Source organism: Rattus norvegicus, chromosome 5, assembly GCF_036323735.1.
Source record: "Rattus norvegicus strain BN/NHsdMcwi chromosome 5, GRCr8, whole genome shotgun sequence".
NCBI lineage: Eukaryota > Metazoa > Chordata > Mammalia > Rodentia > Muridae > Rattus > Rattus norvegicus.
In genome coordinates this window covers 80021379-80150000 of record NC_086023.1, presented here as the reverse complement: position 1 = coordinate 80150000, position 128622 = coordinate 80021379, and the positions used below count along the sequence as shown (strand labels likewise).

Below are 128622 nucleotides of genomic sequence, written 5' to 3'. Positions count from 1 at the left end.
GGAATCCGAATATGGAAAAACAAATGTCATAAAATTATTCACAAAGGTGTTTTGTTCTTTTTATAAATAAGCTTTGTTTCTTTATACTTTGTAATTGTGGTTATTGTTTTTTATACTACCACACTGTATTTTTGGTCCGTTTCCCCAATACTATCTCCATTCCCCTTCTTCTATGTCATGTGAATCTCATGTGTGTATGTATGCATGTATGTGCATGTGCATGTGTTTGTGTGTGTGTACCTGTGTACGTGTGTGTGTGTGTGTTTGAGTGTGTGTGTGTGTGTATGTGTGTGTGTGTCTGGGTGTATGTATATATGTGTGTTTGTGTGTGTGTGTGTGTGTGTGTGTCTGTGTGTCTGTGTGTTTGCATGATGAAGTTTAATCAAAGGTAACTATGTGATTCCAAATTCAGGACTAATCATCAGAGACTGCTGGACTCTACAGTGGACCCACAAATTGATATCATTGTTTCCATCTTCCAAGAATCTGTGTGATGCCAACAGAGGAACAATACATGTATATTTCAGGTCTCTGAGGGTCCTGCTCTCCCACAGCCGATGTGAGGAGGGCATAATTTCTGTAGACCCAGTGTCAGTAAGCACCACGGCTGTGAGTCTGTTTTGCATTTCCACCTCTTGCTAACAAGATATTATGTTGCAGCCTCTCTCCTCTTCTACGGCTTCTTCATTGTTTCTACCCCTTTTCTGTAACGTCCCTGCTCCTTACTTGGGTGTCATGAATGTCTTATCTAAGACCCTCAGCGATCCTTGGTTCTCAGCATCATATACAGCCATGGGGCTTTACCTTATCTAGGCTCACTATAAGAGGAAACTTTTCTGTTTAAGGCTAAGACCATCCTCTGTCTAGCTATAATCAAAGATATTTAGGAGGTGTTTTGGTGCTACATTAATTCATCTAAGCACCCTTCTTAGGTCCCCCCATAAAACAATTGTGTCATCGGTGCACCAATGGGTGTACCTTGCCTGTCAGGGAATATAAAATCATAGAGTTCACAGCTGGGTCACTCTGATGTCTTTGGCACACAGCCGCGTGCACAGCACATTTACTACTGTGAGAGAAACCATCAAGAAGCTATCTTCTAGCTCAGATCCTGCTTCATTTCTCTTCATATCCGACCTATAGTGGCTGCAGCAGTAGAATTATATCTCATTATGGCGAGTAACCAACAGAAATGGCAAGGACTGGATTATTTTAGGGAGCTTGGTCATTTCTCTAAACCCTATGGATGTAACTCGCACCTGACAATTGGTTTTTAGTTTTAATGACCCATTGCTCCAAAGACCTGCATTGTCTAATCTTGCCTTCAAATGGTACCTGCCTTTTAGGGAGATTACCAAGTAGTTACCAAGCAGTGTTCTCATACCTTTCCTGTTATTTATACCCACCCCATCCCTTCCTCTGCCTCTGTTCTCCTGATTTGCACCTTTCTGCCTACAGTATAAACCCTCTCCACCCTCATTTAATATATGTGGTCCTGTATGTTTTATCTTAAGGTTTCATGCCACCCTTTTTCTAGGTTTTACATTCCTGAAGTATTCCAAAGTAAGCACACAAAAAGCATGGGGATCTGCATATTAGAGAAAACATAGAGAGTTTGCACAAGGACATTTTTAAAATGTATGCATGCAAAATGTCTCTTGGTTGATGACTGAATTTTTACCGTTGGTTTTCTTTTGATTTCCTTTTTCTGCTCCTTTACATATAGTTTTCGGTTTGTCAAACATTTGCTTGCATTCTTTCCAAAACCTAGAGAAAAGTATTAAATATTTGGAGGAAGAAAACATATTCTCCAAATTGGTGTATAATTTCTACTAAGAAAATCCCACAGAGATGTATCAAATTCATAGGATAAATAAACCTGCCTGTGATCCATTGGCTTTATTTGAGCATCAGGGTGGTAGCTATGTGGTAGAAGCGTCGACGTCTTTTCCAGTATAATGTGAAATTGATGAATAATTTTGTTGTGCCATGAATAATTGCAAAAATCTACTTGTTTGAAGTGAGTACTTCAGGGCTACACCTGCAGAGTCCCAGAGGAGCACATACCCTGTCTCTCTGTTCATTCTCCTCCTAGATGACAACCTGTGTGACGCTCTCTAGTGCACAACATGCTTGGAACAGTTCTCAAAATGGCAGAGTTTTGTTGTTCCCTCTTGCCTTTGACATTCACTGAGAAACTGATACCAGCACTGCTCCCTAGACATCAGTGTTCAGTGTGCCTCCTAGGAGATGGAGAATGCAGATGATATTCTCTTCTGATGTGGGAGCAGAAGGAGGAAAACAGGAACTTTAGTGCCAAAGAGACTCATTTCAACATGAAAAGCAGGAAATGCCACATGTTATTATTATGATGAATCAATTTTAATCCTGTTCCTGCTTTCTATCTCCTTGACTTAGTGGGGGATTAGGCTGCAATCACTTTTGAGTCTTTCCTTTCAGTATCATGTCAAACCTGTTTGACCTTTATGCCTGGATTGTGGCTTAAACAGTACTGAGGCCTATAGAAGGTCCCCTCCTCAGGCACCAGCATGATGTCCTCTGTTATAGTTCTCAGGAGCCTTAATACTCCCTGTGTTGCTGATGCCCATCTTGGTCTTTTAAAAAGCAAAGACAACTCCTTAGGCATGTCAACACTTACCTTTGATGCCATCCATAAGGGTACACTCATAAGACACCAACCAAGGGTTCTACAGTGAATTGTCACTCAGGACTACAATCCTAAAAGACTATTCTTTAGGAGAAAGAATGTTTGGGGCTGAAGAGATTGATCAGCAGTTAGAAGCATGGACTGCTCTTCCAGAGGTCCTGAGTTCAATTTCCAGTAACCATACGGTGGCTCACAGCCATCTGTAATTAGATCTGATACACTTTTCTGGCATGCAGGGGTACATGAAGATAGAGAACTCACATACATAAAATAAATTTATAAATATTTTAAAAGTTAAATACAAAAAAATGTTTAATATGTCTTGAATCCCTTGCATTGTTTTAAGTATGTTAACAACATTGAAAATTCTTTCACATTTCATGTACTAAATAAAGACAGTTTTTACACGTTTTGCTGCCTGGGAACTTGACAGACAAGTCAAATATGTAATTCAAATGTCTAAGTTTAGGTAGATAGATGTTGACTCTTCTATGAGATGTAGAATGTGATTCTGTTCTCAGTAATATTCATCATCCATCAGTTGAAAAGATATATTTTTGATTTGCTAAAATATGTGGTTTATGGTTCAGAAGAAACAGAAACACAAGTTGCAGAAATGGCATTTATTTTCTGATATCACCTTTTTATGGCCATGCATCTTGTTTTCTTTATGAGTTTTGAAATGTCTAATTTTCCTCCTTCTACACCATTGCATTTTCCACAGTGCTTATGTATGTGTTTGCAAATTGTCAGGATAGGTTAACATGTTCTGTTTCCCCAAAAGAAAAAAAAATTACCCTGCAACATGAGATGAGGCCTCTAATCATGTGTGTGAATCTGAAGCATAATCATTAAATAAATTTTTCATAATTTTGCTAATGCACACTATATCCCAGTGATGTTTCCCCTTCTTTTATGTAGCAGCAGCAGGAAGAAATTGTAAAATCAGGTCATTTGTAAGCAATGTTGTCATTTCCTTTCCCCTTTTCACACAACTCTAGTTCTAGGATGACTGCACAGATATGCCTGCTTATGTGAACTTTCAAAATCATTCGGAATGGACGTTATACCCTTTCAGGATGCTGTATACAGCATTGGTGTGGAGTTTCTAGAAACCACATATACATACATGCAAGGCTATGCAAGGCCTTGACATAATTCCATTCTGAAAGTTCATTAACAATATTCTTAGAGAACATCGCAGCCTTAATAGGCACCCTTGAGAATTGGCTGATTTTTAATTTAGCTTAATTTCCTAAATATTAATGCACATTTTCATTTGATGTGTTTTGAAAATTGAGTGAATTAGAAGGAGATGAACACAGTATATTTTCCTATCAGCACTGCCAAGAGATTGTTAAGGCTTCATCTCCTCATGCAGCTGTTCTAAATGTCTTTGTATTTTACCTCTGAACATGCCTTTGTCTCCTATCTATATTAAATTTGAAAAAAGGCTGTGGCATATCTTATCGAATCGCTAACTGGTTGAAATTATTTTCCATGTGTAGTAAGGCTGACTTTAAAGAAGATTTATAGCAATCGTAGTTATTTTCTACCAAATCGAGGGCTTTTCCTGTTTAAATCAACCAGTGTTCAAAATGTAAATATTTACCTTCAGTTGTTCAAACACAAAGACATGGGGTTGGGGATTTAGCTCAGTGGTAGAGCACTTGCCTAGCAACCGCAAGGCCCTGGGTTCGGTCCCCAGCTCTGAAAAAAAAAAAAAGAAAAAAAAAACACAAAGACATGGACCATGACGTTTGTTTAATATAATAATCTTCCATGACTTGTGAGGAACCTTTATTGCAATCTCTCCTTTGGATAAGCATCTACTTCCTCCTGACTATTTGAATAGAACAGCTGGATTCTGATCAGTAACACTATACAAATTAAATATAAATGTCTCTGAATCATAGGATTTCCATTTTCCTGTTAAGATAGCAAGCTTTCAACACCCAGGGTGAGGACAACTACCTGGTCCTCATTTTCTCCTTTTGGTTACACTGGAGCATAAGATCACTGATCTGGAGGACTACTTGAGGTCACTCAGCTGCCATTCCCAGGCAATGGGAGCTGTAAAACCATTTATTTTCTGCAGACTTTTCTAGGCTTGAGCTTTACAGATTTACCTTAGAAACAAACTTAGGAAATGACATACTTCTCCATGCATAAGCCACCTTCCTATGACTAAACAAGGCTTATACTTCAATCAAGTCACTTTATTTCCTTTTATTCTGTTTTTGATGTGAGAGAAAAGTCAGATTTTGATAAGAACATGTGTGCTTTTATGATTTTTTTTTACTGTTTTTCCCCATCGCTTTTTAAAAGGGTGCTTAGTTTTTTATCCCATTTAGCAATATACCATGAATAATGCCATGAAAGAATGATTTAAGAATGTCCTATAAAATATGTATCACAGATGAAAACTGCATATCATGACAGAGTTCTTTATGGTATTAATGGGTCGGTGCTCCTGTTCTCCCTCATTTAAAAAAATGCCTGTGATATATTTATCAAACAAAATAAGACATCGTTAGGTGTCTCAAAGCAAAAACCAAGACTATTTGCTAGTTTCCACGTGATTCAAGGACAGCTTTTTACAGATATGACCCTAATTCCCTATTGCCAAAATTATGACATTGTATCTGATTCATTATTTTTATATGAGAATATCTGAAATTACTTTCTTTTTTTTCCATTTTTTTTATTAACTTGAGTATTTCTTATATACATTTCAAGTGTTAATCCCTTTCCCGGTTTCCGGGCAAAAATCCCCATCCCCTTCCCCCCTCCCCTTCCTTATGGGTATTCCCCTCCCAACCCTCCCCCCATTGTCGCCCAACCCCCAATAGTCTAGTTCACTGGGGGTTCAGTCTTAGCAGGACCCAGGGCTTCCCCTTCCACTGGTGCTCTTACTAGGATATTCATTGCTACCTATGAGGTCAGAGTCCAGGGTCAGTCCATGTATAGTCTTTAGGTAGTGGCTTAGACCCTGGAAGCTCTGGTTGCTTGGCATTGTTGTACATATGGGGTCTCGAGCCCCTTCAAGCTCTTCCAGTTCTTTCTCTGATTCCTTCAACGGGGATCCTATTCTCAGTTCAGTGGTTTGCTGCTGGCAATCGCCTCTGTATTTGCTGTATTCTGGCTGTGTCTCTCAGGAGCGATCTACATCCGGCTCCTGTCGGTCTGCACTTCTTTGCTTCATCCATCTTGTCTAATTGGGTGGCTGTATATGTATGGGCCACATGTGGGGCAGGCTCTGAATGGGTGTTCCTTCAGTCTCTGTTTTAATCTTTGCCTCTCTCTTCCCTGCCAAGGGTATTCTTGTTCCCCTTTTAAAGAAGGCGTGAAACATTCACATTTTGATCATCCGTCTTGAGTTAGATTTGTTCTAGGCATCTAGGGTAATTCAAGCATTTGGGCTAATAGCCACTTATCAATGAGTGCATACCATGTATGTCTTTCTGTGATTGGGTTAGCTCACTCAGGATGATATTTTCCAGTTCCAACCATTTGCCTACGAATTTCATAAAGTCGTTGTTTTTGATAGCTGAGTAATATTCCATTGTGTAGATGTACCACATTTTCTGTATCCATTCCTCTGTTGAAGGGCATCTGGGTTCTTTCCAGCTTCTGGCTATTATAAATAAGGCTGCGATGAACATAGTGGAGCACGTGTCTTTTTTATATATTGGGGCATCTTTTGGGTATACGCCCAAAAGAGGTATAGCTGGATCCTCAGGCAGTTCAATGTCCAATTTTCTGAGGAACCTCCAGACTGATTTCCAAAATGGTTGTACCAGTCTGCAATCCCACCAACAATGGAGGAGTGATCCTCTTTCTCCGCATCCTCGCCAGCATCTGCTGTCACCTGAGTTTTTGATCTTAGCCATTCTCACTGGTGTGAGGTGAAATCTCAGGGTTGTTTTGATTTGCATTTCCCTTATGACTAAAGATGTTGAACATTTCTTTAGGTGTTTCTCAGCCATTCGGCATTCCTCAGCTGTGAATTCTTTGTTTAGCTCTGAACCCCATTTTTAATAGGATTATTTGTCTCCCTGTGGTCTAACTTCTTGAGTTCTTTGTATATTTTAGATATAAGGCCTCTATCTGTTGTAGGATTGGTAAAGATCTTTTCCCAATCTGTTGGTTGCCGTTGTGTCCTAACCACAGTGTCCTTTGCCTTACAGAAGCTTTGCAGTTTTATGAGATCCCATTTGTTGATTCTTGATCTTAGAACATAAGCCATTGGTGTTTTGTTCAGGAAATTTTTTCCAGTGCCCATGTGTTCCAGATGCTTCCCTAGTTTTTCTTCTATTAGTTTGAGTGTGTCTGGTTTGATGTGGAGGTCCTTGATCCACTTTGACTTAACCTTTGTACAGGGTGATAAGCAGGGATTGATCTGCATTCTTCTACATATTGACCTCCAGTTGAACCAGCACCATTTGCTGAAAATGCTATCTTTTTTTCCATTGGAAGCTTTTGGCTCCTTTGTCAAAAATCAAGTGACCATAGGTGTGTGGGTTCATTTCTGGGTCTTCAATTCTATTCCATTGGTCTATCTGTCTGTCTCTGTACCAATACCATGCAGTTTTTATCACTATTACTCTGTAATACTGCTTGAGTTCAGGGATAGTGATTCCCCCTGAAGTCCTTTTATTGTTGAGGATAGTTTTAGCTATCCTGGGTTTTTTGTTATTCCAGATGAATTTGCAAGTTGTTCTGTCTAACTCTTTGAAGAATTGGATTGGTATTTTGATGGGGATTGCATTGAATCTGTAGATTGCTTTTGGTAAAATGGCCATTTTTACTATATTGATCCTGCCAATCCATGAGCATGGGAGATCTTTCCATCTTCTTAGGTCTTCTTCAATTTCTTTCTTCAGTGCCTTGAAGTTCTTATTGTACAGATCTTTTACTTGCTTGGTTAAAGTCACACCGAGGTACTTTATATATTTGGGTCTATTATGAAGGGTGTCGTTTCACTAATTTCTTTCTCGGCTTGTTTCTCTTTTGTATAGAGGAAGGCTACTGATTTATTTGAGTTAATTTTATACCCAGCCACTTTGCTGAAGTTGTTTATCAGCTTTAGTAGTTCACTGGTGGAACTTTTGGGATCACTTAAATATACTATCATATCATCTGCAAACAGTGATATTTTGACTTCTTCTTTTCTGATCTGTATCCCCTTGACCTCCTTTTGTTGTCTGATTCCTCTGGCTAGAACATCTAGAACTATATTGAATAAGTAGGAAGAGAGTGGGCAGCCTTGTCTAGTCCCTGATTTTAGTGGGATTGCTTCAAGTTTCTCACCATTTAGTTTAATGTTAGCAACTGGTTTGCTGTATATGGCTTTTACTATGGTAAGGTATGGGCCTTGAATTCCTATACTTTCCAGGACTTTTATCATGAAGGGGTGTTGAATTTTGTCAAATGCTTTCTCAGCATCTAATGAAATGATCATGTGGTTTTGTTCTTTCAGTTTGTTATATAATGGATCACGTTAATGGTTTTCCATATATTAAACCATCCCTGCATGCCTGGGATGAAGCCTACTTGATCATGGTGGATGATTGTTTTGATGTGCTCTTGGATTCGGTTTGCCAGAATTTTATTGAGTATTTTTGCGTCGATATTCATAAGGGAAATTGGTCTGAAGTTCTCTTTCTTTGTTGGGTCTTTGTGTGGTTTAGGTATAAGAGTAATTGTGGCTTCAAAGAAGGAATTCAGTAGTGCTCCATCTGTTTCAATTTTGTGGAATAGTTTGGATAATATTGGTATGAGGTCTTCTATGAAGGTCTGATAGAATTCTGCACTAAACCCGTCTGGACCTGGGCTCTTTTTGGTTGGGAGACCTTTAATGACTGCTTCTATTTCCTTAGGAGTTATGGGGTTGTTTAACTGGTTTATCTGTTCCTGATTTAACTTCGGTACCTGGTATCTGTCTAGGAAATTGTCCATTTCCTGCAGATTTTCAAGTTTTGTTGAATATAGGCTTTTATAGTAAGATCTGATGATTTTTTGAATTTCCTCTGAATCTGTAGTTATGTCTCCCTTTTCATTTCTGATTTTGTTAATTTGGACACACTCTCTGTGTCCTTTCGTTAGTCTGGCTAAGGGTTTATCTATCTTGTTGATTTTCTCAAAGAACCAACTTTTGGTTCTGTTGATTCTTTCTATGGTCCTTTTTGTTTCTACTTGGTTGATTTCAGCTCTGAGTTTGATTATTTCCTGCCTTCTACTCCTCCTGGGTGTATTTGCTTCTTTTTGTTCTAGAGCTTTTAGGTGTGCTGTCAAGCTGCTGACATATGCTCTTTCCTGTTTCTTTCTGCAGGCACTCAGCGTTCTGAGTTTTCCTCTTAGCACAGCTTTCATTGTGTCCCATAAGTTTGGGTATGTTGTACCTTAATTTTCATTAAATTCTAAAAAGTCTTTAATTTCTTTCTTTATTTCTTCCTTGACCAGTTTATCATTGAGTAGAGCATTGTTCAATTTCCACTTATATGTGGGCATTCTTCCCTTATTGTTATTGAAGACCAGTTTTAGGCCGTGGTGGTCCGATAGCACGCATGGGATTATTTCTATCTTTCTGTACCTGTTGAGGCCCATTTTTTGACCAATTATATGGTCAATTTTGGAGAAAGTACCATGAGGAGCTGAGAAGAAGGTATATCCTTTTGCTTTAGGATAGAATGTTCTATAAATATCCGTTAAGTCCATTTGGCTCATGACTTCTCTTAGTCTGTCTACGTCTCTGTTTAATTTCTGTTTCCATGATCTGTCCATTGATGAGAGTGGGGTGTTGAAATCTCCTACTATTATTGTATGAGGTGCAATGTGTGTTTTGAGCTTTAGTAAGGTTTCTTTTACGTATGTGGGTGCCCTTGTATTTGGGGCATAGATATTTAGGATTGAGAGTTCATCTTGGTGGATTTTTCCTTTGATGAATATGAAATGTCCTTCCTTATCTTTTTTGATGACTTTTAGTTGAAAATTGATTTTATCTGATATTAGAATGGCTACTCCAGCTTGCTTCTTCCGACCATTTGCTTGGAAAATTGTTTTCCAGCCTTTCACTCTGAGGTAGTGTCTGTCTTTGTCTCTGAGGTGTGTTTCCTGTAGGCAGCAGAATGCAGGGTCCTCATTGCGTATCCAGTTTGTTAATCTATGTCTCCTTATTGGGGAGTTGAGGCCATTGATGTTGAGAGATATTAAGGAATAGTGATTATTGCTTCCTGTCGTATTCATATTTGGATGTGAGGTTATGTTTGTGTGCTTTTCTTCTCTTTGTTTTGTTGCCAAGACAATTAGTTTCTTGCTTCTTCTAGGGTATAGCTTGCCTCCTTATGTTGGGCTTTACCATTTATTATCCTTTGTAGTCCTGGATTTGTAGAAAGATATTGTGTAAATTTGTTTTTGTCATGGAATATCTTGGTTTCTCCATCTATGTTAATTGAGAGTTTTGCAGGATACAGTAACCTGGGCTGGCATTTGTGTTCTCTTAGCGTCTGTATGACATCTGTCCAGGATCTTCTGGCCTTCATAGTTTCTGGCGAGAAGTCTGGTGTCATTCTGATAGGTCTGCCTTTATATGTTACTTGACCTTTTTCCCTTACTGCTTTTAATATTCTTTCTTTATTTTGTGTGTTTGGTGTTTTGACTATTATGTGACGGGAGGTGTTTCTTTTCTGGTCCAATCTATTTGGAGTTCTGTAGGCTTCTTGTATGCCTATGGGTATCTCTTTTTTTATGTTAGGGAAGTTTTCTTCTATGATTTTGTTGAAGATATTTACTGGTCCTTTGAGCTGGGAGTCTTCACTCTCTTCTATACCTATTATCCTTAGGTTTGATCTTCTCATTGAGTCCTGGATTTCCTGTATGTTTTGGACCAGTAGCTTTTTCTGCTTTACATTATCTTTGACAGTTGAGTCAATGATTTCTATGGAATCTTCTGCTCCAGAGATTTTCCCTTCCAACTCCTGTATTCTGTTGGTGAAGCTTGTATCTACAGCTCCTTGTCTCTTCTTTTGGTTTTCTATATCCAGGGTTGTTTCCATGTGTTCTTTCTTGATTGCTTCTATTTCCATTTTTAATTCCTTCAACTGTTTGATTGTGTTTTCCTGGAATTCTTTCAGGGATTTTTGAGACTCCTCTCTATGGGCTTCTACTTGTTTATTTATGTTTTCCTGGAATTCTTTCAGGCATTTTTGTGATTCCTCTCTGTAGGCTTCTACTTGTTCTCTAAGGGAGTTCTTCACGTCTTTCTTGAAGTCCTCCAGCATCATGATCAAATATGATTTTGAAACTAGATCTTGCTTTTCTGGTGTGTTTGGATATTCCATGTTTGTTTTGGTGAGAGAATTGGGCTCCGATGGTGCCATGTAGTGTTGGTTTCTGTTGCTTGGGTTCCTGCACTTGCCTCTCGCCATCAGATTATCTCTAGTGTTACTTTGTCCTGCTATTTCTGACAGTGGCTAGACTGCCCTATAAGCCTGTGTGTCAGGAGTGCTGTAGACCTGTTTTCCTGTTTTCTTTCAGCCTGTTATGGCGACAGAGTGTTCTGCTTTCGGGCGTGTAGTTTTCCCTCTCTACAGGTCTTCAGCTGTTCCTGTGGGCCTGTGTCTTGAGTTCACCAGACAGGTCACTTGCAGCAGAAAATTTCGTCTTACCTGTGGTCCCGAGGCTCAAGTTTGCTCGAGGGGTGCTGCCCAAGAGCTCTCCGCGGCAGCAGCAACCAGGAAGATCTGTGTTTCTGGGAGCTTCAGTGCACCAGGGTTCCAGATGGCATTTGGTGTTTTCCTCTGAAGTCCGAGATGTGTATGCAGAGTGCAGTCTCTTCTGGTTTCCCAGGCGTGTCTGCTTCTCTGAGGGTTTAGCTCTCCCTCCCACAGGATTTGGGTGCATAGAACTGTTTATCCGGTCTGTTTCCTTCAGGTTCCGGCGGTGTCTCAGACGCAGCAATCCTGCCGCTCCTGGGCCCTCCCCCAAGGGAACCCAGAGGCCTTATACAATTTCCTCTTGGGCCAGGGATGTGGGCAGGGGTGGGCAGTGTTGGTGGTCTCTTCCACTCTGCAGCCTCAGGAGTGCCCACCTGACCATGCGGTCGGGTCTCTCTCCCACGGTGTCTGGGAGCAGAGAGCTGCTGCAGGCCGGGATCCGCGGGTTTGGGACTCCCGGTAAACACAGGAGGTGCCCGGTCCTAGAGGAATTCTGCCTCTGTGTGTCCCGAGATCACCAGACAGGTCTCTTGCAGCAGAAAAGTTGGTCTTAGCTGTGGTCCCGAGGCTCAAGTTTGCTTGCGGGGTGCTGCCCAAGAGCTCTCCGTGGCAGCAGCAACCAGGAAGATCTGTGCCCTGAAATTACTTTCAAAAGGGGAAAAACTCAATTCAAGTGGAAAATGCTTTGATTGTTAAACAAGCACAAGGAGGTCAAGGACTAGATTGAGAATCCTCCTGAGTACTAAGGTGCTGGACGTAACACTAATGCCCTCTTTAATAGCCATAGGGAAATGGAATCATCATGTCATGGTGGTGAGAATGGCTCCACTTGGTATCTCCTGCCACCAAATAAAACCTCCAGTGATAGGAATAGGCTACATTTTGTTGAGTCGTTGGCCAAAAGTTCCCACAGAACCAACAAACATCACTGGATATTATCAAGGTATTTTGTTGTTTTCCATAACTTGATGATAAGGCCCTATAAACCGAGAACACTTATGTACACCACCAAATGCGGAGCGATGGTTCTGATGCCTGGCAAGAAACTTCAGCCATACTGCCTGCTACTCACAGTACTGAAAGTGATTTTACCATGCTAGAGGAGGAGAGAGTTAATGGTTTTCACCCAGTTCTAAACAGTGTGACATAAAACAGTTACCCGCTTGTAAAGGCACTGGAACAATAGAGGTACAAATGTGAGGGCAGTAACCAAAACACTTTTAAAACTGGATTTAAGGCACACGGGATGAGATGAAACCCACCTCAGAGCCGACATTTCTAAAGCAGTCAAGAACCAAGAATGCATGATTAGTAATAGGTTATGAGCCTAGGAGAAATCCTAATATTATTTTTCAATAATATTCAATAAAGGAACATAACAATAAAGTTACTGTTAATGACACATTGCTATAGCCGTAGATCAGTTCATTAAAATTAAGCCCTCATCAGAATAACTTCTTGCAGTGGATGGGAATTAGCACAGAGAATGACTACTGGAAAATATGCAAAGTCAGTGAGACTTTGAAGTATTTACTCTTCATCAAAGCCCTCCTTTAGAGACTCGGGAATTGTTTTAAAGAAGAAGCAGAAAGATTTTAAGAGCCTGACTCTCATGAAACAATGTCTTCTAGATATAACAGGATTTATGCCCAGATGACTCACCAAACCTACTACAGCATGCCAAGACCTGGTCAGCAAGGGAAAAATCCTAGCACCAAAGTTATATGTGTATATTTATATGCTTGCTGGTGAGTATTAGGGTTTTAAGTCATAGAGATTTCAATAGCAAATAATAGGATTGTCTTCTAATGTAAATCACAGAGTAACATTTTTCAGGAAACAAGTATGTTTACTCTACTTTAAAAACCAGTATTAAGGAAACAGGATCAATGAGGAATAAATTGTCAGCCCTGAGAAAATGGGAAGAGTATCATCACTTAAACAAAATCCATCCTCAGGTCCACAGGCACTTACGGGTGACTTTTGCAGGAAGAAAGGGGAATGAGGTCAGGATTGCTATATGCTAAGCAGAGGCATTTATTCAGGGTGTGTTTTACTTGCTACATGCTAAGCAGTGGCCATCAGTCAGGACTGTGTTTTCTTCTCCTTTCATTGTTATATCCTTGAGATCGCTATTTTAACTTCTAGACCAGCCTCTGTGATTCTTTAAGTAAGTACGTTATTTCCTTATGTTAAATGTAATTTTGCCTCTAGTTCAAGAGAATTAGAATACATGTAGCCCATATTATTATCTCATTGCAACATGATCAAATGTCCCGGGCTCAGTAAAATGATAGACTAGAGAGTCTTGCAACACGTTTACCTGATTTTTGGCCATGTTCTAGCTGACTCTGGCAGTTTCTCACTTATGCAATGGTGCTTTTACTTAGAATCCATGGTTCCAAGGACAGAACAGAAATGAATAATGTACAAAGGCAATTTGCAAAGTAGTGATAATGTAAACTAGAGTGGCATAAGACAATGTAATTACATTACAATTATTTTAAGATTTATATCATAAGGCTCTATGTAACTTTATTAAAATGTCAATATTTATCTCATAATTTTATGTGCCTATAAAGTCATTAAATTTAATGGAACCTGAAATTTTAGGAAATGTTTCATTTTGTAGTAAATACACTATTATTTAAATTGATCATTATGAAGATGACTTTATATGTTGCTCCTTAACACCAAAGAAGTCCCTGCATACCACCATAATTTTTTAATTTTATTCAGTGACCCTATATCCAAAAGAAAAGGAACCTACGAACACTAACCTGTAGCACAAACAGTTTCAGAGAATGGGGACACCCTTATTAACTCTTCTTTTTTTAGGGGATTTTTCTTTGTTTTTATTTTATATGTTCACTTTTTTAAAACATTGGATAGTTTGTGTATTTACATTTCAAATGTTATCCCCTTTCCCACTTTCCCCTCTGGAAACCCTCCCTCTCATACCCCTTCCCCCTACTTCTATGAGGACACCCCCCTCCCACCCACCCACTCCCACCTTAACACCATGGCACTCCTCTACACTGGGGAAACAAGTTTCACAGGACCAAGGTCCTCCCTTCCCATTGATGCCAGATAATGCCATCCTCTGCTACATATACTGCTGAAGCCATGGGTGCCTCTATGTGTATTCTTCAGTTGGCAGTTAAGTTGCTGGGAGCTCTGGGGGTTCTGGTTGGTTGATATTGTTGCTCTTCCTATGGGGTTGCAAATCCCTCCAGCTCCTTCAGTCCTTTCTCTAACTCCTCCACAGGAATCCCCATGCTCAATCTGATGGTTAGCTGCCAGCATCCTCATCTGTATCAGTAGGGCTCTGGCAAAGCCTCTCAGGAGACACTGTACCTGGCTCCTATCAGCAAGCACTCTTGACATCAGCAATAGTGTCTGGGTTTGGTGGTTGCATATGGGATGGATCTTCAGGTGGGGCAGTCTCTGGATGGCATTTTCTTCAGTCTCTGTCCCTGTCTGTTCTTCCATGATTATTTTGTTTCCCCTACTATGAAGGACTGAAGCATCCACATTGTGGTCTTCCTTCTTCTTGAGCTTCATATGGTGTGTGAATTTTATCTTGGGTGTTCCGAGCTTTAGGGCTAATATCCATATTGAGTACATGCCATGTGTGTTCTCTTGTGAGTCAGTTACTCACACAGAATGATATTTCCTAGCTCCATTCATTTGCCTAGAATTTCATGAAGTCATTGTTTTTGATAGCTGAGGAGAACCCTATTGTGTAAATGTGCCACATTTTCTATATCCATTCCTCTGTTGAAGGGCATCTGGGTTCTTTCCAGCTTCTGGGTACTATAAATAAGGCTGCTACGAATATAGTAGAGTATGTGCCCTTGCATTACGTTGGAGCATCTTTTGGGTATATGCCCAAGAGAGGTATAGCTGGATACTCAGGTAGCACTATGTCCAATTTTCTTAAGAACCAAGAAGAATGCAAATCAATCCATTCTTGTCTCCTTGTACAAAGCTCAAGTCTAAGTGGTTCAATGTCCTCCAGATAAAACCTGATACACTGAAACTAATAGAAGAGAAAGTGGGAAGAGCCTGGACACATAGGCACAGGGAAAATTTCCTGAACAGAACACCAATGGCTTATACTTTAAGATCAACAGTCAACAAATGGGACCTTAAAGCTTCTGTAAGGCAAAGGACACTGTCAATAGGACAAATTGCAACCAACAGATTGGGAAAAATATTTACCAATCCTACATCTGATAGATGGCTAATATCTAATATACACAAAGAACTCCAGAGAACCAAATAATCCTCTTAAAAATGGTATACCCAGTTAAAGAAATAATTCTCAATTGAGGAATAGTGAATGGCTGCAAAGCACCTAAAGAAATCTTCAACATCCTTAGACATAGGGAAATTCAAATCAAAACAACCCTGAGATTCCACCTCACACCAGTCAGAATAGCTAATATGAGGAATTCAGATGACAGCAGATGCTGGTAAGGATATAGAGAAAGAGGTATACTCCTCCACTGTTTATGGGATTGTTAGCTGGTACAACCATTCTGGAAATGTCTACTGGTTCCTAATCAACTCCTCTAATTGCCGAGTTGTACCCAAGATACTAGTTCTTTCTCCTGTCCATGTACTCATGATTCCTCTCCCCTCATGGCAGCTTCCTCCTCCTTTTCTTTCTCCTTCTTCCTCTTTCCTCTAGATCTCCTCTCCTCCATTCAGATCACTCATAACCCACCTACCTCAAATCCCTCCAGTAATTGGCTGTTGCCAACTTTTAAGCCAATACTTTTAAAACAAGGAACAAAATTTGCACAGCAAAAGCTTGTAAACATGAGAAATCACTCATAGTCTTAGACTCTCAGGTATAGAATTTAGCATTACAATATATAGCAATAGACCAAATTGCAATACTAATCTAGCAATTTCTTACTTTGTTGTCACTTCCATGGTGTTAACATTTGGTAGAATTTAAATAAAAATATCATTTTAGTTATTAATGTAAGGTGATGTGAACAGGAAATCTTCCAGAATTATTAGGTTTACACAAGTAGTCTGGAATATTTGCTATCAACGTTACTTTTCATTTTTAAAATTCTCCTCTTGATGGACCAAATTGCATTAATAATTTATAACACAATGATGTTTTATATACATACATATGTAATGGCTAAATCATACTGATAACTTAGTACATTACCTTATATTTTTATTACATTTGTAACATGTAAATTTCTTTAAGAATGCACCAATAATATATTGTGTTTAATTATGCACATCACGTTATCTCTAAATCTATTACCCCTGCCTAACAAACTTGTGTCTTCTGACAAAAATCTTCTAAACAACACCTACATTTTATACCTTAGCTCATGGTCACATCTCTAGAGTTTCAAGGCAAAAGCCTTCTCTGTGGAAATCCCAAAGGAGTAGTCTCAACATCATCCATGTATAGCAATTAAAGAGTAATGATAAGAAGCAGAGAAAGAAGTTTCTTAAAGTGAATAAATAAATGAATAAATAAATAAATAAATAAATAAATAAATAAAATAATTACCCCAAATTAAGTCAGGACTACATAGTTCTGATGTTGGAGATCACAACATTCTTCCCCTGCATAAAAGGTGTTATAATCCTCAAAAGCTGACTATTCAGGAGAGGTCAAAATCTGGCTTTTAGACACTCCCTCACCACATATATGTAATTCTGTCCCAGTTGCACATTGTCTCCTCTCAAGAGGTGCTAGAAGAAATAGAAGGTAGAAAGTTAACTGAAGAGGGAATCCCATCTAGGCTGCTGTGATGAAGTCTTCATCCATGCTATAGTGATACTTTTCATTGAAAAACTCATTTCTGGTCACTCATATTGTCTTTTTGTACATAAACTAATAAATTCAGTGGTTTCCCTATGAAGACTGGATGGAATAGTTACTTTGTTTGGTGCAATACCTGAGCAAAGTACAATCTGGTTAGTCATTGTGTCAGTTCCCAATTTGCAATGTGGTTAAAAGACATCTTTATTGATTTACGAGATAGGCTGGTGCTTAGAAAATGAGAACTTCTGCTCCAGAGTCCAGTGTCATGGATGATCTCTCCTGAGAACTCTACTCTTCCTGGACTCCAGGGTGACTGCGGGGTTAGAACCTTTGCCTAATTTTTGGAAGTCTGGAAAAGAACATTTTAAAAAGCTATAAAATGCCTCAGTTACTGTTAGCTTCAAATCCTCATCTTTAATAGGAAATGAGATAGATTTATAGTCTAGCTCAGTGCTTTTTAGAGGGTTTAAATCCCCATATACAGAGATATCCCAAAGAAATATAGACATGAAGAGTGAGGCAGAGATGACTGGTTTCCATCTTAATTTTAGTATACGTGTGGACCCAGGAGAGAGTGAGTTCTTCTTAGAAAGGAGTGGCTACGCACCTACCATTGTAACTGCCATTTTACCCTGATTTCTTGATAAAGATTCTCTCCTGTTTGAAAATGCTTCACGATTTGCCATGGTGACAGGAACATTTCTCCTCTTTCCCCTGCTTTGTCAGAGAATATTCTGCAGGACACTCAGTAGGAAAAGGTAACTGAAAACATAAACTTAATTTAATAATTATACACAAACTAGTAAGAGGGGCAATGACCCAAAAAGATTGAAATTTATCTTACCATCTCAAAATTATCTATTACAAATGAATCTAAAATTGTCCTAGGAATTTACTTAAGTGGCAGATAAGTATGTGCTTTAATTAATTGGATATCATCTTAAGAGAATATACTTTTAGGGGCAGGATTATCTTGTAATTGGGTGTATTATTTTAATGAGAGATCAGTGTAGATATTTTATTATCTACAAATGTTTATAGGAATGAGGTTTTAAAATCACACAAAGCAAAAAGAAACAACTATTTCTTACTTTCGCTTTGATGTATATGATATTTTAAAATATACCATTATTAGTTACATAGGGGATTTTACACATACACTAGGAAATTACTCATGTTTTGGGAATTCCATTTTGTGTGGTTTAGAATCAGTCATTAAAACAGGTCATCGAAAGGGAACAAATGGTGTGCCTGAGTTTCATTTAAAATGCTTGGTTCAGTACATGCCTAGGTGGTCGTGTGTCTTTGTTTGCCTGTATGAGTTGTTTGCTTCTATATTCTTAGCCATAAATTATATTGAACTAAGCATTTTTAATTAATAATGGATAAGGTTTGGTGTAAGGGAAACTTTATTCTCTTTGTTTCCGTTAAATGCTTTTTAATATTACTGCAAAACTGCCAGCCTTGGACTAAGTTGTGAATAAATATTTTGTTGTGTAACCTTCAGAATAATGTAAACTTAGGAAGAATGTAAAGATAATTTAGAAGGCTCAAATTTGCCACATAACAGAGCAGAATGGAAATGGATTCTTGCAAACTGTCTTGTGTCTGGAGTGGCACAAACAGATTGAGCGTAGCCTTTGCCTTTTGATTACCTTCCTGTTTCTACCTGAAGGTGAGTGACAGCTTCCTTCAGTCTTTCCTCCTTGTACTGGCTTGTGCTTGTATGAGACATGCTGGCAGCTCTCAGGCCTCTTCCTGTAGTGATTTCTGTGGATATACACATGAGTTTCACCTTTCTTTCAAAGCCCTTCCTTTCTCCCTTCTAGTTTTTTCTACCCACCTTTGCATTTGAATCACATATATTTACATTTCTTAGTCGTGGTAATTTACTGAAAATCGAATATGACACGGCTCTTTCCGCAGACAAGTGACTTCTGTCTTCTATCGTCTCTGTACAATTTGCAAATACATTTTATTCAAGGAAACTAAAATTATCCAATTGTTCCACACCTTTGCTCTAGGAAGCTCCTATCTGAAATTGGTGTAGACTTGGCACAAAGCTATCACAGAGGTGACAAAAGCATATGTACTCATTCCTTCTATTTTTATAAACTCACAATATTCTGGAAGAAAAGAATACCAGCTCTCTTTAGAGGGATTGGTGTCATACATTAAACTCTGACACGAATAGTCCTCCATACGCCAAGGAGAATTACTGCTGGACTAAGCTCAGAAGCTTGGATAAGACAGTTTTCCTCCTTTACCAATAGGAGCTTTCAACAGCATTTCTGCCTTCAGGTGGGAAGTTGGGGAAAGGCCTGCTCTTGAGTCACAACTCATGCTTTCCTCTCCACTTGCATGTACCCCTTTCTCCCCATACCCTCTCATTTTCTCCATCTTTTAATAAAATTCCCCATGCCTACTTACTACTCCCTATCACTCTGCGCTGCACACAAGAATTGTGTCTACAGACTTACCCTACCCTATATGGGCTAATATAACCAAATACTTTAGATGGGATTGCTTATCAGCTCATAGTACATAAACAACTTTGAAATCATGGAAGATCAAAATACATCACTAGCAGGCTGTCTCTTAAGAGACTCACAGACGATGATGCCTCCTTACTGCATTTTCACACTGTGGAGGCAAGGTAGAGATAGGAATCCTTGGACCACTTTAGAAGAGCGCTAAACCCATTCATAAATTGAGAGCCATAATGATGTTCCAAAAACACCTCTCACAACAACTTCCTCATCATAAAAAGTTTCAAAGTATGCTTCTGGGACAACAGAGTCTTAAGACCACAGTAAGGCAATTGTCTACAAGAATTAAATGAGAGAATTAGTCCTCCACTAGTGTTTAATATAAGAAATGACATATCTGTGCCTGTGACTTATCACAGACCATCAAGCCACAATTACAGGGATGCTGCCTACCATAGCAAAATGAAGTCAGCTGTCGCTTGCAGGGTAACACCTTTTTTTATTGGATATATTATTACTTACATTTTGAATGTTATCCCCTTTCTCAGCTTCCCCTCCACAAGCCCCCTATCCATACCCCTCATCTTGCTTTTATGAGGGTGATCTCCCACTCACTCACCCACTCTGGCCACAGCAGATGGAGCCTACTTGATCATGATGAGTGATTGTTCTGATGTATTCTTGGATTCAGTTTGCATGTTATTGAGTATTTTTGCACCAATATTCATGAGAGAAATTGGTCTGAAATACTCTTTCTTTGTTGGGTCTTTGTGTAATTTAGGTACAAGAATAATTGAGGCTCCATAGAAGGAATTTGGTACTGCTCTGTCTGTTTCTATTTTGTGGAATAGTTTGGACAGTATTGGTATGAGGTCTTCTGTGAAGGTCTGGTAGAATTCTGCACTAAACCTATATGGTCTAGGGCTCTTTTTGGTTGGGAGACTTTTAATAACTGCTTCTATTTCTTTAGGAGTTATGTGGTTGCTTAGATGTTTTACCTGTTCCTTATTTAACTTTTGAACCTGATATTTGTCTAGAAAATTGTCCATTTAGTTCTTGGCATCAGCAATAGTGTCTGTGTTTCTGGCTAAATATGAGAGGGATCTCCAGGTGGGGCAGTCTGTGGATGGCTTTTCCTTCAGTCTCTGCTCCCCTGTTTGTCCCTGTATTTCCATTAGGCAGAAGCAATTCTGGGTTAAAATTTTGGATGTCGGTGGGTGGCCCCATCCCTCACTTATGGGCCATGTCTAACCTCTGTATATGGTCTCTACAGATTTTCTCTCCCCTTTGTAGGATATTTCAGCTAATATCATCCCTGTTGGGTCCTGGGAGACACTTGCTTTTCTGGTATGTGAGACTTTCTTGTGGCTACCGCCAGATCCCTGTCCCTCATTACTACACACCTCTTTTCATTTTCCTGACCATCTGTACATCTTCCCTGTCTCCTCCCATACCTGATACTGCCACTTTTCCCCCTCCTCCACCTCCTCACTTCCTCCTAAATCAGTCCCACCCTCTACCTTCCATAAGTCTTTTGTTTCCCCTTCTAAATAGAACTGAAGCATCCACACTTTGGTCATCCTTTTTCTTGAGCTTCATATGATCTGTGAATTGAATCATGGGTATTCTGAGCTTCTCACCTAATAGCCACATATTAGTGACTACATTCCACGTGTGTTCTTTTGTGACTAGGTTATCTCACTTAGGATGATATTTTCCAGTTCAATCCATTTGCCTGTAAATTTCATGAAGTCTCCGTTTTTAATAACGGAATAGTACTCCATTGTGTAAATGTACCACATTTCCGTATCCATTGCACTGTTAAGGGACATCTGGGTTCTTTCCAGCTTCTGGCTATTATAAATAAGGCTGCTATGAATATAGTGGACTGTATACCCTTGTTATATGTTGGAGCATCTTTTGGGTATATGCCCAGGAGTGGAATAGCTGGGTCCTCAGGACCTCCACTTTTCTGAGGAAACTCCAGACTGATTTTCAGAGTGGTTATACCAGCTTGCAATCCCACCAACAATGGAGGAGTGTTCCTATTTCTGCTGTCACCTGAGGTTTTGATCTTAGCCATTTTAACTGTTGTGAGGTAGAATTTCAGTGTTGTTTTAATTTTCTGATGACTAAGGAGGTTGAACATTTTTAGGTGCTTCTCATCTATTTGGGATTCCTCAATTGAGAATTGTGTTCAGCTCTGTACCCCATTTTTAATAGGGTTATTTGGTTCTCTTGATTTTAACTTAATGAGTTTTTTGTATATACAGGATATTAGCCCTCTGTCAGATGTAGAATTGGTAAATATCCTTTCCCAATCTGTTGATTGTCGTTTTGCCCTAATGACAGTGTCCTTTGCCTTATAGAAGCTTTTCTGTTTTATGATATCCTATTTGTCCATTGTTGATCTTAAAGCATAAGCCACTGATGTTCTGTTTAGGAAAATTTTTCCTGTGCCCATGTGTTTAAGGCTCTTCCCCACTTTCTCTTCTATTGGATTCAGTTTATTTGGTTTTATGTGGAGGTCATTGAACCACTTGAAGTTGAGCTTTGTCCAAAGAGATAAGAATGGATTGATTTTCCTTCTTCTACATAATGATTGCCAGTTGAACCAGCACCATTTGCTGAAAATGCTATCTTTTTCCACTGGATCATTTTAGCTTCTTTCTCAATTATCAAGTGACCATAGGTGTGTGGGTTCACTTCTGGGTCTTCAATTCTAGTCCATAGTTCTACCTGCCTGTCCTTGCACCAATACCATGCAGTTTTTATAACTATTGCTCTGTAGTACAGCTTGAGGTCAGGGATGCTGATTCCCCCAGAACTTCTGTTATTGTTGAGAAGAGTTTTCCCTATCCTGGATTTTTGGGTATTCCAAATGAATTTGAGAATTACTCTTTCAAACTCTATGAAGAATTGAGTTGGAATTTTGATTGGAAAAGAAATGAGTAATTCTCTCTCTTTTTCTTTTTTATTAACTTGAGTATTTCTTATATACATTTCGAGTGTTATTCCCTTTCCCGGTTTCCGGGCAAACATCCCCCTCTCCCCTCCCCTTCCTTATGGTTATTCCCCTTCCCACCCTCCCCCCATTGCCGCCCTCCCCCCAACAATCCAGTTCACTGGGGGTTCAGTCTTAGCAGGACCCAGGGATTCTCCTTCCACTGGTGCTCTAAAAAGTTATTCATTGCTACCTATGAGGTCAGAGTCCAGGGTCAGTCCATGTATAGTCTTCAGGTAGTGGCTTAGTCCCTGGAAGCTCTGGTTGCTTGGCATTGTTGTACATATGGGGTCTCGAGCCCCTTCAAGCTCTTCCAGTTCTTTCTCTGATTCCTTCAACGGGGGTCCTATTCTCAGTTCAGTGGTTTGCTGCTGGCATTCGCCTCTGTATTTGCTGTATTCTGGCTGTGTCTCTCAGGAGCGATCTACATCCGGCTCCTGTTGGCCTGCACTTTTTTGCTTCATCCATCTTGTCTAATTGGATGGCTGTATATGTATGGGCCACATGTGGGGCAGGCTCTGAATGGGTGTTCCTTCTGTGTCTGTTTTAATCTTTGCCTCTCTCTTCCCTGCCAAGGATATTCTTGTTCCCCTTTTAAAGAAGGAGTGAAGCATTCACATTTTGATCATCCGTCTTGAGTTTCATTTATTCTAGGCATCTAGGGTAATTCAAGCATTTGGGCTAATAGCCACTTATTAATGAGTGCATACCATGTATGTTTTTCTGTAATGGGGTTCCCTCACTCAGGATGATATTTTCCAGTTCCAACCATTTGCCTATGAATTTCATAAAGTCATTGTTTTTGATAGCTGAGTAATATTCCATTGTGTAGATGTACCACATTTTCTGTATCCATTCCTCTGTTGAAGGGCATCTGGGTTCTTTCCAGCTTCTGGCTATTATAAATAAGGCTGCGATGAACATAGTGGAGCACGTGTCTTTTTTATATGTTGGGGCATCTTTTGGGTATATGCCCAAGAGAGGTATAGCTGGATCCTCAGGCAGTTCAATGTCCAATTTTCTGAGGAACCTCCAGACTGATGTCCAGAATGGTTGTAGCAGTCTGCAATCCCACCAACAATGGAGGAGTGTTCCTCTTTCTCCACATCCTCGCCAGCATCTGCTGTCACCTGAGTTTTTGTTCTTAGCCATTCTCACTGGTGTGAGGTGAAATCTCAGGGTTCTTTTGATTTGCATTTCCCTTATGACTAAAGATGTTGAACATTTCTTTAGGTGTTTCTCAGTCATTCGGCATTCCTCAGCTGTGAATTTGTTTAGCTCTGAACCCCATTTTTAATAGGGTTATTTGTCTCCCTGCGGTCTAACTTCTTGAGTTCTTTGTATATTTTGGATATAGGGCCTCTATCTGGTGTAGGATTGGTAAAGATCTTTTCCCAATCTGTTGGTTGCCGTTGTGTCCTAACCACAGTGTCCTTTGCCTTACAGAAGCTTTGCAGTTTTATGAGATCCCATTTGTCGATTCTTGATCATAGAGCATAAGCCATTGGTGTTTTGTTCAGGAAATTTTTTCCAGTGCCCATGTGTTCCAGATGCTTCCCTAGTTTTTCTTCTATTAGTTTTAGTGTATCTGCTTTGATGTGGAGGTCCTTGATCCACTTGGACTTAAACTTTGTACAGGGTGATTAAGAATGGATCAATCTGCATTTTTCTACATGCTGACCTCCAGTTGAACCAGCACCATTTGCTGAAAATGCTATCTTTTTTCCATTGGATGGTTTTGGCTCCTTTGTCAAAAATCAAGTGCCCATAGGTGTGTGGGTTCATTTCTGGGTCTTCAATTCTATTCCACTGGTCTATCTGTCTGTCCCTGTACCAATACCATGCAGTTTTTATCACTATTGCTCTGTAATACTGTTTGAATTCAGGGATAGTGATTCCCCCAGAAGTCCTTTTATTCTTGAGGATAGTTTTAGCTATCCTGGGTTTTTTGTTATTCCAGATGAATTTGCAAATTTTTTTGTCTAACTCTATGAAGAATTGGATTGGAATTTTGATGGGGATTGCATTGAATCTGTAGATTGCTTTTGGTAAAATCGCCATTTTTACTATATTAATCCTGCCAATCCATGAGCATGGGAGATCTTCCCATCTTCTGATATCTTCTTCAATTTCTTTCTTCATAGGCTAGATGTTCTTATCATACAGACCTTTTACTTGCTTGGTTAAAGTCACACTGAGGAATTTTATTTTATTTTATTTTATTTTATTTGGGACTCTTATGAAGGGTGTCATTTCCCTAATTTCTTTCTCGGCTTGTTTCTCTTTTGTGTAGAGGAAGGCTACTGATTTATTTGAGTTAATTTTATACCCAGCCACTTTGCTGAAGTTGTTTATCAGCTTTAGTAGTTCTCTGGTGGAACTTTTGGGATCACTTAAATATACTATCATATCATCTGCAAACAGTGATATTTTGACTTCTTCTTTTCTGATCTGTATCCCCTTGACCTCCTTTTGTTGTCTGATTGCTCTGGCTAGAACTTCAAGAACTATATTGAATAAGTGGGGTGAGAGTGGGCAGCCTTGTCTAGTCCCTGATTTTAGTGGGATTGCTTCAAGTTTCTCTCCATTTAGTTTAATGTTAGCAACTGGTTTGCTGTATATGGCTTTTACCATGTTCAGGTATGGGCCTTGAATTCCTATTCTTTCCAGGATTTTTATCATGAAGGGGTGTTGAATTTTGTCAAATGCTTTCTCAGCTGCTAATGAAATGATCATGTGGTTTTGTTCTTTCAGTTTGTTTATATAATGGATCACGTTGATGGTTTTCCATATATTAAACCATCCCTGCATGCCTGGGATGAAGCCTACTTGATCATGGTGGATGATTGTTTTGATGTGCTCTTGGATTCGGTTTGCCAGAATTTTATTGAGTATTTTTGCGTCGATATTCATAAGGAAAATTGGTGTGAAGTTCTCTTTCTTTGTTGGGTCTTTGTGTGGTTTAGGTATAAGAGTAATTGTGGCTTCAAAGAAGGAATTCAGTAGTGCTCCATCTGTTTCAATTTTGTGGAATAGTTTGGATAATATTGGTAAGAGGTCTTCTATGAAGGTCTGATAGAATTCTGCACTAAACCCGTCTGAACCTGGGCTCTATTTGGTTGGGAGACCTGTAATGATTGCTTCTATTTCCTTAGGAGTTATGGGGTTGTTTAACTGGTTTATCTGTTCCTGATTTAACTTTAGTACCTGGTATCTGTCTAGGAAATTGTCCATTTCCTGCAGATTTTCAAGTTTTGTTGAATATAGGCTTTTATAGTAAGATCTGATGATTTTTTGAATTTCCTCTGAATCTGTAGTTATGTCTCCCTCTTCATTTCTGATGTTGTTAATTTGGACACACTCTCTGTGTCCTTTCGTTAGTCTGGCTAAGGGTTTATCTATCTTGTTGATATTCTCAAAGAACCAACTTTTGGTTCTGTTGATTCTTTCTATGGTCCTTTTTGTTTCTACTTGGTTGATTTCAGCTCTGAGTTTGATTATTTCCTGCCTTCTACTCCTCCTGGGTGTATTTGCTTCTTTTTGTTCTAGAGATTTTAGGTGTGCTGTCAAGCTGCTGACATATGCTCTTTCCTGTTTCTTTCTGCAGGCACTCAGAGCTATGAGTTTTCCTCTTAGCACAGCTTTCATTGTGTCCCATAAGTTTGGGTATGTTGTACCTTCATTTTCATTAAATTCTAAAAAGTCTTTAATTTCTTTCTTTATTTCTTCCTTGACCAGGTTATCGTTGAGTAGAGCATTGTTCAACTTCCACGTATATGTGGGCGTTCTTCCCTTATTGTTACTGAACACCAGCTTTAGCTGATGGTGATCTGATAGCACGCATGGGATTATTGCTTTCTGTACGAGTTGAGGCCCGTTTTTTGACCAATTATATGGTCAATTTTGGAGAAAGTACCATGAGGAGCTGAGAAGAAGGTATATCCTTTGCTTTAGGATAGAATATTCTATAAATATCTGTTAAATCCATTTGGCTCATGACTTCTCTTAGTCTGTCTACGTCTCTTTAATTTCTGTTTCCATGATCTCTAAATTGATGAGAGTGGGGTGTTGAAATCTCATACTATTATTGTGTGAGGTGCAATGTGTGTTTTGAGCTTTAGAAAGGTTCCTTTTACGTATGTAGGTGCCCTTGTATTTGGGGCATAGATATTTAGGATTGAGAGTTCATCTTGGTGGATTTTTCCTTTGATGAATATGAAATGTCCTTCCTTATCTTTTTTGATGACTTTTAGTTGAAAATTGATTTTATTTGATATTAGAATGGCTACTCCAGCTTTCTTCTTCTGACCATTTGCTTGGAAAGTTGTTTTCCAGTCTTTCACTCTGAGGTAGTGTCTGTCTTTGTTTCTGAGGTGTGTTTCCTGTAGGCAGCAGAATGCAGGGTCCTCGTTGTGTATCCAGTTTGTTAATCTATGTCTTTTTATTGGGGAGTTGAGGCCATTGATATTGAGATATATTAAGGGATAGTGATTATTGCTTCCTGTTATATTCATATTTGGATATGAGGTTATGTTTGTGTGCTTTTCTTGTCTTTGTTTTGTTGCCAAGACGATTAGTTTCTTGCTTCTTCTAGGGTGTATCTTGCCTCCTTATGTTGGGCTTTACCATTTATTATCCTTTGTAGTGCCGGATTTGTAGAAAGATATTGTATAAATTTGTTTTTGTCATGGAATATCTTGGTTTCTCCATCTATGTTAATTGAGAGTTTTGCAGGATACAGTAACCTGGGCTGGCAGTTGTGTTTTCTTGGGGTCTGTATGACATCTGTCCAGGATCATCTGGCTTTCATAGTCTCTGGGGAAAAGTCTGGTGAGATTCTGATAGGTCTGCCTTTATACGTTACTTGACTTTTTTCTCTTGCTTCTTTTAATATTCTTTCTTTATTTTGTGCGTTTGGTGTTTTGACTATTATGTGACGGGAGGAGTTTCTTTTCTGGTCCAATCTATTTGGAGTTCTGTAGGCTTCTTGTATGCTTATGGGTATCTCTTTCTTTAGGTTAGGGAAGTTTTCTTCTATGATTTTGTTGAAGATATTTATTGGTCCTTTGAGCTGGGAGTCTTCACTCTCTTCTATACCTATTATCCTTAGGTTTGATCTCCTCATTGAGTCCTGGATTTCCTGTATGTTTTGCACCAGTAGCTTTTTCCACTTTACATTATCTTTGACAGTTGAGTCGATGATTTCTATGGAATCTTCTGCTCCTGAGATTATCTCTTCTATCTCTTCTGTTCTGTTGGTGAAACTTGTATCTACGGCTCCTTGTCTCTTCTTTTGGTTCCTATATCCAGGGTTGTTTCTATGTGTTCTTTCTTGATTGCATCTATTTCCATTTTTAATTCCTTCAACTGTTTGATTGTGTTTTCCTGGAATTCTTTCAGGGATTTTTGTGATTCCTCTCTGTAGGTTTCTACCTGTTTATTTATGTTTTCCTGTGTTTCTCTAAGGGAGTTCTTCACATCTTTCTTGAAGTCCTCCAGCAGAATGATTAAATATGATTTTGAAACTAGATCTTGCTTTTCTGGTGTGTTTGGATATTCATTGTTTGCTTTGGTGGGAGAATTGGGCTCTGATGATGCCATGTAGTCTTGGTTTCTGTTGCTTTGGTTCCTGCACTTGCCTCTCGCCATCAGATTATCTGTAGTGTTACTTTGTTCTGCTATTTCTGACAGTGGGTAGACTGTCCTATAAGCCTGTGTTTCAGGAGTTCTGTAGACCTGTTTTCCTGTTTCCTTTCAGCCAGTTATGGGGACAGAGTGTTCTGCTTTCGGGCGTGTAGTTTTTCCTATCTACAGGTCTTCAGCTGTTCCTGTGGGCCTGTGTCCTGAGATCACTAGGCAGGTCATTTGGAGTAGGAAGGTTTGTCTTACCTGTGGTCCCGAGGCTCAAGTTTGCTTTTGGGGTGTTGGTCATGAGCTCTCCGTGGGGGTACCAACCAGGAATGTCTGCGCCGCCCTTTCCGGGAGCTTCCGTGCACCAGGGTTCCAGATGGCGTTTGGTGTTTTCCTCTGGCGTCAGAGATGTGCGCAGAGTGCAGTCTCTTCTGGTTTCCCAGGCGTGTCTGCCTCTCAGTAGGTTTAGCTCGCCCTCCCACGGGATTTGGGTGCAGAGAACTGTTTATCCGGTCGGTCCCTTCAGGTTCCAGAGGTGTCTCAGATGCAGCGGACCTGCTGCTCCTGGGCCCTCCTCTACGGGAACCCAGAGGCCGTATACAGTTTCCTCTTGGGCCAATGATGTGGGCAGGGGTGGGCAGTGTTGGTGGTCTCTTCCACTCTGCAGTCTCAGGCGGTGAGTTCTCTCTCCCATGGGGTTTGGGAGCAGCAAACTGCTTGTATATTGCTTTTATTGTGTTTAGAAATGCACCTTAAATTAAGCATGGCAAAGAGATGTGACTGTGTGTCACATTACCAGGGTTGGGCTTGTAATGGCTGTTATTGGTTGTCAAAGACATCCGGAATTATCTAAACCTTAACAGACAATGCATGAGTGAGAGAGTGGCTAAGTCAATTGAAGATGGAAAGACCCACTTTTTTTTCTTTTTTTTTTATTAACTTGAGAATTTCTCATTTACATTTTGAATGTTATTTCCCTTTCCCGGTTCCTGGGCAAACATCCCCCTAACTCCTCCCCCTCCCCTTCCATATAGGTGATCCCCTCCCCATCCTCCCCCCATTACTGCCCTCCCCCCAGCAATTATGTTCATTCTGGGTTCAGTCTTGGCAGAACCAAGGGCTTCCCCTTCCACTGGTGTTCTTACTAGGCCATTCATTGCTACCTATGAGGTTGGAGCCCAGGGTCAGTCCATGTATAGTCTTTAGGTAGTGGCTTAGTCCCTGGAAGCTCTGGTTGGTTGGCATTGTTGTTCATATGGGGTCTCGAGCCCCTTCAAGCTCTTTCAGTCCTTTCTCTGATTCCTTCAACAGGGGTCCTGTTCTCAGTTCAGTGGTTTGCTGCTGGCATACGCCTCTGTGTTTGTTGTATTCTTGCTGTGTCTCTCAGGAGAGATCTACATCCGTTTCTGTTGGCCTGTACTTCTTTGCTTCATCCATCTTATCTATTTGGGTGGCTATATATGTATGGGCCACATGTTGGACAGGTCCTTAATGGGTGTTCCTTCTGCCTCTGTTTTAATCTTTGCCTCCCTATTCCCTGCCAAGCGTATTCTTGTTCCCCTTCTAAAGAAGGAGTGAAGCATTCTCATTTTGATCATCCCGGAAAGATCCACATTTAATCCGGATTTTTTTGAGGAGGGAAGGTCCACTTTGAAACTGGGTCACCCCCTCTGCTGACAGCTTACATAGAAGATGGGGAAAAAGGAAGATCCCTCTCTAGAGCCTCCTCTTACTCTGGCTAGGAGGTCCATTCCTTCATGAGATTTAGGGCCTACTTTGGAATTCTGACATACATTGAAAAACAGCTATGACATCCAACCTTGTAGACTAAACAACTCCTGAATTCTTGGACTTTATGTTACAGATTACCTGAACTACAGTCTGTAGACCATTCTAATAAACTAATCACACACACACACACACACACACACACACACACACACACACAGACACTGTAAGTTTTATTCCTCTAAGTAACCCCACTTAATACAATACCACAAAGACACTTACATTTGATTTGTATTGGGTAAGAAGTAATGAAAGCATTCATGAAAGGACAGGAACAGAAAAAATGTGCTAAGAGAAACTCACAAAAAAGGACCAAGAACAGTTTCCTATGGAGAAAGACCTCAGACTATCTAAAGTAACTCCAGTAAAAGGATCGAACTTCAGAAATAGGGGTACAGGCCGCTGGTGGTGAATGGTGACTTTGTAACCATGACACCCTGGGTTCAATCCTCAGCACCCAAAAAACAAAAGAACAGAATGTAACTCCGAGGTTAGAAGACTAGTAACCAAGGCTTTTAGTTGAAACATTAGCCTGAAACATTTGTAATGAAAGATGAGATTAATATTTTAACATAGATTAAAAATGGATCCTTCGGAGCTGAAGTTACAGATGGTTGTGGACCACCAAGTGGGTGCCAAGAACCAAACCTAAGTCCTCTGAAAGAACAGCCCTATGCTTTTAACCGGTGACAAAGCTCTCCAGTCCTGACTTGTCTAGTTAGACGTTTTTTTAGTTTTATTTTATGTGTATAAGTGTTTTGGCTGCATGTATATCTGTTCACCACATATACCACTCGTGCCTGAAGAGGTCAGAATAAGGTGTCCTATCTTCTGAAACTGGAGGTTGTGAGCTATCCTGTGTATGCCGGAAACTGAAGTCAGGTCCTCTGTGAGGGCATTGAGTGCTCTTATCCACTGAGCTATCTCTCCATCCTCGACTTTTCTATTTTTAAAAAGGACGATAATGAGTACAAGTTTTGTGCTCCAACTCTCAAGCTACTGGCTGCAAATTATAAGCACAAACCTAAGAGAGACCTAACATGCACAAAGGAAGCCCCAGCAATGCGGCTGTAGGATACAGCGCAACACTGAGGTTGGTCAGTAGGGGGCAACCCTACACATTGCTGCACTGGCTCTGTGAACCCCCTGCATAGATTTCTTGCTGTGGTTAAGATTCTAACTCTTTCCTCTGTAGATGAGCTTAACAGAACTACGCATGAGTAATTCCAGAGGCCGTGGTGTGGTTGTCAGGTCTGTCCTATTATCTCCAGAGTTTCAGTCCTTATTTGGTTTGTTAGTAGTATTTGACTGGCTCCTCCATATTTTTATATATCTATTTAAAACTGTATTGCATAGTGGATGGATGAAACTGTATGAGATTAAGCTGAGCGCCACAACCAATTAACACGGCATGTCACACAGATTGGTACTTCTCTGCACTCTAACACAGTTATTGTTATTTTATTATTTATAAACAAATTTCTGACACTACATTTATACTGTATTTAAGAATGGAGTTTCTTTTTTTTTTTAATTTCCATCTCAAGTATGTCCATACTTTGTACTCATTTGAAAACTATTTAAAGTTCCTTTGCATCTAAATAAAACCAAAGTGATCATGTCTTCAGAAAACCAGTTCTCAGGCTTACAATGAAATTACTTCTGAATTGCTGTTTATCAAATAAATTATGAGGGATAAAGCAATCATTGCCATATCATTTTCACAGACACATATAATAAGCCCATTTGTAGCATTTCTTGTTATATTTGACCATTTAGATTAATTTTAATGTGTGTGCGTGTGTGCACGTGTGCGCGCGTGCAGGTGCACGCCGAGGTCTGACAAGGGCACTTGGGCTGCAGGTGGTTGTGAGTTGCTCGGTGGGGCTGCTGGGAACTTCTGTCCATTCTGCCCTCTGGAAGCATGTCTTGAGACAGTATCAACGACCGAGGTGCCTCTCAGCCCTAAGCACTTCTTCAGGTATCCAGTTTTAAGTTTTTAACATCCGTGGCTAAAATATTTTTACATTCTGAAGTTTAAAACCACTAATCATGCTTCAGGTAAAAAAGAATTAACGTCCACGGAAGCATCCACCGTTCAGTGAACTGTATGAACCGCCAGCACAATTCAGTTTCTGACCTGTAAAGGGCGGTTATATAGGTTCGGTTCAGTTAATGTCAAGGGGGAGAAGTCCTATGATAACTTATAAAACTATTTGCAGCATAAAACACAGAAAATTATGGGTAATGAAGAAAGAAGAAGAAAAGGAAGACATAAGCAAGAGGTGCCTACATCAGGAAGTTTGAAACCAGCATCTCACCAACTCTCATGCATCCAGCATCTGTGTGGATCAGTCAACGGCACATAGATGCCTTCACGCCCACCTGTACACAGGGATACAGACGTCAGGTTTCAAAACACTAGGCAGAGGCGTTATCCTTTTTGTTTCTCATGTACAGTTGTTTTTTGTTTGTTTTGGTGTTTTGTTTTGTTTTTTTCCTTCATTACTAACTTTCTTGGGTCATATTTTTATTTTTGTTTTTGTTTCAATTCCACACAGGCTAGAGTTATTTGGAAGGAGGCACCCTCAAGTGAGAAAATGCCTCTAGGAAACTGATTCGGGAGGACCCACCTCACTATGGATGTACCACCCTAGGCAGGGTGTTCTGAGTTATATAAGAAGGCAGGCTCACAATCCACAGGGAACAAGCCAGGAAGCAATGTTCTCCTAAGGACTCTGCTTTAGTCCCTGCCTCCACGCTCTCTCATAGAGTCCTCCCACCACACACACACACACACACACACACACACACACACACAAAACACACACACACACACACAACTTCCCTTCATGATAGACTGTAAGCTACATTAAACCCTTTCGTACTTAAGTTTCTTTTGGTCATGATATTAATGGCAATAACTCTAAATTGTATCTACATAAGGATACAGAATACCAATGTGTACTTAACACCTCACATTCTCTGAACACAATGTACTTTCTCTATAGACCTCCCTCTAATTCCAGCTATGGAGAGTAAGCTTACATGATCTCTTCCCAGCATGTTCCAGTAAATTCCTTCATGATCTCCTGCCTAAAGGTTTTCAACCTTCCTGATGCTATGACCCTTTAATACAGTTCCTCATGTTATGGTGGCCTCCAACCATAAACTTACTTCGTTGGTACTTCATAAATGTCATTTTGCTGCTGTTATTAATTGAAATGTAAATATCTGATATGCAGGATATAGGACATGTGACCCAGGTGGGGGTCACAACCCAAACATTGAGAACCCATGTAAGGTCTCGATCTACACGTTTGAGAACCACTGATAGCAACTTTTTTCTCTCTTCTCCTGCCTTCCTGTTGGTCTTTGTTATCCAAATGCAGCCAGATGAACTTTGAAAGCACACCTCTGACCATGCTCCTACTGTAATTCTAAAATGCTTCAGGTCCTTACCAGATACATGAAAACCAACCCCTACATAGCTCCTCACGGGTCCACATAAGCTGATATGTGATAAGAGTGCCCACCAAAAATACGTACATTGGAAGATTTACCCATAGTGCCTGAGGGTGTGATTTGGTGCAATTATGGTAAGATGAGGTCTTCAGGGTGAACCTAAGTCAAGATGCCTGACCAGTGTCCTCAAAAGAAAAGACTAGGATACAGGATGGATCAGAGAAGAGGCTTCCTGAAGACTCGGGAACACGATTCCACCAACGAGGAAGAGCTCAGAAGAAGCAAGCCCCAGCGAACACCTTGCTCCCAGAGTTCTAGCTGCCAGAAAGGACAAAGTCTAATTTTTGCTGAAGTCACCCATACTGCATGAGTTCCAGAGGGCAGCCCCTGCAAACTGTCACAACTCCCTTTCTAGCCTTAACTCATTTCGTAATTCCTGTGTTCACTGTGTTCCAGCAAGGTTTCCTTTGGCTCCCTGAACTGTTTGTACTCCTGTTTGCCATGGCCTTCACCTATGTGTACATTCTCCCCACACCCTAGAAGGCCCTCTGCTTAGTTCCTGTTAGTCTGGTCAATTCTCTTGTGCTTAAAACAATAGATTATTTGATGTGTATGAATGTTTTGCTTGCATGTATGTCTGTGCAGCACATGCACGCAGTGCCCACATAGGGTGTCGGATCCCTGGAACTAGACTTATGGATTCCTGTGGATGCTGGGAATTTAACCGGGGATCATCTCTCCAGTCTCTCCCTCTTCTGGTTCATCCTGCCTGCGCTCCATCAGCCATTGGTGACTGAAGGCTAACAATGCCTGGGCGCTGACCCTTCTGAGCATGCAGTAGTGTGGACGCATGGTTCCTGGGCTCGATGGCTTACAGATTACCCTGAGTTAAATATCTCTGTATTGCAAGGTTCCTGTGACAGATACTAATTGGGGAGAGGACTCAAGCCCTGTGAGGAAAGACTACTCATGGATAGCAGAATGAAATTCCAGAAATCAGGATGAAGGACAGCTTAGAGTCCACCCCCAACCTTGAAGAAAAGACTGCTCGGTTGTGAGGAGTGTGAATAGCTAGCCTTCCCAACTGTTAACTGCTTCAGACTCTCTTGTCTTTGAGCTGAGATACTGGTCTCTTTGGGGTGCACATCCCGCCCCTATGATCGAGCAAAACTTGGCATAGCATTTCTGTCTAACACAGGATAACTTCCCTTCCTTGATTCTGCGTTCTCCTAGCTCCCTTCGTCCTTCACAAGTTCCTGGCCAATAATCTCTTTGTCCCCTAAAGTTTGTTTCTGCCTGTTTTCTGGGGCTCGCTCTAGGTTTTGGGAGTTAAGCAGGTGGATTCCAGTGGCTCCAAGCATCCTCTGACACTGACACAAGCAGGTGCTTTAGAACTGATGTTGAGCCGGGGTCAGCAGTCCTATCTATCACTCTGCTGGAGGGACTACAAAATATTTCCTCTCTGGGACATGAATCAAATAAGCCCGTGTTCATTGATGTTCTTCTTGGCCCTAAACATACCCTGGAATTATGTAAGTGACTCGAATGTTTCCGCAGGCTTTTGGAATGGGGTATTTATTCAATTTGTTGAGGGTAAGACTCAGGTAAAGAAGTGAAATCATCTTCCTATTAGTCAGTTTCAGAAATGCTAGATAGTTGCATATGGGCCATTAGCTGGTTACACCAACACTCATTAAACCCCTTACCCACCTGCTTTGTCTAGTCATTTCTTAACAGCCACAGTACTTCAGTCACATGAACAGCCCACATGTACTAAGGAGTGCTAAGTGGAAGGGACTGACTGTTGCCTTCTGCTGGGGAAGCATCTTCTCGTTCATTACTAGAAAAGTAGTAATCTATAGGCAGACGTGGTGCTACAACCTGTAATCTTAGCATTCAGGAGGCTGGAGCTGGGGATTGCCACAGATACAAGACCATTCAGAAACTCAGGAAGCTCAAGGCAAGCCTTTATGTGAGTTGCAGGGAAGACAGATAAGTGGAGAAGTACTAGCTGTGAGGGCTGTGTGGGCTCCCAGCAAGGTCAGAGCAGATGCTCAGAACTCACATTAAAAAGTTGGTCATGGCTGCCTTTAACCCCAACACTAGGTAGATGGTGGAGACTGGAGGATTGCTGGGACTTACTCGCCAGTCAGCCTATCTGAAACACACTAAGTCCCAGATTCTGTGGGAGACCATGTCTGAAGGGGATAAAGTAAAAGGACACAGAGGGCTACAACTGGCACCCTGTTCTGACTCCTGCATATACGAGCAAAGGCCTTTGCATATGTGTGCACATGTGTGCACACACACCATAATCAACCAATAAAGGAAGAGGAGGGGAGAGGAGCAGGAGAAAGAGGAAGAGGAGAAAAGAAAAATGATAGTCCCCTAGTCAAGCATTTACCAAATGCTTGTAGACCAAGAGGGGCCAGTAGTCATGTCTCATTCAATCTCAAGCTACACCCCCTCCTCCATATTTTAAAGAAACCCACGTGCAGTTTCAGTCCAATGTGTCTGGAGCACTAGAGTGCTGTTTATTCCTCTTTCTCCTATTTAGCCATCCTCCCTTCCTGTAAAAACATCCCGACATATATAGTGGAGTTAATAAGAACAAAGGCTCCTGAGTCAGATGGACAGGCTTGGGTTTCAATCTAATTTCTCTCGCTGACTGGCTGTATGGCCTTGGATAGTTACTTGATCTTTCTGAGTCTTAGCTAACACTATGGAAAGATGAAAATAAATAGTACATAGTATAGAGAGTTGATGCAAAATGGAAATAAAACCTATCGAGGACTTGTCTCCTTCTTTAATTCTTTATTTCCCCACTACAAACACTATTTTATGTTTCTACTTCCAGGGTAAATACAATTTATACAGATACAAAATATGTTCCCATTTATAACTGTGTGTCTTTGTAGGCAGACTCTTGACATCATTTCTACTTGGACCTCCATCAGCAAATATGACTTTGAACAATACCTTTGTTTTTCTTTAATGATGAGATTATGTCGAGTCAGTTAAAGTCCAACGTTCTCTGAGGTAAACAGCTGAATCAGTTTACCTTGTTAAGTTAGCAGTTTGCATTCTGAGGTCAAGCTTTGGGGTGGGGGTTGGGGTGGGGGCTGTCAGCTTAGCTTCAGAAGACCCTGATAATTTTTTTAAGTTAAGATTTATTATTTTTATGCATATGTGCGTGAATGAGTGAGTTCATATGTACCACATGTGTACAGGAGGTCACAGTGGCCAAAAGAGGGTCATTTCCTGTGACTGGAGTTAGAGTCAGTTGTGAGATGCCATGTGAGTGCTGGGAATTGAACCTGGGTCCTCAGCAAGAACAGGTTTCAAAGAATCGGATTCCTTCTTTTGCCCTCCTTCTGACTTCCTTGGGCCCAGGTGTGTGCATGGTACACATGCAAGACCAATGCTCATACGCATGAAATGTGAATGAATCTTTTCAAAGAAAACCCAAGTAATTCAGCTTCTTCCACACTCCACTCAAGTTTTGAAGCAAAGATTCTCTCCATGCCTGACCTTCCAGTTCAATACCCACCTACTCCATAACTGGCTTTCTGATTCCAAGTCAGATCCAAAGTTGGATCTGGTTCCGGATGGCAGCCCTCTAGAACTTCCACTGTTTTTCTTGGGAATATGTTTTGCGAAATGTATGAGTGATAGAATCAATCCATAGGATATGACATTGCCAAGTTTGAAAAGAGCATGAACAATCCTTGGCTTCACATCAATACATGAGAAAACATTCCACATAGCTGAGGGAAAGAGGCCCATATGAGAAGGAAAAAAAAAAAAACTCGAACCCAGAGAGAGTATAAAGACGAGCAAAGTGCTGGAGGTGGAGTGTGGACACCATCAGCAGGGAGATTGTCCCAGCAGAGAGGCAATTCTATCCCTACCAACATGAAGCTGTTCCTGCTGCTGCTGTGTCTAGGCCTGACCCTGGTCTGTGGCCATGCAGAAGAAGCTAATTCCGAGAGAGGGAACCTCGATGTGGACAAGGTAGGCTCAGTGAATAGTAACTTCTGACTCAGAGAGTGCTTTGGAGAACTCTTGAAGCCAAGTGGGTCCTCTGAGGGGATGGGTACAGTGGCTTGTTCTATTAGACAAACGAATGGCTTCAGACCTTGAAGTAAAACCAGTTGTATGGTATTCAGATCTAACAATGTTTGGGGACTTCTGCTCTCACTGAGAGGCAGGGGCAGAATGTTAGGTATTGTGACAACTCTATCAAGCCAAATTCAAGAAGAAACATGTCCATGCGTTATCCCGACCCCCTTCTCCCTTAAGCATTTTCTTATCCATTACAGCTAAATGGGGATTGGTTTTCTATTGTCGTGGCCTCTGACAAAAGAGAAAAGATAGAACAGAATGGCAGCATGAGATTTTTTGTGCAGCACATCGATGTCTTGGAGAATTCCTTAGGCTTCAAGTTCTGTATTAAGTAAGTGAGGTGTCTGCCCTTAGCTGAGGAAGAAGAAATAAGCACAAATTCGTGATTACTAAAGTATTGGACAGAAATGAAATAACCTTTAAAAAAAGCCATTTTGCTAATTTTGCAAAAATATTCAAAAGGACAATGGAATCAGAAACTGGAGATACCTATAGAGTAGAGGGTGAAGAAGCCAGCCAGATCAAAAATCCCCTAAGCATCAGCTTGCTCTGTTTTACAGGGAAAATGGAGAGTGCAGGAAACTATATTCGGTTGCCTACAAAACGCCAAAGGATGGCGAATATTTTCTTGAGTGTAAGTATATACAATATCTGTCTACATATCCACAAGGAATTTAGTAAACCCTACCACCTTTATCGTGTGTGTGTTTGTGTGTGTGTGTGTGTGTGTGTGTGTGTGTCTGTGTGTCTGTGTGTGTGCGTGTGTTTTACTGGGGATTGAAGTCAGGAACTCGCACCTTCCAGTCAAACTTTCTACTAGCGAACTCACCACAACCCCTTGTAGAATCTCAAGCACTTCCTGACATGGTTGATTTAGCCAGGGACACAGGGGCCATCTAATAGCTAGCACCCTGTGGCAGGCAAGGGAGATAAGTATGGTGAGGTGGAATCTGTTACTGCCCGGTAGCTAGCACCGGTGCACATTGCTCAGGATGTGCCATATGAGACGGCAGACTTATGAAAGACAGACGTGTCGCTTGCAGGTGCTGAGGGAGGCAGGTGAGCCTCAGAGAGGATGAGAGAGAGTGAGTTGCTGCTGTGCCTAAGTGTTCTCTAGTGGGCATCCTCCCAGGGCCCCTTCCTTAGAAGTTACTTCATCAAGTCCAGAAAGCTACAGATGGGAAGCAGCAGACATCCCTGCCCCCCATCTCTTCCAGGATATGTATTTTAATGATTTTTATATTTGGGGTAGAACAGGTAAAGGGTTTACATAATTTCTTGCAGGCCAGAGTATTTTTGAGCTGTGTCCCATTTCCTCCACAGATGACGGAGGGAATATATTTACTATACTTAAGACAGACTATGACAGATATGTCATGTTTCATCTCGTTAATGTCAACAATGGGGAAGCCTTCCAGCTGATGGAGCTCTATGGTAAAGTATTTCCACACGGACACTGATCTTGGGGTGGGAAGAGAGGAAGGAAACTCTAGCTTTAGTATGGTATTCCCAGCTTGGTCCTGCCTCTTTCTCACTTCCTGAAGGTCGAGGATGTTCACCAACACCCTGCCTCAAGCACAGTGATGGGCTCACTCTGAAATCTCTCCGTGTGCCAGAAGGCCATTGCGTGGGTGCCACATTCAGGATAGATTGGACCCACACCTGTCAACCATGTCACCAGCCATTTTCTCTCCCTTATGGGGAAACCCCTGTCCCCTCGCTTAGTCCTCTGGTCAATGCCTAGGACACAGCTGCTACACTCACTGCTGCTCTTTTCACAGGAAGAACAAAGGATCTGAGTTCAGACATCAAGGAAAAGTTTGCAAAACTATGTGAGGCGCATGGAATCACTAGGGACAATATCATTGACCTAACCAAGACTGGTAAGTCAGGACTCACTTATTTTTCTCGTCCTGAATATTATATCATAGAAGAAATGAACCTGGGGGATTTGCTATCAGCCAGTTGTTGAAAGCTGGAGAGGCACCTCATTTCCTCTTCAGGGAATAACGTGGACCTGGTACCTGAACATGTTCTTGTTCTCACCATGCAGATCGCTGTCTCCAGGCCCGAGGATGAAGACAGGCCTGAGCCTCCAGGTGGGCAATCTCCAGTGAGAGCAAGGGGTGGGTGGGCATGGACCAGGCCCTTCCAAAAGCATTAGTATGGTGCCCCCAAATTATTATAAGAATAATTTGATAAGGAGTCTTTGAGGAAAGCTTGAACAATGGCTTTGAATTATGTGGATTTGTGACTATCTGGTCCTATTTTGAGCTCTAAAGCAAAGTGACCTAAGCACTTAGGCAAGAAAACAAGGGAATGAGTTTTCCATAGTTGCTGCACGGTTGTGTAAAAAGGGCTCAGTGATGTGTTAAGTGTCATTAAGAGTTAAAGTTTGAAACAGAGAGTAGCAGGATGTGAGTATGACTGCTCTTCAGAGAGTGCGGTCCCACTCCATCCCACTCTGCACAATACGATCTTCATCTGAACTCCGTACAACCTTGGCTTCTTACCTGGAAGTGGAGTTGCATGATCTCCATTTCTCCTACAGTCTGGAGAGCAGACTCCTTTGACCCCTCTTTCCCATTTCCCAAGACTTCACTCAGACAATGTATGAAAGTCTTTAAAAGTGGCCAAGTCTCATCCAATTAGACAAGATGGATGAAGCAAATAAGTGCAGTCTGATAGGAGCCAGATGTAGATCGCTCCTGAGAGACACAGCCAGAATACAGCAAACACAGAGGCGAATGCCAGCAGCAAACCACTGAACTGAGAATAGGACCCCCAGAGAAAGAACTGGAAGAGCTTGAAGGGGCTAGAGACCCCATATGTACAACAATGCCAAGCAACCAGAGCTTCCAGGGACTAAGCCACTACCTAAAGACTATACATGGACTGACCCTGGGCTCTGACCTCATAGGTAGCAATGAATATCCTAGTAAGAGGACCAGTGGAAGGGGAAGCCCTGGGTCCTGCTAAGACTGAACCCCCAGTGAACGGGATTGTTGGGGGGAGGTCGGCAGTGGGGGGAGGATGGAAAGGGGAACACCCATAAAGAATGGGAGGGGGAGGGGTTAGGGGGATGTTTTCCCGGAAACCGGGAAAGGGAATAACACACGAAATGTACATAAGAAATACTCAAGTTAATAAAAAAATAAAATTAAATTTAAAAAAATAATAAAAAACAAAAAACACCATGTAGCCCATAAAGAAGGGTAGGGGGAGGATTAGGGGGATGTTTTCCCGGAAACCGGGAAAGGGAATAACACTCAAATGTAAATAAGAAATGCTCAAGCTAAAAAAAATAAAATAAAATAAATAAAAATTTAAAAATATAAAAAAAAGTGGCCAAGGCTTTCACCATTATTCCTCAAGGCAATGACCATTCTTCGGAGCTTCTTATGCCAAAGATTGTGGAAACAATCCTCAGACCTTTCGTTACTTCATTTTTCATAGGTCATCCATAAGGAAAGAGTCATTTGTACTATGCCTTTAATCCCTGTTTTCTGGCAAATAATGTTGATTAGATTGCAGGGCAAGATCTATTTCTTCATCCTTTGTTCTATACAATAGAGTACCAAGTTAATAAAAAAAAAAAGAACTAAACTGAGAATTCACACAGAGGAATCTCAAATGGCTGAGAAGCACCTAAGAAGTCTTCAATGTCCTTAATGACAGAGAAATGCAAATCAAAACGACCCTGAGATTCCACCTTACACCAACCAGAATGGCTAAGATCAAAACCTCAGGTGACAAACATGTTGGCAAGGATGTGGAGAAAGAAACACTCCTCCATTGTTGTTGGGATTGCACGTGGGTGGTACAACCTCTCTGGAAATCAATTTGGAGGTTCCTCAGAAAATTGAAAATAGACCTACCTAAAGACCCAGCAATACCATTCTTGGGAATATACCCAAAAGATACCCCACCATGCCACAGGGGCACATGTTCCATTATGTTCATAGAGGCCTTATTTGTGATGCCCAGAAGCTGGAAACAATCCAGATGTCCCACAACAGAAGAACAGATACAGAAAATGTGGTTAATTTACACAATAGTATACTATATAGCTATTAAGGACAAGGATAATCTGAGTTTTGCAGACAAATGGATGGAGCTAGAAAATATCATGCTGAGTGAGGTAACTCAGACCCAAAAAGACATGCACAGTATGGTCTCACTAATAAGTGGATATTACACAAAAATTAAAAAATACAGAATAACCAAGATACAGTCCACATAATTCAAAAAGGTCAACAAACTGAGGAGCTCACATGAGGATGCCTCAGTCCCACTTGGGAGGGAGAAGAAAGCAACAAGGGTATATGGAGGGAGGGCCCTAAGAGGGAAAGAGGGTAGGATTGGGGGGGGGGAGAGGAAAACATGATCTTATACTGGGTGGGACTGAAGACTATGTTAAAGTATGTTAGAAAATCACCACAATGCATCAAATTAAAAATTATTTAAAATAATTGGGAAATGCATTTTTATATGATGTTCAAATGTGTGGTTTTGGTGAATATAAACAATTTTCCTTGCATGCTTCCCTTATAGGCAACTGACAACTGTGGAGGGACAAATAAATGGATAAATAAACCACTAAGGTTTGGTTGTTTCTGACAGTTAAAAAAAAAAGAAATACTCAAGTTAATAAAAAAATAAAATAAAATTTAAAAAAATAATAAAAAACAAAAAACACCATGTAGCCCATAAAGAATGGGAGGGGGAGGGGTTAGGGGGATGTTTTCCCGGAAACCGGAAAAGGGAATAACACTCAAATGTAAATAAGAAATACTCAAGTTAATAAAAAAATATAATTAAATTTTAAAAAAAAGAATAAAAAACAAAAAAACACCATGTAGCCCATAAAGAAGGGGAGGGGGAGGGATTAGAGGGATGTTGGCCAGTAAACCAGGAAAGGGAATAACACTCGAAATGTAAATAAGAAATGCTCAAGCTAAAAAAAAAAATAAAATAAAATAAATAAAAATTTAAAAATATAAAAAAAAAGTGGCCAAGGCTTTCACCATTATTCCTCAAGGCAATGACCATTCTTCGGAGCTTCTTATGCCAAAGATTGTGGAAACAATCCTCAGACCTTTTGTTACTTCATTTTTCATAGGTCATCCATAAGGAAAGAGTCATTTGTACTATGCCTTTAATCCCTGTTTTCTGGCAAATACTGTTGATTAGATTGCAGGGCAAGATCTATTTCTTCATCCTTTGTTCTATACAATAGAGTGCCTGTCTGTCCAGAAGTCAATCCAAGAAGTGCTTAATGGGTTCCTGTATCCTTTCTTCCTGGATTACTCAGTGCTGAGTGGAGACTTTTCACCAGGACTCCAGCACCACCATTTCCTGTCCATGGAGCATCCTGAGACAAATTCTGCGATCTGATTTCCATCCTGTCTCACAGAAAAGTGCAATCCTCGTCACTCCAGCATCTTCCCTAGATACCCAGGATAACACATCGAAAATTAAAAGCTTTCTTAAATTTCTCTTTGCCCCACCCATGATCATTCTGCACAAATTTCTTGTTCTTGCAGTTCAATAAATGATTACCCTTGCACTTAAATGTATGTCTATGTGTCCAGAGGGCTAACCCATGAGAGAATGAGGGGACCTCCTTAGTCCTGTACCCAAGATCGTTCCTCATGTCCCAGAATCTAATCTGAGTCTCAGGATCTCACCACCTCTAGAGCAGTCCCAAGACCTGATGAATGCTCTCTAGGGCTCCTGCCTTAGAGGCTTTATAAGGACCATAGACGCATGAGACTTGCTGACGATTCTTCCATCCATAGACTATCTTTTCCAACAGATCTAGGAGAGACACATCTTTCTAAGGCTATGGCTGCTCAACATGGTTCAGGACATGCTAGGGGTCGGGGGAGGTCTGGTCATTAGAGGCCCAATGGATAAAGACAAATGTTTGCCCAACACCCCATAGCATCCTCTGCCCCCTAGTTCGAGAGATTAAATTTGGTTCAAGCTCAGGATCCTGAATCAAGTTCTTGCTGTGGTTTGGTACATTATGGCAAAAAGCTGTTGAGAGAGCCAACCAATTTTGCTGAAATCTCCCTCTGTCTCTCTGTCTTCTCAACCCCTGCCACAGTCCACATCATTCTGTGACCAAATCCTCCTCAGTGGCTTCAGCCTCATCCATGCACCACCGTGCCAGGCTTTTCACTTTTAGTCTTGGCAAAAGTTTAGAGACAAAAAAACAAATTGTTCACAAGCTAAGCTATCCTTGAGAATACTTACAAAATTAGGTAACAGTTCCAGTCCAGGACTCTGTGGAAGATAGAAAACGGCCTGATAATGGTGCCATAAGCCAAGGGACAGCAACCCAGAGAAAGATCCAGACAAACTCGCTAGTCCCAGGTCAACATGGCAGCTGGAGTTCACCTAAAGCCTTCCCCCTTTGATACCAAATACTTTGTGGAAATGAGATGTGAAATAGTAGAAACATTCAAAGCCAAGGAGGAAATTCTAAACACCAGAGACAGAGCCAATCCCTTTGTAAAGAAGAAGAGAGGGAAGAGGTGAGGGTTGATATGGTCGAACTGTCCAATTCTCTGTGGACTGAATAAGAATGATAGGAGTCAGTAACGTTCATGGATGTGTCTGTGGCTTTTCCTCAGAAGGAATGGGAGCAGCTGGAACCTGGGCAGAGAAATGTGTACAAGGATACAAAGCTAGAGAACTGCAGTAATCCAGCCTCGATGGGTAAGGACAGTTCCCCACAACCCAGAACATGTTCCCTGCTGTCCCTTCTTCCTCAAGTCCTTCATGTTTCCCTTTGATGTTTTCTTGTTTTGTTTTGTTTTATTTTGGCAGTGGTGGTGGTGGTGGTGGTGGTGTTGGTGGTGGTGGTGGTGGTCGTGGTGGTTGGTTGTTTGGTCAGGGACTTTTGATCCCTTTTTAGTACTGTTAGGGTTTTTTATCTCAACCCTTGACTGGACAGAAAACACTAAGACACCATGGTTTCACGTGACGAGGTTTAATGAGAGAAGAGTAGAAGAGAGGACAGGTGGCCCAGTCATGGGCACATGGGGGAGGGGGATGGGACAAGAACAGAGAAGAACAAAGAGCAAGAGGGGAAAGAGAGGGTAAGAGGGAATAAGAGGTGGGGGGGGCAAGCAGCTCCTTTTATTGTGTCAGGTACTATACATGCCATTTGCTAGCCAACTGTGGGGCAGAGCATACCTGGCTGCTGCCAAGTAGCTGTGGGGGTGGAGCTTAGACAGAATAGCAACAAGTGCTAGGAATGATGCTTGTGTCATTGCCTCCAAAAGGGAAGGTGTGCTTAGTTGAGGTTCATGGGCATCCTTATTTTGAAACATCAGAAGCCATATATGTTCATTAGCCTTGAAAGACCCTGGAGTAAAAAAGTTGTGGCTTGATTTCTGAAGTGGTTGGTCCAACCCTCAGTGTCTACCATTTCTTATGAGTAGGAAATCAAGATCCCAGACAAGTCCCAGTCTCTAAGTTGGATGGAGAAGAGGAGTGACGTTCTTCAGGAAAGGTAAATAAGAACAGCCCAAGTAGTCTGCACAGACTCAAGAAAACAGGAACCAGTGCAAGTAAGTCTTTAGTTTCTTTGTGGTAAGTTTGGAATTCTTCAAAGAGTAATTTGAAAAATTTCCATAGGGCTTGGGATACAGCTGAGAATAGAGAGTGATTTCTCACAAGGACCTAGATTTAATCCCCAATATGGAAAAAATAATTTTTTCTTAAAAGTCCCGGGTTTTTGTCTCTTAACCAGGAGCTAGTAGAAAAAAACACCAGAATCTCTCAGGAGAAAAGGAATTCACAGCACAGATGTTTTCTTACCTTGGAGATTCTAATTATCACCTTCTCCTGTAAACCTGTCCACATGAGCAGCTCACAACAAGCTTTAATTTCATGGAGAAGAAAAGAATGGGTGAATGGAACCACTTAATTACTCCTTAAATCACTGCTTGGATGTGGTAGTTACCCGCTGTAGCGCACTTTCAAATGGTCAGAGCGAGTCGCCTGGCTCAGGGGTAGGCATGCATAATCTCTTTGTAGAAGAGGTGCATCAATTCCAAATGCCATGCTACAGGGTAGCCTGAGAGTAATGGTCTTCCATAAGGAGCAAGAGTATAGTCAGTCACCATTCTGACAGTGGTAGGGAGAAAGCTGAAATCCAGTGCTCAGTAGCCTGAAGTCACCTCCCTCACCTAGCCCCTTCCCTACTGTATACTTATTGCTTAGCCTCCAGAAGACTCTTCAATGTTCAATCTCGTTCCTCTTCAGCATATTTAAAAAAGAATCCTCAATTTTCCCTGTCCTCTCCCTGCACACAAGTTCCCTAATTTTCATATTTTCTTGTAATAATTTTAGACATTCTTACATCAGTCTCTTTTCTGCATCTCTGGAGATGGTGGACACTCCTAATATTTTGTTTCCTTCCACTAAGCACAAAACTCCTCATACCCCTTCTCTGTAAGTGTCCATACGCCCTTAATCCCTGGGATGATTTGAATGAGATATCCCCCCATAGTCTCAGGCATTTGAGACATCACCCAGTTGGTGGGTGTTGTCATTAAGGCTGGCCCAACTGTGTGTGTGCCACACACAGAGGTATGGCCTGTTTCCTACTTACAGGTCAAGATGTGACTTTCAGCTTCCTGCTCTGTGACGGTCCCTTGCTGCCATGCCTCCCTGTCATGAGTGTAGAGAGGGAGATGTATCTCTCTGAAACCATCTGCCCCCTGTTGACACGGTCATGGCGTTTTATCACAGCAATGTGAACGTAACTAATACAATCACTCTCTAGTCAACCTTCTTGCCCTCTAGTGCCCTTGTTAATGGCTGTCAACCTTAAGTTCTTGCTGTGTTTTTAAATGGATGAGTTACCAGCTCCCTTACTTTGCTGATGGTCCCTTAAAGTCAGGCATCCTGGTGTTCTGGTCTCTATTCCATCTTTCCAAAGGATCTCCCAGTATGCAAATACAAGCTAATTTTTCTAGACTGGCAGCTTCTAGGTGGACATCTCCGACGTCTTTGTCTTACCTTCTTATTGGAGTGGCTTGTAGGAAATTCAGCTATGGAAAGTCTCATTCTTATTAGTCAGAGGCTCCCTTCACCCTCCCTGCTTTTAACCTGTGTGCCATAATCCTCTTGTCAAGTCCCATTTGTTGGCTTTTCTTAGTTGTCACTGACAGTACACGAATCTGGCTTGCCTTATCTCTAAGTCTAGTACTTAGGAGGGTTAACAAGTCCACGTTCCCTGATTCGTGGTACAGATGTGTCACTCATAAGCATTACCTGAACTTGCAGGGCCCAGTGAGCCCATGCTTCAGTTTCTGAAGATACATTTGGTTTCTCTTAAAATTCAGTTTCCACTTGCTGTCTCAAATTAAGAAAATTATTTTCCTGAGAAGGGGGATAGACACACTTCTGATCTTGGCACTTAGGAGGCATAGGCAGACAGATCTATGTGAGTTTGAGGCCAGCCTGGTCTACAGAGTGAGTTCCAGGACAGCCAGGGCTATACAAAGAAACCCTGCCTTGAAAAACAAGAAAAAAAACAAGAAAGGAAGAGAAAATGATTTCCACCTTAATCAATTATTAGTACCCTGGTATGATCTTGTCACGTAGTAGGACTGTGATTCATAAAACCTTCATAGTGAAGTTGTCTTTTCATACTTTCTGTCTTTTAGGGGAGTGGATACCCATTGTGACAGCTCCATCCATCCCTGTAGGAAGTTGGTTATGGGGCTAGAGAGATGGCTCAGTTTGTAAAGTACTGGCCTCATGAGCATGACCCTGAGTTCAGCCCTTCAACCTCCATGTAAGAAGCTGTGTCTGGAGGTGCACACCTGTAATCTGGCACCAAGGCGGTGGAGACCGGAGCTGGGACTTGTTGGCCAGCGTGTCTAGCCAACTGGTGAGCTGTTTGGTGAGAAACCTTGTTTCAAACCTAAGATGAAGAAAACAGTCCAGGAACGGCTTGATGACAAACTGTCACGCACATCATGGGCATGTGGATATGTGCACACATCCAAATGAACATGTGTACACACGGGCAAAGATTGTTTTAATCTTACATGTCAAGAGAACAGGTGTAAGTGTTGATCACTTCCTATTTTTTTTTTTTTTGGAGCTGAACACCGAACCCAGGTCCTTGCGTTTGCTAGGCAAGCGCTCTACCACTGAGCTAAATCCCCAACCCAATCACTTCCTTTGAAGAAGGAAATTTGTCCCAGTCTTCCCCCATCATCACTGGGTATCAGAAGACTAGTGCTGCCATCCTGCCCGGAGAGTCCTGCTCATCTCTCTATCCCAGGGTGCGAGTCCTGAATCCCTGGGTGAAAGAGCGGCCCCAGTTCAGCTTTCTGGACTCCCCCTTCTATACTATACACATGTCCACCCAACATACTCCCCCACCATCTGAAAGTGTGTGTCCCCCCCCCATCTCTCTCTCTGAGTGTGTGTGTGTGTGTATCTTTCTGTTTCTCTGTCTCACTGTGTATGTGTTTTCCTCTTTCTGTTCTTTCTGTATCTGTTTTTGTCTTCTCATCTCTGCAATGCTCTCTCTCTCTCTCTCTCTCTCTCTCTCTCTCTCTCTCTTTCTGAGTTTGTGTGTGTTTATGTGTGTCTTTCTGTTTCTCTGTCTCACTGTGTATGTGTTTTCCTCTTTCTGTTCTTTCTGTATCTGTTTTTGTCTCCTCCTCTCTGCAATGCTCCCTCTCTCTCTCTTTCTCTCTCTCTCTCTCTCTCTCTCTCTCTCTCTCTCTCTCTCTCTCTCTGAGTTTATGTGTGTGTGTCTTTCTGTTTCTCTGTCTCACTGTGTATGTGTTTTCCTCTTTCCATTCTTTCTGTATCTGTTTTTGTCTCCTCATCTCTGCAATGTGCTCTCTCTCTCTCTCTCTCTCTCTCTCTCTCTCTCTCTGAGTTTGTGTGTGTTTATGTGTGTCTTTCTGTTTCTCTGTCTCATTGTGTATGTGTTTTCCTCTTTCCATTCTTTGTGTATCTGTTTTTGTCTCCTCATCTCTGAAGCCCTCTCTCTCTCTCTCTCTCTCTCTCTCTCTCTCTCTCTCTCTCTCTCTCATGAATTTCTATTATGTAGCCCTGACTGGTCTGGAACTCTGCCTCATGAATGCTGGAATTAAAGATGTGTGCCACCATAGTTTACCCCAAACCAGGATCTCCTAAATGCCCTCCATGAAAGTGAGAATTCCAGACATCCATTCAGATGCTCTGATTTTCTCCATATAAACTGGAGTGGCTATTCACTCTTACCTATGTTTCTCTGGTTAAATGTTTAAAACTCTTACCTCAGATGATTTCTCCATTCCATTTCTATGCAGAGAGCTGGTAAGGGAGTAGGCTGAGAGAAGAAGAGCGTTTCTAAATGTACATTTTTCAATTGGGCAATGTGTAGGAAAAAGAACATGAGCAAGTGTTCGGGCCATGAATCAACTTGAAATTGGCCATCATCTGTTGGAATGGTGACAGGATCAAAGGTATGCAATCCACAAGTCACTGGGAAAACAGATGGACACCCACTGTAAACCCAGACAGTAAAGCATCTCCCAAGTGAGTTGCTTGGAATTTCATGACTTTGCAAAAGCATCAGGGAACTTAGAGGAACCATGGAGTCATTGGTTGTTAGTAAGGATGTCCTTGGTACATTGCTCATGGAAGAGAAGGGAGGAGCAGCCGCCCTTCGAAGTGCCCCAATCATCTGCTGGCTCCTCAGTTCTCCTTGGTAGATGTGTTCTGTTTTAGTTTATTTTAGGTAGCCTTAGTAAAAATAGAGGGATTTATTGAAGAGGCAAAAGTACACCTCTTACAACCCAAGGGTAGAGACTTTAGCCAGACTCCACCAGGAACAAGAACTGGCAACTTAGAAGTCACAGGGAAGTGAAACTATGCACACTATGTTCTTGAGAACAAGTAGTCCTACATCTCTGCTTCTTTCTGTGCGTGGGTAAGTAGGATAAGTATGGCTTTTATAACACTTACATCATGGCATCCTAAATTTAATCACAGTGGGAAGACTAGGAATGCTTTGCTATGTAGCTCCGGCTGACCTCAAACTTATGAAAAGGTATTTCAGCCTCCCGTGTACTAGGAATAATAGGCATGTGCCACTATACCTGGCATAACCACAAATCTGTTTTTTAACTTATGCATTGTTCAATATTCCTTGTGTGTATTTCATCTTCTACCCTAAGGTTACAAGATTCTGTTTCTACACAGCCAACTCTTTCAGTTGTCTTTTCCCTGGTTTACTGTAGTTTTCTTTCCATTGGGTCCAAGAGGACAGAGACAGTCCTTCCTGACACTTATTTTATTATTGGGATGTTAGGGTGGTACATATTCAACCCCAACCAAGGAGGGAATCTCTTTAGGAAACTTATAAAGACGTTCAGTGGGGGTGCAGAAACTCACAAGAATCTCTCATCAGTTCTATTCTAGAGGTCCAACAAGATGGTGTGCAGATGGAGGGGAAGCAGAAATTCCAAAGGAAACTCACTACAGAAGTGACATTCAGGAAGAAAAGTTCAAACAGTAAGAAAAGCAGTGAGTGTACTTTGTTGGAGAAGAAAAATGTCCATTCAAAACACGATCCTTCTGAAAAAAGATTGCATAAATCCAATTTGTATGGGAAGAACTTGAATCAGAAGTTAGACTTGCCCAGTCAGATTAAAAACTCTGCGAAAAAGAAACCCGATAGAGCTAGCAAATATAGGAAATCACTCAGCCATTCTGCATCCAATGTGAACAGAGATGAGATTTCAAATAGAAAGAAATGTGACAAGTCACCCAACAATAAATTGTTTGGTAAAGGTGACAAAAACCAAACAGGCAAGAAATGTGAGAAAGTATGCCGTCATAGCGCATCCCATACCAAGGAAGACAAAATTCAGACCTGGGAGAAACGGAAATCACCCTGCCGTAGTCCATCTAAACCTGACAAGGCTCCAATCTCTGGGAAACCTTATGAATGTAATCAATGTGGGAAGGTCCTCAGCCATAAACAGGGGATCCTTGACCATCAAAGAACTCATACCGAGAAGAAACCATATGAATGTAACGAATGCTGGATAGCTTTCAGTCAAAAGTCCCACCTTGTCGTACATCAGAGAACTCACACTGGGGAAAAGCCGTACGAGTGTGTCCAGTGTTTCAAAGCCCACGGTCACAAACATGCCCTCACTGACCACTTGAGAATCCGGACCAGAGAAAAGCCCTACAAATGTAACGAATGTGGCAAAACCTTTAGGCACAGCTCAAACCTTATGCAACACATAAGATCTCACACGGGCGAGAAGCCGTACGAGTGTAAGGAATGTGGAAATCCTTCAGATATAATTCATCTCTCACCGAACATGTGGGAACACACACGGGCAAAATACCCTATGAATGTAATGAATGTGGCAAAGCTTTTACGTATGGCTCATCCCTGACTAAACACATGCGAATTCATACAGGCGAGAAGCCATTTGAATGTACTGAGTGTGGGAAGACTTTTAGCAAAAAGTCACACCTAGTTATCCATCAGAGAACTCACACGAAGGAGAAACCTTATAAATGTAAGGAGTGCAGCAGCCTTTGGACATAGCTCATCTCTTACCTACCATCTGAGAACTCCCACCGGGGATTGCCCCTTTGAATGTAATCAATGTGGTAATGCCTTTAAGCAAATTGAGGGCCTTACTCAACACCAGATAGTTCATACAGGAGAGAAACCCTATGAGTGTGTAGAATATGGAAAAGCCTTTAGTCAGAAGTCACACCTCATTGTACACCAGAGAACTCATACAGGGGAGAAGCCCTTTGAATGTTATGAGTGTGGAAAAGCCTTCAATGCAAAATCACAACTAGTTATTCATCAGAGATCCCACACTGGAGAGAAACCCTATGAGTGTGTTGAATGTGGTAAAGCCTTCAAACAAAATGCTTGTCTTACTAGAGAAGAATATGAAAATTCACTTGGAAGAGCAATCTCAGGAGGAAGATTAATGTGGGAACTCTGACAGCTGACTGGTTTGGTATTGTTTAACCTTCAAGATGGTCTCAGTTTAATGATGGTAGAGTCTTTTTTTTGGAGTATGTATCTTTACATGAGATCATTAGATGGTAATAAAGTTTAAACTTCATCCTAAACCTTTACAGGAAATACTGTGTTTTTACACTTGTTACAAATTGTCTCCATATTTAGATTAAAATAGGAAGCTCTTAAAATTGTGAACAAGGAGATGAGGAGATAGCGTAATCAGTAAAAGCTTGTTAAGCGGTATAGGACCCACGTCAAAATCTAGATGTGCTGCAGTGCTCTTGCAATTTCATAATTGGGAAAGTTGAGAAAGGAGATCCCAGAGACTACCTGGACAACCAGACTTGCTTAATTTACAAGCCATAGGTCAGAGGGAAAAACTTTTAAAGACAGGGTAGAGTGCTCCTGAGAAACGGTACTCATGTTGACACACACACACACACAAACACACACACACACACACACACACACACACACACACACACACACACTCTCTCTCTCTCTCATTTGTGAAAATGTTAATTAGGGCAACAAACAGTAAAATAAAAGAATTCATGAACTTTTTAGGCATGTGCTTAGCCACCACAATTAGTATTTAATTTGCATTTATGCTTACTGCATACTAGGGCCTGTGTAAAATACAAGTGAGGGTACCCTCTGGTATCGTCTCGCTTTCTTTGTTTATGTCTTCGTTAGCTTCAGAATTAATAGAAAACTTTGGGGAGTTGTTTTGTTTTGTTTTGTTTGAGACAGAATCTTACCATATACTGCTGGGTAGCCTGGAACTTGTTATGTAGACCAGGCTGACCTGGAACTTGTTTTGTATACCGGGCTGCCCTTGAACTCACAGAGATGTGCCTGTCTCTGCCTTCCAAGTGCTAGAATTAAAGACTTCAATAGAAAACTTTGATGGGTTTTTTCTAAATATTGTTAATAAGAGATGAATAAAAATGTGGAGAACAGCTGGGAATGTGTTGTAGTGAATGCTACTTGTTATATCGTTTAAGTACAGAAATCAGATTGTTGAACAGTGTATATAGTATGTTCTCACTGTTGACAAAGACCGTGTATGTGTGTCTGTCTTTTATGCCTCTGTGTACATATATATGAATTTATACCGATATATCTGTATATGAATAGACTTGTTTTTTTAACCTAGAAGAAAATAGGGGCTACCACTGAACACAGGAGTGCAGCATGGATGTCTGACATTTTTACCATGTACATGAGACTTATTCAAATATATATCACAGTAAAATACTTTTATATGTACAAATTAACACAGTTTTAAAAGACAGCCGAGTCTATTCCACAGTGTTATTTGACAAAGTGACCTGAGATTTCTATACTCATTTATGAACACTCTCACACATGCACATACACACCCTCCACGTGCCCCACTCAGGGAGCAAAAGCACTTGCTTATTTGTTGCTTGACTCTCAGTCTCAATCAAGATTGCTCCCTGGGTGGAGGTGGGGAGAAGATAGGCCTCTCATCCAGGGTCCCTTTCCTCTAAGCAGCATGAACACAGGGAGGAGGAAATAGCTACCTAAGGTGAGTTTCCCTCTGTTCCACCCATATCTGCTCTAAGCAGCTCCAGAGAAGCAGAAAAGTTCCCCTCAGCTGAGCCTAAAGGGAAAGAGAAAGTTCTCCTTTATGATTTATGTCACCTTTTAAATCAATGATCTTTTTCTTAGGGTTTCATTGCTGTGAGGAGACATCATGACCAAGGTAACTCTTATACAGGAAAACATTTAATTGGGGCAGCTTACAGTTTTAGAGGTTTAGTTCATTATTGTCGCCGTGGGAAGCGAGGCAGTATCCAGGCAGACATAGCAGAGTTGAGAGTACCATATCTTGATCCAAAGGCAGCCAGAAAGAGACTGTCTAATGTGGACAGCCAGGAGGGGAGCTTGACGGTAGGAGCTCAAAGCCCACCACCACAGTGATGAACTTCTGCCAACAAGGCCACACCTATTCTGACAAGGCCACACACCCTAATGTCACTTCCCAGGAGCCGAGCATATTTAAACTGACACAATCCAGTGTAACTTTAATTTTTTTCAAATCCTATTTTTAATGATGGTTTTTAAACGCTTTCACCTTCCTTATAACGCACCACCCACCAGAGGCAGTTAGAAAGGAAAGGATATAAGGGAAGTAGACCTGTTTAGAAAAGTTCTTTGGAGCAACTCCAATCTGTGTTGTCCGGAAATTGGCAGTTTAGTTCGTCCGTCAGCAGCAGCAACAGCTCAATCCACAGGCAAACACTTCACAGATACACCAGTAGTCCAGTTTGGTAGAATCCAGTTAGCAACAATGGGAACAACCTAGTGGAGACAGCCAGGCTTCAGCCTAGGATCCAGTCAGCAGGGACCAACAGGAACACCAGAAGTTCTTGTCTGTGTCTGTCAGGGAAGTGAAGATCGGCAAAGCCTCGCGACCCACAAGCTTTGTACAGCCAGCTGTACCAGTAAGCTAAGTCCTGTATGTTACACTGTGGAATCCTATTTACAACCTCCAAGCATCATGTGTCCACCATGTGTCATACCTCAGCATGTGCATCCAATCAGACCGAGTCTGCCTAGAAACTGCAGCACACCACTATTCTAACAGAAGGTTTCTGGTGCATTTCTCTCTATGGAGTCCTGACAACTGCACCTCAACTATGCCATGTAAGTTGGACCAACACATGCATGTTGTTAGAAAAGAATCCTTCCTCGTGTGTCCTTTCCTGTGCTTGCTTTAGCAGAATATCATCTCTCCTGTGTCTGCTTTGGCCAAAAATTCCTTCACCTGTTTGGCCTAGCAAAACACCATCTAACTGTGTTGCTGTAAAATTATAAAAAAAAAAAAGCTTTCTTTTACCCCGTACTAGATTCTGCACCATAGTGCCCCAAGACATCTGGTGGATATCTTCATCTCAGTCAGCAAAGCTTCTCACCTGCTGTGCTCCATCCCATACCACACTGCCTATGACTACTCTGAGCCTGGCAACAATCTCTCTACCCATCCATTTCCCAAGGCAGGTTGAACCAGGCCAGTAATATATATCCAAAGTCCATGGCAGCTTAGGGTCTCTGGCTGCCACATAACTCCCTTTGATTTAAATCTCCACATGAAAGAACACACAACACAATAACCTCTGATCAAATTGATAAGATATAATTGCTCACCTAAACATACAAAGTCCTGTCCACATCCATCCCTTAAGAATATTCATAACCTGTAAATGTGCAGAGAGGTATCTTCACATCAGCCTCTATCTCTGCTGCTTCCTCTGCCCTCCTCTCTCTAAAACTTTTCTCCCCTCATCCCTCCTTCTCATCCAATGGCAGGCCTCATTCTATCTTGTACCTGCCTTCGCCTGTGTGACATCCTACACAACAGACTTTCCAAAGAGCCTCTAAGTTTCCACTTCAACCCACAACCTACCATTCTCTGAAAAAGAGTTTAAACACAAAACCAAAAATCACCCCTGGACTAGATATGGGGAATGACACAACACAATACAGCCTGTAAAAACCAGATTCTTCCTTAGATTCAACACTGACCGAGCAAACTTTAAGCAATTTTCACCAAGTTCACATGCTGAAAAGATTCCCTTTGTTACCGTCTCATATTTAACCAGAATCTGAGCACATCTTGGTGGCCACGGTGTCTTTATTGATACTCATAAGCTCAACGCAGACAGTGTTTGTCTTCTGAGAATCCGTGGATGGTTTAGGACTCATAAGTGTGTCTGTGTGACAGAGTCTGGCCCTCAGGGTCATGGACTAATATTGCTTAAAAACCAACAGTAGAGGCTTTGAAGAAGTCATCCAGGGTTAGGAACTTGGGGTAGTGGGCAGAGTTTATTTGAGCAATTCATGGAAATTGAATAAAGCAAATATAGATAACTATCGGTTCAAAGGATAAATTCAAAAGTAAGTTAGAAAATGTTGCAAGACAATGGGATGAGAACAGGACATTACAGTTCACTGGGTGAAAAAGCAATGTCAGAGTTTAGAACAGTAGATTCCCGCTGTACAACTACCTCAAGTCGCAGCCAAATTCTACACCTCCAGAAACTACCGAAAAAGGACAAACTCAACTCAAAATGATGTAATATAATTTACATTACAGAAGGAGGAAGTAAAGATTAGAGCCCCTCTCTTTCATTCTATAAGTTCTCTCCCTTTGGAGAACCCTGAATAATACAGATTTTAGTACCAGAAGAGGTTCTAGCACAACAGTAGGTCTGCAAGTGCTGTCCTTGACCTGTCCAGCTCAGTGCTCAGTCCTATCCCCAGCTCTTTTACAAGACTCCCCGAGCTCGGCCTGATGTTTCACTGTGGGTGTCTGCATCTGTTTCCATTCAGTGCTGGATGAAGCCTCTCAGCGGACAGCTATGCCAGGCTGCTGTCTCCAGGCATAGCAGAGTATCACTAAGACCGTCAGAGTTGACTCTCCAATGGAATGGATCTCAAGGTGGGCAGTCATTGGTCGGCCATTCCCTCAAACTCTGCTCCATCTTTGTCCCTGAACATCATGGAGGCAGGACAAATTTTGGTTTGAAGGTTTTGCAGCTGGATTAATGTCTCCCTCCCTCCACTGGAAGTCCTGCCTGGCTGTAGGAGATGGCCACTTCAATCTCCATATTCCCTGCTAGTAGGCGTCTAAGGTAGGTCATCCCTATAGACTCCCCAGAGCCTCCCTTATCCTAGATCTCCAGCTATTTCCAGAATTGCCCCCACCAGTTTCTGTTCTCATACCCAGACCTCTCCAGCACCCTCTCCCCACACCTGATCACAGTTCCCCTCCTCACCCCCTGTCCCACCTATCTCCCTTTGATGACTATTTTGTTTGCTTCTGAGTGAGATTCATGAAACCTCCCTTGGGCTCTCCTAATTACCTTTGAGTCTGTGGATTGTAGTATGGTTATCCTGCACTATGGCTAATGTCTACTTATAAGTGACTGGATACCATGCGTATCTTTCTGGATCTGAATCACCTCACTCAGGACGATATTTTCTAGTTCCATCCATTTGCCCGCAAATTTCACGATGTCTTTGTTTTTAATAGCTGAATAGTATCTCATTGTGTAGATGCACCACATTTTCTTTTTTCCATTCAGCAGTTGAGGAACATCTGAGCTATTCCTAATTCTTGGCTACTACAAATAAACCTGCTATGATCACAGCTGAACGAGTGTCTCTGTGGTAGAGCGGGGTATGATTGGGGCATATAGCTGAGACTTCAGGTAGAACTATTTCCAATTTTCTGAGAAACTGCCAAATTGTTTTCCAAAGTGGTTGTCCAAGTTTGCACTCTCACCAGCAATGGGTGAATATTCCCTTTCCCCACATCTTCACCAGCATATGCTGTCACCTCAGTTTTTGATTATAGCCATTCTGATTAGTATAAGAAAGAATCTCAGAGTCATTTGTTTTGCATTTCCTGAGGACTGAGGACACTGAAAATTCCTTTAAGTGCTTCTCAGCTACTCAAGATTCCTCTGTTGAGAATTCTCTGTTTAGCTCTGTAGCTCAGAGTTATTGGCGGTTTTTGGGGATTCAACTCCTGTGCCAATGTGTTTAAGGAAGTTCCCCCACATTCTCTTCTATTAGGTTCAGTATGTCCGGTTTCATGTTGAGGTCCTTGATCCATTTGACTTTAGTTTTGTGCAGGGTGATAGATATGGCTCTATTTACATTCTTCTACATGCAGACATTCAGTTTAACCACCACCATTTGATTGAAGATGCTTCTTTTTTCCATCGTATGATTTTGGCTTCTTTATCGAAAATCAGGTGTCCATAGGTGTGTGTGTGTGTGTGTGTGTGTGTGTGTGTGTGTGTGTGTGTGTGTGTGATTTACAGACCTTTGATTTTATTCCATTCATCAACCTGTCTGTCTCTGTAACAACACGGTGTAGTTTTTATTATTATTGGCCCAGTAGTGCAGCTTGAAATCAGGATGGTGATTCCTCCAGAGGTTCTTTTATTGTTCAGGATTGTTTTGGTTATCCTGGGGTTTTGGTTTTCTATTTGAGGTTGAGAACTGCTCTGTAAAAGTCTGTAATGAATTGCATTGGAATTATGGTGGCAGTTGCCCTGAACTCATCGATTCCTTTAGGCTATATGGCCATTTCGCTGTGTCAGTCCTACTGACCCATGAGCATGGGAGTTATTTCAATCTCCTAATAACTCCCTTGATTTCTTTATTCAGGGACTTGAAGTTCTTGTCATACAGGTTTTTCACTTGCTTCGTTAGAGTAATACCACCATAGTTTGCATTATTCATGGCTATTGTAAAGGTTGCTGCTTCCCTAATTTCTTTCTCGGCCTGTTTATTGCTTTATAAACGAGGGCTACTGATTTATTCTGAATTAATTTTGTCTGTGGCCTCTTTGCTGAAGGTGTTTATCAGCTGGTAGAATTTTCGGAGTCACATACGTGTACTATCACATCATCTGTGAATAGTGATACCTTGATTTCTTCTTTTCCAATTTGTTCCCCTTTGATCTCCTTTAGTTGTCTTAGTGCTCTAGCTAGAACTTCCTCCAAGTACTATGTTAAATTAATAGAGAGAAAATGGGCAGCCTTGTCTTATCTGTGATTTTAGTGGATCTGCTTTATATTTTTCTTTATTTTTTGATGTTGGCTTTTGGATTGCTGTATATTGTTTTTATTGTGTTTAGAAATGCACCTTATATCTCAGATCTCTCCAAGACATTTAATATGAAGGAGTGATGTATTATGTCAAAGACTTTTTCTGCATCAAGTGAAATGATCATGTGATATTTTTCTTTTAGTTTGTATATACAGTGGATTGCATTGATGGATTTCTGTACATTGAAACATCCCTGTATCCCTGGGATGAAGCCTACATGATCATGGTGAATAATGTTTTTGATGTGTTCCTGGATTCGGTTTGCAAGCATTTTATCCAGAATATATGTATCAATGTTCATAGTGTAAATTGGTCTGAAGTTCTCTTTATTTATGGAGTCTTTGTGTGATTTAGGTATTATTGGATTCTAGAAAGTGCTTAATTCATTTCTTTATTTCCAGTGGCTGGACAATAGAGGTGGGGGTCCAGGGAGGGGAGTATGCAGCTCAGGGCAGTATTTTGTTAAGAATGTGTTTGTACAGATTTTCATGTTTTATTTCTTTGTCATGGAGTATCAGAACGATTAAGAGATTATCAATAGTTGTCATATTTAACTTTTGAGATATCAAAGGAATGTCCCTTGAAGGAACATCATAAAATTTATAATGAATTTTTGGTTGTACGAGGGATGCTTACATCACGCTGTGTACAATTATGACTCTGTTAAACACATAACACCTTTGAGGCTCTACATGGGGTAGTTACACAGGCACAGTTATGACCTGGCTATTACTTCCACCTGAAAATTAAGCATGACAAAGAGATCTGACTGTGTGTCACATTGACCAGGGGTGAGCTTGTAATTACTTCTTGGTTGTCAATGACATCCGGAATTAACTAAACCTTAACAGCCAATGCACGTATGAGAGAGTGGCTAAATCAATTGAAGATGGAAAGACCCACTCTAATCCAGATCTTTTTGAGGAGGGAAGGTCCACCATGAAACTGGGTCACCCCCTCTGCTGACAGATGTGGAAGAAGGTAGATCCCTCCCTAGAGCCTCCTCTTACTCTGGCTAGCAGGTCCATTCCTTCATTAGCATTAGGGCCTACTTTGGAATTCTGACATACACTGAAAAACAGCTATGACATCCAGACTTGTGGACTAAACAACTCCTTAACTCTTGGACTTTATGTTAATAGATTACCTGAACTACAGTCTGTAGACCATTCTAATAAACTAATCACACACACACACACACACACACACACACACACACACACACACACACCCACAGACACACACACTGTAACTTTTATTCCTCTAGGGAACCCCACTTAATACAATACCACGAAGACACTTACATTTGATTTGTATTGGGTAAGAAGTAATGAAAGCATTCACAAAAAGACTGGAACAGAAAAAAAGTGCTAAGACAAACTCACAAAAAAGGACCAAGAATAGTTTCTTATGGAGAAAAACCTAAGACTATCTAAAGTAACTCCGGTAAAAGAATCTAACTTCAGAATTAGGGGTATAGGCCGCTGGTGGTGAATGGTGACTTTGTAACCATGACACCCTCATTCAATCCTCAGCACCCAAAAAACAAAAGAACAGAATGTAACTTTGAGGTTAGAAGACTAGTAACCAAGGCTTTTAGTTGAAACATTAGCCTGAAACATTTGTAATGAAAGATGAGATTAATATTTTAATGTAGATTAAAAATAGATCCTTTGGAGCTGGAGTTACAGATGGCTGTGAACCACCATGTGGGTGCCATGAACCAAACCTAAGTCCTCTGAAAGAACAGCCCTATGCTTTTAACCGGTGACAAAGCTCTCCAGTCCTGACTTGTCTAGTTAGACTTTTTTAGTTTTATTTTATGTGTATAAGTGTTTTGGCTACATGTATGTCTGTTCAACACATATACAACTCGTGCCTGAAGAGGTCAGAATAAGGTGTCATATCTTCTGAAACTGGAGTTATAGATGGTTGTGAGCTATCTGGTGTATGCCAGAAACTGAACTCAGGTCCTCTGTGAGGGCATCGAGTGCTCTTACCCACTGAGCTATCTCTCCAGCCTAGACTTTTCTATTTTTAAAAAGGACGATAATGAGTACAAGTTTTGTGCTCCAACTCTCCAACTACTGGCTGCAAATTATAAGCACAAACCTAATAGAGACCTAACAAGCACAAAGGTAGCCCCAGCAATGCGGCTGTAGGATACAGCGCAACACTGAGGTTGGCCAGTAGGGGCCAACCATACACCTTGCTGCACTTGCTCTGTGAGACCCAGTATTGATTTCTCGGTGTTGTTAAGATTAGATGCCCCAACATATAAAAAAGACACGTGCTCCACTATGTTCATGGGAGTCTTATTTATACTAGCCAGGAGCTGGAAAGAACCCAGATGCCCTTCAACAGAGGAATGGATACAGAAAATGTGGTACATCTACACAATGGAATATTACTCAGCTATTAAAAACAATGACTTTATGAAATACGTAGGCAAATGGTTGGAACTGGAAAATATCATCCTGAGAGAGGTAACCCAATCACAGAAAAACACACATGGTATGCCCTCATTCATAAGTGGGTATTAGCCCAAATGCTTGAATTACCCTAGATGCATAGAACAAATGAAACTCAAGTCAGATGATCAAAATGTGAATGCTTCACTCCTTCTTTAAAAGGGGAACAAGAATACCCTTGGCAGGGAAGAGAGAGGCAAAGATTAAAAAAGACACAGAAGGAACACCCATTCAGAGCCTGCCCCACATGTGGCCCATACATATACAGCCATCCAATTAGACAAGATGGATGAAGCAAAGAAGTGCAGGTGGACAGGAACCAGATGTAGATTGCTCCTGAGAGACACAGCCAGAATACAGCAAACTCAGAGGCGAATGCCAGCAGCAAACCACTGAACTGAGAATAGGACCCCTGTTGAAGGAATCAGAGAAAGAACTGGAAGAGCTTGAAGGGGCTCGAGACCCCATATGTACAACAATGTCAAGCAACCAGAGCTTCCAGGGACTAAGTCACTACCTAAAGACTATACATGGCCTGACCCTGGACTCTGACCTCATAGGTAGCAATGAATATCCTAATAAGAGCACCAGTGGAAGGGGAAGCCCTGGGTCCTGCTAAGACTGAACCCCCAGTGAACTAGATTGTTGGGGGGAGGGCAGCAATGGGGGGAGGATGGGGAGGGGAACACCCATAAAGAAGGGGAGGGGGAGGGATTAGGGGGATGTTTGCCCGGAAACCGGGAAAGGGAATAACACTCGAAATGTATATAAGAAATACTCAAGTTAATAATAAAAAAAAAAAGTGAACACAACATAAAAAAAAGATTCTTACTCTTTCATCTGTAGATGAGCTTAACAGAACTATGCATGTGTAATTCCAGAGGCTGTGGTGTGGTTGTCGGGTCTGTCCTATTATCTCTAGAGTTTCAGTCCTTATTTAGTTTGTCAGTAGCATTTGACTGGCTCCTCCATATTTTCATATATCTAATTAAAACTGTATTGCATAGTGGATGTGTGAAACTGTATGAGATTAAACTGAGCGCCACAAACAATTAACACGGAATGTCACACAGATTGGTACTTCTCTGCAGTCTAACACTTATAGTTATTTTATTATTTATAAACAAATTTCTGACGCTAGATTTATACCGTATTTAAGACTGGAGTTTCTTTTTCTTTTAATATCCATCTCAAGTAGGTCCATTCTTTGTAGTCATTTGAAAACTATTTACATTTCCTTTGCATCTAAATAAAACCAAAGCGATCATCTCTTCAGAAAACCAGTTCTCAGGCTTACAATGAAATTACTTCTGCATTGCTGTTTATCAGATAAATTATGACGGATAAACCAATCATTGCCATATCATCTTCATAGACACATATAATAAGCCCATTTTTAGAATTTCTTGTTATATTTGACCATTTAGATTAATTTTAATGTGTGTGTGTGTGTATGTGTGTGTGTGTGTGTGTGTGTGTGTGTGCATGCGCACGCATGCAGGTGCATGCCGAGCCCTGAGAAGGGCACTTGGGCTACATGAAAACCAACCCCTCCCAAGCTCCTCACAGGCCCACATGAGCTGATTCGGGATAAGTGTGCCCACCAAAAATACATATATTGGAAGATTTACCCATAGTGCCTGAAGGTGTGATTTGGTGTAAATATGGTAAGATGAGGTCTTCAGAGTGAACCCTAAGTCAAAATGACTGACCAGTGTCCTCAAAGAAAAGACTAGGATACAGGATGGATCAGAGAAGAGATTTTCTGAAGACCGGGGAACATGATTCCACCAATGAGAAAGAGCTCAGAAGAAGCAAGCCCCATCAAACACCTTGCTCCCAGAGTTCTGGCTGCCAGAAATGAGAAAGTCTAATTTTTGCTGAAGTCACCCATATTGCATGAGATAGAGAGGGCAGCCCCTGTAAACTGACACAACTCCCTTTGTAGCCTTAACTCATTTCGTAATTCCTGTGTTCACTGTGTTCCAGCAAGGTTTCCTTTGGCTCTCTGAACTATTTGTACTCCTGTTTGCCATGGCCTTCACATATGTATCCATTCTCTCCACACCCTAGAAGGCCCTCTGCCTAGTTCCTGTTAGTATGGTCAATTCTCTTGTGCTTAAAACAATAGATTACTTTATGTGTATGAATGTTTTGCTTGCATGTATGTCTGTACAGCACATGCACGCAGTGCCCACATAGGGTGTCGGGTCCTTGGAACTAGACTTATGGATTCCTGTGGGTGCTGGGAATTTAACCGGGAATCATCTCTCCAGTATCTCCCACTTCTGGTGTCATCCTGCCTTCCCTCCATCAGACATTGGTGACTGAAGGCTAACACTGCCAAGGCACTGACCCTTCTGAGCATGCAGTAGTGTGGACGCATGGTTCCTGGCCTCGGTGGCTTTCAGATTCCCCTGAGTTAATATCTTTGTATTGCAATGTTCCTGTGACAGATACCTAGTTGAAGAAAGGACTCGAGACCTGTGAAGAAAGAATACTCATGGATAGCAGAATGAAATCCCAGACATCATGATGCAGTATAGCTTAGAGTCCACCCCCACCCTTGAAAAAAAGACTGCTTGGTTGTGAGGAGTGTGAATAGCTAGCTGTCCCAACTGTTAACTGCTTCAGACTCCCTTGTCTTTGAGCTGAGATGCTGGTCTCTTTGGGGTGCACAGCCCCCACCCCATGATCGAGCAAAACTGTGGCATAGCATTTCTGCCTAACACAGGATAACTTTCCTTCCTTGATTCTGCTGTCTCCTAGCTCCCTTCATCCTTCATGAGTTCCTGGCCAATAATCTCTTTGTCCCCTAAGGTTTGTTTCTGCCTGTTTTCTGGAGACTGCTCTAGGTTTTGGGAGTTAAGCAGGTAGATTCCAGTGGCTCCAAGCATCCTCTGACACTGACAGAAGCAGGTGCTTTAGAACTGATGTTGAGCTGAGGTCAGCAGTCCTATCTGTCACTCTGCTGGAGGGACTACAGAATATTTCCTCTCTGGGACATGAATCAAATAAGCCCGTGTTCATTGATGTTCTTCTTGGCCCCAAACACAGCCTGGCACCATGTAAGTGACTCGAATGTTTCCGCAGGCTTTCTGAATGGGTTATATATTCAATTAGCTGAGGGTAAGACTCAGGTAAAAGTCATTAAATCATTTTCCTATTAGTCAGTTTCAGAAATGCTAGCTAGTTACACATGGGCCATTAGCTGGTTACACGTACACTCCTTAAACTCCTTACCCACGTGCTTTGTCTCGTCATTTCTTAACAGCCTCAGTGCTTCAGTCACATGAACAGCCCACATGTACTGAGGAGTGTTAAGTGGAAGGGACTGGCTGTTGCCTTCTGTTGGGGAAGCATCTTCTCGTTCATTACTAGAAAAGCAGTAATCTATAGCCAGACGTGGTGCTACAACCTGTAATCTTAGCATTCAGGAGGCTGGAGCTGGGGGACTGCCACAGATACAAGACCATTCAGAAACTCAGGAAGCTCAAGGCAAGCCTCTATGTGAGTTGCTGGGAAGACAGATCAGTTGAGAAGTACTTGCTGTGAGGGCTGTGCGGGCTCCAAGCAAGGCCAGAGCAGATGCTCAGAACTCACATTAAAAAAGCTGGTCATGGCTGCCTTTAACCCCAACACTAGGTAGATGGTGGAGACTGGAGGATTGCTGGGACTTACTGGCCAGCCAGCCTACCTGAAATATACTAAGTCCCAGATTCTGAGGGAGACCCTGTCTGAAGGGGATAAAGTAAAAGGAGACAGAGGGAGACAACTGGCACCCTGTTCTGACTCCTGAGTATACAAGCAAAGGCACAGGCATGTGCACATATGTGCACATGTGTCACACACACCGTAATCAACCAAAAAAAGGAAGAGGAGGGGAGAGGAGCAGGAGAAAGAAGAAGAGGAGAAAAGAAAAATAATAATCCCCTAGTCAAGCATTTACCAAATACTTGTAGACCAAGAGGGGCCAGTAGTCATGTCTCATTCAATCTCAAGCTACACCCCCTCCTCCATATTTTAAAGAAACCCACGTGCAGTTTCAGTCCGATGTGTCTGGAGCTCTACAATGCTGTTTCTTCCTCTTTCAACTATTTAACCATCCTCCCTTCCGGTAAAAACATCCAGACCTGTGTAGTGGCATTAATAAGAACAAATGCTCCTGAGTCAGATGGACAGGCTTGGGTTTAAATCTAAGTTCTCTCGCTGACTGGCTGTATGGCCTTGTATAGTTACTTAATTGTAGGGAGCGCCACATATAGATAAAACATGGCGGTGACATCTGCTGGTCGTTTGTGGTTAACACCCACAAAGCACATGTCCTGGCATTTCTCTGGCAAGCTATCAGGCTGGAGTGATATTCATGCTAATGAGGTATTTTATGATCCACCAATCCCTAGAGGGCAAGTATATAGCCATAGCCTGTTTTTGTATTTAAGGCTGGTGCCTTTGTTGCTCGGGGTCCCTGTATCATGAATGAGGTGTTCCTGCAATAAAGGGTGTTGAGAAGAATCCAACGGTGTTGCGTCTTCCATGCTGGACGAGGTGGGCGTTGCAACTGGTGGCCTTTACTGGGACCCGAGGACATCCTCGTGGATTCACAACTCTTCAACCTCAGGACGGCGACGTCGGTAAGTTTCCAGATGGGATAATAAAGCTCCTGGATAAGTGACAATAAAGCTCCTGGATAAGGGACAATAAAGCTCCTGGGTGAGGGAATATAAAGCTCCTGGACAAGGGACTATAAAGTTCCCTATTAGGGACAGTAAAGTTCTCTGGACTAAGCAGAGGCGATGGAAGCCTTGGTTTAGAGGCAAAAAGGTTTGTGGAGCACAGCAATGTTGTTTTCCCCAATTGATGCTCTGTGGGTTGGACTAGCACTTTTGCCTTTTACCCTTTTTGTGTGGTGGTGTTGTTACTGTTTGAATTGCCACCTTCCCGGGCATGAGTGCATTTGCTGGGAAGAGCCCACTAATGATGAGCTACAATCGTGTGTAAATAAACACGTCAGCCCGCCCTGCTCATAAATGGATCGTAAATAAGCTCGTAAAGCATGGGAAACTCACACTGCACCCCGCTCCCGTTTGCTCTTCAGGAGCTTCTTGGTCAGCGTAAACTTAAAATTGAAAGGAAATTTAATTTTATGGACCCCGCTGTAGTGGCGGTGTGTTGGTTGATAGCCAACATTATTTTTTGAAACATAGTGTTTTACCTGTGCTTCTGCTCGAAACCCACACAGTAGGGGGGAGCGAAACTAGCTGTGGAGCTTCTGTAGTGAGCATGGGGACTTCTCAGTCTCACTCAATTTTTCTGACTATTCAAGAGCTGTTTGAAAGAAAAAGGTTAGGATGAAAAGAAGCACTCTAGAGAGATTTCTTAGTGAATGCGATGCCATTGCACCTTGGTTCTCTGTCTCTGGGAATCTCACGGTGGGCAGCTGAGATCAGAAATGCTGTCAGCAGGCTATAAAAAAGGGACGGGCTGTGTTAGAAATGCTAAGGAGGAATGATCTGAAAAGGCTGAGAACGAGGCGGGGGAGGACTCTAAGGAAAACAAGAACAAGAAAAGAATTTATCCATACCTCAAGTAACAGGGTAAGAGAAAAAAAATTCCAGTTCCTGCCTTTAGTGGCCTGACCTTCAACGCTTGCTCACAGAAGGAGAGCGTTCATGAAGAGAAGTTCTTTAAGGGAGCCTGCCTTATCTGCTGGCCTTATTCCAAGAGAGGAGTTGATCTCCAACATTAAGTTACTTTTCCCATTGGTCATCATTAACATGGAGAGTGCCTTTGGTCCTATCCCCTCAGCAGCCAGTTCCTGCCCCTATGGTCAAAATGCCCCAGGTTTGGGGACAGGGGAGTCCCTGAAATAGTTTCAGAAAGAGTCCGCAGAAGACTGTGAGTAACTTTGTTTTCCCAGACAGAACAGGCTTTACTCTATGATGATGAGAGGAGAAAGTCTTGGCACCGGCTCTTCAACTTACTCCAACTGGAGGCTGTGGCCAAGGTCAAGATTAATGTTTTCTTTTCCATGGGCCTTTAGCCCACTGAGACAGTTTGATAAAGGGCTGCTACTGATGTCCTGAAAGTCCCAGGTGAACTGGTTACAATTCTTTTGTCAGCCACTTGATGAAAAGATCATTTAAAAACATTAAATGACTTTCAGAAATTACTAGGAAGCATAAATTGGATTCGACCCTATATTAAAATGCCCAATGTAGAGTTACAACCACTCTATGAGATCCTGAAAGGGGATTCTCAGCTTACTTCACCCCGTGCTTTAACCAAGGGAGCACGATTATCCTTAAGGAAAGTAGAAGAAAGACTGGAAAAGGCAATGCTAAGAAGGTGCAAGGAAAAGGAAGATCTCCTTTAGTGTATACTGAGAATTTTTCATCAGCCTACAGGAGTGCTATGGTAACAAGGACCGCTTCTTTGGATTTATCCCCATATTTCTCTTAATAAGACCCTTGAATATTACCCTTCTGCTGTTGCACAGCTTGCTATGTTAGGTGCAAAATCTTGCATTCAGAATTTTGGTATTGTACCCAAGAAAATTATTATACCTTATACTACAGCTCAGATGGAAACATTGTGTGCCCTGATAGATGATTGGGCCATATTATGCTGTAGTTTTGATGGAGAGTTTGACAATCATTATCCTAAGGATCCTTTGTTACAATTTTTTTCTGAACATCCAGTGATTTTTCCTAAGATCACTGCCTCAGAGCCTTTGTCTGGAGCATTAGATATTTATACAGATGGCTCCAAAACAGGTGTAGATGCCTATATGGTTGATTCTCAAGAAGGAGTATTAATTCAATACAGTCCAGGCACCTGCCAAATTATAGAATGTAATATTGTATTGGAAGTTCTTAAAAGATTTCATGATTCCTTTAATTTAATTTCTGATTCTGCTTATGTAGTTAATGCTGTGCGCTCACTTGAAATTGCAGGGCCAATTAGGTCGACTAGTACTGTATGTCAAATTCTTTCAGAATTACAAAAATTGATTTGTGCCAATAAAATACATTTTTCAGACAACATATTCGAGCTCATACTAATTTGCCTGGTCCCATTGCCAGCAATAACGCCCTGGTGGATGCCAGTACTTGTAGAGAGTTTATTTTTCATGCAGCTCCGGTTGATCTCGCTAGAGATTTTCATCAAAAGTTTCATGTTCCTGCCTTCACTCTTCAACAAAAATTTAAAATCTCTAGAGCTGCAGCTCATGCTGTGATATTTCGTTGCCAGAATTTTGTTCAATTTCACACCCTCCTCAGGTGGGAATTAACCCTCGTGGTCTGATTCTGCTAAAAATTTGGCAGATGGATGTCACACACATATCTCAATTTGGAAATTTAAAATATGCTCATGTTTCTGTTGATACCTGTTCCGCGGTATTATACATGCCACTCTGATGACTGGTGAAAAAGCTCGTAATGCCATTAGTCGTTGCTTAGAGGCGTAGGCAGCCTGGGGAAAGCCTGATAGTCTCAAGACAGACAATGAGCCTGCCTACACTGCAAAGTCCTTTCAGGCATTTTGCCAGACAATGCAGGTCACGCATACTACTGGATTACCCTACAATCCCCAGGGTCAAGGAATTGTGGAAAGAGCACAGCCTACCTTAAAAGAGCTTATACAAAAACAAAAAGGGGGAATTGCCTATGGCAAAACACCAAGAGAACAGTTGTCATTAGCGCTTTTTACTTTGAACTTTTTAATCTTGGACGGACATGGCTGTACTACACTTATGAGTAATGCAGAAGTAAAGTGGAAGGATGCCTTAACTGATGAATGGCGTGGCCCAGATCCCGTGATTTCGAGATCTAGGGGAGCTGTTTGTGTTTTTCCACAGAATCAAGACAATCCAATTTGTGTGCCTGAGCGTTTGACTTGCAAACTGCCTCCTGCTACTCCTGACAATGGAACTATGCACTCTATTATTGCTGGGAATGGTAATCCAGGTTGATTCACTCACTCTGTGGGCTATTGCCAGATCCTGGCCAGTACTTATGCCAGTTCATAGCAATTCTACTGTTTTGCCAACCTTCTTCTCCACCTCCTGTTTGCGTGATGTTCCTTGTATAGTGCCTAATGGAGAATTGTCCCAACGGTATACTGCCACTAATCTTTCTTTGTTGCATACATTATGTTTCACTCTTAAAAATTCCTCCCAGCCTTGTATATGGCTGCGAAGGACAAAATTGGCTAATTGGTTGGATCCTATGAGCAATAGTGCTATGGGCACTGGGACCATCCTGGCTGATTTGAATCAAGTTACCCAAGGAGCCTCTTCAGGCCGTGGAGACACATCAATCAATAATTCTGCTGAGTTGAACATTACAACTTTGATTATGATGCATAATTGTAGTTTTCCATCACGCCTGGGGCAAGGAAATCACACACTGGATAAGTCTACCTGTCGTAGAGTCCTACCTACTTGCTCCCATATCAAACGTTTCCACCTAATTTTTCCCCATGTCAGAATCCATTCCATAGAGCAAAACAATTCCTATGGCGACTTGAATTTTCCCCTCCTCTTGGCAATGTACAGTATGATCGGGGGGAAAATAAGTCTGGCAAGCCTTATTTTGGCCTTGGTATCAATGGGTATTATCAAATGAGCAGGGAGCATACACATCTCTAATTCCTTTTGCCCAATTATTAGGTGAAGACTTTACATTGTATAATATTTCAGTCACTAGAACAAATAACAAAACCAGTTTAGTAAATGTAAAGATTAATGGCCTTTATCAAATGATACTGCCGTTGGAGCTTCAGTATGTGTTAGACCACATTTCTTCTTTCTGATAAGCACTAATGTAAGTGATGATGCTATAAAATGTAACAACTCTGATGTAGTCTGCTATTTAACTGAATACTGGGATGGCACCAATGATACTGCAGTGATGGTCAAGATTCCCTCCTTTGTGCCAATCCCAGTAGAGGCCAACCCAGATAGTTTTCCCACACTTCATTTACTAAGAAGCAAAGGGGATTTTGGTATTATGGCAGCTATAACTTCAGACATTGTACTATCAGCCGCTGCAGCAACACCAGCCGCGATTGCTATGACTAATCAAGTACAGACGGCTGAGACTATCATTCAAATTGTGGAAAGAACAGCAGAGGCATTAGAGATACAAGAACAATTTAATGCCCACTTGACATCTGCCTTTCTATTAGCTAATCAATGAATGGATTTAATTCAAGAACAAATTGAAGCAATATATCATATGACACAGCTGTCCTGCATTTCCTCCCTTAGAGGTTTATGCATTACTTCTTTGCAAGTTAATTTTTCTCAGTATTCTCAAGAGAGCAAAGAAATCTCGAATTATCTGAAAGGAAACTGGTCCATGAAAGTGGAGCAACTATCGAGACAATTGCTGATGCAGATTGCTGTCGTTAACAACACTAGATTGAATCCTATCACGTTTGGAGATTTGACCTCATGGATTACCGATGCTTCCTCCTTTTTTAAAGAATGGGCTGGCATGTTTGCCTGGGGGGCCATTGATCTTTTGGGATGTGGAGTATGTCTATAGCTCTTCTGCCATTTAAAACAAGAGCATGCCAGACACAAAGCGATTGTTTACAAGGCTATGGTCGCCATTGCAAGTCGTGCTTCTCCCAACACATGCCTGGCCTCTTTGAAAAATTAAGAGTTCTCCCTAGATCCTATTTTGTCACTGTCATGTGAACTCATTGTATCCAGAGACGGGCAACTTTCCTTGGGCTCAGACCAACCTAAGACAGGGTCCCGGTGGCAATAGGGTAACACAGTGACAGGAATAGCCAAGCTGCCGAGAGGAACGACCTAAGACAGGAGCAATGACAATATTGACGTGACACCCTGATCTAGACCAGTCATAGACAGAGGTGGCTACACCCCGTTTGAACATACGGGCTGGTCAAATGGTCCTCTGCCCAATTTCTCCCCAATAAAAAGGCACATATAGCCAAGAACGGTGTGTTACAGCATAAGTTCATTTATTGCCATTGGGGTACAAGAGTGGCCTGCCATAGCCGAGTTGGGCACTCTGTGAGACATGTCTGAACTCTCTCAGACCACTACCTCCATCTAATGGCTTCTTTTTTTTTATAATACAAAAAAGGAGGAGTTGTAGGGGCGGCACATATAGATAAAAGATGGCGCTGACATCTGGTGGTAATTTGTGGTTAACACCCACAAAGCACATGTCCTGGCATTTCTCCAGCAAGCTATCAGGCTGGAGTGATATTCATGCTAATGAGGTATTTCATGATCCACCAATCCCTAGAGGACAAGTATATAGCCATAGCCTGTTTTGTATATAAGGCTGGTGCCTTTGTTGCTTGGGGTTCCCGTACCAAGAATGAGGTGTTCCTGCAATAAAGGGTGTTGAGAATAATCCAACAGTGTTGCATCTTCCTTGCTGGATGAGGTGGGCATTGCACTAGATCTTTCTGAGTCTTAGCTAACACTATGGAAAGATGAAAATAAATAGTACATACTAGAGAGTTGATGCGAAGTGGAAATAAACCTATCGCGGACTTGCCTCCTTCTTGAATTCTTTAATTCCCCACATCAAACACTATTTTATGTTTCTAGTTCCAGGGTAAATACAATTTATATGGATACAAAATATGTTCCCATTTATAACTGTGTGTCTTTGTAAGCAGACTCTTGACATCATTTCTACTTGGACCTCCATCAGCAAATATGACTTTGAACAATACCTTTGTTTTTCTTTAATGATGAGATTATGTCCAGTCATTTAAAGTCCAATGTTCTCTGAGGTAAACAGCTGAAGCAGTTCACCTTACTAAGTTAGCAGTTTGCATTCTGAGGTCAAGCTTTTGGGGTGGGAAGCAGCTCCTTTTATAGTGTCAGGTACTATATATGGCTGTTGCTAGGCAACTGTGGGGCAGAACATACCTGGCTGCTGCCAAGTAGCTGTGTGGTGGAGCTTAGACAGAATAGCAACAAGTGCTAGGAATGATGCTTGTGCCATTGCCTCCAAAAGCGAAGGTGTGCTTAGTTGAGGTTCATGGGCATCCTTATTTTGAAACATCAGAAGCCATATAACAAGTGCACTAGAGGTTACTCATGAAGGAAAGAAAAAACAAAACACCAAAACAAACAAAAACCAACTCTACATGAGAAACAATAAAGATAACTCCTCTGCCTAGTGTTTTGAAACCTGACGCCCGTATCCCTGTGTACAGGTGGACGTGAAGGCATCTATGTGCCGTTGACTGATCCACACAGATGCTGGATGCATGAGAGTCGGTGTGATGCTGGTTTCAACCTTCGTGATGTAGGCGCCTCTTGCTTCTGTCTTCCTTTTCTTCTTCTTTCTTCATTACTCATAATTTTCTGTGTTTTCTGTTGCAAATAGTTTTATAAGTTATCTCAGGACTTCTCCCACTGACATTAACTGAACCGAACCATATATAACCACCATTTACAGGTCAGAAACTGAATTGTGCTGGCGGTTCATACAGTTCACCTGAACAGTGGATGCTTCCGTGGACGTTAGTTCTTTTTTAACTGAAGCATGATTAGTGGTTTTAAAATTCAGAATGTAAAAATATTTTGGCCACGGATGTGAAAAACTTAAGACTGGATACCTGAAGAAGTGCTTAGGGCTGGGAGTCACCTCGGTAGTTGATACTGTCTCGAGACATGCTTCCAGAGGGCAGGATGGACAGAAGTTCCCAGCAGCCCCATCGAACAACTCACAACCACCTGTAGGCCAAGTGCCCTTGTCAGGCCTCGGCATGCACTTGCGTGCCTGCGCGCATGCACGCGCGCGCGCGCGCGCACACACACACACACTCATTAAAATTAATATAAATGGAAATATAACAAGAAATGTCAAAAATAGGCTTATTATATGTGTCTATGAAGATGATATGGCAATGATTGGCTTTATCCCTCTTAATTTATTTGATACATAGCAATTCAGAAGTAATTTCATTGTAAGCCTGAGAACTGGTTTTCTGAAGAGGTGATCGCTTTGGTTTTATTTAGATGCAAAGGAACTGTAAATAGTTATCAAATGACTACAAAAAACGGACCTACATGTGATAGAAATTAAAAAAAAGAAAAGAAAAGAAAGTCCAGTCTTAAATACAGTATAAATCTAGTGTCAGAAATTTATTTATAAATAATAAAATAACTATAAGTGTTAGAGTGCAGAGAAGTACCAATCTCTGTGACATTCCGTGTTAATTGGTTGTGGCACTCAGCTTAGTAGCATACAGTTTCATCCATCCACTATGCAATAGGGTATTAATGAGATATATAAAAATATGGAGGAGCCAGTCAAATACTACTGACAAACCAAATAAGGACTGAAACTCTGGAGATAATAGGACGGACCCGATAACCAAACCACGGCCTCTGTAATTACGCATGTGTAGTTCTGTTAAGCTCATCTACAGACTAAAGTGTAAGAATCTTAACCACAGGAAGAAATTGATGCTGGGGGCTCACAGAGCAAGTGCAGCAATGTGTGTAGGGTTGCTCCCTACTGGCCAACCTCAGTGTTACGCTGTACCTACAGCCACATTGCTGAGGCTTCCTTTGTGCATGTTAGGTCTCTGTTAGGTTTCTGCTAATAATTTACAACCAGTAGCTGGAGAGTTGGAGCACAAAACTTGTACTCTTAATCGTCCTTTTTAAGAGTAGAAAAGTCGAGGCTGGAGAGATAGCTCAGTGGGTAAGACCGCTCAGTGTCCTCACAGAGGACCTGAGTTCAGTTTCCGGCATACACAGGATAGCTCGCAACCATCTATACCTTCAGTTTCAAAAGATATGAAACCTTATTCTGACCTCTTCAGGCACGAGTGGTATATGTGGTGAACAGATATACATGCAGCCAAAACACTTATACACATAAAATAAAACTAAAAAAAGTTCTAACTAGACAAGTCAGGACTGGAGAGCTTTGTCACCGGTTAAAAGCATAGGGCTGTTCTTCCAGAGGACTTAGGTTTGGTTCATGGCACCCACATGGTGGTTCACAACCATCTGTGACTCCAGCTCCAAAGGATCCATTTTTAATCTACATTAAAATATTAATCTCATCTTTCATTACAAATGTTTCAGGCTAATGTTTCAACTAAAAGCCTTGGTTACTAGTCTTCTAACCTCAAAGTTACATTCTGTTCTTTTGTTTTTTGGGTGCTGAGGATTGAATGAGGGTGTCATGGTTACAAAGTCACCATTCACCACCAGCGGCCTATACCCCTAATTCTGAAGTTAGATTCTTTTACCGGAGTTACTTTAGATAGTCTTAGGTTTTTCTCCATAAGAAACTATTCTTGGTCCTTTTTTGTGAGTTTGTCTTAGCACTTTTTTTCTGTTCCAGTCTTTTTGTGAATGCTTTCATTACTTCTTACCCAATACAAATCAAATGTAAGTGTCTTCGTGGTATTGTATTAAGTGGGGTTCCCTAGAGGAATAAAAGTTACAGTGTGTGTCTGTGTGTGTGTGTGTGTGTGTGTGTGTGTATGTGTGTGTGATTAGTTTATTAGAATGGTCTACAGACTCTAGTTCACGTAATCTATTAACATAAATTTCAAGAATTCAGGAGTTGTTTAGTCAACAAGGTTGGATGTCGTAGCTGTTTTTCAGTGTATGTCAGAATTCCAAAGTAGGCCCTAACACTCATGAAGGAGTGGACCTGCTAGCCAGGGTAAGAGGAGGCTCTAGGGAGGGATCTTCCTTCTTCCACATCTTCTATGTAAGCTGTCAGCAGAGGGGGTGACCCAGGTTCAAGGTGGATCTTCCGTCCTCAAAAAAATCCAGATGAAAAGTGTGTCTTTCCATCTTCAATTGACTTAGCCACTCTCTCACTCATACATTGGCTAAGGTTTAGTTAATTCCAGATGTCCTTGACAACCAAGAACAGCCATTACAAGCCCACCCCTGATCAATGTGACACACAGTCAGATCTCTTTGTCATGCTTAATTTTCAGGTGGAAGTAACACCCAGGTCATAACTATGCCTGTGTAACTACCCCATGTACAGCCTCAAAGGCGTTATGTGTTTAACAGAGTCATAATTGTACACAGCGTGATGTAAGTATCCCTCATACAACCATAAGTGCATTATAAATTTTATGATGTTCCTTCAAGGGACATTCCTTTGATATCTCAAAATTTAAATATGACAACCACTGATATTCTCTTAATCATTCTGATACTCCATGACAAAGAAATAAAACATGAAAATCTGTACAAACACATTCTTAACAAAATACTGCCCTGAGCTGCGTACTGCCCACCCCCGGACCCCCAGCTCCATTGTCCAGCCACTGGAAATAAAGAAATGAATTAAGCACTTTCTAGAATTCAATGATACCTAAACCACACAAAGACTCAATAAATAAAGAGAACTTCAGACCAATTTCCGCTATGAACATTGATGCCAATATTCTCGATAAAATGCTTGCAAACTGAATCCAGGAACACATCAAAAATATTATTCGCCATGATCATGTAGGCTTCATCCCAGGGATACAGGGATGGTTCAATGTACAGAAATCTATCAATGAAATCCACTGTACATACAAACTAAAAGAAAAATATCACATGACCATTTCACTAGATGCAGAAAAAGTCTTTGACATGATCCAACACTCCTTCATAGTAAATGTCTTGGAGAGATCTGAGATATAAGGTGCATTTCTAAACACAATAAAAACAATATACAGCAAGCCAAAAGCCAACATCAAAAAAATAAAGAAAAATATAAAGCAGTTCCCCTAAAATCAGGGATAAGACAAGGCTGCCCATTTTCTCTCTATCAATTTAACATAGTGCTTGGAGGAAGTTCTCGGTAGAGTAGAAGACAACTAAAGGAGATCAAAGGGGAACAAATTGGAAAGGAAGAAGTCAAGATATCACTATTCACAGATGATGAGATAGTAAACGTATGTGACTCCCAAAATTCTACCAGCTGATAAGCAACTTCAGCAAAGTAGCTGGATACAAAATTAACTCAGAATAAATCAGTAGCCCTCCTTTATAAAACAATAAACAGGCCGAGAAAGAAATTAGGGAAGCAGCAACCTTTACAATAGCCATGAGTAATGCAAACTATGGTGGTATAATTCTAACCAAGCAAGTGAAAGATCTGTATGACAAGAACTTCAAGTCCCTGAATAAAGAAATCAAGGCAGTTATCAGGAGATTGAAATAACTCCCATGCTCATGGGTCAGTAGGATTGACACAGCAAAAATGGCCAGATAGCCCAAAGCAGTCTATGAGTTCAGGGCAACTCCCATCATAATTCCAACACAATTCATTACAGACCTTTACAGAGCAGTTCTCAATCTCAAATAGAAAAGCAAAAACCCAGGGTAACCAAAGCAATCCTGAACAATAAAAGAATCTCTGGAGGAATCACCATCCTGATTTCAAGCTGCACTACAGAGCCAATAGTAATAAAAACTACACTGTGTTGTTACAGAGACAGGTTGATGAATGGAATAAAATCAAAGGTCTGGAAATCATACACACGCACACACACACACACACACACACACACACACACACACACACCCATGGAAACCTTATTTTTGATAAAGAAGCCAAATCATACGATGGAAAAAAGAAGCATCTTCAATCAAATGGTGCTGGCTTAACTAAATGAATGTCTGCATGGAGAAGACTGCAAATAGAGCCATATCTATCACCCTGCACAAAACCAAGTCCAAGTGGATCAATGACCTCAACATAAAACCGGACGCACTGAACCTAATAGAAGAGAAATTGGGGGAACTTCCTTGAACACATTGGCACATGAGACGAATGCCCAAAGAACACCAATAACTCTGGGCTACAAAGCTAAACAGAGAATTCTCAACAGAGGAATCTTGAATGGCTGAGAAGCACTTAAAGGAATTTTCAGTGTCCTCAGTCCTCAGGAAATGCAAAACAAAATGACTCCGAGATTCCTTCTTATACCAATCAGAATGGCTATAATAAAAAACTGAGGTGACAGCACATGCTGGTGAAGATGTGGGGAAAGGGAATATTCACTCATTGCTGGTGGGAGTGCAAACTTCGACAACCACTTTGGAAATCAATTTGGCAGTTTATCAGAAAATTGGAAATGAACCTGAAGTCTCAGCTATATGTCCCAAACATACCCCACTCTACCACAAAGACGCTTGCTCAACTGTGTTCATAGCAGCTTTATTTGTAGTAGCCAGGAATTGGGAATAGCTCAGATGTTCCTCAACTGATGAATGGAAAAAAGAAAATGTGGTACATCTACACAATGAAATACTATTCAGCTATTAAAAACAAAGACATCTTGAAATTTGCGGGCAAATGGATGGAACTAGAAAATATCGTCCTGAGTGAGGTGATTCAGATCCAGAAAGATATGCATGGTATCTAGTCACTTATAAGTAGACATTAGCCATAAAGTGCAGGATAACCATACTACAATCCACAGACTCAAAGATAATTAGGAGGGCCCAAGGGAGGTTTCATGAATCTCACTCAGAAGCAAACAAAATAGTCATCAAAGGGAGATAGGTGGGAGAGGGGTGAGGAGGGGAATGTGACAGGGATCAGGTGTGGGGAGAGGGTGCTGGAGAGGTCTGGGTGTGAGAACAGAAACTGGTGGGGGGCAATTCTGGAAATAGCTGGAGATCTAGGATAAGGGAGGCTCTGGGGAGTCTATAGGGATGACCTACCTTAGACACCTACTAGCAGGGAATATGGAGATAGAAGTGGCCATCTCCTACAGCCAGGCAGGACTTCCAGTGGAGGGAGGGAGACATTAATCCAGCTACTAAACCTAAAACCCAAAATTTGTCCTGCCTCCATGATGTTCAGGGACAAAGATGGAGCAGAGTTTGAGGGAATGCCCGACCAATGACTGCCCACCTTGAGATCCATTCCATTTGAGAGTCAACCCCTGACAGTCTTAGTGATACTCTGCTATGCCTGGAGACAGAAGCCTGGCATAGCTGTCCCCTGAGAGGTTTCATCCAGCACTGAATGGAAACAGATGCAGACACCCACAGTCAAACATCAGGCCGAGCTCGGGGACTCTTGTAGAAGAGCTGGGGATAGGACTGAGCGCTGAGCTGGACAGGGCAAGGTCAGCACTTGCAGACCTACTGTTGTGCTAGAACCTCTTCTGGTACTAAAATCTGTATTAGTCAGGGTTCTGCAAAGGGACAGCACTTATAGAATGAAAGAGAGGGGCTCTAATCTTTACTTCCTCCTTCTGTAATGTAAATTATATTACATCATTTTGAGTTGAGTTTGTCCTTTTTTGGTAGTTTCTGGAGGTGTAGAATTTGGTTGCCACTTGAGGTAGTTACACAGGGGGAATCTACTGTTATAACCTTTGACATTGCTTTTTCACCCAGTGAACTGTAACGTCCTGTTATCATCCCATTGTCTTGCAACATTTTCTAACTTACTTTTGAATTTATCCTTTGAACCGATAGTTATTTATATTTGCTTTATTTAATTTCCATGAATTGCTCAAATAAACTCTGCCCACTACCCCAAGTTCTTAACCCTGGATGACTTCTTCAAAGCCTCTACTGTTGGTTTTTAAGCAATATTAATCCATGACCCTGAGGGCCAGACTCTGTCACACAGACACCCTTATGAGTCCTAAACCATCCACGGAGTCTCTGAAGACAAACACTGTCTGCGTTGATCTTATGAGTATCAATAAAGACACTGTGGCCACCAAGATGTGCTGAGATTCTGGTTAAATATGAGTCGGTAACAAAGGGAATCTTTTTAGCATCTGAACTTAGTGAAAATTGCTTAAAGTTTGCTCAGTCAGTGCTGGATCGAAGGGAGAATCTGGTTTTTACAGGCTGTACTGTCTGGTGTCATTCCCCATATCTAGTCCAGGGGTGATTTTTGGTTTTGTGTTTTAAACTCCTTTTCAGAGAATGGTAGGTTATGGGTTGAAGTGGAAACTTAAAGGTTGTTTGGAAAGTCTGTTGTGTAGGATGTCATACAGGCGAAGGCAGGTACAAGATAGAATGAGGCCTGCCATTGGATGAGAAGGAGGGATGAGGGGAGAAAAGTTTTAGAGAGTTGAGGAGACTGGAGTGAGGCAGAGGAAACAGCGGAGAGAATATGGAGGCTGATGTGAAGATTCCTCTCTGCACATTTACAGGTTATGAATATTCTTAATGGATGGATGTGGACAGGGCTTTGTATATTTTTGTATATTTGTATATTTAGGTGGGCAATTATATCTTATCAATTGGATCAGAGGTTATTGTGTTGTGTGTTCTTACATGTGGAGATTTAAATCAAGGACAGTTATGTGGCAGCCAGTGACCCTAAGCTGCCATGGACTTGGGATGTACATTTCTGGCCTGGTGGCAACCTGCCTTGGGAACTGGATGGGAAGAGAGATTGTTGCCAGGCTCAGAGAGTAGTCATAGGCAGTGTGGTATGGGATGGAGCAGAGCGGGTGAGAAGCTTTGCTGACTGAGATGAAGATATCTACCAGTTGTCTTGGGGCACTATGGTGCCGGATCTAGTACGGGGAAAAGAAAGCTTTTTTTATATTTTTACAGCAACACAGGTGGATGGTGTTTTGCTAGGGCAAACATGTGAAGGAATGTTTGACTGAAGCAGACACAGGACAGATGATATTCTGCTAAAGCAAGCACAAGGAAGGACACACTACAAAGGATTCTTTTCTAACAACATGCATGTGTTTGTCCACCTTACATGGCATAGTTGAGGTGCAGTTGTCAGGACTCCATAGAGAGAAATGCACCAAAAAGCTTCTGGTAGAATAGTGGTGTGCTCAGTTTCTTGGCGGACTCGGGCTGATTGGATGCACATGCTGAGGCACGACACATGGTGGACACATGATGCTTGGAGGGTATAAATAGGACTCCACAGAGGGACAGACAGAGCCTAGCGTACTGGTACAGCTGTGCAAAGCTTGTGGGTCTCGAGGCTTTGTCAATCTTCACTTCCCTGACAGACACAGCCAAGAACTTCTGGTGTTCCTGTTAGCCCCTGCTGACTGGATTCTAGGCTGAAGCCTGGCTCTCTCCACTAGGTTGTAACCATTGTTGCTAACTGGATTCTACCAAACTGGACTACTGGTGTATCTGTGAAGTGTTTGCCCGTGGATTGAGCTGCTGCTGCTGACACATGTACTAAACTGCCAATTTCTGGCAACACAGATTGGAGTTGCTCCAAAGAACTTTCTAAACAGGTCTACTTCCCTTATATCCTTTCCTTTTTACTGCCTCTGGTGGGTGGTGGGTTACAAGGAAGGTTAAAGCATTGAAAAATAGGATTTGAAAAAAATTAAAGTTACAGTGGATTGTATTGGCTTAAATATCCCCGGCTCCTGGGAAGTGACATTAGGTTGTGTGGCCTTGTCAGAATAGGTGTGGCCTTGTTGGCAGAAGTTCATCACTGTGGGGTCGGGCTTTGAGTTCCTATCCTCAAGCTCCCCCTTGGCTGCCCACATTAGACAGTCTCTTCCTGGCTGCCTTTGGATCAAGATATGGAACTCTCAACTCTGCCACGTCTGCCTGGATGCTGCCTCCCTGTGTTTATGCTGCTTAGAGGAAAGGGACCCTGGATGAGAGGCCTGGCCTCTCCCCACCTCCACACAGGGAGCAACCCTGAATGAGAATGAGAGTTAAGCAACAGAAGAAACAAGTGCTCCTGCTCCCTGAGTGGGTCACGTGGAGGGTGTGTGTGTGTGCGTGTGTGCCTGTGTGCGTGTGCGTGTGCATGCGTGTACATGTGTGTGTGTTTCTTTGTTTAGGTGACCTGGCAAAGCCAAAAGAATTTGGGTCCCCAACAGGATTGGGCATAGGTCTTAAGCCAGGGGCTTCTCATACCAGAGGAAACTACTGGTCATTACAGGTAAACAGAACTGACAGAGACACATAGAAAGACACACAGACACACAGATGGATTAGGCCCTGAGTTCTGGCAGGCGGTGTTGTCTACACACTGCTTACAGCCTGAATGGTACTTTCTATCATGGAGTGAGTTACAGGATCTGGGGCCCTCTTACACTCCCACTACAGACATAAGTGTTTGGAGATAAAATGAAGGCTAATTCAGAAACTCTGGGTTCTCTTTTCAAATACATCTTAAACTTGTGGGCTCACATCAACCACATTCCTTCATTGACCTACCCTCCTATTTCTAAAGTATAAAGGTCATTTGGGCCAACACAGGCTGATAAGAGTGTCTCCCTTCCATTGAGAAGCACCTTGGAGTCCAGCTTATCAATCACACATATGCCATAATATGCTCCGAGTGAACAGGTCCCTAGACTTAGTAGGCCCCAGGACCTGCTGTGTGAGTGCAGGGAATCAAAGCCAGATCCTGTGGGAGAGAATCCAGTGCTCACTGGAACCATCTCTACAGCCCCTACATCCTAAGTCTTAAAGAGCTCTTCTTTAGGACTCTCTGAGCACATGCTTTAGAACACTGAAGAACAGAAGTTTTGTTTGGAAGAAAACTGCTATATGACAGACACAAGTAGAGTGCACATTTGTGGCCAAGCAGAGCCTCATTCTAGCTCACTGAAGCAGTCACTTAAATTCTGACAATTAGATATATTGGGGAGAAATCTGGAGTTTTCCGATGCTTGACCTGGATTTGGTGCAACCTGTGCATGCCTGGCCTTCCTTCTATGTAGTTGCTGGTCCTTATCCTTACACTTCAGTGTCTACTGAACCACCCTCAGCCCTGATATCTAGTTCTATTAATTTTTTTCATTCACCTAAGAGAGAATTTATTTTTACTACACAAAATGACTTGAAGCACTCATGTCTACCATTCAGGATACCCTTCTAAAAAGATGCAGGCTTGGGGTTGGAGAGATGGCTCAGCGGTTAAGAGCACTGACTGCTCCTCCAGAGATCCCGAATTCAATTCCCAGCAACCACATGGTGGCTCACAACCACCTGTAATGGAATCTGTAATGGAATCTAATGCTGTCTTCTGGTGTCTGAAGACAGCTACAATGTACTCACGTACTTAAAAAAAAAAAAAAAGATGCAGGCTTTCTGCCACTCTGTGTATAGTGCCGGACTTCCACTTGGAGAGAAATTACCAATGCCAATGGATCTCGTATTGCACTTTCTTCACTGAAGAGCAATTATTTGGATATGAAAGCACAATATTCCTAGGGTAATCAATAATCCCCCAATACAAGCATGCACATGTGAACACACAGACTTTGCCCATATTTATGCTCATTGTTCTCTGAAATGAGGATGTTGGGAAGAACCAGAATGAAGTATTTAATCACCTATATTTGGGGCCTACTATTGTGCTACACTGCCTTGTAGATGAAATACTGAGGGGGACGGAACAGGACTAGACAAGTTCTAATGACTGGGCCATGGTGTTGTGAGATGGGATTTAATGAATATGCTGTGAGAATATAAAAGGTTACAGACAATCGAATATTTTCTTTTCAGGGATGGGGTGAGATGGGCCTGTTTTTGTTTTGTTTTGTTTCACTTTGTTTTGACTGGAGAAACTGCTGTGGGTGCTGGGAACTGAGTGTTTCTTCCTCTGGTTGTGAGATTATCCTTTAATGACCAAGCCATCTCCAGCCCAAGAGTATATTTTGTAAGCTTGCTTCAGAGACATCATCTTAAACCAGTTCCGAGTTGGGATTATGATGTGTGAGGGGGATGTCAACTGAGAAAATTCTCCTTCTACAAGGGTACGTGGGAAAGCCTGTGGTGCACTTTCTTGTTTGACGGTTGCCTTGAGAACACTGCCCAGCTCACTGTTGGAGAGGCCACCCTGGGCTGACAGTCCTAATGTTCTAGAAAGCAAGAGGAGCATGCTATGAGAAGCAAGCCAGTAAGCAGTACTCCTCTATGACCTGTTACCTCTAGGTTCCTGCCCTGTATTCCATGAATGGTGAACTCTAAGCTACAAGATGAAATGAACCCTTTGCTTTTAGTCATGGTGTCTTATCAGCAATAGAACCTAGCTAATAGTTTGCAATGGCAGACAGGTCTCTTGAAAACGGAATCATGATGCTGTACAGAACCTTCAGGAATGCTTCCCCACCAAACATTCTTAAGCAGACTCTGTGAGAAGCTGAGTGAGCACAGGTATCTGCTACTGGGTAAGAACAGGGTGTGGAGGCATTTGTCGCAATTCAGTTGAAATCCTCGACTAAGATACTTGTGAATTAGCATTCTGAATATGAAATAAAAACTCATCTGCAACAAGAATCCATCCTTAGTTTTTAATAGCAAACAAGAGAAATAAAGTAGTTACAGTTATGAGTCACGTTAACAAAATCTGTGTTCTACAAGAAAGTCTTCATGAATATCAAAGTTTAATGCCATACTTCAAACTTGTTTTTCATAAATGAGTATAGAAATCTCAGGTCACTTTGTCAAATAACACTGTGGAATAGACTCGGCTATATTTTTAAACTGTGTTAATTTGTACATAGAAAAGTATTTTAATGTGATATATATTTGAATAAGTCTCATGTACATGATAAAAATGTCAGACATCCATGCTGCACTCCTGTGTTCAGTGGTAGCCCCTATTTTCTTCTAGGTTAAAAAACCAAGTTTATTCATATACAAATATACTGGTATAAATGCATATCCATGTACACAGAGGCATAAAAAGACAGACACAGATTCACAGTCTTTGTCCACAGTGAGAACATACTATATACACTGTTCAACAATCTGATTTCTGTACTTAAACGATATAACAAGTAGCATTCACTACAACACATTGCCAGATGTTCAGAACTTAGGGAAAAATTAGGCACTACCTCCAAGTAGAGAGTTGTGATTAATGTCTGTAACACCAGGGAGAGTGAATGCAGGCATATATTTTAGAAGCTATAAAGGTTAAAGAAAAATCTGTGGCTCCGGGTAGAGAGCTTAACAGATGGATATATTTTGGATTAAATTCCTGAGTTTTAAGTTGTTTATTGGTATTAGAATTGATAGAAGCTGTTTGTTTTAAGGAGAGTAAAGAGATTACCCGAATCATGTGGTGATTTTTATCTATGGTTCAGATCTTAGATAGGGAAAAATTAGTCACTACCTTCAAGTAGAGAGTTGTGATTAATGTCTATAACACCAGGGAGAGTGAATGCAGGCATATATTATAGAAGTTATTAAGGTTAAATAAAAATCTGTGTCTCCGGGTAGAGAGCTTGACAGTGTTGGCGCCAGCACCGACACAGTACCGAGAATCGGGCGAAAGCCTACAGGATGAAAGAAACACACACACACACACACACACACACACACACACACACACACACACAGGTTATCGTGTCAAGCCAGGAGAGGAAGAGAGGAAGAGAGAGAGGGAGGAAGAGAGAGAGAGAGAGAGAGACAGACAGACAGACAGACAGACAGACAGACAGAGACAGAGAGAGAGACAGAGACAGAGAGACAGAGGAAGAGTGGAAGAGCGGAAGGAAGAGTGAGAGTGAGGAAGAAGAGTGAGAGTTAGGAAGAAGAGTGAGAGTGAGAGTCTCCTGTAGCTTTATTCACCACTTATATACCCAAGTCTCCAGGTAGAAAATATCTGGGAAGCACAGTGGGAAACCCTGACTCGTGTCTACCTGGCTCGTGACTTAGGTAACGAAAGACCGACTAGGAGACCTTAATTAATTAGGGAGAAATCCCAGAAGACCAGCCTAAATCTCAAGGATAAAGGCTGAGGAAGTAAAAGGCAGAAGTAAATTGACCACCACCCAGGTGTGGTCCAGGTGTGTCGGTTCCACATGCATCAGCTGGGCTCAGCAGAGGTCATGCAGTGGAGACACCGGGTGTTTACTACTTGGTATTTTCTTCCTGTGCCGTAAATACATGGGAGAGGCCTCTGTCCAACAATCCCATGACTTCTTAACTGTGGCCATGCAGTTACAAAGCAGCCAGGCCCAAATCCAATATGGCACTACATGACAGATTGAGACATTTTGGGCTAAAGTCCTCGTATGATGTGTTGCTTATTGATACTGGAATTGATAAAAGGTATTTGGTTTGTTTTATGAATTACCCCGCTAAAGTCCATATGGCTTGTTGATGCCGGCTAGCAAGGGTTTGTGGTTACTTTTGATATCTACCACCACAGGAAGCTCAGATTCTCTTAACGTGGGCTCCATGGGAGTTTTGGGTTAATTTCCTGATATCCCAGAGTACAAAAGCCTATCAGGCTCATTGTTTAGCTTACTTCCTCTTTAAAAAATTGGTTAGTCTTCATGATGGGTGTGACTTTGAGTTTCATGGTTATATTATTACTCTGGGAGACAGTGCAGGATACAAGCTTTTCTGGTTTCAGACTAAGGAACACAGTATTTTGGGAGAAACATTTTGTCTTTGTGTTCTTTTAAAAGTGTGATTAGGCTCTGGAAACCTCACAGAGTCATACTGATCAGATTTGATAGAGGTAGACTGCCTGAAAAATTTATTCAGGAGAATCAAACAAAAAGATATTGTAGAACTAGAGTTTCATAAAGGTTGCTCATTGTCAGAGTCCGGATGTGCAGGGCCGGACATGCCTGAGGGAGAGCCAGAGATAGGACTTGCCAAACCAGCTATCAGCCCCAAGGACACTGACCATCCTTCCTTCCCCAAGGACACCCTCCCCTTCCTTCACCCCCCTGAGTGAGATGAGCTACCCTACCTGCCTGCCGAGCTGCTAGATAACACGTACTCCTTGCTGATGTAATTTTGCGCCAAAAGTAACTGTGCACCATTTGAATTGACCAATCATGTGCACCCTCGCGAATGCCCCTAACCTCCCCTATATAAACCCCCGAGTTTGGAAGCTCAGGGTCGATTCCTCTGTCTCCTGTGTGAGATACGTGTCGACCCAGGATCCCGCTAAGACCCAGGATCTCGTTAATAAAGCTACCTCTTGCTGTTACATCAAGAATGGCTCCTCGTGATTCCTGGGGGCACCCCACCCTGCGATAGGAGCGAGAGACGTGGCTCCCCGTTTTGGGGGTACGCTCTTTCATTTGGGGGCTCGTCCGGGATCGGAGTGTGACCCCCCGGAACCCCAAATGCCACTTGGAGGTACGTAAGTGTGAGTGCCGGAAAGCGGCCGCTGTGTGTGAGTGTGTATGAATTAAGTCCTGTAGTCTGTGTTTTTCGGTACCGGTTTAGTGTCTTGGTGCACTGTCTGGGCAGAAGAAGGATTCCTGCCCTGTGCACGGGTGGAAGAAGGTTCCCCACCCCGTAGAAAGCTAGCTTGAGAGTGTACTGTCTGGGCAGAAGGAGGATTCCTGCCCTGTGCACGGGTGGAAGAAGGTTCCCCACCCCGAAATGGCGCCTGTGAGTAGATGAAGGATTCCTACTCCGAATAGTCTTTTTCTTTCTTTTTTTCCTTTTTAGAAAGCGCACCAGGGGACGCCCCAATCGCGCAGGCTCTGGGACTCGTGAGAGACGTTCCACGAGCCAGTCTTTGTTGGGTCCTGGCTCTGGGACGCGTGAGAGACGTTCCACGAGCCGAATTTTGTCAGGAGGACCCGGCAACGGACAGTCAAAAAGATCTGACTGTGACTTTGGAGGTCATGTTCGGCTGCCTATTTAAGTATAGGCACGGACAAGTGTGCTTAGATGTGTTAGTGTTTGTTGTCTGTATTCTGTTTCTGTGTTTGGTATCCCAGAAGCAGCTAAGGTTAAGCTGCAGTTTGGGCCAGGTACTGAAGGTACCAGGCATCTGTGAAATTGGTTATAGGATGCTTTGTTTTAGTCTTGCTTGTCTGGTTTGTTTTCTGTGGTATTGCCGAGTGTCTTTTTTTGGCTTTTGTTTCGTGTTTGAATTTGGACTGACGACCGTGTTTAAAATCTTGGACTGACGACTGTGTTTGAAATCATGAAACTGTTTGCTTTGTTCGTTGAAGAGTTTTACTTGGTCCCCTTAATGCTTAGTGAGTAAGGAACTTAATTTTGTGGACCCCGCTCTAGTGGCGGTGTGTTGGTTGATAGCCAAAGTTAGTTTTTAAAACAGTGTTTTATCTGTGCTTGTGCTCGCAGCCAGCTGAAATAAGCTAGAGAAGTGAGTAAATATTGCTTGGGAGCAAAGAATCTTAAAGGTAGAGTTTCAGCCGGTATGACACTTAGTGCATAACTGCCTAAAAGATCAGAAATGCTGTTAACAGGCTAAAAAAAAAAGGGGGACAGGCTGTGTTAGAAATGCTACAGGAAGAATAATCTAAAAAGGCTAAGAGCTAGGTGGGGCTATAAGGAAAACAAGAACAGGAAAGGAATTTCTGACATTTGCTCACAGTAGGAGAGCACTCATTTAGAGAAGTTCTTTAAGGAAGCCTGCCTTATCTGCTGTCTTTATTCCAAGGGAGGAGTCAGTCTCCAGCACTAAATTACTTGGAGGTGGCCAAGGTCAGGATTAATGTTTTCTTTTCCTTGGGCCCTTTAAACCCAGTGAGACAGTTTGGTAAAGGGCTACTACTGAGGTCCTGATAGCCCCAGGTGAACTGATTACGATTCTTCTGTCAGCCACCTGGCATCTAGCAACCAGGTTCTAACCATCTCTCCATCCTTTTGTTATTAGTTGTTACTAAAAGCCTAGTGTCATTTGAAGGCTGGTTCTCTTGAGAGGCAAAGCCACAGAGCTGACACTGAAGAGAGATAAATGCTGTTTGCCCTCTTCACAAGATTCTCTTGTTTTCTCACCATCCCATTTGAGATGCTTGTTAGTAACTGTTACAGGTCTTCTTTACCACTGATGAAAGACGGAATCCTACTGGAGACCAGAAAAAAATGTTCCAGACACGGATAGAAGGCCCTCACTTCTGCCTGCTCTCTTCAGACGCCTGAAGGTAGGGAGTGCCAGGTCTGCCGCCAGGCTCCAAGGGTGGGTCTCTGAGGGGCTGGAAAGTGCCCCACCAATCTAGCTAAGATAAGGAAAAGATATGAAGAGAAAGTTAAAGAAACTTGAAGGGTTAAGCTAAGTCACTGAGAGAGTTATTGTAAGTTGCAGAGAAAATAAGTTGATGCGTGGTTCAGGGTCTGTGCAGAAAAGTGGACAGCACCTAATAGCTGTAGAAGAAGATGCAGAGAGACTGAAAAAAAAGAAAGAAAGAAAGAAGGTAAAAAGAGCAGGAAGCTAGGGAAGAAAAGAGACTAAAAGAAGAGGAAGCTAGAGAGCTAAAGAGAGATAAAAGACAAGAGAGGAACATATACTGGCCACAGTAGTTAGGGAACCAAGGAAGACAGTACCTGGCAACAGAAGAGAATTCCTGGCTAAAGATCAGTGTGCCTAATGCAAAGAAAAAAAAGACACTGGGTCAGGGACTGCCCCAGAAAGAACAAGAGGGGACACTGGAGAGCCTCTTGGTCCTAGAGTGCTGGCTATGTACAGAGATAGAAGGGAAGTGTGGATACAGGGACCCAATGCTCTGTGCTCCTATGCCCCCCAGTGGGCCAATATCCAAAGACCTTGAGTGCAAGGGGCTACTGGCAACGAACAATACTTATGGACTGCCCGAAGAACAGTGGACCTTGGCGTGGGCCCGGTAACCCACCCACTAGTTCATAGTCATCCCTGACTGCCCCTATCCCTTGTTCATGAGAAAATTGCTCTCCAAAATGGCTTGCGTGGGCTGAAATGGCTGGGTGAGGCCATGTGTATGCATATCTACAGACTGTGTATGTGGAGCTTAAGACCTGTCTCAGTGCACCAGTACCTGATGCTGGGAGATGTGTGACTTAGTCCTGATCTGCCTGGAACACATCACTCCTGCCAGCCGGGCACTAACAATTATCACCCAATCCAGGACTTAAACTGTGATAGAGTGGCTGATGTTCTGCCTTTGAATAGAGTGTCCCAAAAGATGGGACCACTGGTCAGCTGCCATGGACTAGATTCTCCACCGGTTGGGAACAATCTGGTCACCTTGCTGCCCAATCCGGACCTGGAGCCACCACAGCACGAGTGTCAAGTACTGGCAGAAGCCCATGGGTGGAGGAAAGACCTCTGCGACTGGCTGATTGACCCCTGCTGAAAGCCGAGGACCTTGTCCACAGACGGGAACAGTTCTCTTCATGAATGAAGGTCAGAGACAAGTGGGTGCTGCCATGGTGGACAACACAATGTCATCTGGGATGGCTGAACCTCTACCCCCCCAGCACATTAGCACTTCAGATGCTTTTGCCATCTCTTGGATGCCCTGGTGAAGCCAACCACTGTGAGTACTATTCATTGCTCAGGATATCAGGAGGGAAGAGATTCAGTGGGATGGGGCAATAACGAAGCAGATCAAGTGGCTCAAAAAATGGCTATGCAGTGAAAGACCCCAGCTTAACAGCAGTAACGCCATTTTGCAAGGCTGTACTTAAGATGACTGGTTCAGGGAAAGGTTAGAACACTGAGTACACAGCGGCTGCCAAACAGGATGTGTTTGGTTGAAGGCCTGGCAACAGGACGACTTCGGTTGAGCACCTGACAATGAAAAAAAAGCCCCAGGAGAGGTCCCACACCCTGGTGGGGGGCCGAGTCAGTCGTTATGTTCCAAGAAGGTAGCTAAGAAACTTGCCCCCGGGCTGAACCCTTGGGGGGCCAAGTCAGTCCTTATGTTTCAGGAAGGTAGCTAGGAAACTCGCCCCCGGGCTAAACCCTTGCCACATTAGAATCCACCAATTATATCCCTGTAACCATGCATCTGCTTCTGTATGCTTGCTTCTGCTCCCCAAAATCCCATAAAAAGCCCATCCTTGGTTCCGTGGGGCGCGCCAGTCCCCCGAGTGACTGAAGCGCCCGCAGGTGCCTGTGCCTGTGTATCCCGACAATAAACCAAATCCTCTTGCTGATTGCATCCTGTGGTGTCTCGGTCTGGTCTTTGGAGTTGGAGGGTCTCCATCCCGAGGGAAAGTTCTCCCTGAGAGCTTTTCAGCAGGAGCCTATCCTGGTTGCAGGCCTGCAAGAGACAGCCACTGAGAACTAGGATCGGACTAAGGGATGGCCTCACTTAGAAAAGGCCCAAATTGCTTAAAAGATAAAGGACAATGGCACACTTGAGGGGAAAGCTATACTCCCCAGAGAACAAAGAAAAGACTCACTTTGCCAAATACAGAAATGGACTCATTTAGGAGATAAGAAGTGTGTCCAAGTAGTTAAGGTGTATGTAACAGACTTTAAGATTTTAGCCAGAGAGACAGTAAAAAGTATAAGGTATGTCAATAAGTGAATGCTTAGCAAGCAAACAGGGCAAAGAGACCTAGAGAGTTTAGTGAAAAGTCGAAGTGAACTTCACTGAGATAAAACCAGAAAAATATAATCACAAGTATCTCCTAGTGCTTGTAGATACTTTTTCAGGAATAGATAGATGCTTTCCTCACCAAACGAGAGACGGCCTCTGCAATCATCAAGAAGATACTGGAAGAAATCTTCCCCAGGTTTGGAATGCCCAAGGTAATCTGGTCAGACAAAGGCCCTACTTTCGTTGCCAAGGTAAGCCAGGGTGTGGCCAAGTATTTAGAGGTCAATTGGAAATTACATTGTATTTACAGACCTCAAAGTTCAGGACAGGTAGAGTAAATAAATAAAATTTTAAGAGAGACCCTGACCAAATTAAATTAACCATGGGGACTGGCGCAGACTGGGTGACACTCCTTCCCTCTTGCTCTCTTCAGAGCAAGAAATACCCCTTCCAGATTCAGCCTTACCCCCTTTGAGATCTTATATGGGGCCTCAGCTCCCCTGACTGTATTAGATGATGTTACTGAACCAACATGTCATAGTGCCATAGTAATAATGATTTGTGTGCCAGGCTGAAAGACCTTCAGGTGATACAGAAAGAAATCTGCTCACAGCTGACAGCAGCCTATGCCCCGGAGACCCCTGAGACATCCCATCAGTTCCAGGTCGGAGATTGCAGCTACACTGAGCCCAGACACTCGAGCCTCGCTGGAAAGGACCGTACCTGGTGCTGCTGACCACCCTGAGAGCTGTCAATTCTCAGCCCTCACCAGCCGCATACTAGCTGTTGGGGCTGAGAGATGGGACCTAGAGGGAAATTCAGTCATGTTTGTACTGGGTTCTATCAAGATAGGTGTGGGATAGGCTTGATTTCCATTACAAATGATGTAACATTGCATATGTTAGTACTCTTAACACTTCTTGGGACTGTGCCTCAGGGATCACAGTCTGTATAAGCTTAGAAGTTCTAAAAGCTACTCATGACCTTGGTGGATAGGCTTGGATAGTGTCCAGGTTAGAATCCTCATGTTAAGACTACAATACCAAGCTGTTATGCTAGATGAAGCTGAGTTCTCCATGAAGTTCTAGGAGTAGAACTATTAACAAAAAAAAAAGAAGTGGGGAATGTAGAACTAGAGTTTCATAAAGGTTGCTCATTGTCAGAGTCCGGATGTGCAGGGCCGGACATGCCTGAGGGAGAGCCAGAGATAGGACTTGCCAAACCAGCTATCAGCCCCAAGGACACTGACCATCCTTCCTTCCCCAAGGACACCCTCCCCTTCCTTCACCCCCCTGAGTGAGATGAGCTACCCTACCTGCCTGCCGAGCTGCTAGATAACACGTACTCCTTGCTGATGTAATTTTGCGCCGAAAGTAACTGTGCACCATGTGAATTGACCAATCATGTGCACCCTCGCGAATGCCCCTAACCTCCCCTATATAAACCCCTGAGTTTGGAAGCTCAGGGTCGATTCCTCTGTCTCCTGTGTGAGACACGTGTCGACCCAGGATCCCGCTAAGACCCGGGATCTCGTTAATAAAGCTACCTCTTGCTGTTACATCAAGAATGGCTCCTCGTGATTCCTGGGGGCACCCCACCCTGCGATCGGAGCGAGAGACGCGGCTCCCCGTTTTGGGCGTACGCTCTTTCAATATCTCGATTCTAAACTTTTGTCTTGAGAGTTGTATTTTACAGAGTGTGCCTACTTGGATTCCTGGTCTCAAGGACTTTCACCTGGGTCCAGTCAGGACACATCCTGCTACAGCATTTGCTTCATTCTTCCTTCCCCCTACCCCTAAGGATATCTCAACGCCCATGTACAGCTTGAAGAAGTTATGGAGGAGTCATCGCCCCAATTCCCTGGACTTTGGGGGGCTGAAAGTGGTTATTCTAACATTGTTTTTATGAGGAATTTAAAATTGGTAGTAATTTAACAGGGAGTAATTAGCTAGATTGAATTGTACAGTCATAATCTCATTTGGTAACTAAGCTAAAATCATATCTTTGCTTTGATGTAGAACTTATTTGTTTAAAGTTTAAAAGTACAAGGTTTAGAGCCAGTCCTTCTATTGTTGTCATTACAAACTTCTGAGTTGATTACACCTGTGAGTTAAGATTCAAATAGCAAAGTCATGGCTCTGAGCTTTTGAGAGTGCTTTCAAGATAAAATTTAGGATATGGGGACAACAGTCCAGATTGTCTTATATAGATAGATGATTTTCAAAAACATCAGAAATCCACAAAATTTGAGATTTAAAGTTATTTATCTTTTGTTGAGACATATCTGCTCCTAACAGTTACCCTTTGGTGGATTTAATGAAGATTGTGAACATCTCTACCTCTAGGTGAGGCAATACATTGTGGCTAGGCAGCCACTAGGCAAATCTGCATGTTTCATCTGCAGACTAATACTGTCCAGAAAAGGACAAATTATGCAGTATAGTTGACTGATAAACTCTGCCAAAACAGGGTGATCAGCCCTTCAAAATCTGCATTTCAAGAGTCTTTCAGTTGATTTTGGGCCAGAAGGCTGAAGTCTTGCGCTCACATGTTGCTAACAGGGGACTGTGCTAGTGGAGATTTGTCTCTACAACCTCTCAGTTCTGGAAGCTGTGTTAGGCTTCCTTTGTGTATAGATATTTGGTCATTCCCAGATTTCTGACGGGGTTGAAGATGTTAAATAGCCTATCAGGCTGTTTAACTCTAAATATACATATTTTATTGGATAGTTATCAGGTAGTATACAAGCTAGGCAAGATATAGATTTTAAGCCTTTCTTAAGCTGGAATGGAATGGAATGTTCTGTTTAACTGATATAGTGATGGACTGGGTGTTGAGTATATCAAATGCTTTATAAATTGTAGAATGGTAATTGTACTCAATATATAAGTGACAAGGCTTTTTAACTGGACAAAAAGGGTGAAATGTTGTGGTTTGCCCTGAAGTTACTGTATTTTGATGCTAATTCCACTGCCCCAAGGACAGCTGCCTAGTCAAGGACTCAGAACTCAGGTGACTTCACCAGAACCACCTCTCCATTGAATTTGTAAAGTACTGGGGAGGGGCAGGTACAGGATAGAAGGAGGCCTGTCATTGGAGGAGAAGGAAGGATGGGCGGGAGGGAAGTTTGAAGGAAGAGGAGGAGACTGAGGGAGAGAGGAAGAGACAGTAGGGAGAGAGGGAGAGAAACCGTGGCAGGACAAGATGACAGGTGATGTTAAGATTCTGCTCTGTGTATTTATAGGTTGTTATTAATGTTCTCAAGGGATGGATGGTACCGGATTTTGTATGTTTAAGTGGGCAATTATATCTTACCAATTGGGTCAAAGATTGTTGTATTGTGTGTTCCTTTATGTGAGGGTTTGAGTGTAAGAAAGTGTGCGGCCAGGATGTGTTTCGACCAAGATACCTAGCAGACATCTTGGGGCACCACGGTGCAGACATAACGGGGTAAAAGATATCCATACTTTTTTTTATTTTTATATTTTTACAACAACATATTCATATACAAATATATCGGTATAAATGCATATATATGTACACAGAGGCATAAAAAGACAGACACACATACACACTCTTTGTCCACAGTGAGAACATACTTTATACACTGTTCAACAATCTGATTTCTGTACTTAAACGATATAACAAGTAGCATTCACTACAACACAATGCCAGCTGTTTTCCACATTTTTATTCAACTCTTATTAACAATATCTAGACAAAAACCCCTCAAAGTTTTCTATTGAAGTCTTTAATTCTAGCACTTGGGAGGCAGAGACAGGTACATCTCTGTGAGTTCAAGGCCAGCCGGGTCTACATAAAAAGTTCAAGGTCAGCCTGGTCTACATAACAAGTTCCTGGCTAGCCAGGTCTATATGGTAAGATTCTGTCTCAAACAAAACAAAACAAAACAACTCCACAAAGTTTTCTATTAATTCAGAAGCTAACAAAGACATTAACAAAGAAAGCTAGGCAATACCAGAGGGTACCCTCACCTGTATTTTACACAGGCCATAAGTATGCAGTAAGCATAAATGCAAATTAAATACTAATTGTGGTGGCTAAGCACTCGCGTAAAAAGTTCATGAATTATTGTATTTTACTGTTTGTTGCTCTAATTAACATTTTCACAAATGAGCGTGTGTGTGTGTGTGTGTGTCTCTGTGTTAACACAAGTACTGTTTTTCAGGAGCACTGTACCCTGTCTTTAAAAGTTTTTCCCTCTGACCTATGGCTTGTAAATTAAGCAAGTCTGGTTGGCCAGGTAGTCTCAGGGATTCTCCTGTCTCAACTTTCCCAATTATGGGGTTGCAAGAACAAAGCAGCACATCTAGATTTTGAAGTGGGTCGTAGGGATGGGATTCATATACCGCTTAACAAGCTTTTACTGATTACGCTATCTCCTCATCTCCTTGTTCACAATTTTAAGAGTTTCCTATTTTAATCTAAATATGGAGAAAAATTTGTAACAAGTGTAAAAACACAGTATTTCATGTAAAGGTTTAGGATGAAGTTTAAACTTTATTACCATCTAATGATTTCATGTAAAGATTCATACTCCTAAAAAAGACTCTAACATCATCAAACTGAGACCATCTTGAAGGAATCATCTGAGGTAAGAGTTTTAAACATTTAAAGAGAGAAACATAGGTAAGAGTGAATAGCCACTCCAGTTTATGTGGAGAAAATAAGAGCATCTGAATGGATGTCTGGAATTCTCACTTTTATGGAGGGCATTTAGGAGATCCTGGTTTGGGGTAAACTACGGTGGCACACATCTTTAATCCCAGCATTCATGAGGCAGAGCTCCAGACCAGTCAGGGCTAAATAATAGAAATTCATGTTAGAGAGAGAGAGAGAGAGAGAGAGAGAGAGAGAGAGAGAGAGAGAGAGAGAGAGGAGAGAGAGAAGAGAGAGAGAGAGAGAGAGAGAGAGAGAGAGAGAGAGAGAGCTGCAGAGATGCCGAGACAAATACAGATACAGAAAGAACAGAAAGGAAAACACATAACAGTGAGACAGAGAACCAGAAAGACACACACACACACACACACACACACACACACACACACACTCAGAGACAGAGAGAGACAAAGAGAGAGAGAGAGAGAGAGAGAGAGAGAGACTCTCAGCTCTCAGTGGGGAGGGGGGAGAAGGTTTGGTGGAAATCTGTAGAGTATAGAAGGGAGAGTCCAGAAAAGCTGAACTGGAGCCTTTCACCCAGGGACTGAAGACTCGCACCCTGGGATAGAGAGATGAGTAGGACTCTCCGGGAAGCAGGACTCTCTAGGTAGCATGGCAGCACAAATCTTCTGATACCCAGTGATGATGGTGGAAGGCAGGGACAAATTTCCTTCTTAAAGGAAGTGATCAAGACTTACACCTGTTCTCTTGACATGTAAGATTAAAACAATCTTTGCCCGTGTGTACACATGTTCATCTGGATGTGTGCACATATCCACATGCCCATGCATGTGCATGCCAGTTTCTCATCAAGCCATTCCTGGACTGTTTTCTTCATCTTAGGTTGCAACAAGGTTTCTCACCAAACAGCTCACCAGTTGGCTAGACATGCTGGCCAACAAGTCCCAGCTCCGGTCTCCACCAGCTTGGTGCCATATTACAGGTGTGCACCTCTAGGCACAGCTTCTTACATGGAGGTTGAAGAGCTGAACTCAGGGTCATGCTCATGAGGCCAGTACTTTACAAACTGAGCCATCTCTCTAGCCCAATAACCAACTTCCTACAGGGGTGGATGGAGCTGTCACAATGGGTATCCACTCCCCTAAAAGACAAAGTATGAAAAGACAACTTCACTATGAAGGTTTTATGAATCACAGTCATACTACACGACAAGATCATACCAGGGCACTAATAATTGATGAAGGGTGAAATAATTTTCTCTTCCTTTCTTGTTTTTTTCTTGTTTTTCAAGGCAGGGTTTCTTTGTTTAGCCCTGGCTGTCCTGGAACTCATCTGTAGACCAGGCTGGCCTCAAACTCACATAGATCTGTCTGCCTATGCCTCCTAAGTGCCAAGATCAGAAGTGTGTGTATCCCCCTTCTCAGGAAAATAATTTTCTTAATTTGAGACAGCAACTGGAACCTGAATTTGAAGAGAAACCAAATGTCACTTCAGAAACTGAAGCATGGGCTCAATGGGACCTGCAAGTGCAGGTAGTGCTTATGAGTGACACATCTGTACTGCAAATCAGGGAACTTGGACTCGTTAAACCCTCCTAAGTACTAGACTTAGAGATAAGACAAGCCGGATTCGTGTAGTGTCAGTGACAACTAAGAAAAACCAACAAATGGGACTTGACAAGAGGATCATGGAACACAGGTCAAAAGCAGGGAGCGTTAAGGGAGCCTCTGACTAATAAAAATGAGACTTTCCATAGCTGAATTTCCCACAAGCCACTCCAATAAGAAGGTACGACAAAGATGTCGGAGATGTCCACCTAGAATCTGCCAGTCTAGAAAAATTAGCTTGTATTTGCATACTGGGAGATCTTTTGGAAAGATGCAATAGACGACTAGAACAGGACACATGACTTTAAGGGACCATCAGCAAAGTAAGGGAGCTGGTAACTCATCCATTTAAAGACATAGCAATAACTTAAGGTTGACAGCCATTAACAAGGGCCGCGCCCAACCTCGACCAGCAAGGAAGACACGAACACAGGAGATCTTCTTCAAGCAGTTTTACTCAGGAACCTTGATACAACCTTCTGACTCTCTCTCTCTTCTCGCTCTCTCTCCCCAGGGAACGCCCTGCACCATACTTAAATAGCTAGCACTGGCCAGTCCTAGCAAGCCCCGTGGGTCATGTAGATAGGCTGTCAGTATGCGGAAGCTAGTGGGCCAGGCAGACATAGCCAAATAAGGACTTGTTTACTGCAAGGAGCGCTCAGTGTTGGGAGGGTGGAAGGCGGAAACCAGAGCCATCTTTGAGGCTTGGCACGTCGCAGCTCTCTACAGTTCTCCCTTTTTGTTTAATTAATCAAGCAGGCAAGGTACCACTGAGCATGGCGACCCCCCTTGTCTTAGGCTCATCCCTTCATTAAACCCATCGTAGGACACCTCGTCGCCCACAAGGTTCCGTGCCTTAGGTAGAAAGGTAGTTGCCTGTCGCTGGGCAAGGTCATTCACATATACTCAGGGGCGAGGTACAACTAGGTCTTCTGAATGACCATAAGCCAGGCTTTAGGGGACTGTCCTGCTTCAATGGCTGTAAATGTCTGTACCACCATAGCCACGTGCCGCCTCTGAATAAACCTCATTCTACAGAGACACCACAGGCTCACTAGGGAGACCAGCAGCAAGAGTCCAGCCAGGGCTCCCATACCCACCCACTCTCTAAGATGATTCATAGCAACAGCAATCCAAGATGACAATTCCATAGCCAGTCTAGCGTCTGCACATGTGGAGTTCACGGTCACGATGGCTACATGTAGCTGATCCATTAAGAAATCGAATTCTCCAGTCTAATTACCTAAAAGATAACTTGACAACTGTTTAGACAAATTAGAGGAGTGGGCTTAAAGGTCATGACGTATTGGCATGAGTCTCGGGAACACCGGTAGTATCCCCCACTGGGGCTCCCTTTTGACCAGCATTAGGGTCACACCGAGAAGTGTCAGCAACAGCAGGATCTTCATTCTTGTTGCACCTCCTGGTCAATCTTTCAGGGACCCACAACGGATCTTGCCGGTCCTGAGGAAACACACAAACAGACCCTCTTGCCCACACCAACAGAGGGTCTGGCCCATGCTATAAGCCAGTGAGCACATCTTTCCACTTCACATAACCTTTCAATGTGCCCGCCCAACACTGATGTTGGTCAGCGGCAGAAAGGCCATCATCAACCAAAATTAAAAAATTAAGAGTAAAAAGGGCTAAGGATATCTGTTCCTTAGGAGTTCTGCCATGGCCTATTCCCCCTTTTTGTTTAATTAAGCATTCCTTCAAGGTATGATGTGCTCGCTCAACAATACCTTTACCTTGGGGATTATAAGGCAGACCATGGCTCAACTGCACATCCATCTGTTTACAAAAGGATTTGAAAGATTGGGCAGTGTATGCTGGGCCATTATCAGTTTTTAAGTGTTGAGGCTTTCCCCAAGCAGCCCAGGCTCCTAGGCAGTGTCTAATAACATTGTGTGTCTTTTCCCCACTCATAGGGGTAGCATGAATGACACCTGAGCAGGTATCCACAGAAACATGAATGCATTTTAGAGTCCCAAATCTAGATATGTGAGTTACATCCATTTGCTAAATCTTTAGAGGCAGTAAGCCCCTGGGATTAACCCCCACACTAGGGGGATGATGGAAAGTGATACACTGTTGACATCCTAAAACTATCTGTCGAGCATCTGCTCGAGACAGATGAAACTTCTGCTGTAAGGTTTTGGTAGGCACATGAAATTGTTGATGAAACTGTCGGGCTTGATCCAATGATGAGCTTAAGAAGATAAACTCCATTCGGGTACATCTATCCACAAGATCATTTTCCTCACTGAGAGGACCAGGCAAACCTGTATGAGCTCTAATATGTTGGACAAAAAACTTGTGACCTCATTTCCAGATCAATTCCTGAAGTTCCCTCAGCAGCTGGCATACCGTGCTGCTAATTTTAATAGGGCCAGCCACTTCTAATATCTTCACTGCATTAACAACATATGATGAATCAGAGAGCAAATTAAAGGCAAAAGAACAATTTTAAACACTTCCAGCACAATTTTGAGTTCAATTTCTTGTGGAGAGCAGGGTTGATATTGACACAAAATTGGCTCTTGATGGTCAACCATATAGGCTCCACAGCCATTTTTGGATCCATCTGTAAAAATATTTGGGGCCCCCTGTATGGGAACACTGGAGGTTACCTTAGGAAAAATCACAGGATGTTCCTTAAAGAAGGATAGCAGAGGGTGTTTTGGATAATGACTATCTATCTCTCCATGGAATCCACAGCGTAATATAGCCCAGTCATCCACAGTGCCACACAAGATCTTCATCTGCTGACCTGTATAGGGCGCTATGATTGAGGTTGGGGAAACACCAAAATATTGTATGCACTGTTGAATCCCATTCAGGGCTAATCGTGCAACTGCTATAGGATAATACTCTACTGATCTAGCTGGAGAAGCTCTGGGATAAACCCAAAGCAGAGGGCCATCTTGCCACAACAATGCTGTGGGCTGCATGTAGGTGGCTAGAATGCATAGCACACCCTCCTTCCATCGATGTAACATTGTGCCTTGTAATCCTTTTTCAACCTTCTTTAAAGCTTCCCTTGCTTCATCAGTCAATTGTCTAGGAGAATCCAAGGCCGAATTCCCAGCCAAAATATTATACAATGGTTTTAATTCATAATTTGGTAATTTTAAATAACATCTGACCCAATTAATATCTCCCAATAATTTTTGAAAATCATTAGGAATCTTAAGGTTATCTTTCCTCAATTCAACCTTTTGGGGGATAATGATATAAGGGCTTACTTTTGTTCCTAAATAATTTACAAGATTGCTCTTTTGTACCTTTTCAGGGGCAATAATCAATCCTTTACTTTCTAGCAATTTAACTAAATATCCATATGCTAAATCTAAAATCTCTTCATTCTTTGCAGTTAAAAGGGTATCATCCATAAAATGTACACATCTCAGTGTGGGAAACTTTTGTCTTAATGGGGCGATGGCGTTGCCCACAAAAAGTTGACACATAGTAGGGCTATTGGCCATACCTTGTGGTAAAACCACCCATTCATATCTTTGATCAGGTTCTTCATGATTGCATGATGGAACAGTAAAAGCAAATCTTTCACTATCCCTTGGACAAAGAGGTATGGAGAAAAAGCAATCTTTTATATCAATCACTACAACAGGCCAACAGGCTGGTAGAGAGGATAAAAGAGGAAGCCCGCGTTGCACTGGGCCCATGATTTGGATCTGTTGATTAATAACCCGTAAATCATGCAACAGTCTCCATTTCCCTGACTTCTTTTTAATCACAAATATTGGGGTATTCCAAGGTGACACTGATGGTTTCATATGCTTCATAGCCAGCTGTTCATTTACCAGGTCTTTAGCTGCAGCAAGCTTCTCAGAGGAAAGCGGCCACTGAGGAACCCACACCGACTCCTCTGTTTTCCAGGTAATGGGAATGCCTTCCTCAGCTGCCCCTAGGAAAAACCCAGGTCCTGATTCCCTTCTCTCTGTTGAGCGGCAAATCTTTCATGAAGGCTAGGCAAAAGTAACAACTGAGCTATTCTATCTCCAGGGGAAATAGCAGTAATTCCTTTTGGTGATTCTACCATGATCTTGACAACCCCGGTATAATCTGGGTCAATAACTTCTGGATGGACATGTAGTTCTCTTAAAGCTGTAGATGATCTCCCTATAAGTAACCCTACTGTGCCAGGCTCAAGGGGTCCTTTAAAATCAATTTCTATCAACTGGACCCCCATCCAAGGAATTAGTACGAGTCTGGTGGTGGAACGGAGGTCCAGTCCTGTGGAGCCCTTAGTGGCTCTCCTTGGCCCCTCAGATGGCGAAGGGACGGCCATCTCTCGTGACTCTGTCCTACATCCTGATTCTAGACTGCCCCATATATTTGTGGGCCCTGGGGTCGGGGGCCCCGGTGTCCATTTTTTGGACGTGCTCCACCAAAGCCCGAGCTAAGAGGCTGCCCATTGATGTCTTTTACCGAGTGGCACTCATTAGCCCAATGATTCCCCTTTTTGCACTTGGGGCACAGCCCTGGTTGCCTTGGGCATTGGCCACTTCCTGTACTAACTAGACTTCCCCTTTCTGGACATTGCCTTTTTAGGTGCCCCTGTTTACCACATTTAAAACACGCTCCCGAGCTTCCTCCTTTTCTCTGCGTCATCTGCATAACAGCAGCCGCAAGTCCAGCATTAGTCAAAGGTCCCCCTATTTCTCTATAGACCTTCATCCAAGCTTCAAGTCCCTTGTTCTTGTAAGGAGTGATAGCGGCTCGGCATTCCCTTGTGCACTGTTAATAGACCAACTGTTTAATCAAGGGCATAGCAGTATCGGGGTCTCCAAAGACTTTCCCCGCTGCTTCTACTAATCAGGCTACAAAGTCACAGAATGGCTCCATAGGTCCTTGAAGGATCTTGGTGAGGTTTCCACTCACTTCTCCCTTATTAGGTAAGGATTTCCATTCCTTTGTTGCAACTTCATTAATCTGCTGGTAAACCTGTCCTGGATACCCTGTCTGAGCATTGGCAAAGCGTCCCTGACCCAGCAACATATCCCTATCCCAGGCAGCCTGGCCTACCCCCGCTGCCAAATTAGTGGTAGCCTGTTCATTGGCAAACTCAATAAGAAAAGCTTTCCAGTCCAAATACTGTCCCGGACTAAGACAGGCCCGAGCAAGGTTAGTCCAATCACCAGGAGTCATGAAAAATCTGTGTAAGGCCTCAACCTGAGCTACGGCAAATGAGGCCGTAATGCCATATGTCCTGACTGATTCCGACAGGGAATTGATCACCTTAAAGTCTAAAGGCTCATGATACCTTTGTTGATTAGCATCCACATAAACAGGATAGGCCAGATATAGTTCTGTGCGGACTGCCTTCCACATTCTGGGCAGAATGTACTACCCGAACCTCTACTTCCTCCCTCTACAACATTGCAGGGAGGAGGAGCCGAGGGGAACTGCCCAGGAGGTTCCTCCACCATTTTAGGCTTTTTCCTTTTCTTCTTCTGTCTATTCCTTAGAGACTGTTTCCGCATTTGATCTATCAACTCTTGTAACTCTTCTTCTGAATCTGTTTCATCTGTTTCCTCCTCTGTATCTGTCTTTTCTGAGTCTGTCTCTTTTGCGCTTCCCTGCTTTTCTGACCTCTCCTCTTGAAGCATTTCTAGGGCAGCTTGCCCCTTCTCTATAGCTGCCTGACAACATTTCTGATCCTCAAGGCAGCTACGCACTAAGCACCATACTGTACGGACCCCAGGTCTTAGAGTCCCCTGTTCCCGGGCAAAATCAAGGTCTTTCCCTAACTTGTCCCAGCTCGCCACCATGAGATTACCAGAGGCTGCGAACCAGGGTGCAATGGCATCGCATTCGCTCAAAAATCTCTCTATGGTGCTTCTTTTTATTTTTAGTTTCTTTCGCTCAAACAGCTCTTGAAGAGCCAGAAAAATTGGACGAGACTGTGAGGTCCCTATGACAAAAACTTTCTATGCTGCTATGGCTAAATTCACCGCGCGTCTTGCTACTTTCAGTTCGCTGCTACCACAAACTTTACTTTCAGTTCGCTGTTACCGTGAACTTTACTTGCTCACTACCCTGAGACTTTATAGCCGCTTATTTCCTGCGGTCCTTATTGTCCCACCTTACCTTGGAAACTTTCCAGCACTGCCCTGACTGAAAGAAGTTCTGATCTCGGAGAGAGTTGAGTCCCTTTATGCTGGATTCAAGGATTCCCCGTACGGGCCACCACTTGCCACGCCCAACCTCGACCAGCAAGGAAGACATGACCACAGGAGATCTTCTTCAAGCAGTTTTACTCAGGAACCTTGATACAATATTCTGACTCTCTCTCTCTTCTGGCTCTCTCTCCCCAGGGAACGCCCTGCATCATACTTAAATAGCTAGGACTGGCCACTCCTAACAAGCCACGTGGGTCATGTAGATAGGCTGTCACTATGTGGAAGATAGCAGGCTAGCCAGACATAGCCAAATAAGGACTTGTTTACTGCAAGCAGCACTCACTGTTGGGAGGGTGGAAGGCAGTAACCAGCGCCATCTTTGAGGCGCGGCACGTCGCAGCTCTCTAGAGTTCAGGACATGCTAGGGGTCGGGGGAGGTTTGGTCATTAGAGGCCCAATGGATAAAGACAAAAGTTTGCCCAGCATCCCATAGGATCCGCTGGCCCATAGATCGAGAGATTAAATTTGGTTCAAGCTCAGGATCCTGAATCAAATTCTTGCTGTGGTTTGCTACAATATGGCAAAATGCTGTTGAGAGAGCCAACCAATATTGCTGAAATCTCTCTCTGTCTCTCTATCTCCCTGTCTCCCCCACCCCTGCCACGGACCACATCATTCTCTGACGAAAGCCTCCTCAGTGGCTTCAGCCACATCCATGCACCACTGTGCCTGGCTTTTCACTTTTAGTCTGGGGAAAAATTTAAGAGACAAAAAGAAAAAAACAAAACAAAACAAATTGTTCACAAGCTAAGGTATCCCTGAGAATACTTACAAAATTAGGTAACAGTTCCAGGCCTGGACTCTGTGGAAGATAGAAAATGGCCTGATAATGGTGCCATAAGCCAGGGGACTGCAACCCAGAGAAAGGTCCAGACAAACTCACTAGTCCCAGGTCAACATGGCAGCTGGAGTTCACCCTAAAGCCTTCTCCCTTCGATACCAAACACTTTGTGGAAATGAGATGTGAAATAGTAGAAACATTCAAAGCCAAGGAAGAAATTCTAAACACCAGAGACAGAGCCAATCCCTTTGTAAAGAAGAAGGGAGGGAAGAGGTGAGGGTTGATATGGTCGAACTGTCCAATTCTCTGTGAACTGAATAAGAATGATAGGACTCAGTAACGTTCATGGATGTGTCTGTGGCTTTTCCTCAGAAGGAATGGGAGCAGTTGGAACCTGGGCAGAGAAATGTGTACAAGGATACAAAGCTAGAAAACTGCAGTAATCCAGCCTCGATGGGTAAGGACAGTTCCCCAACACCCAGAACATGTTCCCTGTGGTCCCTCCTTCCTCAAGTCCTTCATGTTTCCCCTTGATGTTTTCTTGTTTTGTTTTGTTTTATTTTGGTAGTGGTGGTGGTGGTAGTGGTTGATCAGGGAGTTTTGAGACCTTTTTAATACTGTTAAGGTTTTGAATCTCAGCCCATGCCTGGACAGAAAATACTAAGACACCATGGTTTCACATGGTGAGGTTTAATGAGAGAAGAGTAGAAGAGAGGAAAGGTGGCCCAGTCATGGGTACATGGGGGCAGTGGGGCAAGAACAGGAAGAACAAAGAGCAAGAGGGAAAGAAAAAGTAAGAGGGAATAAGAGGAGGGCGGGGGAAGAAGCTCCTTATAGAGTGTCAGGTACTATATATGGCTGTTGCTAGGCAACTGTGAGGCAGAGCATACCTGGATGCTGCCAAGTAGCTGTGGGGGTGGAGCTTAGACAGAATGGCAACAAGTGCTATGAATGATGCTTGTGCCATTGACTCCAAAAAGGAAGGTGTGCTTAAAAGGGAGGTTCATGGGCATCCTTATTTTGAAACATCAGAAGCCATATATGTTCACTAGCCTTGAAAGACCCTGAAGTAAAAAATTTGGGGCTTGATTTCTGAATGGTTGGTCCAACCCTCAGTGTCTACCATTTCTTATGAGTAGGAAATCAAGATCCCAGACAAGGCCTAGTCTCTAAGTTGGATGGAGAAGAAGAGCGGTGGTCTTCAGGAAGGGTGAATAAGAACAGCCCAAGTAGTCTGCACAGACTCAAGAAAACAGGAACCAGTGCAAGTAAGTCTTTGGTTCCTTGATGGTAAGCTTGGGATTCTTCCAAGAGTAATTTGAAAACTTTCATTAGGGCTGGGGATACAGCTCAAAATAGAGAGTGATTTCGCACAATGACCTAGATTTAATCCCCAATATGGAAAAAAAAATTTTTCTTAAAAATTCCGGGTTTTTGTCTCTTAACCAGGAACTAGTAGAAAAACACCAGAATCTCTCAGGAGAAAAGGAAATCACAGTTCAGATGTTTTCTTACCTTGGAGATTCTAATTATCACCTTCTGTAAACCTGTCCACATGAGCAGCTCACAACAAGCTTGTATTTCACGGAGAAGAAAAGAATGGGTGAATGGAACCACTTAATTACTCCTTAAATCACTGCTTGGATGTGGTAGTTACCCACTGTAGCTCACTTTCAAATGGTCAGAGCGAGCCGCCTGGCTCAGGGGTAGGCATGCATAATCTCTTTATAGAGGAGGTGCAGCAATTCCAAATGCCATGCTACAGGGTAGCCCGAGAGGCATGGTGTTCCATAAGGAGCAAGAATATAGTCAGTCACCATTCTGACAGTGGTATGGAGAAAGCTGAAATCCGGGGCTCAGTAGCCTGAAATCACCTCCATCACCTAGCCCCTTCCCTACTGTATACTTCTTGCTTAGCCTCCGGAACACTCTTCAACGTTCAAACTCGTTCCTCTTCACCATATTTAAAAAAGAAACCTCAATTTTCCCTGTCCTCACCCTGCACGCCAGTTCCATAATTGTCATATTTTCTCATAGTAAGTTTAGACATTCTTAGATCAGTCTCTTTTCTGCATCTCTGGAGATGGTGGACACTCCTAATAATTTTGTTTCCTTCCATGAACTACAAAACTCCTCATACCCCTGCTCTGTAAGTGTCCATCTGTCCTTAATCCCTGTGATGATTTGAAAGAGATATCCCCCCATAGTCTCAGGCATTTGAGACATCACCCAGTTGGTGGGTGTTTTCATTAGGGCTGGCGCAACTGTGTGTGTGCCACACACAGAGGTATGGCCTGTTTCCTACTTACAGCTCAAGATGTGACATTCAGCTTCCTGCTCTGTGACGGTCCCTTGCTGACATGCCTCCCTGTCATGACTATAGAGAGAGACATATCTCTCTGAAACCATCTGCCCCCTGTTGTCACAGTCATGGCGTTTTATTACAGCAATATGAAAGTAACTAATACCATCACTCTCTAGCAACCTTCTTGCCCTCTAGTGCCCTTGTTAATGGCTGTCAACCTTAAGTTCTTGCTGTGTCTTTAAATGTATGCGTTACCAGCTCCCTTACTTTGCTGATGGTCCCTTAAAGTCATGTGTCCTGGTGTTCTAGTCTCTATTGCATCTTTCCAAAAGATCTCCCAGTATGCAAATACAAGCTAATTTTTCTAGACTGGCAGCTTCTAGGTGGACATCTCTGACATCTTTGTCGTACCTTCTTATTGGAGTGGCTTGTGGGAAATTCAGCTATGGAAAGTCTCATTTTTATTAGTCAGAGGCTCCCTTAACGCTCCCTACTTTTGACCTGTGTTCCATGATCCTCTTGTCAAGTCCCATTTGTTGGTTTTTCTTAGTTGTCACTGACACTACACGAATCCGGCTTGTCTTATCTCTAAGTCTAGTACTTAGGAGGGTTTAACGAGTCCAAGTTCCCTGATTTGCAGTACAGATGTGTCACTCATAAGCATTACCTGCACTTGCAGGTCCCAGTGAGCCCATGCTTCAGTTTCTGAAGATACATTTGGTTTCTCTTAAAATTCAGTTTCCACTTGCTGTCTCAAATTAAGAAAATTATTTTCCTGAGAAGGGGGATACACACACTTCTGATCTTGGCACTTAGGAGGCATAGGCAGACAGATCTATGTGAGTTTGAGGCCAGCCTGGTCTACAGATGAGTTCCAGGACAGCCAGGGCTAAACAAAGAAACCCTGCCTTGAAAAACAAGAAAAAAACAAGAAAGGAAGAGAAAATTATTTCACCCTTCATCAATTATTAGTGCCCTGGTATGATCTTGTCGTGTAGTATGACTGTGATTCATAAAACCTTCATAGTGAAGTTGTCTTTTCATACTTTCTGTCTTTTAGGGGAGTGGATACCCATTGTGACAGCTCCATCCACCCCTGTAGGAAGTTGGTTATGGGGCTAGAGAGATGACTCAGTTTGTAAAGTACTGGCCTCATGAGCATGACCCTGAGTTCAGCTCTTCAACCTCCATGTAAGAAGCTGTGCCTGGAGGTGCACACATGTAATATGGCACCAGGGTGGTGGAGACCGGAGCTGGGACTTGTTGGCCAGCATGTCTAGCCAACTGGTGAGCTCTTTGGTGAGAAACCTTGTTTCAAACCTAAGATGAAGAAAACAGTCCAGGAATGGCTTGATGACAAACTGTCACGCACACGCATGGGCATGTGGATATGTGCACACATCTGTATGAACATGTGTACACACGGGCAAAGATTGTTTTAATCTTACATGTCAAGAGAACAGATGTAAGTCTTGATCACTTCCTTTTAAGAAGGAAATTTGTCCCTGTCTCCATCATCACTAGGTATCAGAAGACGGAGAGTCCTGCTGCCTGGAGAGTCCTGCTCATCTCTCTATCCCAGGATGCGAATCTTGTGTCCTTGGGTGAAAGAGTGGCTCCAGTTCAGCTTTTCTGGACTCTCCCGTCTATGCTATACAGATTTCCGCGAAACATTCTCTCTCTCTCTCTCTCTCTCTCTCTCTCTCTCTCTCTCTCTCTCTTTCTCTCTCATGAATTTCTATTATGTAGCCCTGACTGATCTGGAACTCTGCCCCATGAATGCAGCCACTATAGTTTACCCCAAACCAGGATATCCTAAATGCCCTCCATAAAAATGAGAATTTCCGACATCCATTCAGATGCTCTGATTTTCTCCATAGAAACTGGAGTGGCTATTCACTCTTACCTATGTTTCTCTCTTTAAATGTTTAAAACTCTTACCTCAGATGATTTCTCCATTCCATTTCTATGCAGAGAGCTGGTAAGGGAGTAGGCTGAGAGAAGAAGAGCGTTTATAAATGTATATTTTTCAATTGGGCAATGTGTAGGAAAAAGAACATGAGCAAGTGTTCGGGCCATGAATCAACTTGAAACTGGCCATCACCTGTTGGAATGGTGACAGGATCAAAGGCATGCATTCCACAAGTCACTGGGAAAACAGGTGGACACCCACTGTAAACCCAGATGGTAAAGCATCTCCCAAGTGAGTTGCTAGGAATTTCATGACTTTGCAAAAGCATCAGGGAACTTAGAGGAACCATGGAGTTGTTTGTTGTTAGTAAGCATGTCCTTCGTACGTTACTCATGGAAGAGAAGGGAAGAGCAGCTGCCCTTCGTAGCACCCCAGTCATCTGCTGGCTCCTCAGTTCTCCTTGGAAAATGTGTTCTGTTTTAGTTTATTTTAGGTAGCCTTAGTAAAAATAAAGGGATTTATTGAAGAGGCAAAAGTACACCTCTTACAACCCAAGGGTAGAGACTTTAGCCAGACTCCAACAGGAACAAGAACTGGAAACTTAGATGTCACAGGGAAGTGAAACTATGCACACTATGTTCTTGAGAACAAGTAGTCCTACATTTCTGCTTCTTTCTGTGTGTGGGTAAGTAGGATAAGTATGGCTTTTATAACACTTACATCATGGCATCCTAAATTTAATCACAGTGGGGAGACTAGTAATGCTTTGCTATGTAGCTCCAGCTGATCTCAAACTTATGAAAAGGTATTTCAGCCTCCTGTGTACTGGGAATAATAGGCATGTGCCACCATACCTGGCATAACCACAAATCTGTTTTTTAACTTAATGCATTGTTTGTTCAATAATCCTTGTGTGTATTTCATCTTCTACAGGTTACAAGACCTGTTTCTAGGCAGCCAACTCTTTCAGTGGTCTTTTCCCTGGTTTACTGTAGCTTTCTTTCCATTGGGTCCAAGAAGACAGAGACATTCCTTCCTGACACTTATTTTATTATCTGGATGTTAGGGTGAGGGTACCCTTCGGTATCATCTAGCTTTCTTTGTTAATGTCTTCGTTAGCTTCTGAATTAATAGAAAATGTTGGGGAGTTGTTTTGTTTTGTTTGAGACAGAATCTTACCATATAGTCCTGGCTAGCCTGGAACTTGTTACTAGACTGGGCTGGCCTTGAACTCACAGAGATGTGCCTGTCTCTGCCTCCCAAGTGCTAGAATTAAAGACTTCAATAGAAAACTTTGAGGGATTTTGTCTAGACATTGTTAATAAGAGTTGAATAAAAATGTGGAAAACAGCTGGGAATGTGTTGTAGTGAATGCTACTTGTTATATCGTTTAAGTACAGAAAACAGATTGTTGAACAGTGTATATAGTATGTTCTCACTGTGGACAAAGACTGTGTATGCGTGTCTGTCTTTTTATTCCTCTGTGTACATATATATGCATTTATACCGATATATTTCTACATGAATAGACTTGTTTTTTTTTAACCTAGAAGAAAATAGGGACTACCACTGAACACAGGAGTGCAGCATGGATGTCTGACATTTTTATCATGTACATGAGACTTATTCAAATATATATCACATTAAAATACTTTTATATGTACAAATTAACACAGTTTAAAAATACAGCCGAGCCTATTCCACAGTGTTAGTTGACAAAGTGACCTGAGATTTCTATACTCATTTATGAACAATGAGTTTGAAGTATTGATATTCATGAAGAGTTTCCTATAGAACCAAGATTTTGTTAACATGACTCATAACTGTAACTACTTTATTTCTCTTGTTTGCTATTAAAAACTAAGAATGGATTCTTGTTGCAGATGAGTTTTTATTTCATATTCAGAATGCTAATTCACAAGTGTCTTAGCCGAAGATTTCAGCTTTATTGCGACAAATGCCTCCACACCCTGTTTTTACCCAGTAGCAGATACCGCTGCTCACTCAGCTTCTCACAGAGTCTGCTTCAGAATGCTTGGTGGGGAAGCATTCCAGAAGGTTCTGTACAGCAACATGATTCTGTTTTCAAGAGAACTGTCTGCCATTGCAAACTATTAGCTAGGTTCTATTGCTGATAAGACACCATGACTAAAAGCAAAGGATTCGTTTCATCTTGTAGCTTAGAGCTCACCATCCAGGGAATTCAGGGCAGGAACCTAGAGGTAAGAGGCCATAGAGGAGTACTGGTTACTGGCTTGCTTATCATAGCATACTCTGCCTGCTTTCTTGTACATTAAGACTGTCAGAACAGGGTGGCCTCTCCAATAGTGAGCTGGGCAGCGTTCTCAAGTCAAACGTCAAACAAAGTGCACCACAGGCTTTCCCACATACCCTTCTAGCAGGAGAATTTTCTCAGTTGACATCCCCTTCACACATCATAATCCCAACTTGGGAAACTGGTTTAAGATGATGTCTCTGAAGCAAGCTTACAAAATATACTCTTGGGCTGGAGATGGCTTGGTCATTAAAGGATAATCTCACAACCAGAGAAAGAAATATTCAGTTCCCAGCACCCACGGCAGTCTCTCCAGTCAAAACAAAGTGAAACAAAACAAAACAAAAACAGGCCCATCTCACCCCCTTCCCTGAAAAGAAAATATTTGATTGTCTGTAACCTTTTATATTCTCACAGCATATTCATTAAATCCCATCTCAAAACACCATGGCCCAGTCGTTAGAACTTGTCTAGACCTGTTTCGTTCCCCTCAGTATTTTATCTACAAGCAGTGTAGCACAATAGTAGGCCCCAAACATAGGTGATTAATTACTTCATTCTGGTTCTTCCCAATGTGCTCATTTCAGAGAACAATGAGCATACATATGGGTAAAGTCTGTGTGTTCACATGTGCATGCTTGTATTGGGGGATTATTGATTACCCTAGGAATATTATGCTTTCATATCCAAATAATTGCTCTTAAGTGAAAAAAGTGCAATATGAGATCCATTGGCATTGGTAATTTCTCTCCAAGTGGAAGTCCGGCACTGTACACAGACCTGCAGAAAGCCTGCATCTTTTTTTTTATGTTTGTGAGTACACTGTAGCTGTCTTCAGTCACCAGAAGACAGCATTAGATTCCATTACAGATGGTTGTGAACCACCATGTGGTTGCTGGGAATTGAACTCAGGACCTCTGGAAGAGCAGTCAGTGCTCTCAACTGCTGAGCCATCTCTCCAACCCCAAGCCTGCATCTTTTTAGAAGGGTATCCTGAATGGTAGACATGAGTGCTTCAAGTCATTTTGTGTAGTAAAAATAAATTCTCTCTTTGGTGAATGAAAAAAAAAAGTAAGAGAAGTAGATGTTCAGGCTGAGGGTGGTTCAGTAGACACTGAAATGTAAGGATAAGGACCAGCAACTACATAGAAGGAAGGCCAGGCATGCACGGGTTGCACCAAATCCAGGTCAAGCATCAGAGAACTCCAGATTTCTCCCCACTATATCTAAATGTCAGAATTTAAGTGACTGCTTCAATGAGCTAGAACGAGGCTCTGCTTGGCGACAAAGGTGCACTGTACATGTGTCTGTCATATAGCAGTTTTCTTCAAAGCAAAACTTCTGTTCTTCAGTGTTCTAAAGCATGTGCTCAGAGAGTCTTAAAGAAGAGTTCTTTAAGACTTAGGATGTAGGGGCTGGAGAGATGGTTCCAGTGAGCACTGGATTCTCTCCCACAGGATCTGGCTTTGATTCCCTGCACTCACACAGCAAGTCCTGGGGCCTACTAAGTCTGGGGACCTGTTCACTGGGAGCATATTATGACATATTTGTGACTGATAAACTGGACTCCAAGGTGCTTCTCACTAGAAGGGAGACACTCTTATCAGCCTCTTTTGGCCCAAATGACCTTTATACTTTAGAAATAGGAGGGTGGGTCAATGACAGAATGTGGTTGATGTGAGCCCACAGAGCAAGTTTAAGATGTATTTGAAAAGAGAACCCAGAGTTTCTGAATTAGCCTTCATTTTATCTCCAAACACTTATGTCTGTAGTGGGAGTGTAAGAGGCCCCAGATCCTATAACTCCATCCGTGATGGAGGTACCATTCAGGCTGTAAGCAGTGTGTAGACAGCACTGACTGCCAGAACTCAGGGCCTAATCCATCTGTGAGTCTGTGTGTTTCTATGTGTCTCTGTCAGTTCTGTTTACCTGTAATGACCAGTGGCGTCCTCTGGTATGAAAGGCCCCTTGCTTAAGACCTATGCCCAATCCTGTTGGGGACCCAAATGCTTTTAGCTTTGCCAGGTCACCAAAAGAAAGAAACACACACACACACACACACACACACACACACACACACACACACACACATGCACACACATGCACACACACACAGACACACACACATGCACACACACTTGCGCACATGCACGCGCACAAACACACACACACCCACACACCCTCCACATGACCCACTCAGGGAGCAGGAGCACTTGCTTCTTTTGTTGCTTGACTCTCAGTCTCAATCAATGTTGCTCCCTGTGAGGACGTGGGGAGAGGCCAGGCCTCTCATCCAGGGTCCCTTTCCTCTAAGCAGCATGAACACAGGGAGGAAGAAATAGCTACCTAAGGTGAGTCTCCCTCTGTTCCACCCATATCTGCTCTAAGCAGCTCCAGAGAAGCAGAAAAGTTCCCCTCAGCTGAGCCTGAAGTGAAAGAGAAAGTTCTCCTTTATGATTTATGTTGACTTTAAACTCAATGATCTGTGCCTTAGGGTTTCCTTGCTGTGAGGAGACATCATGACCAAGGTAACTCTTATACAGGAAAACATTTAATTGGGGCAGCTTACAATTTTAGAGGTTTAGTTCATTATCATCACCGTGGGAAGCGAGGCAGCATCCAGGCAGACGTGGCAGAGTTGAGAGTTCCATATCTTGATCCAAAGGCAGCCAGGAAGAGACTGTCTAATGTGGGTAGCCAAGGGGGAGCTTGAGGATAGGAACTCAAAGCCCGACTCCACAGTGATGAACTTCTGCCAACAAGGCCACACCTATTCTGACAAGGCCACACATCCTAATGTCACTTCCGAGGAGTCAAGCATATTTAAGGTGACACAATCCACTGTAACTTTAATTTTTTTCAAATCCTATTTTTAATGATGGTTTTTAAACACTTTATCCTTCCTTGTAACCCACCACCCACCAGAGGCAGTAAAAAGGAAAGGATATAAGGTAAGTTGACCTGTTTAGAAAAGTTCTTTGGTGTAGAGTGCTGCTTTAACATTTGCCACCACAAGATGGCGCTGGCTTCCACTGTGCCCCACGTGGAAGGCCAGGATAGCTTCTGCCATTACAAGATGGCGCTGGCCTCCGCTGCGCCAGCTGACTTCCTTTCAGGATGTTGACTGTGTGTGCATGTGCAAGAATGCCTTTGTGCCAGGTCTTTTCCCACTCTGGGGCGTGCCTAATGAGATCATGGGTAAGCGGCCAATCAGGTGTGGATGCACCGTGCTAGGGTGTATATAAGCCATGCCATGCAGGCGCAAGGGGCTCTCCTTATGATTGAATAAAAGTTTTGGCTGCTGCAAGGATCCGTATGTCCCCGCGTGTTTTCTTGCTGGCGAGAAGTCGCGCGCAGGACATCTGGTGCCGAGAACCTGGGATAAAAAAAGCCACACCATCGCCAGGTGCCGAGAGGGAGTCCTCCGTCCAGGGAGAGAATCCAGAAGCGGCAAGAATTGAGGTAAGCTCCGAGAGACATGATAATTTCCGAATTGTTTGGTCTTGACCTAACGTATCTTTCTCCTTCTGCTGAGGGTGATGTTGAGGCCTCTATTACATGGTAGTCTGAGGCCAGGAACGTTAGGAATTTGGCAGATGGTTAAGGATTGTTTAGGTAAAGACATTTTTCGTCCTATAATAGCGGCAGGCCAAGAGACCCTGGACGAAATTCAGGAAAGCATGTCAGAAACGGAGCGTAGTGAAAGGTTGCAATGAAAAAATGATACTGATCGATCTCAAGCACCAGGCCCCTCTGCGGTCTTACCACCGTCAGAGGTGCTAGAACGGGGAAAGGACGCCCCGGGGACAGTGGCCACCTCAGCTACTGAGGGAGGGACCCCTGCAAAAACGGGGTCCCCGAAGACAAAGGGAACCTGAATAAAAAAGGGGGCCTCCCTGCTAAGATTAAATTAAACAAACAGGCAAAGGAGGAGAAAACCCCGAAAAAAAGCCTTTATCTGGTAATGGAGTTAGAGGTTTTGGGGCTTGATAGTTCAGAAACAGACGAGCTTGGCTCCTCTGAGGAAGAGGATTTAGAAGATGAGGCAGCTCGCTATGAAGAAGAAAGATATGGGCCTAGGTGGAGAGCCACTGTGAAGAAACCAAAAGTTATGGATCCTTCGTGGACAAGGCAGGTAATTTTGTGTATTTTTTTCTTTGTGTGGGAAGCCGTTACAGCCGTTAGGACAGGTCAGAGGGTCCTTACAGAACAACAAGAAAGTATGTCGGAGGGAGAAAAGGTCTCTGAAGAAAAAAACGAAAAGAAAAGGAGATAAAAGGAACACAGTATTTTGGTAGAAAAACTATGTCTTTGTGCTTGTAAAAGGCGTGATTAGGTTCTGGAAGCTTTGCAGAGTCATACTGATTAGACTTGATAGAGGCAGACCGCTGAAAATTTATTCAGGAGAATCAAACAAAAGAACATCTCAATGCCCATGCACAGCTTGATGGAGTTAATGTAATTGGGTTGTGAGTGAAAATATTCAGGGTTGTGTTTCACTTCCATACCATTGGCGAATGTCAGTCGTGCTGGTCAGATAATATATCTCAATATCTTATAGGAATTGGGTTTCAACACGTTGATGGACTAGTCCAGGAATTGAGACAATCCATCGTCCATATCGACTCCACAAGAGTGGATAGTCACCATGAACACCATCTGGTTTTTTTCCCTCTTTGTCTATTGTCTGTCCTTGGTGCACCAGGATGTCCCCATGTCTGTCAGTTTATGTCTGTGGTTCTTGCTTCTTGTTGTTTAAATGTTTTATGTTTCATGTTCAAAAGAAAAAATGGTAAAAACTTTATCTGCTGGTTGTTCACACCTTGATTTGGTTTTAACTCGTTTCAAAAAGGAACAATTGAATAAAAAACAGTTTCAATCAGGCCTTTAGAGCCCTACACCTGCAGCCAGGAGTCTGGGTCAGCTGGAGAAGCTGCCCAGGAGCTAAGCGTCTGCACGAGCTGATATTAAAGGCGCCAGCAGCTTCTCAGCTTCTTTGATACAAGAGCTGATAGCTGTTTCTCTTAGAGATATCCCTGACTTATTATTTGACTCAACAGGTGACAAGGTGCTTCTCTTAAAATCATAGCTAAAAAGGTAAAAATGGTGTTAGGTCTAAATATTAAAGATATGTGTAGCCACTTCAATTTTGTTTCTGATTGGTTTTAAATGTGTAAATATGCTCTACTTGCCTTGGTCATAGATTGTTGGCCTTTTTAATTATTAGATGTGGTTAAAAAGGTGTAATATTGGTAGCAGAAAGTTGACATAAAACTGGTAATTTGTATGGAGACATTCTAGACAACATGTGGCATGAGCCCACCCAGGGAAACAGGTCTAAATTGAGATAGTATTTTTATGGAATTCTTATCCTAGAAACCAGGCTTCTAAAAGAATTTAGGACAATGTCTCTTTGTTGAGGTACTGGAGACTACACCATCGTGCGTTCATATATAGGAATTGGCAGTCAAACTTTGTACTAGTTTGTTGGAGGTCGAGTTTTGCTTTCCAAAGTTGTGGTTTGCCCTAAAGCTATCTGTATTTTGATGCTAATTCCACTACCCCAAGGACAGCTGCCTAGTCATGTACTCAGAACTCAGGTGACCTTGTGGTTATGCTCTAGTGTTACAAAGAGAACTTAAAGATTGTGATTAAGGATTGCCAGTGTTACATTGACTAACTCAAACTTATTTTTAATTAAGAAAAAATCAAACAGGTAGAGATTGTTACAAGATTTATGAAAGATTGATGAGGTTTTAGAACTTGTGAGAACATTACAGCCAGAATGTTTACTCCAACTGCCATTTCAAGATAGATTTAGAGGATTGATTTTGAGTTTTCATTCCGTGAGCTTGCTTATAGTTTTGGAGAGCCCATAAAGTGATATCATTAAGAATGGCTAACAGCCTTATATTATGTAATTTTGTCGCTTCTTCAATGTAAAAAGTTAGAACTTTAAATCTTTCAGTGTATATGGAAATTTTTACTACAAACCTTTGCTCTCAAAATGAGCTTTAATATTTGGGGAGTAGCTGTTGCACTACTCCAGAAAAGAATATTTGAAACTAATTTCAAGCTTCTAAGGATATGTTAATTGGCTAAGTACCTCACCTTACCAGAGGACTTAGGTCTTTGTTATGCACATTGGAGATAAAGCTTCAGCTGTGTTAATACAGAGTTGTGGACTAGAGTCATGGAAGTATTTTAAAAAGAAAGCTGATAAAACATATCTTATTCCAAACAACAGTTAATTGGTTATTACAAAATATTTGGCCTGATATTTGGCCTATTACATATACAAATTTTTCAGGCAAAATTGATAATTTTACTCTTTGCATGCTTTTGTACTTCCTGTATATTTGTGCATACAACCCATAGGAAATGTGCTTACTGTATTTATAGGTGGTTCATCTAATGAAAAGGCTACATGTATGATTGGATCACTTGTTTATTCTCTTGAGTTTCTGTTGCTTCAGTACATTATTAAATTCCGTGCTTTAGCCACTTTTTAAATCAAGCCTTCAAATCATATACTGATAGCCAATGTGTGGCTTGTGGTTTACAATTGATTTCAATTACTTAATGCTTTATTAGAGGCACGTTTTCTACATGAAATCAGTGAGTGATGATTTCAGTGTGAATTGTCTGACAACTCACTGTCCTTTCAGTGCCCTGGCTCAGACAACTAAACAAAACCATAGACCCAGCTCTTTGAAAATGGTAATGGAGTTAATATAAAAAGAGGAAGACTCCATTTGCTTACTTTCAATTCTCAGCCTCGTCATGCCAGCTCAGGGATTTCTAGTAAGACTGAAATTGGACAATATTTACAGGATTTGACATTTCTAATTAATGCTTATGTTTAGGTAAATAAAGTTTGTGAGGTGCTAGAGAAATTGCTTAGTGGTTAAGAGCACTAAGTACTGTTCCTTAATAGACCATTTAAGAACTCAAACTGGATTGTCTGGGCTCCTTAACAAGGGAGGACAATGATACCAGACAGATTGTAGGCCTTACATAGGAACAATTAGTCAAAAAATCTCATTCTTTATATATCCAAAACAATAATGCTGGAGACAATAATTTGGTATACAAGTCAAGTGCTCAGTGTCCTCAATTTAATCCTCGAGGACTTACCTTAATAAATAATATCTTCACTATATCTTAATAAATAAAAAGGGGAGTTATCCTTGTACGCTAAATAATGCTCCTTTTATTTCAATTTTAAAATTTGGATGCCAAAGTTTATGGTACCCTACAACTAGGCATACTTCTGCATAGGTGAAATAGAGAGATCCACATATTGACATGAACCTGTCCAGATATTTTATATGGGGAAGAGGGAATGTTTGTGTTTTTTCTACAGGATGCTACAAGAGTGTGCCAGCTGCCTGAGTGGTTGCTGAGACTTGCGGATCCTGGTTACATGAAGATTCAGCTCTCATGGTTCGGGTCCCTGGAGTCATTCCTCTGCCCTGAGAGGAAGATAGAAGATTCCCCCTCACCTTTTGTCATCACAGAGATTTTGGCATTGCTGCAGTCAGTGTTACCGCTGCGTGTGTCCCGTCCAACTATGGCCCGCTCTCTGACCCTCTTTGCACTGCTGCTTGCTGGAGAAGACTGGACTCCAGCCGTTACTGCCCCCCTCATTCCCTGGTGACTCTTGCTGCCTTAACTGGTTATTTTACAGACTGTAGCTTCACAGAAATGCCACCTGCGTAAAGCTGCTGTGGACTGGGGAACTCTTCACTGGATGTACAGATCTCAGAAATAGTTCCATTGTCTGCTGGTTGTTCCAGAGAAAAATGACTGATCCTAAACTGTCCCAGAAAAGACCTTGACACTTTCACTGCTATTGTATTTCGCTTGACACTTTTGCAGCCATTACTGCTGCAGACATTGTGTCTGCAGTGTCTAGAGTTATCCTCCCCCAATCTATTGTTAGACAAACACAGTGGGTGAACTTTCTGGAGTAGTTGCTAACAATTGCGAGTTCAAAATTTTATTATAGGAGCGGCTTGACTACGGCCCTTGGTGGTAACAGCTGTAGAGAACCAAATGAGGTGCCCACTACTTATCGGGAGTGGCTCTGTTTGGTGCAGCCCTATGCTGTGGATTAGTGTTCATGCTATGGTTGGTTTTCAAACTCAGATCTCGACAGAAACGTGACAAGGCCGTTATCACTCAAGCACTTGTGGCCATTGAACTAGGGGCCTCCCCTGGAATTTGGTTATCTATCTTCAAAAATTAGTCAGTATCTGAGTTCTCTGCTCTTGCACCCCATGGATCTGTGGATCCATTGCACTGGGATGAGAGAGACTCTCTCTCTGTATCTGAGTTCTCTGCTCTTGCACCCCTTGGATCTGTGGATCCATTGCACTGGGATGAGAGAGACTCAATGATCCTTTGATCAGCCCTTCCACATCGCTGAGGTTTCCTCATTGCATGCGATAAGGTAATCATGACTGTTATTAATACATAAATAAATAGGGGGAGATGTAGAGGGCCGCTTTAACATTCGCCACCACAAGATGGCGCTGGCTTCCACTGTGCCCCACGTGGAAGGCCAGGATAGCTTCTGCCATTACAAGATGGCGCTGGCCTCTGCCGTGCCAGCCGACTTCCTTTCAGGAACTTGACTGTATGCGCATGTGCAAGAGTGCCTTTGTGCCAGGTCTTTGCCCACTCCGGGGCGTGCCCAATGAGATCATGGGTAAGCGACCAATCAGGTGTGGATGCGCCGCACTAGGGTGTATATAAGCCGCCCCATGTGGGCGCGCAGGGCTCTCCTTAAGATTGAATAAAAGTTTTGGCTGCCGCAAGGATCCGTATGTCCCCGCGTGTTTTCTTGCTGGCGAGAGGTCGCGCGCAGGACACTTTGGAGCAACTCCAATCTGTGTTGTCCAGAAATTGGCAGTTAGGTTCGTGCGTCAGCAGCAGCAGCTCAATCCACGGGGAAACACTTCACAGATACACCAGTAGTCAAGTTTGGTAGAATCCAGTTAGCAACAATGGGAACAACCTAGTGGAGACAGCCAGGCTTCAGCCTGGATCCAGTCAGCAGGGGCCAACAGGAACGCCAGAAGTTCTTGGTTGTGTCTGTCTCATGGAAGTGAAGAGCGACAAAGCCTTGAGATCCACAAGCTTTGTACAGCCAGCTGTACAAGTAAGCTAGGCCCTGTCTGTCACTCTGTGGAGCCCTATTTAAACCCTCCAAGCATCATGTGTCCACCATATGTCGTGCCTCAGCATGGGTTCTGACTCTCAGCATGTGCATCCAATCAGTCCGAGCCTGCCAAGAAACTGCAGCACACCACTATTCTACCAGAAGGTTTTGGTGCATTTCTCTCTATGTAGTCCTAACAACTGCACCTGAACATGCCATGTAAGATGGACCAATAATGCATGTTGTTAGAAAAGAATCCTTCATCGTGTGTCCTTTCCTGTGCTTGCTTTATCAGAATATCATCTCTCCTGTGTCTGCTTCAGCCAAACATTCCTTCATGTGTTTGCCTTAGCAAAACACCATCCAACTGTGTTGCTGTAAAATTATAAAATATACCTTTCTTTTCTCCTGTACTAGATCCAGCATCATAGTGCCCCAAGATATCTGGTAGATATCTTCATCTCACTCAGCAAAGCTTCTCACCTGCTCTGCTTCATCCCATACCACACTGCCTATGACTACTCTCTGAGCCTGGCAGCAATCTCTCCAGTTCCCAAGGCAGGTTGAACCAGGCCAGAAATATACCTCCCAAGTCCGTGGCAGCTTAGGGTCTCCAGCTGCCACATAACCCTCTTTGATTTAAATGTCCACATGAAAGAACAAACAACACAATAACCTCTGATTCAATTGATAAGATACAATTGCCCACCTATACATACAAAGCCCTGTCCACATCCATCCCTTAAGAATATTCATAACCCGTAAATGTGCAGAGAGGAATCTTCACATCAGCCTCCATATTCTCTCTGCTGCTTCCTCTGCCTCACTCCATTTTCCTCCTCTCTCTAAAACTTTTCTCCCCTCATCCCCCCTTCTCATCCAATGGCAGGCCTCATTCTATCTTGTACCTGCCTTCGCCTGTGTGACATCCTACACAACAGACTTTCCAAAGATCCTTTAAGTTTCCACTTCAACCCACAACCTAACATTCTCTGAAAAAGAGTTTAAAACACAAAACCAAAAATCACCCCTGGACTAGATATGGGGAATGACACAACACAGTACAGCCTGTCAAAACCAGGTTCTCCCTCTATCCAACACTGACCGAGCAAACCTTAAGGAATTTTCACTATGTTCAGATGCTAAAAAATTCCCTTTGTTACCGTCTCATATTTAACCAGAATCTGAGCACATCTTGGTGGCCACGGTGTCTTTATTGATACTCATAAGATCAACGCAGACAGTGTTTGTCTTCTGAGAATCCGTGAATGGTTTAGGACCCATAAGCGTTTCTGTGTGACAGAGTCTGGCCCTCAGGGTCATGGATGAATATTGCTTAAAAACAAACAGTAGAGGCTTTGAAGAAGTCATCCAGGGTTAAGAACTTGGGGTAGTGGGCAGAGTTTATTTGAGCAATTGGTGGAAATTAAATAAAGCAAATATAGATAACTATCGGTTCAAAGGATAAATTCAAAAGTAAGTTAGAAAATGTTGCAAGACAATGGGATGAGAACAGGACGTTACAGTTTACTGGGTGAAAAAGCAATGTCAAAGGTTATAACAGTAGATACCCCCTGTATAACTACCTCAAGTGGCAACCAAATTCTACACCTCCAGAAACTACCGAAAAAGGAAAAACTCAACTGAAAATGATGAAATATAATTTACATTACAGAATGGAGGAAGTAGAGATTAGAGCCCCTCTCTTTCATTCTACAAGTTCTTTGGAGAACCCTGACTAATACAGATTTTACTACCAGAAGAGGTTCTTGCACAACAGTAGTTCTGCAAGTGGTGTCCTTGCCCTGTTCAGCTTAGCGCTCAGTCCTATCCGCAGCTCTTCTACAAGAGTCCCCGAGCTCGGCCTGATGTTTGACTGTGGGTGTCTCCATCTGTTTCCATTCAGTGCTGGATGAAGCCTCTCAGGGGACAGCTATGCCAGGCTCCTGTCTCCAGGAATAGCAGAGTATCACTAAGACTGTCAGGGGTTGACTCTCTCAAATGGAATGGATCTCATGTTGGGCAGTCATTGGTTGGCCATTCCCTCAAACTCTGTTCCACATTTGTCCCTGAACATCATGTAGGCAGGAAAATTTTGGGTTGAAGGTTTTGTATGTGGATTAATGTCTCCCTCCCTCCACTGGAAATCCTGCCTGGCTATAGGAGATGGTCACTTCAATCTCCAAATTCCCTGCTAGTAGGAGTCTCAGGTAGGTCATCCCTATAGACTCCCCAGAGCCTCCCTTATCCTAGATCTCCTACTTCCAGAATTGTCCCCACCAGTTTCTGTTCTCACACCCAGACCTCCCCAGCACCCTGTCCCCACACCTGATCACAGTTCCCCTCATTACCCCCTCTCCCACCTATCTCCCTTTGATGACTATTTTGTTTCCTTCTGAGTGAGATTCATGAAGCCTCCCTTGGGCCCTCCTAATTACCTTTGAGTCTGTGGATTGTAGTATGGTCATCCTGTACTTTATGGCTAATGTCTACTTGTAAGTGACTGGATAGCATGCGTATCTTTCTGGATCTGAATCACCTCACTCAGGACTATATTTTCTAGTTCCATACATTGGCCCACAAATTTCACGCTGTCTTTGTTTTTAATAGCTGAATAGTATCTCATTGTCTACATGTACCACATTTTCATTTCTCCATTCAGCAGTTGAGGAACATCTGGGCTATTCCCAATTCCTGGCTACTACAAATAAAGCTGCTATGATCACAACTGATCAAGCGTCTTTGTGGTAGAGCGGGGTATGTTTGGGGCATATAGCTGAGACTTCAGGTTCATTTCCAATTTTCTGAGAAACTGCCAAATTGATTTCCAAAGTGATTGTCCAAGTTTGCCCTCCCACCAGCAATGGGTGAATAACCCCTTTCCCCAATCTTCACCAGCCTGTGCTGTCACCTCAGTTTTTAATTATAGCCATTCTGATTGGTATAAGAAGGGCTCTCGGAGTCATTTGATTTGCATTTCCTGAGGACTGAGGACTCTGAAAATTCCTTTAAGTGCTTCTCAGCTATTCCAGATTCCTCTGTTGAGAATTCTCTGCTTAGCTCTGTAGCCCAGAGTTATTTGTGTTCTTTGGGAATTTGTCTCCTGTGTCAATGTGTTCAAGGAAGTTCCCCTACTTTCTCTTCTATTAGGTTCAGTATGTCCGGTTTTATGTTGAGGTCCTTGATCCACTTGGACTTGGTTTTGTGCAGGGTGATAGGTATGGCTCTATTTGTATTCTTCTACATGCAGACGTTCAGTTAAACCAGCACCATTTGATTGAAGATGCTTCTTTTTTCCATTGTATGATTTTGGCTTCTTTATCAAAAATCAGGTGTTCATAGGTGTGTGTGTGTGTGTGTGTGTGTGTGTGTGTGTGTGTATGATTTCCAGTCCTTTGATTTTATTCCATTCACCAACCTCTCTGTCTCTGTAACAACACAGTGTAGTTTTTATTACTATTGGCTCTGTAGTGCAGCTTGAAATCAGGATGGTGATTCCTCCAGAGGTTCTTTTATTGTTCAGGATTGTTTTGGTTATCCTGGGTTTTTCGTTTTCTATTTGAGGTTGAGAACTGCTCTGTAAAGGTCTGTAATGAATCGCATTGGAATTATGATGGCAGTTGCCCTGAACTCATAGATTGCTTTGGGCTATATGGCCATTTTCGCTGTGTCAATCCTACTGACCCATGAGCATGGGAGTTATGTCGATCATCTGATAACTCCCTTGATTTCTTTATTCAGGGACTTGAAGTTCTTGTCATACAGGTCTTTCACTTGCTTGGTTAGAGTTACACCACCATAGTTTGCATTATTCATGGCTAATGTAAAGGTTGCTGCTTCCCTAATTTCTTTCTCGGCCTGTTTATTGTTGTATAAAGGAGGGCTACTGATTTATTCTGAGTTAATTTTGTATCCAGCCACTTTGCTGAAGGTGTTTTATCAGCTGGTAGAATTTTGGGAGTCACATGCGTGTACTATCACATCATCTGTGAATAGTGATACCTTGACTTCTTCCTTTCCAATCTGGTCCCCTTTGATTTCCTTTAGTTGTCTTAGTGCTCGAGGTAGAACTTCCTCCAAGTACTATGTTAAATTGATAGAGAGAAAATGGGCAGCCTTGTCTTATCCCTGATCTTAGTGGAACTGCTTAATATTTTTCTTTATTTTTTTTGATGTTGGCTTTTGGCTTGCTGTATATTGTTCTTATCGTGTTTAGAAATGCCCCTTATATCTCGGATCTCTCCAAGACAGTTAAAATGAAGGAGTGTTGGATTATGTCAAAGACTATTCCTGCATCTAGTGAAATGATCATGTGATATTTTCCTTTTAGTTTGTATGTACAGTGGATTGCATTGATGGATTTCTGTACATTGAACCTGGAATGAAGCCTACATGATCATGCTGAATAATGTTTTTGATGTGTTCCTGGATTCAGTTTGCAAGCATTTTATCGAGAATATTTGTATCAATGTTCATAGTGGAAATTAGTCTGAAGTTCTCTTTATTTATTGAGTCTTTGTGTGGTTTAGGTATCATTGAATTCTAGAAAGTGCTTAATTCATTTCTTTATTTCTAGTGGCTGGACAATGGAACTGGGGGTCCGGGGGAGGGCAGCACGCAGCTCAGGGCAGTATTTTGTTAAGAATGTGTTTGTACAGATTTTCATGTTTTATTTCTTTGTTATGTAGTATCAGAATGATTAAGAGAATATCACTAGTTGTCATATTTAAATTTTGAGATATCAAAAGAATGTCCCTTGAAGGAACGTCATAAAATTTATAATGCATTTATGGTTGTACGAGGGATGCTTACATCATGCTGTGTACAATTATGACTCTATTAAATACATAACGCCTTTGAGGTTGTACATGGGGTAGTTACACAGGCATAGTTATGACCTGGCTGTTACTTCCACCTGAAAATTAAGCATGTGATTGTGTGTCACATTGACCAGGGGTGGGCTTGTAATGGCTGTTCTTGGTTGTCAATGACATCCAGAATTAACTAAACCTTAACAGCCAATGCACGAATGAGAGAGTGGCTGAGTCAATTGAAGATGGAAAGACCCACTATTCATCCGGATGTTTTTGAGGAGTGAAGGTCCACCTTGAAACTGGGTCAATCCCTCTGCTGACAGCTTACATAGAAGATGTGGAAGAAGGAAGATCCCTCCCTAGAGCCTCTGGCTAGGAGGTCCATTCCTTCATGAGCGTTAGGGCCTACTTTGGAATTCTGACATATACTGAAAAACAGCTATGCCATCCAACCTTGTGGACTAAACATCTCCTGAATTCTTGGACTTTATGGTAACAGATTACCTGAACTACAGTCTGTAGACCATTCTAATAAACTAATCACACACACACACACACACACACACACACACACACACACACACACAGAGTAAGTTTTATTCCTCTAGGGAACCCCACTTAATACAATACCACAAAGACACTTAAATTTGATTTGTATTGGGTAAGAAGTAATGAAAGCATTCCCAAAAGGACGAGAAAAGAAAAAAAGTGCTAAGACAAACTCACAAGAAAGGACCAAGAACAGTTTCCTATGGAGAAAGACCTCAGACTATCTAAAGTAACTCCAATAAAAGAATCGAACTTCAGAAATAGGGGATAGGCCGCTGATGGTGAATGGTGACTTTGTAACCATGACACCCTCATTCAATCCTCAGCATTCAAAAAACAAAAGAACAGAATGTAACTCCGAGGTTAGAAGACCGGTAACCAAGGCTTTTAGTTGAAACATTAGCCTGAAACATTTATAATGAAAGATGAGATTAATATTTTAACGTAGATTAAAAATGGATCCTTTGGAGCTGGAGTTACAGATGGTTGTGAACCACCATGTGGGTGCCGTGAACGTAACCTAAGTCCTCTGGAAGAACAGCCCTATGCTGTTAACCGGTGACAAAGCTCTCCAGTCCTGACTTGTCTAGTTAGAATTTTTTAGTTTTATTTTATGGGTATAAGTGTTTTGGCTGTCTGTATGTCTGTTCACATATACAACTCGTGCCTGAAGAGTTCAGAATAAGGTGTCATATCTTCTGAAACTGGAGGTTGCGAGCTATCCTGTGTATGCCGGAAACTCAGGTCCTCTGTTAGAGCATCGAGTGCTCTTCCCCACTGAGCTATCTCTCCAGCCTCGACTTATCTATTTTTACAAAGGACGATAATGAGTACAAGTTTTGTGCTCCAACTCGCCAGCTACTGGCTGCAAATTATAAGCACAAACTTAACAGAGACCTAACATGCACAAAGGAAGCCCCAGCAATGCGGCTGTAGAATACAGCGCAACACTGAGGTTGGCCAGTATGGGGCAAACCTACACCTTGCTGAACTGGCCCTGTGAACCCCCAGCATCGATTTCTTGGTGTGGTTAAGATTCTAACTCTTTCCTCTGTAGATGAGCTTAACATAACTACGCTTGCGTAATTACAAAGGCCTTGGTGTGGTTATCGGGTCTGTCCTATTATCTCCAGAGTTTCAGTCCTTATTTGGTTTGTCAGTAGTATTTGACTGGCTCCTCTATATTTTTATATATCTAATTAAAATTGCATTGCATAGTGGATGGATGAAACTGTATGCGACTAAGCTGAGCGCCACAACCAATTAACACGGAATGTCATACAGATTGGTACTTCTCTGCACTCTAACACAGTTATAGTTATTTTATTATTTATAAACAAATCTCTGACACTAGATTTATACTGTATTTAAGAGTGGACTCTCTCTCTTTTTTTTAAATTTCCATCTTAAGTAGGTCCATTCTTTGTAGTCCTTTTAAAACTATTTAAAGTTCCTTTGCATCTAAATAAATCCAAAGCAATCATGTCTTCAGAAAACCAGTTCTCTCTCATAGAGTCCCCTCCCACACACACACACACCTTCCCTTCATGATAGAGTGTAAGCTAAAATAAACCCTTTCCTCCTCAAGTTTCTTTTGGTCATGATATTAATCACAATAACTCTAAATTGTATCTATATAAGGATACAGAATACCAATGTTTTCTTAACACCTCACATTCTATGAACACCATGTACTTTCTCTATAGACGTCCCTCTAATTGCAGCTATCGAGAGTAAGCTTACATGATCTCTTGCCAGCACGTTCCAGTAACTTCCTTCATGATCTCTTGCCTAAAGTTTCTCAACCTTCCTGATGCTATGACCCTTTAATTCAGTTCCTCATGTTATGGTGGCCTCCAACCATAAACTTATTTCCTTGCTACTTCATAAATGTCATTTGGCTGCTTTTATTAATTGAAATGTAAATATCTGATATGCAGGATATAGGACATGTAACTCAGGTGGGGGTCACAACCCACACATTGAGAACCCATATAGGGTCCCGATCCACACGTTTGAGAACCACAGATAGCAACTTTTTTCTCTCTTCTCCTGCCTTCCTGTTGGTCTTTGTTATCCAAATGCAGCCAGATGAACTTTGAAAGCACACCTCTGACCATGCTCCTACTGTAATTCTAAAATGCTTCAGGTCCTTCCCAGACACATGAAAACCAACCCCTACCAAGCTCCTCACAGGCCCACATAAGCTGATCCAGGATAAGTGTGCATACCAAAAATACATACATTAGAAGCCTTACCCATAGTGCCTGAGGCTGTGATTTGGTGTAATTATGGTAAGATGAGGTCTTCGGCGTGAACCTAAGTCAAAATGACTGACAAGTGTCCTCAAAAGAAAAGACTAGGATACAGGATGGATTAGAGAAGAGACTTCCTGAAGACCCGGGAAGACGATTCCACCAATGAGGAAGAGCTCAGAAGAAGCAGGACGCATCAAACACATTGCTCCCAGAGTTCTGGCTGCCAGAAAGGAGAGTCTAATTTTTGAAGTCACCCATACTGCATGAGTTCGAGAGGGCAGCCCCTGCAAACTGACACAACTCCCTTTCTAGCCTTAACTCATTTCGTAATTCCTGTGTTCACTGTATTCCAGCAAGGTTTCCTTTGGCTCTCTGAACTATTTGTACTCCTGTTTGCCATGGCCTTCACGTATGTATCCATTCTCCCCACACCCTAGAAGGCCCTCTGCCTAGTTCCTGTTAGTCTGGTCAATTCTCTTGTGCTTAAAACAATAGATTATTTTATGTGTATGAATGTTTTGCTTGCATGTATGTCTGTGCAGCACATGCACGCAGTGCCCACATAGGGTGTTGGATCCCTCGAACAAGACTTATGGATTCCTGTGGGTGCTGGGAATTTAACCAGGAGTCATCTCTCCAGTCTCTCCCTCTTCTGGTTCATCCTGCATTCCCTCCATCATCCAATGGTGACTGAAGGCTAACACTGCCAAGGCGCTGACCCATCTGAGCATGCAATAGTGTGGACACATGGTTCCTGGCCTCGGTGGCTTACAGATTCCCCTGAGATAAATATCTTTGTATTGCAATGTTCCTGTGACAGATACCTAATTGGGGAGAGGACTCGAGCCCTGTGAGGAAAGAATACTCATGGACAGCAGAATGAAATCGCACACATCATGATGCAGTATAGCTTAGAGTCCACCCCCGATCTTGAAGTAAAGACTGCTTGGTTGTGAGGTGTGTGAATAGCTAGCCGTCCCAACTGTTAACTGCTTCAGAATCCCTTGTCTTTGAGCTGAGATGCTGGTCTCTTTGGGGTGCACATCCCCCACTGCATGATCGAGCAAAACTGTGGCATAGCATTTCTGCCTGACACAGGATAACTTCCCTTCCTTGATTCTGCTGTCTCCTAGCTCCCTTTGTCCTTCACGAGTTCCTGGCCAATAATCTCTTTGTCCCTTAAAGTTTGTTTGTGCCTGTTTTCTGGGGCCTGCTCTAGGTTTTGGGAGTTAAGCAGATTGATTCCAGTGACTCCAAGCATCCTCTGACACTGACACAAGCAGGTGCTTTAGAACTGATGTTGAGCTGGGGTCAGCAGTCCTATCTGTCACTCTGCTGGAGGGACTACAGAATATTTCCTCTCTGGGACATGAATCAAATAAGCCCGTGTTCATTGATGTTCTTCTTGGCCCCAAACACACTCTGGCACCAGGTAAGTGACTCGAATGTTTCCGCAGGCTTTCTGAATGGGTTATTTATTCAATTAGTTGAGACTCAGGTAAAAGTCATTAAATCATCTTCCTATTAGTCAGTTTCAGAAATGCTAGCTAGTTACACATGGGCCATTAGCTTGTTACACGTACACTCCTTAAACCCCTTACCCACGTGCTTTGTCTAGTCATTTCTTAACAGCCTCAGTGCTTCAGTCACAGGAACAGCCCACATGTACTGACGAGTGTTAAGTGGAAGGAACTGGCTGTTGCCTTCTGCTGGGAAAGCAACTTCTTGCTCATTACTAGAAAAGCAGTAATCTATAGCCAGACGTGGTGCTACAACCTATAATCTTAGCATTCAGGAGGCTGGAGCTAGGGGATTGCCACAGATCCAAGACCATTCAGAAACTCAGGAAGCTCAAGGCCAGTCTCTATGTGAGTTGCTGGGAATACAGATCAGTGGAGAAGTACTGGCTGTGAGGGCTGTATGGATTCCCAGCAAGGTAAGATCAGATGTTCAGAACTCACATTAAAAAACGTGGTCATGGCTGCATTTAACCCCACCACTAGGTAGATGGTGGAGTCTGGAGGATTGCTGT

General features: G+C 42.3%; 2 long non-coding RNA genes and 1 pseudogene across 4 annotated transcripts; all 3 read left to right on the top strand.

Annotated features, from left to right (window-relative positions):
• Nucleotides 1–39024: 39024 nt before the first annotated feature.
• LOC134478989 (uncharacterized) lies at nt 39025–39890 on the top strand. Its single transcript, XR_010051822.1, has 3 exons — nt 39025–39130; nt 39478–39579; nt 39750–39890. It is a non-coding gene; the product is annotated as an uncharacterized LOC134478989 (long non-coding RNA).
• Nucleotides 39891–42813: 2923 nt separating this feature from the next.
• On the top strand, nt 42814–51697 carry Zfp37-ps2 (zinc finger protein 37, pseudogene 2; annotated as a pseudogene).
• A 3387-nt stretch (nt 51698–55084) lies between these two features.
• On the top strand, nt 55085–89692 carry LOC134478990 (uncharacterized). 3 transcript variants are annotated; one of them, XR_010051825.1, is made up of 3 exons: nt 55630–56395; nt 65299–65490; nt 68718–89692. It is a non-coding gene; the product is annotated as an uncharacterized LOC134478990 (long non-coding RNA). The 3 variants fall into 3 exon arrangements; XR_010051824.1 differs by having other exon boundaries at nt 55085–56202; nt 65299–89692; XR_010051823.1 differs by having other exon boundaries at nt 55085–56395; nt 65299–89692.
• The last annotated feature ends 38930 nt before the right edge of the window (nt 89693–128622 follow it).